The sequence below is a fragment of the Brassica napus genome, chromosome C4, assembly GCF_020379485.1.
Source record: "Brassica napus cultivar Da-Ae chromosome C4, Da-Ae, whole genome shotgun sequence".
In the NCBI taxonomy this organism is placed as follows: Eukaryota; Viridiplantae; Streptophyta; class Magnoliopsida; order Brassicales; family Brassicaceae; genus Brassica; species Brassica napus.
Genome location: NC_063447.1, coordinates 2,623,580 through 2,728,112, shown reverse-complemented (window position 1 = coordinate 2,728,112; position 104,533 = coordinate 2,623,580). Strand labels below are relative to the sequence as shown.

Here is a 104,533-nt window from a genome sequence, read left to right as displayed (position 1 = left end):
AAGAGAGTTTAATATACATTAATACAAATGTAGAATGTGTTTAAAAATTTTAAAACAGCAGTAAAGATCATAAGCTTCAGTATATAGAACATTTACCGAAAAACTAAATATTTTCGTAGGGGTTGTTACACATAGATATTGAGAAAAATTCAAAAATATGAAATTTTTTAATGCATATTTGCATCATTCACTAACATATGATGAATGTCAAAGAGGTTTGGAACTTTTGTTTTCTCGATTTCTCTAGAAAATAGCGATTTTATAGTGGTTAGTCCACAAATTTAAGGAGTATTAGGAAGTTTTACTAAATAAATGGACAAAAAATTAAAACGATTATCATGTACCTTGAAATAGAGTTTAACATACATTAATTCAAATTTAGAATGTTTTAGAAATTTGAAAACAACACTAAAGATCATAGGCTTCAGTATATAGAACATTTACCGGAAAACTCAATATTTTCGTAGGAGTTAACACATATATTTTGAGAAAAATTCAAAAATATGAAAATACTGCTTTAATGCATTGTTGCATCTTTCACTAACATATGTTGAATGTCAAAGAGGTTTGAAACTTTTGTTGTCTTCGTTTCTCTATAAAATAGCGATTTTATAGTGGTTAGTCCACCAATTTAGGGAGTATTATGAAATTTTACTAAATAAAAAGGCAAAAAATTAAAAAGATGCTCACGTACAATGAAATAGAGTTTATTATATATTAATACAAATGTATAATGTTTTTATAAATTTTAAAACAACACATATATTTTGAGAAAAATTCAAAAATATTAAAATACTGTTTTAATGCATTGTTTCATCCTTCACTAACATATGATGAATGACAAAGAGTTTTGGAACTTTTGTTGTCTTCGTTTCTCTATAAAATACAATTTTATAGTGGTTATTCCACCAATTTAGGGAGTATTACGAAGTTTTACTAAATTAATTAACAAAAAATTAGAACGATGTTCATGTACAATGAAACAGAGTTTAATATACATTAATACAAATGTAGAATGTTTTTGATATTTTAAAACAACACTAAAGATCATAGGCTTCAGTATATAAAACATTTACCGAAAAACTCAATATTTTCGTAGGGATTAACACCTAGATGTAGAGAAAAATTCAAAAATATGAAAATACTGTTTTAATGCATAGTTGCATCCTTCACCAACATATGATAAACGTCAAAGAGGTTTGAAACTTTTCTCCTCTCCGTTTCTCTTGAAAATAGCAATTTTATAGTGGTTAGTCCACCAATTATGGGAGTATTATGAAGTCTTACTAAATTAAATGACAAAAAAATAAAACGATGCTCATGTACCATGAAAGAGAGTTTAATATACATTAATAAAAATATAGAATGTTTTTAGAAATTTTAAAACAACACTTAATATCATAGGCTTCAGTATATAGAGCATTTAACTAAAAATTCAATATTTTCGTAGGGGTTGTTACGCATAGATTTTGAGAAAAACTCAAAAATATGAAAATACTGTTTTAACGCATAATTGTATCTTTCACTAACATATGATGAATGTCAAAGAGGTTTGAAACTTTTGTTGTCTCTGTTTCTCTAGAAAATAGCGATTTTATAGTGGTTAGTCCACAAATTTAGGGAATATTTTGAAGTTTTCCTAAATTAATTGACAAAAAATTAAAACTATGCCCATGTTCAATGAAATAGAGTTTAATATACATTAATACAAATGTAGAATGTGTTTAGAAATTTTAAAACAACACTAAAGATCATTGGCTTTAGTATATAGAACATTTACCGAAAAACTCAATATTTTCGTAGGGGTTGTTACACGTAGATATTGAGAAAAATTCAAAAATATGAAAATTTTTAATGCATATTTGCATCATTCACTAACATATGATGAATGTCAAAGAGGTTTGGAACTTTTGTTGTCTCAATTTCTCTAAAAAATAGCGATTTTATAGTGGTTAGTCCACAAATTTAGGGAGTATTATGAAGTTTTACTAAATAAATTGACAAAAAATTAAAACGATTATCATGTACCCTGAAATAGAGTTTAATATACATTAATTCAAATTTAGAATGTTTTAGAAATTTGAAAACTACACTAAAGATTATAGGCTTCAGTATACAGAACATTTACCGGAAAACTCAATATTTTCGTAGGGGTTAACACATATATTTTGAGAAAAATTCAAAAATATGAAAATATTGTTTTAATGCATTGTTGCATCTTTCACTAACATATGTTGAATGTCAAAGAGGTTTAAAACTTTTGTTGTCTTCGTTTCTCTATAAAATAGCGATTTTATAGTGGTTAATCCACCAGTTTAGGGAGCATTATGAAATTTTACTAAATAAAATGACAAAAAATTAAAACGATGCCCATGTACAATAAAAGAGTGTTTATTATACATTAATACAAATGTATAATGTGTTTAGAAATTTTAAAACAACATTAAATATCATAGGCTTCAGTATATAGAACAATTACCGGAAAACTCAATATTTTCGTAGGAGTTAACACATATATTTTGAGAAAAATTCAAATATATTAAAATTCTGTTTTAATGCATTGTTTCATCCTTCACTAACATATGATGAATGTCAAAGAGTTTTGGAAATTTTGTTGTCTTCGTTTCTCTATAAAATAGCAATTTTATAATGGTTAGTCCACCAATTTAGGGAGTATTATGAAGTTTTACTAAATTAATTGAAAAAAATTAGAACGATGTTCATGTACCATGAAAGAGAGTTTAATATACAATAATACAAATGTAGAATGTGTTTATAAATTTTAAAACAACACTAAAGATCATAGGCTTCAGTATATAAAACATTTACCGAAAAACTCAATATTTTCGTATGGGTTAACACCTAGATGTAGAGAAAAATCCAAAAATATGAAAATACTGTTTTAATGCATAGTTGCATCCTTCACCAACATATGATAAACGTCAAAGAGGTTTGAAACTTTTCTCCTCTCCGTTTTCTTGAAAATAGCGATTTTATAGTGGTTAGTTCACCAATTATGAGAGTATTATGAAGTCTTACTAAATTAAATGACAAAAAAATAAAACGATGCTCATGTACCATGAAAGAGAGTTTAATATACATTAATAAAAATGTAGAATGTTTTTAGAAATTTTAAAACAACACTAAATATCATAGGCTTCAGTATATAGAGCATTTAACTGAAAATTCAATATTTTCGTAGGGGTTGTTACGCATAGATTTTGAGAAAAACTCAAAAATATGAAAATACTGTTGTAACGCATAATTGTATCCTTCACTAACATATTATGAATGTCAAAGAGGTTTGGAACTTTTGTTGTCTATGTTTCTCTAGAAAATAGCGATTTTATAGTGGTTAGTCCACAAATTTAGGGAGTATTATGAAGTTTTCCTAAATTAATTGACAAAAAATTTAAATTATTCCCATGTTCAATGAAATAGAGTTTAATATACATTAATACAAATTTAGAATGTGTTTAGAAATTTTAAAACAACACTAAAGATCATTGGCTTCAGTATATAGAACATTTACCGAAAAACTCAATATTTTCGTAGGGGTTGTTACACGTAGATATTGAGAAAAATTCAAAAATATGAAAATTTTTAATGCATATTTGCATCCTTCACTAACATATGATGAATGTCAAAGAGGTTTGGAACTTTTGTTGTCTCAATTTCTCTAGAAAATAGCGATTTTATAGTGGTTAGTCCACAAATTTAGGGAGTATTATGAAGTTTTACTAAATAAATTGACAAAAAATTAAAATGATTATCATGTACCCTGAAATAGAGTTTAATATACATTAATTCAAATTTAGAATGTTTTAGAAATTTGAAAACAACACTAAAGATTATAGGCTTCAGTATATAGAACATTTACCGGAAAACTCAATATTTTCGTAGGGGTTAACACATATATTTTGAGAAAAATACAAAAATAAGAAAATACTGTTTTAATGCATAGTTGCATCTTTCACTAACATATGTTGAAAGTCAAAGAGGTTTAGAACTTTTGTTGTCTTCGTTTCTCTATAAAATAGCGATTTTATAGTGGTTAGTCCACCAATTTAGGGAATATTATGAAATTTTACTAAATACAATGACAAAAAATTAAAACGATGCCCATGTACAATAAAAGAGAGTTTATTATACATTAATACAAATGTATAATGTGTTTAGAAATTTTAAAACAACACTAAAGATCATAGGCTTTAGTATATAAAACATTTACCGAGAAACTCAATATTTTCGTAGGGGGTTAACACATATATTTTGAGAAAAATTTAAAAATATTAAAATACTATTTTAATGCATAGTTGCATCATTCACTAACATATGATGAATGTCAAAGAGGTTTGGAACTTTTATTGTCACCGTTTCTCTAGAAAATAACGATTTTGTAGTGGTTAATCCACCAATTTAGGGAGTATTATAAAGTTTTAATAAATTAATTGAAAAAAAATTAAAACAATGCACTTGTACAATGAAAGAGAGTTTAATATACATTAATACAAATGTAGAATGTTTTTGATATTTTAAAACAACACTAAAGATTATAGGCTTCATTGTGTAGAATATTTACCGAAAAATTCAATGTTTTCGTAGGGGTTAACAAATAGATTTTGAAAAAAAAATCAAAAATATGAAAATACTATTTTAATGCATAGTTGCATCCTTCACCAACATATGATAAACGTCAAAGAGGTTTGGAATTTTTCTCCTCTCCGTTTCTCTTGAAAATAGCGATTTTATAGTAGTTAGTCCACCAATTATGGGAGTATTATGAATTTTACTAAATTAAATGACAAAAAAATAAAACGATGCTCATGTACCATGAAAGAGAGTTTAATATACATTAATAAAAATGTAGAATGTTTTTAGAAATTTTAAAACAACACTAAATATCATAGGCTTCAGTATATAGAGCATTTAACATATAGATTTTGAAAAAAATTTAAAAATATGAAAATACTGTTTTAATGCATAGTTGCATCATTCACTAACATATGATAAAGGTCAAAGAGGTTTATAACTTTTGTTGTCTCCGTTTCTCCAGAAAATAGCGATTTTATAGTTTACTCCACCAATTTAGAGAGTATTATGAAGTTTTACTAAATTAATTGACAAAAATTTGAAACGATGCCCATGTTCAATGAAAGAGAGTTTAATATACATTAATACAAATGCATAATGTGTTTAGAAATTTTAAAACAGCACTAAATATCATAGGCTTCGGTATATAGAACATTTACCGAAAAACTAAATATTTTCGTAGGGGTTGTTACGCATAGATTTTGAGAAAAATCAAAAATATGAAAAATTTTAATGCATATTTGCATCCTTCACTAACATATGATGAATGTCAAAGAGGTTTGGAACTTTTGTTGTCTCAATTTTTCTAGAAAATAGCGATTTTATATTGGTTAGTCCACTAATTTAAGGAGTATTATGAAGTTTTACTAAATTAATTGACAAAAAATTATAACGATTTTCATGTACCCTGAAATAGAGTTTAAAATACATTAATTCAAATTTAGAATGTTTTAGAAATTTGAAAACAACACCAAAGATCATAGGCTTCAGTATATAGAACATTTACCGGAAAACTCTATATTTTCGTAGGAGTTAACACATATATTTTGAGAAAATTTTAAAAATATGAAAATATTGTTTTAATGCATAGTTGCAACTTTCACTGACATATGTTGAATGTCAAAGAGGTTTGGAACTTTTGTTTTCTTCGTTTCTCTATAAAATAGCGATTTTATAGTGGTTAGTCCACCAATTTATGGAGTATTATGAAATTTTACTAAATAAAATGACAAAAAATTAAAACGATGCCCATGTACAGTTAAAGAGAGTTTATTATACAGTAATACAAATTTATAGTGTGTTTAAAACAACACTAAAGATCATAGACTTTATTATATAACACATTTACCGAGAAACTCAATATTTTCGTAGGGGTTAACACATATATTTTGAGAAAAATTCAAAAATATGAAAATACTGTTTTAAGGCATAGTTGCATCCTTCACTAACATATGATGAATATCAAAGAGTTTTGGAACTTTTGTTGTCTTCGTTTCTCAATAGCAATTTTATAGTGGTTAGTCCACCAATTTAGGGAGTATTATGAAGTTTTACTAAATTAATTGACAAAAAATTAGAACGATGTTCATGTACTATGAAAGAGAGTTTAATATACAATAATACAAATGTAGAATGTGTTTATAAATTTTAAAACAACACTAAAGATCATAGGCTTCAGTATATAAAACATTTACCGAAAAACTCAATATTTTCGTAGGGGTTAGAGAAAAATTCAAAATATGAAAATATTGTTATAATGCATTGTTGCATCCTTCACTAACATATGAAGAATGTCAAAGAGGTTTGGAATTTTTGTTGTCTCCCTTTCTCTAGAAAATAGCGATTTTATAAAATATGAAAATATTATTTTAATGCATAGTTGCATCCTTCACTAACATATGATGAATGTCAAAGAGGTTTGAAACTTTTGTGGTCTCCCTTTCTCTAGAAAATAGCGATTTTATAGAGGTTAGTCCACCAATTTAGGGAATATTATGAAGTTTTACTAAATTAATTGACAAAAAATTGAAACGATGCATATATACAATGAAAGAGAGTTTAATGTATACTTGCATCTTTCACTAACATATGATGAATGTCAAAGAGGTTTGAAACTTTTCTTGTCTTGGTTTCTCTAGAAAATAGCTATTTTATAGTGGTTAGTCCACCAATTTAGAGAGTATTATGAAGTTTTACTAAATTAATTGACAAAAAATTAAAACGATGTCCATGTACAATGAAAGAGAGTTTAATATACATTAATACAAATGTAGAATGTGTTTAGAAATTTTAAAATAACACTAAAGATCATAGGCTTCAGTATATTGAACATTTACCGAAAAACTCAATATTTTCGTAGGAGTTTAACACATAGATTTTGAGAAAAATTCAAAAATATGAATACTGTTTTAATGCATAGGTGCATCCTTCACTAACATATGATGAATGTCAAAGAGGTTTGAAACTTTTGTTGTCTCTGTTTCTCTTGAAATTAGCGATTTTATAGTAGTTAGTCCATCAATTTATGAAGTATTACGAAGTTTTACTAAATTAATTGACAAAAAGCTATTATGAGCTTTTTGCTTACAAGCTAGAGTATGATGTTGATGCATAATTGGGAGTATGATTCATAGCAAACCATCTTATTAGGAATATGTATTTTGGTACCTCTTTGTAATACTCTCTATGATCTTTAGTGTTGTTTTAAAATTTCTAAACACATTCTACATTTGTATTAATGTATATTAAATCTCTTTTACGGTACATGAACATCGTTTTAATTTCTTGTCAATTAATTTAGTAAAATTTCATAATACTCTATAAATTGTTGGACTAACCACTATAAAATCGTTATTTTCTAGAGAAACGTAGACAACAAAAGTTCTAAACCTCTTTGACATTCATCATATGTTAGTGAAAGATGCAATTACGCATTAAAACAGTATTTCATATTTTTGAATTTTCTCAAAATCTATGCGTTAACCCCTACGAAAATATAAAATTTTTCGGTAAATGCTCTATATACTGAAGCCTATGATCTTTAGTATTGTTTTAAAATTTCTAAACACATTCTACATTTTTATTAATATATATTAAACTCTTTTTCAAGGGACATGAGCATCGTTTTAATTTTTTGTCAGCAAAAAGCTCTGTTCTCTAGAGAATATAGCTACTTCGTAGTACATTAACTAATCACCTCCTTACACGTTTCTTCAAGCGTGTACAGCTTCTCTGATCAACTGACTGATACTTGACGTAAGATAAAGTACATATGGGGCCATGTTTTGCTCAAGATAAAAAAAACAATATAATATGATTAAAATACAAGTATGAGCAGACAATAGTACCACAATTACAAACGTTTATACAGTACGTGTGTGTTTATGATTCATTACTGATGATGCAACCAGAACCACACATGACATGTTGATCAAGTACCCATTATATATATATATATATATATATATACAAATTAAGAAAATATTAGCATGTGCACTCTCTTGCAGAAAGGGTTTAAGAAGTTTAATCAAAACAGAGAATCTCTAAGAACTTGGCAACTTGGGAAGATTAAAAGAATTAAACAAAAGTAGATGTTTAAAATTATTCATTTTTTTATCAAAAAAAAAAAAGGTTATTCATTTTAAACGGACTCAACTTAGTTGTTGGTTCTTGTAAGAACACAGAAGGAACATAAGAACAATGGCTAGTAACATCTAACTATATCATATTCAAAGAGCTTCCACAACGTTTGATGGCGGTGTCTCCAACCTCGTTAGAACTTCAGGCACTCCTGAAGTATCTCTTACTATCTACACACAAAAAAAAGCACATAAAAACTTTGTTAGTGTAACGAAGTAGCTAGTTTAATACGATCATGAGCTTTAAACAAAAATGTAGAATGGACTTACAAGAACCTCCTCATCCAAATAAGATATCATGAAGAATCTTTCAAAGGATCCACCTGAAACAGATAAACACGCTAGATGCTTCACATCACAAGTCAAGAGAAAAAACCGGTTCACGTATATATATAAAGAACAAGTGGCTTTCTTTCTTACTCAGGGGAATCCTTAGACCACTGGATAAAGCATCCTTGATAAGATCAGGAAGCTGCTGCAACGTTGTGGTGGCTTGACCCAATACGCCTTTAAGCTGTTCAGGAACTGCTTCTTCAATGACCGTTGGGGACTCAACCATACCTTCCACATATTCTTCTCTCAGTCTCAGAGGTCCCTCCACAGTCAACTTCGATGACAGAATGATCTTGCTTTCTATCTGAAAATTTTTATAGCTACTGTGAGCAGAGCCGGATCTGGACACAGCCGCGTGAAACATTGGCCTTAGACTCCCAATTTTTTTATTAAAATTTATAAAGAAATGTTTATAGTCCCCAAAATCTCAGATCCAGGTCGATGACCGTGAGAAACTTGATTTACTTAAACAAATGTTAAAAGCATTTGAGTATGGTTACCGAGTTTAGTAGTTTGATATTTGCAGTGGCCTTTGCGTTAGCATCTTTAATCACTATCTTCATCCTTGAGAGGTTAGCCAACGTTGAAGGAAACCTCCTGAAACAACAACACAAACATATATCAAAGAAAAGTTTGAAGGAACATGGTGAATGGTGAGCTTAAGGTAAGTAAGTACTGAACTCGAATATAACCCGAGCAGCTAGTAAGCCAGGGCTTCCAGAGCCAAACCACTCGAAGTTCCATTTACCTTCGAAGCAAGGAGACCTGTAGAAAAAGAACAACCATTTCCCTAACATTGAAGCAAAGTTGGTAACAAGACAAAAAGTTAAAAAGTGGTAACACATACGTAGTTGGTCTAGGAGAAGGGTTAAGCCGCTCTAAACTCGTTATCCTCTCGTTGACATCGATCCTTTGCATGCTCGTTGTTTTCCCTGTAACCAAAGCCTCAAAGCCTCCAGCATCTTTTAACTGTATATATATTACATGGATCTTAGTCAAAACACACACACAAAGCTGTTCCTGTAATAAAAATAAAACTCAACTATGCTAAAACTTGATTCTGGAGATGTGTGATGTAATATTAAAGATCTAAACAATAATATATATTAAAGGGTGTGAGAAGTTTTGTTACGGCTAGAAGCAGAGATTCCTTAGCAGAGAGCCTCTCCATATCTCTGGCGTAAACTGAAGGAGACCCTTGAACTGTTTCCTCCACCACCATTGCTCTTAACAACGCCCTTCTCCGACACGAATCCCTTCTCCAGCCTTTCACCATAGGGACAACGACTTGACTCATCTTCGACGGTGGCGGCATTGAGTTTGAGAAGCTCAATCGAACCGCAGACGAACCGGGAATCGAACTCTGTACCAACGCCATTGAAGAGGAAGACATGAAGCTCAATAAAAACAAAGGAAAGATTGAGATTTTTATGCAGAGCTAACCTCAGGATATGAGAAGTACTGTAGTAGGTAAGGAGTTGCGTTTAAACCGTTAGCCTGATTTTCCGGTTTAACCGAGAATCGGTTCCCGGTTTAAATGCATTCCTCTGTTCTGAGTTTTTTTTTTTTGTGTGTGTTTTATATTCAATTGAAGCAGGATGAGAGGTTCGAGATGCATAAGGAGATGTACATAAGGGCAGCAATACAGTCAGATATACTTTGCTCCTGTGTTTAAAAAGGCGAGCGCCTTGTTGAAAACAATACAATGCAGAGGTCAGTTACTCCGCTTGTTTAAACCTCATAACTTTATCCACCTTGATGATACTCTGATCCTTGAAGACGAGAGTGAGAGAGTTCAGCTTGGTGTCTAATGTGTAGTTACTAGTTAGATATTGGTTTGAGCAGGAGCTAGGCCTTGCAGCATAGATAGTTCATGTGGGAGAGTTCAGCTTGGTGTCTAATGCGTAGGTAGTTAGATCAGTTATCTGACTCTGTTGTGATCTTTATTGGTTGATTTTTCTTCAGAACATGGCCTTGAAAAATCAGTCAATTTCAACACTGTATGAGAGCCCATCAAAGAGCTTGATGTCATGTTGAACCAGGTCAGTTAAATTTTTTTTGTCAAATTCTATTGAGATGAAGAAGATTCAAACTTCTTGTTTCTGTTTGTGGGACTGTGTTTAGATGGCTGCAGGAGTTTCAGTAGATATCATGCCAGGGATGAATGATCCAGCTAACTTCGCATTGCCTCAGCAGGTTCGTAATTAGCATAACTAAAACACTCAAGTTACTACACAAACCAGTGGAGAATCACCAGGAAGTTGAATAAAGTGTCTTTCTTTATTTTGTTTCAGCCTCTAAACAGATGTCTTTTCCCTGGATCAGCACCTTACAACATGTTTCAGATCATGTACAAATCCTCGCTCCTTTGATGTTGATAATATCAGGTATGGTTTTTACTATACAAAAAGAACACAAATCTCTTAACTTCAGTTCGTTGTCTGAGCTAAAACCCTCTTTTTATTGCAGATTTCTTGGGACTTCTGGTCAGAACATTGACAAGTACTCAGAGGCTGAAAGCAAACTTGATTTTGTGGAAAGGACGCTGAGGTGGAGACATCTTGCTCCTACTGCACCTAATACACTCGGTTAGATGAACCTAAAGGAATCTGGAATGTCATACTCGTAGCTTTAGCATTCGGTTATAAGTTAAATCTCACAACACTGAAGTTGTTGCTACTTGTCTACAATCTTAATCTCCAAGTTCTAACCAGATGTAGTAACGAGAGACTAAACACCCTTTTTCAAGTATTTGGATGTTATTATTTGTGCTGAACTTAACGAACGAAAGTGGCTTTTTTGCATTTTCTTATAAAGAAAACTCTTTTTAACTTTTAACTAGAATTTAGGACACGAGTTCTTATGTTTGGCATGAAAAGGACAAAAGGCCCCGACCAGATGTTGTCGTCGACGAAAGACTGTAAATAAAAAATATAATAATATTTAAAAAAATAATAATAATAAATACACAGAATTTCATGCAAATGGCTCCTCCTCCTCTCTCTCTTCTTCATCTTTATTCTCTCAACGGCTATATTCACACTTATTTATTACAAAACCGTTTCACTATTACACTAAAAAGCTTATTACATTTATATTCTCCATTATTCCCCAACGGTCCGTTTCTTCAAAGCACTTTGCTTTATAACCACAACTATACTCATCTTCTTCCCTTTAACCCTCCTCTCTCTCTTTTTCTCTTCTTCTCTCTCTCTCGATGGAGCTTGTTGTTGTTGTCGCTGAAGCTACACAAATCCAGCACGTGAACAGGAAGTCCTCCGACGAGTTGCTCCGGAAGTTCGCCGATCCTGACGACTTAGACGAGCCAACAAAGTCAACGAAGCGCCCGAGGAAATCAGCTACTAGGAACTCTCGAGAGAACGGTGTTGACGTGGAAAGCAACACTAATGCTACAGGTTTGGTGGAGAGGAAACGGCTCTTGCTTGCTCCGGCAGCTAGTAAACGGCGGTCTATGTTTCTCCGCCAGATTGCTTCTGGAAAGTCACATCTCAAGAACAAGTCTCTCGTCAGAACTATCGGCAAGGTAGAGTCAAATCTCTACACTAACATTAAAGCTCAAGTTTCTTGTTTCTTTTCTTCAAAATTTTAAAACGTTTTTTAATGCTCGTTTTGCCTTCAGACATGGCGTAAAACAATGGAAGGAGCTTCAAGAGTTTTCATCGAGAAGCATTATAACAGACACAGACGTCTAATCAACGATGTTCTTTGAAGCAGCTTCTGCAACTCTTTGTTTTGTTTTTTTCTTTAATGTGTTTGTAACTTTATAAACGTGAATCTCTAACGTTTTATTTTACATTATTCGTTTGTACTTTTTTTTATTTGGTCAATTTTTATTCGTTTGTACTTTTAAATTTCAATAATATCAATACTTTGATAGAGATGAATTACTTGAAAACAAGTTGAAGTTTTTCATACATCTAATTATCCAAATTTAATGACACTTAACATTTTTTTTTATATAATATTTATGAGAGAGATGAATTACTTGAAAATAAATTAGCTAACAATGGTTTTATTTAATAGACCATATGTATGCTATAACAACCTTTTATCAGAAGCATTTCCTGTGAACAATCGCTGATATATTTTCTTCATCCTATCAGCAATCCCTGGGAACATCGTTGTACCACCGCTCAAAACAATATGCTTGCATACAGATCCTTCCTTATGTGTCTGACGTCATGTATAATGTGACATTATTTCTTAACTTATGATTTAGATCTTGTTACATTTACTAGTTTATAATTTTTTTTGTAACTGAAACCATTATGCTACGCAGATTTTTTGCTAGTTTATAATTTTACACATATAATAGGAGAACACTGGATTTCATGATTAATGAATAAGGGAATGATAACTCACATCTAATCATCTTATTTATCACTAAAGTTATTTAAAATCTTAACTTAAACTAACAATAACTATCATGATTTGTACCAAACCAATATATAAGTATATATCTTCGATAATTAACACTAGAGTTATGTAAATTGCATACCAAGATCGAACAGTTTTAAGAGCAGTTTTAATTCTAAAAGGTCTAGAATAGTAAATCAGAATGACACATTATCATTCAGTGGTAAGAAAATGTAAAAAAGTAAAATAAATCAGTGGTCGGAAAAAACACAAAAGACACAAAACCAATCGTCTATTGAATAGACTCTATTCTAATTTCCAAGTGGTTTCACTCAATTAACGGGTGCAGTAACTTTTATTCGTGAGGCTTAACAGTAAAAAATGAAAATAAAACTTTTTTCCTCCGCTTAATGTTTTTTTTTTTTAATTTTTACCGGTGGTAAATAGTAAATACCAGCCACGAGAATATGCCCTATTGAGCGAGTCCGACCAACCGAGTCACGCCCGAGTCACATCATCGGCTTTTGGTTATCTTCTTCCTCGCCGAAAAGACGCAATCTTTTTTTTTTTTTTTTTGTCTCCAACAGAATCTAACAGAGATGAACGCCGCCATTAGAGCTGCGATTCAAAGACCACAGAGCTTAGCTTCCCACCTAAAAACCGCGCTTTTTCATTCCACCCCCGTCTTGGAACGCAAACGCCGCACTTCCTGGGAATCGGTCAGTCTCTCTCTCTCTCTCTCTCTCTCTCTCTCTCTCTCTTCCCGCAAAGTTTGATTCTTTTCGTTAACCCATCAGCTAAAGCTTCGAGCTTTGGCATTTCTTTGGATCAATTGAACATGTTCTTAGCTTTTGTTAGATGGGTTTTTCTCTAATTGTTCAGACACAATGTTGGGACTTTTAGACGTTTACTTGCCGACCATTTTAACTAGTCTTTGGGAGTTTGAACAGGTGGGAATGTGATTTTCGCTAACCCGTCAGCTAAAGTTTCGTGCTTTTGGCATTTCTCTGGATCGGTTGAACATGTACTTAGCTTCTCTTATTAGCTTGAGTTAGATAGATTGAGAATCTGGGGGTTTCTCTAATTGTTCAGACACAATGTTGGGACTTTAGAGAGTTTAACTTGTCTGAATTAACACCATTTTTACTAGTGTTTGGGAGTTTGAACATGTGGATTTATGATTTTCTGGTTTTTATTTAATCTGATGCAGAGATCATATGTTCACAAGAAGAGGAACAGAAGAATGAGGGAGAAGCAAGAGTTATTGCGTAATGTCAATGCTTTCGCAGCAAACATGTTTCCGGTATAGTCTCATCTTATCTGATCATGTAGAGAAGAAGATGACGTGGCCTTAGATCAAAATAATGGTTTCAAACATTTATCTTTATTTAATGTCTTGTTTAGTGGAAGGGTGTAGACTGGTAGTAGTGGATGTATTAGTTAGTTTGTTCTAGTTTTGTATTTAAGCATGAGTTGGGAAGAGAATGAATAAAGAGAAGAAAATCGAAGTAACTTGTGTTTTGTTTTATTAGTTTGTTTTTCACAAACTCTCTTGGCTTTGAGGAGGGGCCTTAATTGGCATCAAAGCAACTTGTGTTTAAAAGTATCAAAGGGGTGATTGGGTTCACTCCTAACAGTTTTAGTGTTTCTTATGGCTCTTTTAAGGTGCTTTTGTTTATGCCACTGTGGGATTTTTCATTGTAAACCTCCTCGAGCCTAACATTTTTGAGTCCAGAGTTGGCATGATGATGGGTATGATGATGATGATGAGCCCTCCTCGCGGAAGCAGAAGTCGTGGTACAAAAAAAAGTACGCCAAGGAAACCAAAGGCAAATGGAACGGCAAACACGGCTCCCAGAGTTGGGGTCCAAGTAAGTGAGAATGTCTTAGCCCTTCTCTTCTTCACTAGACTACAGTACTGTAGGCATGTAGCTTGTTCACTGCTTCTCTTCTTCACTAGATCTAGTTTCCATCTTTAAAGTTTAATTTGTTAGATATCGATTCTAATGGTGGAGAATGCCAAGTAAAGGCAGTCCAATGAATTGTCTATGTGTTGCTTGTTGGCTTCAACCTCGCTTTCTTTCAGTTACTCCTGACTCAGACTTGGTCTCTGCAAGGCCTTGAGCTTCTTGTATAGATATAGATATTCATTGCTCAATATAGACTCAAATCTTCGACTTGTGACATTGTACTGCATTAAGCTTTTGATACTTATTCGGTGCATACTCTTATGAAAAACACTTTGTTTCATTGTGTAGGGCACTTCGATTTTTGCGGAGTTGATGATGACGACTTTGACATTGACTATGTATTCCGAACTGCTTTTGGTGGACCTCGAGGTTTCTCCTTTTCATTCACTTTTGAAGAGGATGAACCTCCTCGATGGCATCATCGTGACCACTCCTCAAGGTTCTCTAATAAGAGTTCTTGGAAATCGAAACATCGAATATACGAAGATGAAGAAGAAGAAGATGGATACACTTCAGCAGAATCCAGCGACTCTGACTCTGAGCCAAACCAAGCTTCTCATAGACAAGCACTTGGTTTGAGTCCTTCAGGTCCATTAAACCTCAAAGACGTCAAAAACGCGTGAGTACTTTACTTCATCATATCCAACACACGAAAGCTAACCATACCATATACATTCATACTCTCATTTTTATTATATATTAGATTTCGAACTTGCGCATTAAAATGGCATCCAGATCGTCATCAAGGCTCTACCAAGGTATAACCAAACAAGATCATCCACATTTTTAAATCTCCATTCTCCTAATTTTTTGTTTCTTGAATCTGTGATTTGTATTGAAACAGGAGGCGGCTGAGGCAAAGTTCAAGCTCTGCAGTGTGGCTTATGAATCTTTATGCGAAAAGCTAGCTGTGAACTGAAGACGAAAGAGTTTAGATAGTGTGTTTGATTATATATTTTCATACCCATAATATATCCAAAGTGTTTTACTATTACAGGATCCAAGCAAATACCTTTGTTCCGTCTTTTTATTGTTGAACTTTCTGAATTTACTACTAATGATGAGTATTCATAGGCTTGGGATTTTGAACCGAACCAAAATTTTGGTAAATTTGGTTCGATTCAGTAGGTTTTCTAAAACAGTTCGGTTTTGATTCGGTTTGCTAAAAGAAATCTATCCAAGCTATTGCCAAAACCCAAATTGAATTAACTGCCTAACTAAATTTCAAATTGAATTAACCAAATTTAATTGAATCTATCCAAAATTTTAACAAATTAAACAAAAAAATAATCAAATCAAGAATATCGGTAGGATTTTCAAAAACCAAACTAATCGAATACCAAACCGAAATGAACCGAGTTTTTTTCGAATTACTTCGGCAAGACTTATGTTGAAACGAACTAAGAGAACCGAATAACACAAACTAGCCCTTGCCTCCATATGTCTTTGAACCGGTCATGTCTCATGTCATGTGTATCGATTGATATCTCTCACTCCTGCTTATTTGTCTTAACCGGTTAATTTGGTCGGAAAGTAAGTTAAATTAAACCGGTTTTCTGCACTTGTCTCAAGTCTTAACATTGTGAATTCAATCATTTGGATTCTCTCTGCTTTTTTTTCATTCAACAAATCACCAACGCCGGAATCTTAAAAAAAAAAAACTCCGGTGAAAACGCAGTCGTATAATGCTCAAAGCCGTACAGATCCTGTGTTGCTCTTCGGGGTTAACCAGATTGACCAAGACCCGCAACTCCTCCACCGTAAAGCTCTCAACTTTCTCCTCCTCCTCCTCCTCCTCTCCTCGGAAAACACTCTGTTTCAACCCGACCCGAATGTCTTCCTCCTCGCTTCCCGGGTCCGACCCAGTTCCAAAGTCTCCGACTTTCGTCTCTGTGAGTCTCTCTCTAAACCATCTCTCTGAAACATCTTTTTTCTTCTTTGTTCTCCTTCTTTTAGTTACTCTGTTTTTGTCTCTCTCAAGGGCGATGTTCGGAAGATAAAGTTCTGTCAATGGTGTGGAGGCCCCACCAAGCACGAGATACCCGACGGAGAAGAGAAGCTCCGAGCCATCTGCACACGCTGCGGCAAAATCGCTTACCAGAATCCTAAGATGGTACTAGTTTTGATTATATGAATGGTGACGTCATCATGATGTGAAGGTTCTTATTAGGTGAAGAAAGTGTTGCAGGTTGTGGGCTGTCTTGTCGAGCACGAAGGAAAGGTTTTGCTTTGCAAACGCAACATTCAACCTTCACACGGTCTGTGGACTCTTCCTGCTGGTTATCTTGAAGTTGGAGAGTCTGCTGCGGAAGGAGCGATGAGGGAGACTTGGGAAGAAGCTGGAGCTAGTGTTGAAGTTGTTTCCCCTTTTGCGCAGCTTGATATTCCTCTTATTGGTCAAGTAAGTAACACTCCCTACTTGTCTTTTTCCTTACTAGTTCTGGAGTACTTACGTGGTTTTTGGAGGCAGACGTATGTTATATTCTTGGCGAAGCTGAAGAATCTTGATTTTGCGCCTGGTCCTGAGTCATTGGAGTGTTGTCTCTTCGCACTAGACGAGATACCCTTTGATTCGTTGGCGTTTTCGTCTATTTATGTTACCTTGAATCTGGTAAGTATGTGGATACAAAACTGTTGCATTAGTCTCCAGTGTTTATGTTTGTTTTTTTCTTTTTCTTTTTCTTTTTGTAGTATTTGGAAGATCTTAGGAAGGGGGAAGTAAAGTTTCACTATGGTACTATAAATAAAAGGTAAGTGTAGAGTGATTGTTTTGAGAGATACATACTATCAACGGTTTCAGTTATGGTTTTGTATGATTTGGTTGTTTCTCAGGCCTGGAAGTAGTCCTTCAGATATTCAAGCGTTTAGTCTTGATTACCATTTACAGCCGTGAATAGAGGTTTTTGCAATCCTTTCCTCTCTAAATATATGTATGTACTCGGTGTAATAAAACTTTGTACTTAATGTGAGAGCTTCTTGCAGGAAGGAGCAGCTTCTGGATTTTTGATTCATTCTTCCATGTCTGTGTCTTTTCACTTTCAGATGTTCAAATGTTTTCTATTTTTTTTGTTTCAGTTGTTTCCCCAATTGTAAAAGGAAAACTTCAGATGTGAATGCAAAACATTTTGATCAATTTTTGTGTAACGAGTCATCATGTCGCTATTACCATAACGTGTTAGAAACCAAAAGATGGGAATGTTTGTTCAGAACACTAAGAACAAAGATAATTTCAAGTTGTGTGCAGTTGTAAATGCATCGAATCAAACAAACTGCGTTGCGAGAGCAGAATTCATATCTAGCTGAAGCTGAAGCTGAAGCTGAAGCTTCTGAAGTTCAATATGTTGTGTTGTCAAAAACGCTTTTCATATCTAATTAATAATTTTAGTGATTTCAGCTAATTAGTCTAAAGGTTTTTTTTTTTTTTATAATTTACCAAAGCTCTACCTAATTAAACTACATTATCCCCACCGTCACCATGCATCATAAACATTGACAACAATCACAATACACCAACTTAAAGTTATACCCACTTTCTAGCCGCATTATTGTATATTTTCAAAATATAAAATTACAAGACGTATAATTCTGTTAAATTAGCTCTCAATTTATTCCCACCAGAACGTCTTGTTAATAATCAAATCATACAGTAAGGAATCAAAGAAATACTCGGCTTTAATTTATTTTTCTATATCTTAGCTAATTTCTCAATAGTCAATAGTCTATTTGAACCTTTTTTTAGCAACAGTATATTTGAACTTTTTTTTTTTTTTGTAACTGACAGTCTATTTGAACTTATAGTTCTATTTATTGTCATAAATCTTTTAGAAAAAAAACCCAAAAAGAGTGCATGGAACCATCATGTCCTCGATCAATCTAGACACACAATGTGCACACACCCAAAAAATAGAGATATGTCCATTATCATCATGTACATAAAAAAATATACATAGAACTGTAAAATGCTGATCGAAAGCCTTACTTATCAGAAGCAGTAAACTGATCAGCAGGTGTACTTATCTCACTCTCAGCAGTACCACTACTTGTGCTGGTTTGTCCAAGCAAACTACTTATTGAACGAGCCTTCACCATCCCAAGCTTCACTCTCTTGCTCTTCACTTCCACCACCACTGCCTTTTTCTTATCTCGGCCGCCACGACCACCAGCACTCTTGTTCATGCTCCTTACCCTTCCTTTACCAAGATGATGCTCACAAAGAGAATACCCATAAAGAGTTTGCTGAAAACATCTCCATCCTCTACCGTTAACGCGGCTGCACCTTGATCCTTCCTCTAACGTACCGTTCTTCTTGGCTTTCTTCTTCTTCCCTTTGCTACCACCACCGCCTCCACTAGCTTCTTCCTCATCATCCTCTTCTTGTTCCTCGAAGCTTATAAAGCCTCTTCTTCTCTTCCTCAAAGTAACAACATTTTCATTCTTCTCGACAACTATTATGTATTGCATACAGATGGTTAATGATGCAACTTAAAAACATGTTTTATTTTCACCAAAACGATCAAGCCCTACGTGTACCTTGTGTTGAAGAGTCAGATTCTCCTGTGGGGTTAACGTTCTTGCTGCGAATGTTTGAAGCAAGAAGGAATAAAAAAACTTAATATAAAGAGATGAAAGCGATTTATATATGAGTGCAAGAAAAAAATGATAATAACAGAGGTCGATATGGGGACCATAAAAGCATCACATGCTAACGTGCACCGTCATGAGGTGTGCATGTTTAGAGTATTATTGAGTATAGTCATCATCGCTAACTACTACTCTTGTATTCCCAAATGTTTTAGGTGTGCGAGAAGAATGATGATAATATAAAACCAAAAGAAACTAAGATGAATTTACAAATTTGGGGGATTAATTAGATCCAACCTCGATTGCTCATCTTCAAAACATATTCACATATAACAAAAGCTTTTGGTTCTAACAAAGTTAAAAACTATGTATTATCTAATTAGTAATTACACCCACGTAATAGAGATGAGAAGGAACTGTAAGGATACATAAAGATTCATAGCTAATGATCGAATTTACTTACCTGCCGGATGCATCAGCACTACTCTTTATACCATCATCATCCTTTTAGAAAAAAAATGAAAAAAAAAAATGAAGATGAGCAGTTGAACATTATTTGTTTTTTTTTAAAAAAAACTGGCCTTAAACATTATTTGCTTCTAATAAGAAAATCTGCAAATGAAGAAACTCCAGTGTAAACTAAATCAATTATTATTTCCACACACAGACACACAAACAAAGTACGGTCTTAATATAACACAAACTGCACCCAAGTGTCGAACTGTGGATTATAAATAACATTAATTAGGAGTTTCTAATTTAATGTCAACGTATAGACAAGAACTCACCAAAGCTTTCTCCTGCTTCTTGTCAATCACATCTCTTTGCTGACCATCTGAAACCGGCGCGGGTGGTTGCGAAAGCTGAAGAAGAGAAGCAAGAACCCCGTCTCTGTCTTGGCCGCAGAAGTAACTAGCGGTGGTCGTCGGTGACCGGTTAGAGTAGAGATCTGAGAGAGGAACAGGTAACAGAGACGAAAGAGGAAGAGGCACTTGTCGTTTACGGATCCTCATCCGGAGAGGAGATACAAGAGATTCGTTACTTTATTTTTCTCTCTTCAGGTCTTTTTGTTTGCACCAAAGAAGAACTGTAGTGTAATCTTTTTTTTTTGGGTTAACACAGACTTGGAAAAATAAATAGAAGAAAAAGGATTTGTGGTGTTGTGTTTTCTTGGTAATAATGGTTCTTCTCTCTCTCCCCCACACTTTTATATTGTTGTTGCACCCAAAAAGTAAGTTAGTAGTAACTGAGAAAGGAAGAGTCCACCTTGGAATGACTGAGATTATTAGTAAACCATTTTATACATTTTATAGAACGGTTCACTCCAAAATATGAACTTTTAATTTACCCTACCATTTAGGACCAATCACATAGATTATTAAATAAAAAATAGCTACAAAAAATAAAAACGCTAATTTTAACGATGCTAACGCTTCCAGCGAAACCCTAACCCTAAATCTTAAATTCTAAATCCTATACCCTAAACTCTAAACCCAAATCCAAACCCCTAAACCCAAACCCTATACCCTAAACCCTAATCCTAGATCCTAAACTCAAATTATATACCTTAAACCCAAAAAATAGACTATAAACCTAAACCCTATACCCTAAACCCAAGTCTTACACCGTAAACCAAAACCGTAAACCTTAACTCAAACCCTATAGCATCTAAGTTTGGGGTTTGGGTTTAAGGTTTACCGTTTGAGTTTTATGTCTAGGATTTGGGTTTAGGGTATAGGTTTCGGGTTTATGATTTACGGTTTGGGTTTAGGATTTACCGTTTGGACTTATGGTTAAGGTTTTGGGTTTAAGGTATATAATTTGGGTTTAAAGTTTACGGTTTGGGTTTAGGGTATAGAGTTTAGGTTTATAGTCTAGTTTTTGGGTTTAGGGTATATAATTTGGGTTTAGGGTATATAATTTGGGTTTAGGGTCTAGGATTAGGGTTTAGGTTATACGGTTTGAGTTTAGGAGTTTCGATTTGGGTTTAGAATTTAGGGTATAGGGTTTAGAATTTAAGATTTAAGGTTTAGCTGAAAGCATTAGCGTCGTTAAAATTAGCGTTTTTATTTTTTGTAGCTATTTTTTATTTAATTTAATATTTAAAAATTAATAATCTATGTATCACTTTGATTGATCCTAAAAGGTATGGTGAATTTAAAGATTCACTTTAAGGTGAATTTAAAAGTTCTGTGAACCTAAGTTTTGTCCTATTTTATATACTTGCATTAAAGTATTTATCTATTAGAAAAATACATAACCGGTAAGAAAATGGTCAGTGGTAATAATGGTCTGATTATTACTGATTTGGTGTTATTAGCCGGGTCAACTACTAGGATTAAATTTTCCAAATTTGTAACTAGATAACATGATTATGAAATAATTTACATAAATAATCATGTAAATGTATCTCCTACGAAAAGATTGGAAAATTGGTTGTTATTGACTTAACTGTAGTTACACATGTATAATGTGATATATAAATCCAATGAATTAATATATTAAAAACTGATATGATAGTAAAATTAATTTTTATTTATATCTAAACTAATATGATATTAAATTTGATGTATGCCTTTTATTGAATGGGTAGGGAGAGAAGTTTTATCCTTAAGCTTTCATGGGTGGGTCCTTTTTTACATCTCTTTCTCCTTCGTAACGTTTTTTTTTTCCGTTTGTTATCACTTTGTTTTTGTTGTTGCTTCTCTATTTTCCCCATTCAACTCTTGCAAGTACTGGAGAGACAGTGTATTCGAGTTAACTCGGACGATACAACTAATCAATTCATAGTATATTCATGATCCAAATAGTACACATCCCATATTTAAACTAAGTATATTATGTTTGTCATGTGAAACTGTTCACATTTGTTTATCAATTGATAGAGATCGTATTATATTTTATTTATTATGACAAAAATTAACAATGATAAGAAAAGGGGGGAACGATAATGTTGCACCAGCACTTGCATCCCTCGTTGAAATAGGTGGGAATGGGCTGGCATGTCACATTAAGACAAAAATCGACAAAACAGCTCCTTTAATTTTTTCTTTGTTATTGTGCAGGTGTAGGATAGAAACAACACGAGCGGGCGTCTTAACGTGCACCTCGTTCATTCAGGTACTTTTTCCAATTGTGAATATCTCGAAAGTATGAAATTATATGTGTTTTTATTTTGCCACTTAAAATTTCTATATTTATGATAGTTTATTACGTGTGAAAGAACGAACAGTTTAGAGCTGAGAGTATGTTTCTTTCTTTTTAATGCAATTTACACACATTACCATATGTGGTCTAGCTGAACGAGACATTGATTCGTTTCTTGTCTGACTTTTCTGACGAAAGACGAAGCGTGTTTTCTACTTGTGATATTGAAGGCTTTGAACCGACCCATCTGCTATATATGTCTCATGATAAAGTATATATTTATCAATGTTTATGTATCTTTCGACACACTATACTTAGGTGCTGCTTGAGTTTGTTTTACGTGACCTCGTGCGAGCTTTCCTACGTCAATGCAAATGTGGTGTTAGCCTTTAGTGATTTTCGCAGAGTTGGTGATCTGTGGTTGGAGATGAGTTGCTCCTATGATGGATTGGGAGGATTGTAAATGAGACAGTAGCGTTCAGTTATTTCTTGTCTCCATTACATTCATCATGTTGATTGCTGAGAGATGATGTTCTTGATCTTATATGAGTAGAGTTTAGTTATCTATATGCATACTCCAAATATTATTTTTTACCTCCTTCATAATAATGAATAAAAAACACACTGACATTTTGAAAAATAATATTAGTAAAGAAAACATTTAATTATATAGTTAATTAAGTTAATAGAAATCTCATGTAAATTACATGAAACAGTGATAAAAAAACACTTCAGAAATTTTATTTTACTATCTCAACTATCAAAATTTGTTTTATCAAAACTTATATAGATAGAAATTATAATCTTATACGCTAGGGCATCTGCATTGGCATATCTTAACCCCACTTCTTAACATATATCGATCCAAATAAAAATGAAAAACCCAAGATATTTGTAAAACACTTCTAACTTTAGAAGTTTTTTTGGGCCGTCCTTCAGGGCAGCTGTCTCAACTTTAGTGGCTGTAGGGTTTGAGTGAGCAAACCCGTCCGTGTCTTTCTCTCTCTCTTGTCGAAAAAAGTTGTCTTCTCTCGATCTCTCTCGATGTCCTCTTGATATCTCTCTCGATGATTCTTCTGTTGATCTCTCAGCATCTCTCTCAATCGTCTCTCGATCTCTCTCCATCGTCTCTCGATCTCTCTCAATCGTGACTCGATCTCTCTCAATCGCGACTCTTGATTCTTCTATCGATCTCCTCTCCGCCAGAGCCACCACTGAAAAGGCTGTCAATTGTGAGTTGTCGGATCAAAATCCTGTCCTCTTTCCACCGTTCGATCTCTGCCGCTTCAAATCGAAATCACCATCTCCTCTGCCGGTTCAAATCGAAAGCCTCATCTCCTCTGCCGCTTCAAATCTAAACAAGGTATATGTTTCTCCTCCATCGATATAGTTTTGATTATATATTGGGTGATTGTGATTGTTCTGGATCGTGCATGTCTCGTATTTAATTGGAAAATTCGAATGGATAGATTATCTGTTCCATTATACATGTCTCATTACTCATTGCTTACTTAGCTGTGCGAACCACTTGATATGAACTTGGTAGCTTTCTTGTTGTATGAAAAGTTATTACTTGATAGTGTTTAAAACGAGATCGAGTACAAATACATTGAATGAACATGAAACCTGAAATTGAAAGCTTCCTAGTTCAGTTAACTGTTTGAAATGAGGATTTCTTAAAAGGAAGGGTCTTTTATGTGAGATAAAGATAGGTTGTGTCACTATGGTTATCGGCATTAAGTTGGTTTGGTTGTAGTGTCGACAAGTATCTAGTTTGTTTCTAACCGCAATGTGTGTATATAATTAAGTTACTTGAGTTTTTTTTTGATTGGTATGAGTGTAATAACTGATGATTAGACCCTGGTTGTTTATGGTTAGGTCTTTACTCACCTAGCAATAGTCTTAATTACTATCTCACCTATTTAACAAGCAGCTTCTTTCACTCTAATTTTCAAAATTAAAATAGTCTCCGGTTTCTATCGGGTCTATCATCTATAATTTCTTTTGTTTTTAATCGTTATGGATTCAAGGAATACATTGAATCCATTGAATCCATATGGTCAGTCCCCTAGTTTAGTCGGCCTCCTAAACAGTCAGAACTTTCCTTATGAAAGTTATCCAACGGGTGTTCACTTTGGAGATTCACAATAGTCACAAATCTCTCCTTTTAGTTCACAAGAAACCGAGGCACCAGTGGGCTCTAAGGAGAGAAAGAAGTGGACAGCAGCTGATGACGAGGTCATAATCAGCGCTTGGATTAACACGTCTAAGGATCCGGTTGTAGGAAGTTCACAGAAGGGAGGCACGTTCTGGTCCCGAGTAGGTGAATATTATGCTGCATCTCCGCATGCAATACAAAGTGGTGAGCCAACTCTGCATCTCAATATAAAGCAGAGGTGGCACAAGATTAATGATTTCACAAACAAATTCTGTGCTGCATATGCAGCAGCAGAGAGGCAGATCACCTCTGGTCAAAGTGATACTGATGTTCTCAAGGTGGCTCACGACATCAATCTGGCATACTATCTAAATGATGGTATTTATCCGGAATGGACGACTTTTATAAAATCTATCCGACTACCACAAACTCCAAAGCATTGTCTATTTGCTTCAACCCAAGAATCTGTCAGAAAAGATGTTGAGCGTGCCTTTGGAGTCCTCCAATCTAGGTTCGCCGTTGTTAAAAATCCAGCTAGAATATGGAAAAAATCCATGATAGCTAATATTATGAGAGCATGTATCATACTCCATAATATGATTGTGGAAGATGAACGACGTACAGACGATAAAGATGAGACGTTTCAAGATGCTGATATTTCTTTTGTCGTTAAGGAACCTACTGAGCTTTTCAATTCACTTGATCGTCGAGCAAGAGTTCGGGGTAGACCAGTCCATCAACAATTGAAACATGATTTGATCGAACATATATGGGAGAAGTTTGGATGATCAATTTAAAATCTCATGTTTAAGTTTCTATCTATTAAATAAAAATTATGCTTTTATGTTTTTGTAATTTTTTATTTCACTTTCCTAATATTTGTTTCCAACTTTGTAATTTTTTTTTCAATCTTTGTAATGCTTTTATGTTTAATGTTATATTATAAATTCCTTTCCATCCATTTTCAAAAAAAAAATATTTTATATTGCTAAGAACTTCTAAAACGGTTCTACCAATAATCAACACTTTTAGACATGTATCTTATCAAAAACTCTTAATCTACTTATATATTAAACTAATGCTAAGATATGAATAAGAAGAACTACCAATGCAGATGCCCTAACTCGCAAGAACTTTTTATAAAAAAAAGAAAGAAGTCATCATTCACACTGATAACTATGATACTATTCATTCTACTATTATATTTTTTTTTTGGACAAAGACTAATCATTCTACTATTACAAGTCAGTTAATGCAATCCTTTTAAAACTTTTTAAAAGGAGATTATCAGATTTTATTTATCATTAAGCCAGTTTTAGTTCTTTATCTACCTAAAAACACAATCACTATTCCATATGTTTATTTCTGGTTAATTAGTTATTTGATAAGGTTGATTTCAGATTATGGAAATGCATTATCTCTACTGTATTAATTAATCATGATTCATATCTTTTCAAAATAATTAATTATATTTAACCAAATTTTTTTAATAGTTGTGTGATTCATTACTAAATTTTTGGTAAGAAAATAAAAGTGTAATATAAAATAGCCAAAATTGTACATGTAATCTGGTCAAAGAGATTGCAACTAATCCAGACCGTCCGATAACACACTCTCTCTCTCTCTCTCTCTCTCTCTCCTTGTCTGATTTTAAATACAGAGTCTTCTCCGACTTTTATTTTTAATAATTGACACAGGAGTTGATCGTACAGAACGAAAGCGAAGATTCCATTGACGAATCCGAGAAGGCGAGAAGGTTCGAAGCTCAGTGACGATCATCGTCACCCAATTTGGCTCAATTCACTTTTTGAGGTTTCCGTAATTCTACTTTTTAACACAATCTGTCACAAGTTCGGTTCTTTGTACGGTGGGTTTACTGTCCTGATGGTTAACTGTCTTAAAGTCGAGAGCTTTAGGGTTTTTACAATGTTAAATCTCAATTTAGGTTTTTTTTTTGCGAATTGGGGTTTCAGAATTGAGGGAAAGAGATCCATGATTGTGTTCGGTTAATGGAATAATTGCTTTGGTTTGATACGAAACAAGACAGGAGACAAACCATCTTCGTGTTTGTGCTGTCTCTCTGTTGTGTTCTATGTCATGTGAATCTTATAACGTTATGGTTTTATTTCATGCAGTGAATAAAACAAAAGATCCAAAGGAGTTTTAATTTTTGTGTGTTTAATTGATGGGTGAGGAGATTTCAAACACAGTGAACCTTGATTTGAATCTGGGTCCTGGCCCTGAGGTAACGAATGCTTCTGCGTGGGCTAATGGACCGCTGAATGGAGAATCTGAACCTCTGAGAAGGTTTTGGTCGAGTTTAAGACAGGTAGATGTTCGTCAGGTTCCTCCTGGGGAGACGCATAGCCCACTGATAGAGCTGAGTCAGCTAATCATCCCCTCTGCCTTACCAGCTGGCGAGGAGGAGTCTAAAAAGTGCGAGAACGGGAACAAAGTGATTGAGGAAGACAGCGTGAAAGAGGAGAAGAGAGTTGTTGAGAAGAGCGTTGGAAGCGAAGGGAGCTTTTTCGATTGCTATGTGTGTTTGGACTTGTCCAAGGAACCGGTTGTTACCAACTGTGGCCATCTCTTCTGCTGGTCTTGTCTTTACCGGTGGCTACAGGTCTCGGAAGCAAAGGAGTGTCCTGTTTGCAAAGGGGAAGTATCGGTGAAAACCTTGACTCCAATCTATGGCCGTGGGGAGAAAAACAAAAGAGTCTCTGGAGAGGGGGTTTCAGACAAGAACAAGAAGATTCCTTCGAGACCTCAAGCGAGGCGTGTGGAGAGTCTGAGGACTACTCTTGAGAGGTCAGGCTATGTAAGGACGGAAGGGATTAGACATTTACAAGATGGGCAGCAGCTACAAAGGGAACCTAGGACAGGAGAAACACCAGCTAGACAATTTCTTAGCCGGGTTATGACTTCAAGAGGAGTTAGAGCAGAGCAGAATCAGTCTAGTGCACCACTGGTGGCGGCACCGTTAGATGATTTTAGACAGATGGGGGCAGCCATCATCCAGAGGCAGTTGATGCAGGCAGCAAGATTGATGGTGCCGTTTTCTCCTGTGTTGACCGCCGCTGAGAGATTAGAGGATGCTTATTTGATGAGGCATACGTTTGATGAGCAACTCAACAACGTTCCTAGTGTTGGTGGGGAAGATAGAGATTCGTTCTCAAGCATAATTGGGGTGATGAACTCAGAGAGTCAAGTTGATACTGCAGCTGAGATTGATTCTATGGTGACTGTTTCGACTTCTTCATCTGTGAGAAGGCCACATGAGAACAACGGTTCAAGGGTCTCTGATGTAGACAGTGCAGATTCTCGTCCACTGAGGAGGAGGAGATTGGCTTAGAGTGGTTTATGACTTTCATGCAGTTTAATTGTTTTGGTTTAGTTTAGTTTTATTTTTTGGATTTTGGATTTTTGAATTTTTGGTTTATGCTTAGGGATGGTTATTGAGTCAAAAAAATTTAATAATATAGTCAACCGCTTATAACGTATATATGTTCAGATTGTGTTAGTGCAACTTTTTTTTTTCGATATGGTGAATCAAACTCTGTAGTTGGCATTATCATAGGCCAGTCTGTTCATTTTGTATCAAAAGATTAATAATGTATTCAAATGGTTATAGAAAATATGTATATATTCCAATTTATGCTAGTCCAATGTACATTTCTCTCATCTGATGAATATAACATCAACTTGGTCGACTTCCCCAATCACTATATAAGCAATAAATTTCAGTCCAAGCAACAAGTCGCTTTGGCCGAGTGGTTAAGGCGTGTGCCTGCTAAGTACATGGGGTTTCCCCGCGAGAGTTCGAATCTCTCAGGCGACGACCATTTTTATGTTTCATTTTAACCTTTGTAAGCAGTATTTAAATTTTGGTTGGAGAAGAAGCAAAAAAGGAGGTTCTTGTGGTTCTGTTCTTGGATTTTTCTTTTCATGCAGCATGATTCAAAGCATATACATATATACACGTGCATGGGGTCATCATCATAGCGAGTCGCTGAAAGATGATTTTGTATCAGGAAATTTAACCCTTGATCCGAGTATATCATCTGGATGCTATATTACTATATTTTACAGATTGTTCAACTGTGTCAAGATGATTCTTTTAGGTACCTATTATGAATTCTCAATCAAATGATGCGTAATATAATGTAGAGATTTTCTAATGATTGCAAAGATAAATTACTAGTAGTATGGTCCAGAGAGGACGTGCCAGACGTGAAGGCAAACACTTCACATTTCCTACGTTGAGTACTTAAATTTATCTTTTAAAAATGTAATATGCGAATGTGTTTCTTTTTTCTTCTCCCGATTTTATCGCGCAAGAGAGAAACAAAGAGACTTGCAAGAATTCATTTCTTTTTCTCTTTGTCAAACTTCCAAAACATTCCAAGATCGTTGATCTTTTTTCCAGAAACTGGACGTGGATTTTATTCAAACTTCTCAGAAACAGATCCTCTTGTTGGTAATCTAAAGTATTCATCATCATCATTCTTGTGGTGTTGATTCGATGGAAGAATAGAGGTAATTAACAATTCATTTCCTGATTTTTTTTACCCTCATTCGTGATATGATCTGAAAAAATATTTTGCAAAGTCATGTTTCAAAATTGTTATTTTTCCCCATACAATAAACAAAAATAGATTCATAAACATTGAAACATATTAAATAAAGATGTCATGAACAGATAAAATAGAGATTGGCATAAAGAGAATCCAAAAACACACAAGAATAAGACAAAAAGATCTGAAGATATGTTCTGTTGCGGAGGTGCGGATGAGGAACCCGCCGGTCCGCCAGCAAACCAGTATTCATCAGCGCCTCCTAACAAGGCCGGAAATAACAATTTTGGCGGTAACAAATCCCTAACTTCTCCTCGCTCCTAACCCTTATCCCTTGCTTTGTTGTGAATAAGCGTTTGCGTTTTGCATGCGTTTGTGATTAGGCGGCGGGAACAGAGGGGAGCCGAGGAATACAAACGCACCTAGATCAGGAGGTCCTGCAAAGGTTTTACCTATAGAGATCCCTTCTATTCCATTGGATGAGCTGAACAAAATATCAGGTAACTTCGGAAACAAGGCACTGATCGGTGAAGGCTCTTATGGACGTGTCTTCCAAGCTAAGTATAATGGAGGCGATGTTGCTATTAAGAAGCTTGATGCTAGCTCTTCTGAAGAACCTGACTCCGATTTCACCTCACAGGTACACACATAAAAATATTACAACCCTTCAGCGTAATTAATTTAACCAATGATTAATCTAATAATTGTTTTAAGTAATTTCTCTATTAAAATGGCAAGTTATCGGTGGTGTCACGGCTTAAAAATGAACATTTTGTGGAACTGATGGGGTACTGCTTGGAAGCAAACTACCGCATTCTTGTCTACGAGTTCGCAACTAAAGGTTCCTTACACGATGTGTTACATGGTACGTGAATTTAACTCTCACTACGCATGTTTTGTTATGGACTATATGTGATATTGGATTGGTCTTTAGGGAGAAAGGGCGTGCAAGGAGCTGAGCCAGGACCGGTGCTGAACTGGAACCAAAGGGTCAAGATCGCATATGGAGCAGCCAAAGGGCTTGAGTTCCTTCATGAGAAGGTCCAGCCACCAATAGTCCACAGGGACGTAAGGTCGAGCAATGTCTTGTTGTTTGATGACTTTGTGGCCAAAATGGCTGATTTCAACTTGACCAACGCATCTTCAGATACTGCCGCGAGGCTTCATTCTACTCGTGTATTGGGAACGTTTGGCTATCACGCTCCCGAGTACTGTACCATAAACCAATTAATTAGTTCATCTCTTTTTATCATCTCATATTGTTCTAGTAAAGATTATGTATTTGTTCTTGATAATTTACAAGGGTAATCTTGTGTTAGGTATGCTATGACGGGACAGATAACGCAGAAGAGTGATGTGTATAGTTTTGGTGTTGTGCTATTGGAGCTCTTAACAGGAAGAAAACCTGTAGATCATACCATGCCTAAAGGCCAACAAAGTCTTGTTACTTGGGTACGTGCACATATTAATTAATATAAATATGTATGTTCGAAATGATTAATGCCCTTATTATGCTATTATAGAAGTTATAAATCCTTTTACTTTTGTCTTGTTTTTGCAGGCAACTCCGAGACTAAGTGAAGACAAAGTCAAACAATGCATAGATCCTAAGCTTAACAATGACTTCCCTCCCAAAGCAGTAGCGAAGGTCCGTTATTTTTGGTATTTTGGCTCTTACTAACCGTTAAATAGTTATTAACGCACCTAGATGTTAATTTGAAAGATGCATAGAAACCTATTTCACTATTTGCATGTAGATAGTTTCAAAATGATGTTCAGGCTTCTTTAGTAGCTAAATCTTTTGTATCGAGTTTCTTGAACTTTCAACTTAAATTTAGATGGAAGTACGTAAATTATCTGTTTTTATTCATGATGTAAGTTTTTTGAATGGGGATGGTATATTTAGATAAGATTTTTTTTTTGTTTTTTTACTCATACTGAATCATAGCTACCTAAAAGTCTAAGCTAATGAGTAATGAGGAAGGATCTTGTGGTTTATTAGTTTTGTAATGCTGACTTTTTTTTCTTTGTGGGTGGTCGAACAGTTGGCTGCCGTGGCGGCCTTGTGTGTTCAGTATGAGGCGGATTTCCGGCCTAACATGACCATTGTTGTCAAGGCACTTCAGCCTCTCCTTAACTCCAAACCGGCCGGTCCTGAGTCTTCTTCCTGAATTACCAGTTAACCAATTCTCTTGGTTTTGTTTTTGTTGTTGTTCTGGCTCTCTTCCTCTCTTTCCTTCTTGTTGTAAGATGTTGTCATTATATTTTTCTGTCAACAAGATGTTGTCATTGGAATGTAACTCACTGGTTTAAAGCCCTCCTTTTTTGGTCTAGCCTGGCTACATTGATAAGGTAATACAAGAAATAATAAATCAATTGTTCGGATGTAAGAGCATGTTTATAGGCAAAACTCTCAAGTGTTTTTTAAGTGGGCCCTAATGATTTTTTAATGATTAACATTAAGCTAAGAGATATAATTAAGATACACTTAATTATAGGGGTTTATTGGTAGTTTCTTAATTAAAGTTCTTAACAATTAAAAAAATATTAAACTAAAATTTAAACAATTTTTTTTTAAGGATAAAGTTTATTTATTAAATAAAACAAAGTCAAACATAAGATTTTAAACATAGATTTTTTTTAAAAAATACATAAAAACATGAAAATAAAGATAACTAAAATAAACGATAATAATTTGAAAGCGGCATCTAAGTTCAGTTGCTGTCTTGATCACGTCCAAATTTACGCCATATATGTTCAACCAAATCACGTTTCAGTTGTTGATGCGCTTGTTTATCACGAATTCTTACTCGAACGCCCATCTGATTGGCGATATTTGTAGGGGTATCTGTTGAATATGTGAGATCGACATGTGAACTTCTGCTGCATTCTCCTTGCTGGAAATCTGAAACATCGTATTGAGTGTGTTGATCTCGTTCGTTTTCTACTATCATATTATGGAGTATTATACATGCTCTCATAATCTTCCCGATCTTTACTTTATCCCAACAAAGTGCTGGATTTTTAACAATGGCAAATCGAGCTTGCAAGACTCCGAAAGCACGCTCGACATCTTTTCTGACAGCTTCTTGACATTGAGCAAATAAAGCCGCTTTCGGACCTTGTAGTAATGAAATAGATTGGATAAAAGTTGTCCATTTCGGATAAATACCATCGGTGAGATAGTAAGCCATTGAATAAGAATTTCCGTTCACCGAGAAATTCACTTTCGGAGCTTGACCATTTATTATGTCATCAAAAACAGGTGAGTGATCAAGAACATTGATATCATTTAAGGTACCTGGAGGTCCGAAAAAAGCATGTCATATCCAGAGATCATATGAAGCAACCGTCTCTAAAACGATTGTAGGTTTTCCCGAACCACGAGAATATTGCCCTTTCCAAGCGGTGAGACAATTCTTCCACTCCCAGTGCATACAATCGATGCTTCCTATCATCCCGGGAAATCCACAAAGCTCTCCAATATGAAGTAGACGTTGAAGATCATCCGGCGTTGGTCTCCTTAGGTACTCATCGCCGAACAAATCTATTATTGCTTCTACAAAGTTTTCCACACATAACCGAGCAGTGGTTGCACTGAGCCGGAGGTATTCGTCGACCGCATCAAGCGCAGAACCATATGCCAACACACGAATAGCTGTTGTACACTTTTGAAGTGCAGATAGAACAAGTCTTCCGGTAACATCTTGCTTTTGACGAAATAATGAAACTTCATTGGAGAGGCGATCAACAATACGCATAAACAATGGCTTGTTCATTCAAAATCGTCGTCTGAATAAATTTTCAGGATATGTTGGAGTGTCACTGAAATAATCATTCCATAACCGGAGATGGTCTTCTTCACGGTTTCTTTCCATAAAAATTCTTTTTTTTCTTGTCTTCCTTTCGTCTTCTTGATCACCAAAATTATTGCACAAATTCTCGAAAGCTTGATCGAAAGCTCGATCAAAATATTGATCGAAAGCTTCATCCATTGACCCCTCGAAATTTTGATGAGAAGAAGATGCCATGAGAATTTGTTTTAGCTTTTTATAAATGTGTTTGTGATGAGAATTGAAAGTATATAGAGAATGGATATGAAATGTAAAACGAGAAATGGCAACAGAGAGTGATGCGTGTGTGTGTGTTGAGAACTTGAAAGAAACGGCTGTTTGTGATGAGTGTGTGTGATGAGAACTTGAAAGAAACGGCTGTGTGTTTTGTTTAGCGATTGAAAGAATGGAGAGATTGGATATTGGCAAATGACTACAACTATGGAAAACACAATTTATAATGTTTCTGATGCAAAAAATTACAAGTTCTCGTGATGCAATGCAACAAAATACTTCCATGATACAAGATACTCGTGATGCAACAAAACAAAACTTGTTCTCTCGTGATGCAAGAAAACAAAACATGTTCCATGACACATGTTCTCTCGTGATGCAAGAAAACAAAACTCTTGTGACCTCTCAGCAGTATCTCTGCCTCAGACTCTCATAACCTCTCTTGTGAGCTCTCTGCCTCAGACTCTCATAACCTCTCTTGTGACCTCTCAGCAGTATCTCTGCCTCAGACTCTCATAACCTCTCTTGTGAACTCACCTGCATTACAAGATCAACATAAACACTCACAATAACAGAACATTTTAAAAGAACAGAAGATCAGTATAAACACTTAACATAACATTTTTAAAGAACAGAAGATCAGTATAAACATAACATAACACTTACCACAACATCATTTTAACTAGATCATAACACACGCATTTTAGAACATAACAGGATAAGAACACAAGCATTTTAGAACATAACAGGATAAGAACACAAGCATTTAATAACATAACAGCAAGATGAAACAGAACAACATAGACAACAAGACACAGAACTAGAGTTAGACGACTAACTAACTAGACAACAAGTCATTGATGAGCTTGCTCTTGAGGATTTCTTCATGCTCAGCCAACGATTCCTTTTTTCCAATAAGACTATCAAGCAAACTCATCTTAGACAACCGTTCTTTCACTGCCAATTCCTGCTGTTTGATTGTCCACATACTCTGAAATTTATTCAAATCCACTGTCTCCACCACCGTCTTCTTACCACTCGCCTTAGCGGCCTTGACACCGGGGGGACGTTTGCTCGCAGTTGCTTCAGATGTAGATGAATCTGGACCGTCCTCAGCCTTCCTCTTCCTCGAGCTCCCATCGTTTTTAGCAAGGTCGCACCACTTCTGGTCGTTGCGCAACTCCCTCCATGTGTGTTCCAAAGTGAATTTCTTATTCTGATTGTTGAAGAAAATTTGATGAGCTTGCCTGAGAACATCATTCTCATTTTGCCCGCTGCTTTTTTCTCTACTAGCAGCCTCGTAGGCTCCACAGAACTTGCACACAAGATCATTGATCTTGTGCCAACGCTGCTTGCAGTGGCCTGACTCTCTCACCTCGCGGCCAGGAACATGAGGACTTGCCGCAAAGTAGGCAGCAATTCTCTTCCAAAACGTGCCTGATCTTTGCTCGTTGCCAACGACAAGATCTTTGCTCATGTTCAACCACAAGCTGATCAGAACAATATCATCCACTTGTGTCCATTTCCTTCGTTCTCTTCGCTCAGCAGGAGTGTCTCCAGCCTCAAAGTTTGAAGCTTCGGTTCCTAGACTACCTCGAAATGGAACTTCTGATGAAGATAGTTCAACACTATCTTCATAGTTACCAAAGGAAAGAGTTTGTTGACTCAGTAGTTCAACAAACTTGGAGGTTCCGGTTGATGGAAAAGAGTCCATAACAGAAGCAAGCTAGAGAAAGAGAGATAGAAAGAACAAAGAAGAGAAAGGGGGAAGAGAAGAACAAGGTTCGATGTGAATTCAAGAAAGAGGAAAGGAAATATTTTTATAGATTCAATAAAGATGAGAAACGGGGAAGAGAACAAAGCATTGATCACAAACCAACCAACCATACCCGACTAGACATATTTCTAACACCGAACACAGCATGGAACATCAACTGTATTTATTAAAACAGAGACAACCATTATCGCACACAAAAAATATCTTATTTCAATTCATTTAACCACTTAACATTCTATTTATTACCTAACCTAACACATAAAAACGATTCAATTCATCTCAGAGAAGAGTTAAATGACCAATGTCAACATCTTTCACAAACCACCAACCAAGAGTTAAATCAACAATGGCAATTACATTCACAACATATATCACAAACCCCAAACAAAAAATATTACAAAGACTTATCCAATTCATCAGAGCAAACATAAATGTTTTATCCAATTCTATTCATTTCAAACACGAATAATACGCATGGTTTTAATCCAATTTGCAAGAGCAAACATAAATCACAAAGCAAAGAGCAATGTTTTATCAATTCAACAGAGCAAATGCTTAATCGTATTTAAAATAGCAAAGAACAATCTTTTATCTAATTCAAATGATCAAAGATTCAGCTTTTACCTGTATGAACAATCGTCGGGGTTTTATCTGACAGACCTCATTCTTGCCTCTTGATCACTCCATCTCGAGCCTCTTGATCAATCCATCTCGAGACACAAATACAGAAAAACAAAACAAAACGCATCAGATGGTTTAACTTCTAAACATTAACGATGAAGGAGCACAATCTAATAAGACATGCATGATTGATTAACAGATCTTTACCTTTCCATTGACCTGCGCAGAGACAGCCACCGTGTTCCTTCGTCTCCGAGAGCCACCAGGAGAGAGATGTCACCGTTCACTGTTTTCCTAAACACTCCGAGAGCCACCATGAGAGAGATCTCGCCGCTTTCCTTCGTCTCAGAGAGCCGCCGGATAGACATGTCGCCGACTGCCTTCGTCTCCGAGAGCCACAAGGAGAGAGATGTCGCCGGCTTCCTTCGTCGACGAGAGTAACCGATACAAAGGACGCCGATTTCCTTCATCGACAAGAGCCACGGTGAGACACGGCATTCCGTTGACGAGCGCCACCGAAGGACAGTCGAATCGCCTTTTCGCCTAGGAGAGGAGACAATCAGAGAGAAAAAAAGAAAAGAAGAGACGAAACCGAAGCAACGTGGACATCCCTCCTTTCTCCCATTGATGGCTGACACGTGGCGCTCAAGAGACGCCCCTTCTCGGCCTTAATTAGGAGTCGTCTTTTGGCTAATTCTCTTTTCTTCTATTTCTTTTAATCCCATTTAACGTAAGATACACCATTAAGATACATCAATAAACCTGCCCTAAACTAAAGACAGTGTTTGAGACTATTTTAATCTAGTGTATATTTTCGAGACTCATTTAAAATATAGATTCATTAAAAATGATAAGATTTTCTCTTGTCAACAAAAACATTTAAGTTGATTGTACAAAATTTAATGTATTGACTTAATTTTACACATTACATTAATTAAAGACTAGCAAAATGATAGCAACCTAAATGAAAATAATCATTTTTTTCTTTTGATTTTAATATGTTGCGATTATGTGGAGTTGAAAATATTAAATAATTATTAAATTACCCCCACCCCCTCCCCCCCCCAAAATGTAAAAAGAAAAGTAAGTTACTCTCTGTAACAGAGGAAATTACATTAATTAAAAGCCTAGCAAAATGGCAGCAACATAAATGAAAATAATCTTTTTTTTTCTTTTGATTTTAATATGTTTCTATTATTTAGATTTGAAAATATAAAATAATTATTAAATTACCTCCCCATAATGTATAAAGAAAAAGTCTGTTACTCTCTGTGACAGGGGAAAGTACAAATAATTAAAAAGACTAGCAAAGTGGAATGGCAGCAACATAAATGAAAATAATGTTTTCTTTTGATTTTAATATGTTGCTACTATGTGGATAGAAAATTTTAAATAATTATTTAGTTACCTCCCCAAAATGTGTAAAGAAAAAGTCTGTTACTCTCTGTAACAGAGGAAAGTACATTTCGATAGATCTCTTGCACATTTTTAGGTTTATTTTAACATTTTCGAAACCCTCTTTCGCAACCAGCATCTCTCTCTCTCTCTCTCTAAGATTATATTTAGCTCCGCGAATCTCATCGTCATCGTCATCGTCTTCGTCGCGTCTCCTTCTTCCCCCGATTCAATCCAATTTTGATTCGATTCCCCTCCGTCGAGAAGAGATCTCAATCCCGGAGCAAAACATCGTAATCAGGATTCATTCACCCAATTATAGATCTCTATCGATTGCTTTCTCCCCCTCGATTCGATTCGATTCGATTCGATTCGGCTAAATTCGCTTTAGATGCTGGGTTTATCACACAAGGATGATCACTCCTCGTCTGGGTTTTGGTCCAGTGACGTCGATGGTGTCAGCTACAAGCAGCTTGACAAGGTCCTTCTTCTTCTCCCATTCATTGTATAAGATGTGAGTTTCGTTGATTTGATAGATGAAATTGAATGTTGAAATCGATATGTTTTGGAACTCTTATGTACACAGTTCTGGAGTGAGCTGTCTCCGAGAGCTAGGCAGGAGCTTCTCAGGATCGACAGGCAGGCTCTCTTTGAGCAGGCGCGCAAGAGCATGTGCTGCTCTAGATGCAATTCGCTGCTTCTAGAATGCTTCTTGCAGATTGTTTCGCAAGGAAGTAGCAAGTCCTCGCCGAAAGATCAAACCTTTCTATCCCGTAACTTTTGTAATACCTCAGCTGTGAGTCAATGGGGAGGCCTCACCGCCGCGAGGGATGGATCGCTCACGGTTCTTGATTGCTATTTGTATGCCAAATCTTTCAAAGCGCTGCAGAATGTAAGTTTAATCCCATCCAAGGCCTTCCCTGTTTTTTTTTGGGGGTGAGCTAAATGTATTGGTTGTTGTTTGTAGGTGTTTGAGAGTGCACGTGTGCGAGAGAGGGAGCGTGAGTTGCTTTATCCTGATGCTTGTGGTGGTGATGGAAGGGTTTGGATAAGTCAAGGTTATGGCAAAGGTTATGGAACAAGAGACTCTTGTGCTTTGCATACAACATGGCTCTCTTGTGAGACGTTAGTTGATTTTTGGTCTGCTCTAGAAGACGAAAGCCGACAGTCTCTTTTCACTATGAAAGAAGAGGATTTCATTGATAGACTAACTTCCAGGTTTTTTTCTTTGTTGATTTTGAATTTTTTTTAGATGTTTTTCTGTCACAATGTGTTTAGATATGATCTGGTTTCTCCACTTAGTTGCATGCATTACTGAGTTGTTGTATTCTCTTAATCTTCTTTTCATGGTCTTTCAATCTACAGATTCGACTGCAAGAAGTTTTGTAGAGACTGCAGAAAAAATGTTATCCGAGAGTTTAAATCGCTCAAGGAACTTAAACGAATGCAAAGGAAACCACAATGTACCGAGTGGTTTTGTGCTGCCGATACAGCTTTTCAATATCAGGTCTTTTATCTTTCTTAACCTTTTCCTCTTTGCGGATTCCTATACTGCAAGAGTAGCTTTACCAGTGCACCTGAGAGGCTTATATTGCAAGTTCGAATAAGAAGTGTAATTGCAATATCTCAGGTGGGAAGTAATTCCGTTAGAGCAGATTGGAGTCAACATTTTACAGAGAATGCTGGATATCATCAGTTCGAGTGGGCCATTGGAACTGAAAAAGGCGAAATCGATATCCTCGAGTTCAAACGAGTGGGCAGTAATAGGAGTGCCCAAGCCAGTGGCCTAGACCTTCATGGATTAAAAGAATGCTACATTACTCTTAGGGCATTTAAAAAAAATGGCCGCTCCTCCGAGATATCAGTCAAAGCCCATGCATTGGGATGCCAACAATGCGTTCATTCAAGGCTTGTGGTTGGGGATGGATTTGTTACAATTAAAAGAGGGAAATGCATCCGAATGTTTTTTGAGCATGCCGAAGAGGTTGAGGAAGAAGAGGTAATCGAAGCTTCACTGCTTTTTGATTGAGACCCTTTAGATATTTACTACTTTGCAGATATGATATCTCCTTGGCCCTTTCTAAAATATTGTCATTGTATTTCCAATAAATATATAAGAATGAAGTCGCGATGGACAAAGATGGGAATGAGCTTGATGGTGAGTGCTTCCGTCCACAAAAGCACGCTAAGAGTCCAGAACTTGCTCGAGAGTTTCTTCTAGATGCTGCAATGGTTATATTCAAGGAGCAGGTTTGTTATAGATTCTTCTGTTTTTATTCTGCGCTTTATGTAGGTGTATTTCTCTAAGTTCACTTTCTCTTCATAATAATGTCTTAGGTTGAAAAGGCTTTTAGGGATGGTACAGCCCGTCAAAATGCACACATTATATTTATCTGCCTCTCATCGAAACTACTAGAACAACGTGTTCATGTTGCCTGCAAGGAAATTATCACCTTGGAGAAGCAGGTTTGTTTGCTATCTTGATTGTACTTTTTGACATCTGTGCAATTTCGCACATGTTACCCATTTTCTGTCCAACAATTTCATCATCTTAACACTTGCAGAATAAGCTTCTTGAGGAAGAAGAAAAAGAAAAGCGTGAAGAAGAGGAGCGAAAAGAGCGGAAAAGAACAAAAGAAAGGGAGAAAAAACTTCGTAGAAAAGAGAGGTTGAAGGAAAAAGAGCAGAAGAACCCAAAGTTTATTGATAAGGAACGAGAAAAACGAGCAGAAGAAGGCTCTGTGAATCTTGATGAGGAATCAAACAACACCATAAACTGTGAGGACACAGGAATTGAAACTGGAGATGTAGAATTGTCTTCACCTGGTACTCCTGATGATCAAGATGGAGAGTGTTTGGATGGTTGCATTACTTCAACCGCGGAGACCCACTATTCTGATAGCACTGATAAAGAGATTATAGATCATGAAAATGGGTGCTGTACAAATGATAGCCCAGGACCTGTTCATCAGACGGAAAGATTATGGATAGAACGATCTTCAAGACATCCTAATGGGTCAAATAAAAATCTGAGGGTGAAAGCTTTGAAGGCTGGTGGTAAACCAAACAGCATTAGGTCTCATCAGGGGTTTCAGTGTTCAGAAAAGAGGAATGGTGAGAGGTACGATGACCATTCTTGCAGTTACAAACCCAGTAATGGATACTGGGAAAAGGCAGAATCTAATATATCGGCAGCCAGAGGTATGCCAGTAACTGTGAGAAAGGTTTTGGACTCCACGCAGCTGAAGCATCCGCGAAACAGCTCACACTCTGATGCAGAAGAGGTTGTAGATGTTAGTTTCGCTGTGAAGTTAGCTGATACACAGGCTGAATGCAATGCTTCAGAAAAGTTGGGTAGTGATTGCATCAGGTTTTCTGGTAATTGTATTAATCCAATTGAGGAAGACAAGAAGATGGAAGTTCACTTAATATCGAAGAATGGTGACATGTACTCGAAAGATCCTATAATGAGTAGAAGCTCCAGTTCAGATAATTGCTCTTCATGTCTCAGTGAAGGAGATAGCAATACATCGTCTTCAAACAGCAGAAACACTGGATCCTCCCCGATGTCTGACTTGGAAGAGAAACTAGTGGACAATGAAATGCATCACTGTCACGAGAAGATGATAGAGAAAGAGACAGAGAAGAGTATTGATGAAAGAGACCTTTTAAGGATTAAGAAAATGTCCAACCATCCAGCTGAAAACGAGGAAAGTAAATTATCAGAAACTCCTTCTACGGTTCTTAGCCAAAGCATGGACAATACGGTACCCAGTGTTATAACTGGTTCCTACCCGTCCCAGCCACAAAGCATGATGTTTCCTCAAATGCTTAACCAGAGTATACCTGTGCCTGTCTTCCAGTCTCCTGCAACAATGGGTTACTATCATCAAGCTCCAGTATCTTGGTCTGCAGCTCCAGCCAATGGATTGATGCCATTCCCTCATCCTAACCATTATGTGTACGCAGGTACTCTTGGATACAGCCTGAATGGAGATTCACCGTTATGTCTGCAGTATGGGACCCCATTGAACCATTCAGCAACCCCTTTCTACAACTCCGGGCCAGCTCCCCTTTTTCACCCGTTTGCTGAAATCAACACAATGAACAACACTGTTGAACAAGTTCTAACTCTTGAGCCACTGGAGCGGAGTTATCTGAAGGAAGCAGAAGATGAAAGGGAAATAAACAGAATGTCTCCAGTGAAAACTCCAAGCAGAAGAGGTCAGGAAACTGATAGTGGCGAGGACTTCTCCTTGTTCCACTTTGGTGGGCCGGTTGCTCTTTCTACAGCAAGTAGGTCGAATCCTGCTAATCCCAAAGATGGGGTTTTGGGGGACTTCTCCTTGCAGTTCTCAGGAGACCATTTGTTTGGTGACAATAATAAAAAGAAGAAAGAGAGGACAGTGGGTGAAGAGTACAATTTGTTTGCGGAAAGTAACTGTTTGAAGTTTTCTCTCTTCTAAGAGGTTGGTTTATACTGTTTACTGGAAAGGGTTTATACAGTTTACTTTGGACTTGTTTGGTGGTTTATTTTATTTCGTGTAAAGATCCTCTGCAAGAGTTTTTTTTCTTCTTTTTCATTTTCAAAGATTCAGATTTATTTAAAATGAATAATTTCAATACAGAAGACGATCTATAGATGGTTCTCTGGTATAATCTATTGTTTGGTTAACAGCAAGGTAAAGTCCTTGTCCATCAACAGTATGGGTAGCCTCAAATGAATGCTTCTTAGCAACATTCCTCATGGTGGAATCATCAGGTAAAAGTACTGAATGGGTCAGCAGTAGTTTGGATATTGAATATCATCGACCCAAATCCGAAAGGGATTAAAAAATCCGAGAAACCTTAAAAAAACCAAATAAAACAAATACAAATTAGTATTTTTTTTGTAACAAAATAGTATCTAAAATGAATTATCTAAAATTTAAATAATTATTTCAAATATTCAATTATAAAACTATTTCAATTTAAGTAACTAAATCAGAAGTATTGTTAAAGAATCCGAAATGAATTTAAATTTAAAATAGATATTAAAAAGTTATAAAATATACATAAAACCGAAATATTATTAACTGAATTTAATCCATCTATATATATAAAACTCTGAGATTTAGGAGGCTAAATCCAAAACATAAAGTAAATAAAAACTGACTGGAACACGTTTATAGTTTATAGTTTTATAGTTCATGACCATACACTATGTAAGCTAGATCTCTTTTTGCATATTATAGGTTAAAGGTTATTTCATTTTAACATCTTGTAACCCTCTTTCCAAGCCAGCAGCTCTCTCTCTCTCTCTCTCTCACTAACGCGTCTCGCCTAATGTATATTTAGCTGCTGCAGCGAGCGAATCTCATCGCAATCGTCTTCGTCGCGTCTCTTTCCCGATTCAATCCCAATTTTTGATTCGATTCCTTCCCTCCCTCCCTCCATCAAAGGGATCTCAATCCGGAGAAAACATCGTCATCGGGTTTATCACGATTCAATTCACCCAATTCATTCCTACGATTGCTTTCCTTGATTTTTTCCCGATTCGGCTGAGCTTTGAATTCTCTTTACTAGTCTCTTCGATGAAGATCATTGGTTGGTGAAGATTAGAGACGAGTGTTACATGGCACACAAGGATGACCACTCCTCCTCTGGGTTTTGGTCCAGTGACGTCGACGGAGTCAGTTACATTCAGCTCCACAAGGTCCTTCTCCCCCCTCCCATTCATCTAACTCTCATGATGATTTGACACGTGTCGACGAAATTGAATTTTGTTTTGAACTATTGAATACAGTTCTGGAGCGAGTTATCTCCGAAGGCTAAGCAGAAGCTTCTGAGGATCGACAGGCAGGCACTCTTCGAGCAGGCGCGCAAGAACATGTGCTGCTCCAGATGCCACGGCCTTCTTCTCGAAGGCTTCTTGCAGATTGTTTCGTTGCAACAGAAGAAAGGATCGTCCAAAGATCAAAACAACTACAACAACAGCTCAGCTCTCAGTAACCCCGACGCTCATCAGTGGGGAGGAATCACCGCCACGAGGGATGAATCGCTCACGCTTCTTGATTGCTATTTGTATCCCAAATCTTTCAAAGTGCTACAAACTGTGAGTTTAGTTTGAGTAATAGAATAACGGTTTGTTTGTTAAAAAATAATAATAATAATAATGTATTGGTTGTTGTTTTGTAGGTGTTTGAGAGTGCACGTGCGCGAGAGAGGGAGCGTGAGTTGCTTTATCCTGATGCTTGTGGTGGCGATGGAAGGGTTTGGATTAGTCAAAGTTATGGTAAAGGTCATGGGACAAGGGAAGCTTGTGCTTTGCATACCAGATGGCTCTCTTGTGATACGTTAGTTGATTTTTACTCTGCTTTAGAAGACCAAAGTCGACAGTCACTTTTCACTATGAAAGAAGAAGATTTCATTGGAATGCTAACTTCCAGGTTGATTTTGATTTTTCTTTTTTGGATGTTTGGCTATGATCTGGTTTCTCTAGTTAGGGTGTATTGAAAAATGGTTAGGGATGTAATCTTTCAACTATGATGATTGCATGCATTGCTTAGTTGTTGTATTCTCTTAATCTTCTTTTCATGGTCTTGTGTCTTTTTTATTTCCATTCCTCAGTAACATGTTTACCTTTCAAACCACAGATTCGACCGTAAGAAGTTTTGTAGAGACTGCAGAAAAAATGTTATCCGAGAGTTTAAAGCGCTTAAGGAACTTAAACGAATCCAACGGAAAACACAATGTACCGAATGGTTCTGTGTTGCGGATACAGCTTTTCAATATCAGGTCTTTTGTCTTTCTTAACATTTTCATCCCTGTGGATTCCTGTACCTTATACTACAAGAGTAGATTTTACCTGTACACCTAAGAAGCTTATATTCCAAGGTAGAATGAGAAGTTTAATTGCAATATCTCAGGTGGGCGTTGATTCCGTTAGAGCAGACTGGAGTCAATATTTTACAGAGAATGCTGGATATCATCAGTTTGAGTGGGCTATTGGAACTGACAAAGGCGAATCCGATATCCTCGATTTCAGACGAGTAGGCAGTAATAGGAGTGCCCAAGTCAGTGGCCTAAACCTTCATGGATTAAAAGAATGCTACATTACTCTTAGGGCATTTAAAAAAAACGGCCGCTCCTCCGAGGTATCAGTCAAAGCGCATGCATTGGGATGCCAACAATGCGTTCATTCAAGGCTTGTGGTTGGGGATGGCTTTGTTTCAATTAGAAGAGGGAAATGCATCCGAATGTTTTTTGAGCATGCGGAAGAGGTTGAGGAAGAAGAGGTAATCAAAGCTTTTGACTGAGACCCTTTAGATATTTACAACTTTGCAGATAAGATATCTCCTTGCTAAAACATTGACATTGTATTTACAATATACAAGAATGAATTAGACAAAGATGGGAATGAGCTTGATGGTGACTGCTTCCGTCCGCAAAAGCATGCTAAGAGTCCAGAACTTGCTCGAGAGTTTCTTCTAGATGCCGCAACGGTTATTTTCAAGGAGCAGGTTTGTTATAGATTCGTCCAAGTTCACTTGCCATCTATTTTTTTTTTTCTGTGCTTTATGTGTGTGTATTCATACTCTCTCTTCATAAATAATTTCTTAGGTTGAAAAGGCATTTAGGGATGGTACAGCCCGTCAAAATGCACACAGTATATTTGTCTGCCTTTCATCGAAACTATTAGAGCAACGTGTTTATGTTGCCTGTAAGGAAATTATTACCTTGGAGAAGCAGGTTTGTTTGCTATCTTCATTGGACCTTTTGACAATCTATACAATTTAAGAAGACATGTTAGCCTTTTTTCTGTCCAACAACTCCATCATCTTAACACTTGCAGAAGAAGCTTCTTGAAGAAGAAGAAAAAGAAAAGCGTGAAGAAGAGGAGCGAAAAGAGCGGAAAAGAACGAAAGAAAGAGAGAAGAAACTTCGTAAAAAAGAGAGGCTGAAGGAAAAAGAACGAGAAAAAGAGCAGAAGAATCCAAAACGTATTGATAAAGCAACGCTGCCAAATTTGTCAAGTGAAGAAGGCTTTATGAATCTTGATGAGGAATCAAACGATACCATAAACTGCGAGGAGTCAGGAACTGAAACTGGAGATGTAGAATTGTCTCCACCTGATTCTCCTGATGATGAAGATAGTGAGCGTTTGGATGTTTGCATTACTTCAACCGCGGAGACCCATTATTCTGATAGCAATGATAGAGAGATTATAGATCATGAAAATGGGTACTGTAGGAATGATAGCCAAAGACCTGTTCATCAGACAGAAAGAATATGGAAAGAAGTTCAGCATGATCATGCTTTGAGGTGGTCAGAGAAATGTAGATATCCGGAAAATGCTTCTTTTGTTGATATGGCTGAGACAAGATACTGTAACGGTAGCTTGGAACTGTCGTCAAGACATCTTAACGGGTCAAATAAAAATTCGAGGGTCAAAGCTTTGAAGGCTGGTGGTAAACCGAACAGCATTAGGTCTGGTGGGAGGTACGATGACCATTCTTGCAGTAACAAACCCATTAATGGATACTGGCAAAAGGCAGAATCTAATATATCTGCAACCAGAGGCATGCCAGTAACTGTGAGAAAAGTTCTGGACTCTACGCAGTTGAAGCATCCGCGAAACAGCTCTCACTCTGACGCACCACCAGTTACATGTTCAACATTTAAGGCAGAAGTGGTTGAAGATGTAAGTTCCGCTGTGAAGTTAGCTGATGCACAGTCCGAGTGCAATGCTTCAGAAAAGTTGGGTAATGCTAATCATCGTGATTACTCAACCGAGGAAGGCAAGAAGATGTTGACATCAAAGAATGATGTCCTGTACTCGAAAGATCCTATAATGAGTAGAACCTCCAGTTCAGATAATTGCTCTTCGTGCCTCAGTGAAGGAGACAGCAATACAGCTTCTTCAAACAGCGGAAACTCTGAATCCTCCCCGATGTCTGATCCGGAAGACGCCAGTCAGCACTTCGAAGGAAGAGAGAATCTACTGGGCACTGAAAACTCTGTGCATGACTGTCACGAGGAGATGATACAGAAAGAGACAGAGAAGAGTGTTGATGAAAGAGACCTTCTAAGGATTAAGAAAATGTCTAACCATCCAGCTGAAAACGGGGAAAGTGAAAAATCTGGAACTCCTTTTACTGTTCTTAGCCAAAGCATGGACAATACGGTACCCACTGTGAATACTGGTTCCTACCTGTCACAGCCACAAAGCATGATGTTTCCCCAAATGCAGAGTACACCATTGCCTGTCTTCCAGAGTCCTGCAACAATGGGTTACTATCATCAAGCTCCAGTCTCTTGGTCTGCAGCTCCAGCCAACGGATTGATGCCATTCCCTCATCCTAACCATTATGTATACGCAGGTCCTCTTGCATACAGTCTGAATGGAGAGTCCCCATTATGCGTACCGTATGGTACGCCATTGAACCATTCAGCAACCCCTTTCTTCCACTCCGGGCCAGCTCCAATGTTTTATCCCTTTGCTGAAATCAACACAATGAACACCGTGGACCAAGTTCAAACTCTTGAGCCAGCAGATGAAAATAAAATTAACGGATTTTCTCAAGTGGAAACTCGAAGCATTAGCGGTTGGGAAACTGATAGTGGCGAAGACTTCTCTTTGTTCCACTTTAGTGGGCCTGTTGCAGGAAGTAACTCGATTCCTGCTGATTCCATTGGGATTTTGGGGGACTTCTCCCTGCAGCTCTCAGGAGATCATGCGTTTGGTGACCAAACTATGAAGAAGAAAGAGAGCACAGTAGGTGAAGAGTACAGCTTGTTTGCGGAAAGCAACAGCTTGAGGTTTACTATCTTCTAAAAGCTTTTTATACAGTTTACTGGACAAGGTTTTATACACAGTTTACTTTTGGATTTGTTTGGCGTTATGGAGGATTGTAATCCAGAACGCAGTTTATTTCATTTCATGTGAAGATCTCTCCCACAAGAGTTTCTTTACATAATTATTTTATCTTTTCAAAAAGGTTCTGATTTGCTCAAAAATGATTCGTGCACACAGAATCTATTGTTTGGAGAAGGTAAGAACAGCAAGGTAAAGTCCTTGTTCATCAACAAACTGAGTTAACTCAAACGAATGCTTCTTAGCAACAGTCTTCAAGGTGGATTCATCAGGTAAATCAGAGACAACCACGTCTGGAAACTCCTTCCTTTGCTGCTTTAAACCTTCTCTACCTAGCGGGTGACTGATTACTACTCGTGCACCTGTTAGAACCAGACTGTGTTAGAAACCAAACTAGAATGAAGACATGGTTCAGAACATTGTTACCTAAGGAACAACGTTGGGAAAGTGTCTTGAACACCTCGTCCAGACCAAAAGGCAAAGCTGGAAGAAAGTAGAGGAACACGACATCTAAAGGAGACCATTTATCTGGAACATAGATCAACTCTCCTTGCCAGCATTTGACTTTGTCGTATTTCTCTTTGACGCAGGCCAACATGAAAAGGGAGTCGTGGACTATAAGCAAGAGCTGGGAAGGCGAAGACTCCACCAGACGGTCAACGAACGCTTCTGAGCTAAACGAGACCAGAACCCTCGAAGACTCTGTTACTTCTCCAGCCTTTACGATCTTTTCGAGCTTCTGGGTCTGTTCGGTTTCCATGGATTCGAGAAAGGACCAATCTTTCTCGTGGAAATCGACCGTGGAGACTCTTTCCTCTGGTGGTGAAGAGGAGGAAACTGAAAACGCTCTGTGACGAGACACATCAGACTGTTTAGTGGAAAGTTTAGGAGAAAGGTAGTGACTTTGAAGACGAGTTAGTTTCTTTGGTTGCAAAGAGAGAAGACGTGAAGAGTTGAAAGCAAGCAGAGAAGATAGAAGGGCTGAAGAAGAAGATGGAAACGAAAGGGAATGCATTGATAAACTGTAGCTTCTGTACTAAATCGAAAGAAGAAGATAGCGTAGCAGAGAGAGAAGACTTTGTAGGGCATCATCTCGAGAGTTAGAAGACGATGAGAGTCTTTGTGCTGAAATAAGAAAGCCCATTAGGCCCATTGGGTAGCTTTAGTTAATGCACTGGAAAGTACCTGTCTTGGCTGTTGGGTGAAAGAAAGAGCATCATAGTATCTCCAGTTATCTTCTGTTGAGGATAGCATGAAAACTGATTTATATGATTGTGCATGGAGAACTTGTACTACTCTGTTTCTAACTAGTAGTTATACAAAATATTATGTGATTGTAATTTGTGTTCCTTTCCTTCTTCATTCTTCAAAATTTCTTTGTTTCCCAATCCATTGCTATAATGGTACCTTCTTGCAAGGCCAGTCTTTGGCCAAATCTGATGAAACATTCTCTTCAGTTTTCTAAATTTTTTTAAAAAATTTATATGCAAATAGACCATTAAATTTGTAAAAAAAAAATTTACACTTTCAAATTACTAAAATCTTTACTAAATGGTCTACGACTTCCCAAATATTTGGGCCGGCCCAGCCTTTTTTGCTTCATTTTATAAGCAATCATGTAACTACGAGAACCATGTTTCCTCAGTGGCTACCTTTTGCAAATGAAATTAACTTTGGTTGTGATATGTTTGTCCTTAATCTTTACATAACATCATCTGAGAAGTAGATGCTGAAAAATTAGTATAGTACAAAAAACCAGAGTCTAGAAGGATAAATTAACCACATGGTCTATAGTGTCGGTGGAACTTTAGGTTACCAAAACAAGACCACCATTTTGGAAGCTTACATCGTTGTATGAATCAGATTGAGTTTTTATTTGAAAGTGGTTTGAGATGTGTACTGTTCGAACTATCATCCTCAAGTTGCAATTTTCCTAGGGTTGTGGGCCGATGTTCCTTAACTTCCACTAGTCCTTTTACAAATCTAATCTAAAAAAAGAGAGAGAGCAGGGAAATGTGGTCCTAAGGTTATATAATATAATGTATGTGTGTGCTCTTCACACGTCTTTATTATGTGCTTCTTTTATCATGTTCTTCATCACATGCTTTCTTCTACATTGCATTAACTTTAGTGGGGTCCTTTTCTAGCTGCTCTTGATGTTAACTCTTTGACATGTACACCACCATATCCTTAAATTTTTCCATAATTTGATAAAACCATCACGTAATTCTCAGATGTACTGTGTTCTCTGGTTTAGCCTCTGCAGCTTTGTTATCCAAACAACTGTTCGACGAGTGCATATATGTCTTTTTATTTGTTTTTATGTTCCCATAGGACTTGTCTGAATAACCTTATGATGGGCTGAGTTTGCACCTTGTGGTCCATCGTTATCACAATAATCTGATTAGACTTTATGATTTGTGGTTAACGTCAGTTAAGCAGTTTATAGCTCATTAGTTAGATATTATACAAATCATGCATGCTACAACGTTTCATAACATAATTAATTAGAGAAGAGTACCAAGGTAATTATTAAGCTTTGGTACTGAAATGCATTATGTAACTATAACCATCATGAGTTGTTGGAAAAAGAAATGATCTAATTATGGGTATATATATGGTGCAGGCAATGCCACATATATCTGTTATTGAAGTCATGCCAAAACTAGAAAAGTCAAGCTTTTGAAATGTTTGGTCTATCTAAAAGTCGTAGCTATACTATACTGTAGTCTTTAATGTTTTTTGATTAGTGTAACACATGGTAGGTACGAGGATTGATATCCTTGCTTCTTATTATAGATACCATCAATACTTATCATTCTTGTAGGCCTTTTATTTTAAAGGCATTATGGGCTTCTATCATAACTCTACTCTCTTGGAGGCAATTAGCAAAGAGACATGATCATGTGTGGCGGATTCTAACTACTTTTTTCAAGTCCATTAAAAAATATTGATTATGGTATATGCGTAGAGATGAACAAGTAAATACATGGTATACAGCTTGGTTGATGATTCTCTTCGAGTTGCTCGAATAAGGTTTGAAAAGAAACTAAAGAAGAAAGCTTTTTATTTTAGGTTAAAGCTTTAGGTTCAGTGTTTTTGAGATAGATATGAAAGCGCTCTTTGGTTTAACTCTACATTTGTAATCATGGACCACTTTCACTTCCCAGCTCTCTTTCTCTCTATACCCCCTTTTGTTTAGTCCATTGTCTTCAGTGATCCCCACACTAACCGAATCATCATCATCATCAACATCAAGAGCTTTCTTCTTTGGCTCTTGGTTCGGTAAAAGACCGTTCTATTAAACAGGTACTGTAAACGTTTTGGAACTAAAGAGATTTGTGGGGTTTATTTAATGGTTAAATAGACATACAATTTGGGTTAATGAAACATTGATCGAGACTTAAATTTTCTTGACTGCAACAACAGAGAAAGTACGTGCATATATGACTTCCATGGCTATTAATTTAATGTTCCTCTTTGATTCTTGAAGCCATAACAGAACTCAGAAATGAATGATTGAACATATATATTTTCCTAAACTTAAATCAGAAATTATTTTTTTTATTAATATATATAAACTCAGAATCTGAAGAAAGAAACCTCAAAGGTTCAAGATCTACACATCATGCCGGTTCTCCTTACAAAACATGAATATCTCGTCATTTTTTTTCACATTGGCCTCACCGTTTCGAACGAGTCTCATCACGGCTAAGTTAAAATGATATATGGACACCAAAAAAAAGTGTCAAAGATGAAGATCGAGACTCACATGATCTTGCACATTAGGTTTCATCAACTTGTAAGGCCAATGCGGCTCCTTACTCTCCTGGTCATGCGTTCTAAACGCTGGTGAAGCTGAGTAAACGCTATGAATAGCGTTTGCTGACGTGGAAGGCGGTACACGCCACAAACCTAAAGGACTTCCGTTGATCGTCGGTGTGTTAGAAGAAGAAGGAGGAGGAAGAAGAGTGCGTGAGTAATACGACGGCGTTTGTTGTGCTACTCCACCACCACCACCACCGTAGAATCTAGCTTCCGTTGTCCACGAGGGATAGTGACGGTGGTGGTGGTTGTTGAGGAAGCCGTAGACGTGGTGAGAGCCAGACTGATGAAGGTATGATGGCACAGAACCGCGTTTGGCGTGTTGGCGTTCGCGTTTGTGAGCGTTTTGGTGTCCACCTAGGGCTTGTGAAGTTGGGAAGTTTCTGAAACAGTAGTGACACTCGAATCTCCTGTTACTGCTGCTGTCTTTGTCTTTCTCCTTGACATTCTCCGATCTCTCGTCGTTGATCTTGGTTTTTGTGGTTTCAAGAATGTCCTCCTCCTGTTGAGTAGTACCGGAGGAGTTATCTCCGACGAGCTCTTGGCCGAAGAGACGAATAATGGAGCCTTTTTCTTTGGGAGGTGTACGGCGGATGAATGGAAGCTGAGAGAAGGATTCAACGTTGACGTTCATGAAATCGTGAGTTTCTCTTCTTCCATTGGTTTCTTCCATGGAAGAGAGGGAGAGAGAGAGAGGAGTGAGTGAGTTTGAGACTGTTTCAGAGACAGAAAGACAAGAGATGAGGTTTTGCATTAATTTAAAGAGGTTCCAAAATTCTAAAGTAATCAACTGTATGCCCTCGTGGGTATACTACGTTTTATACACCTAAGTAATTCACATTTGGCTCGTAAGTTTTTTTTTCTGTTTGCTTCTTTAGGAAAATGTACATATTAGTTCTTTTTCTTGTAATTAAAAAAAAATGGTGACGGATTTAAATTTCGGTAGAATAGGCTGAAGCGCCATATGTGTTACATATAATACCTAAAATTAATATAACAAAAACTTTGATATAGCTCTTGTTAGAGCACCTCGAATAGTTAGAAACCATAAATGTTTCTTAAACAAAAAAAGTATTAGTATTATAATTATTTATGAGTTGATTACATTAAGAGACACTTTTTTACTTTCTATTACACCTACAGACACTTCTTACATGTGACACATTTTGTTGTGAGTCAGCGACAGATTGTGGACAATTTTGCCTTCAATGGAAACGACACTTGTGGATGAGTGATTTGTGGACTGCGTGGTTGGATGATTTGTGTACAGGTGATGTGTGGATGAGTGATGAGTAATGTGTAGACATGTGATGTTAATGTGTTTATAGTAGATAACGTGGACAAACTCTTTGTTTTGATTCCATAAAACTATACAACAATACGTGGACATGGACTCATGTTACTAAAATTATACCATAAACGTGGACACAAACTCTTTTATCTCCAACACAAGCACTTGGCTTCTTTGATAAATTATATGCAAAAATCAAGATGAGAAAGAGATGATATTGTGAGTATGAGCGGAGAAAAAAATCGAAGAAGCGTTTACCTTCTGAGAGTAATAGATCTTGCATGTCAGAGATTTCCGATCTAAGGAATTTGCGCTTTGTTATGATGTGGATGGATGTAAATTTGATTAGAGTTTAATTTAGATCCCGAGCTTATGAATGAAATCGAAAGAATATTGTCCATGTCCACAACTAGTTTATAATTTTGTTCAGATGTCCATCGCCACAACTAATTTATAATTCTGTTATCCATGCTTTGGTGTCCACGTCCACATTTAGTTTTGTTTACACATTAATATATATATTAAATATATGAAAATGGATCTTAAAAGATAGAAAATTTTATATATAGTTTATTATGACAATTATTTTTGTTTAATATATTTTAGAACTGAGATAAAAGTAAATAAAAACATAAAGTAGAATAAGAAAAATAATAAAATGAAATAAGAAGAGGATAGAGATTCTCTTTATTTTAGGGTCATAAGATTCTTTTTGACAAAAGAAAGTGTGTCTCAAGTGATAAGTGTCTTATAGTGTAATTTGAATGTGAGAAAATGTCTCTATATGTAAAAAATTCATTATTTATTTATGTTTTATTTTTATTAAATTAAATTAGAAACATTTACACCTAGAGACACATTTTGAGTTTCTAATTTCATTATAGGACACATTGCACTTGGCACACACTTTTTGACGAGAGAAAGACTTTGATGTCCTTTAACTAAAGAGAACCGAGAACTGACCAACCTTTTTTCCCTTACAAATTCTAATTGCCAACTCCCAAATCCTTCGTACATGATGACTAAACATATCTTTTTATTCTTTCTGATTTTCAAAAATTTATTTTTTTACTTAAAATTTATTATTTTTCTTTTTCTCTTTTCCATTGAATCTCTGCATTCGCTTTCAATTCAAACCCAATAAACTCAGAATAGAAACTCAATTCCTTCAGCAACATCACCAATAGCTTCCTTAATGTTAGAATTGCTCATCCTAATCTTTCTAAAATCTTCATCAACACCTTCATCAATACTCGTTTTGAGATATGTTCGAAGACGTGGTGAACGTGCATGTCTTATGGAGGAGTACGACCGGACTATGAACCCCTTTCTCTTCTGTAGAGGTCTTCTTTCTCCCTGAATCTCGACATCTTCTTTCTCCCCGAATTTCTCCCCGAAATCGAAATCGACATCTCGATCTCTGTTTCTCGACCTCGAAACTTTGTTCTTTACCACCTCTGGTGATTCACAGATTAACTCCAAATGGAAGGTTAGATCCCGCTTCTTAAAACAACTACTTGACTCTGTCTTCTCGGTCCAAACCCTAACTTTTGCATCTTGAGAAATTAAACCTTTCTCGAGGCTCAGTCCCGTGGAAACGATGGCGGTGGCGGTGGAGAGTATGGTGCAAGAAGCGGTGGATACCGCAGTGGAGGCAGTGGTGGTTGTGGAGGCGATGGTGGAAGACGTGAGTATGGATACAATGGTGGTGGTTGGTGGAGGTGGCTGCCGAATCTTCATCCACAAAACCTTGAACATAAGACCTCATCCACAAGTTCTTCATCCACAAAACCTTGATTCATGTGTCCACATTTTCCCGTGTCCATAATTTTACCATCCACAATGAGTATGTTCATATCTAACTCGTCCACAACTTTTCGTGTCGACAAACACTTGATATGCAAAGTGCAATTTCTGCTTCAAAATCGAACCATTTTAGCTTTGTTTTGTTTCTAAGGATATATCTCAACTTTCGTCTCTTTGTTCTAAAATTAGCAGAGAACGGAGAAGAATAGTTTATTCTCTGTCAACTGTTCACCGTAACCACAAGCACTGCGTCCATACATATCCATCCATAAGTATCTGATAAGTGGCCACGTTTCTTGCGTCCACATTTTTTCTGTCCATAAATGTTCTATTGATTGTGCTCGATGACTTTTCATATTTACTTAACTTTTCTACTATATTTATGTACATATAACAAGTAAAAAGATAATTAAACAGATTTTAGTCTGCTTGTCCATTATTCTTGTTTCTACAACTCATTTGAAATTTACGTGTTCACAACTCATGAATCCACTTTTTTTTTCTATCCACAATATAGATGTCCATATTTCATTTATCCACAAATGCTTAATCCAAAAATTTGACGTCAAATGGTTAAAATATATGTTAATGGATGTTAAAATGTAGAAGATAAAAAGTTAGAATTTGTTATGTCAATTTTTTTTAATTTATATACTTTAATATTTGAAAAATAATCAAACAAAGGAACGAGAGGTGGACTTATAAAAATAATAAAAATAAATTAAAAAAATACAAAAAAAATTACAACTCATCGGTCAAACCATAAACTAAGTTACATTCATTTAGTCACTCAAACCAAAATCTAATATAAGTTAGTTACTGTGTCACCAAATCCAATTGACCATGTAGTTTCTTCTTTAAAAGGAACAAACTTCTCTTTCCACCTAAAGTAGGGGTAATTTCGTCCACAAAAAAACAGCTGTATGGACAATGTGTCTCAACCACAAAATGTGTCTCTCAAGATAAGAGAAATACATAATATTTCTCTGTATGTAACCGTCTCATTAAATAATCATCTATTTGAATGATATATATATGTCTTTTTAGTATCCCATAATTTCTTAAGATATCTTTATTTCATTTTTTTTTTGTTTAAATAGTCTAAACTCCTCCTAATACTACCAATGGAGGGACTCTTATTTATTCCGCAGTGGATATCGGGTTATGGTTGTGTACTAGGCACTGATACGTGGATATGTATGTAGTATTAGGAATACACATTTATCTTGTGTATCTTTGGTATTGTATGTAACATCTATCTATATTATTAAAATAGAAGTACCCATTTGAAAATGTTCTTACTTCATTAATTAAACTCTCTATTTTTTTGCTTGTCTTTTTCAGTTGCATTTATGAAATATCTTAAAACGAATAAAACTGCCTAATCTATTACTTGTCTTTTCAGTTACATTAATGAAATATGCTTAAATGAATTTAAACTTCCTATTTTATTGTTTGTCTTTTTCAGTTACCTTAATGAAATATCCTTAAATAAATTTGGACATAATGTCATTTTATCAACCAAGAAAACTCATGAGTTATCCTTACGTGCATAATTTTAATAATAGAGATTTTTAAAAACGTGCATCATTAAAATGTTACCTAAAAATGCAGCACTAATATATAACATGCATCAATAAAAATAGAATTTGACTCATACAATTGTACGAATATTATTTTCAGTTGATTAAATTTAAAAATAATTATTTATTCAAAAAAAATTAAGAATGGCTATGCTTTTAAAAATTATATGGTATTATTTGCTCATAACTCATTTGTCATTTGCTAAATTGTTAGAAATAAAATTTTAGCATAATATAACTCAGTTGTCATTTGCTAAATTTATGGTTTTTATTTATATTTTTTATTAATTAATTATAATATTTTCATTTTATATTCGAAAGATAAATGAATTTTCTTTCAAACAATATTTTTGTAAATGTATTTTCTTAAAAATAATCAATTTAAATTGTTATTATCATTGAATATAATTATTTTTGACATAATTTGAGTTTTCGTTTACATCAAAACTTATCATATTTTAGGATAATTTTAATTTAAAATGTAATTTTCGTATTTTTGAAACAAATTCTAAAAATATTTTTTAAATATTTTGTTATTATATTTTAAAAAATATTGAGTTGCATTTCAAATAAAAAGGTAAAGATATTAAAAATATTCTAATTAAAATATGTAAAATTTAATATAGTTTTAAGGAAATGGTCAAAATAAAAAAAATTACACATATAAAAATCATGATTTTTGTTAACTGGGCGGATCATTATTTATATGATATCGCTTACGAAATTTTTTTTTCTGTTTTTACAATTATCTAATTAACTCTATATACTCATTTTTTTTTAATATTTTTTATATGATATCACACATTTGTAAAAAAATAGATAGTTTAAGATGCAAAAAAAATATTTACTTAATGAATATAATATGAACGAATATTACAAATACATCATTTAATAAAATAAATAATTAAAAACTGAAAATTCATATCTGTCCAGGGTCTAGCTATGTGTTTAAATAGTAGCTTACTATGAATCTATGATGTATGTTTATGTCATGTACCTTGTCACGGTGGGTAAGCTTTTTTCTACTGAAATAATAAATTAATATAGTAAAAATGGTCGGATAAAAGAGAGGCCTCTTTATTCACTTCCCTACCCAATCACACATGCATTTCTTCTCTTAAAACTCCAATAAGTTCTCCTTTTGCAAATTTATCTCCTTTTCTGTTAGCTGTTTCCAAAAAGTGATTGCTGAAGATGTTAAAATGAAGACAAAAAAAGCTTACCAAATTGATCGTTAGCAGATGAAATGGGTCATGGTGAGTAATGGGTTGAACTAAAAAGAGTGAGAGTTTGTAGGTAAGAGATCACTAGCAAGGTGAAGTTAGGTATGGACTCTTTTATACCATGGACCCTAGCTATTTGGTTATTATTAAGTCTACGTATAAGTACATGAATTTTACTACTAATGGATTAATAGAGAAAGAGGAGAGAGTCAGACGGAGACCTAATTAAAGAGAGATCTTCTCTCTCAAGGACCAGCATTTTACACTCTTGGATGTTTTGTCTCACTGATGCAAAGATGATCTTACAGAGAGAGAGAGAGGGGTGGTCCTTCTACATGATCATCGAATGATGCTAATAACCAACTAGTTCATGTTATCACCATATAATTAAACCAAAGATTGAATCTTTATTTGTAGAGATCTCGACCTCTCATCAATGCAAGTAACCTGTCGAAACTTATCAACACGATCATCCGGCAAAATTCGGTCCACGTCGTCTTCTTCATTTTGAACTATATATTCCCTTTATGTTTTATCTACACACTCAAAATTCGATACGATGTACGAATTATTCAGTTTTTCAGTCCACTAGTATTATTTTTGCTGGATCGCTTTTGTAAATTTTTGGTCATGAATGTATGCAATGTTAATTAATTTGTATTATTAAGCGCATTGATTAAACAAAGATGAATACACAATTATAAACGGAATTTCATCCATTTTAAAACATAGCTCTTTCAATCTAATCATGCTGTTACGTTGACAAAACAAAATTCTTAAATGTTGTTACTAGTTAGGATATCGCTTGGTAAAACCTCCTGAATGTACAATAGCAACAAACATAACGATTTGCACCGATTATCTACGAACAAGAACCCCAAATATTATGCGCTCTTTTATAGCTTATGATATATTTATAAGCATAAACTATAATTACACCAAAGATTTATAGACTAAAAAAAAAAGACAATCTCCCAGGCCCGAGTCCCGATGTACGCCGCTTGGATGGATCTCCTCTACTCCTCCACCTCCGCCTAGCTCTCCACCACGTGAAGCAGCTCCTCCCTTTCCTCGTGATGATGATGGTGACTGCTCCTCTCTGTCCGCTGTTCAGGCCTCCTCCTGACCCACCACCGTGCAAGTTCCTCCCCTTGGCTTCCCTCTCTCTCGTCACTCCGCCGGAACCACCAGATCCTCCGGATGTACCCGCCGTCGTTGCTCTTCTTCGCTGCCTCAACACCTCTTCCAGTCTCTTTCCTCTGGCGATGACTCAAAACCCAGATCTGGATTTCCTAAGTTTGACGCCTGAGTCTCGAGGCCGTGACGTTCCCTTCTTGTTATTTGGGGTTTCATCAGCCGTCTGTGGCTGTCTCTTCTCCATACCATCTACTCAAGCTTTGAGCCAGATCTCAATTCTAAAGCCTCCATCTAGGATGGCGACAAAGAATGGTGGTGGTGGTGGTTCCCCTGTGTCCGCTAGTGACACTTCATTAACCTACAGGTTTCTTTCTCCTGTGATATACAGGTTTGTGTTTGGGTGTGTCGACTGGCCTTCAATCAGTTCTTGTTTCGACCTCCCTACCACTCCTTCGTGTAAGGTTTTTCAGGGTCATCTTAGCTCCTTTTACTCTGCTAATATAGAATATTCTAGACAGTTATTTGTGTGGGTGACATTGGAACTGAGGTATAGGACTTTAGTTGGTGATATACCGATGGATTTAGTTTTATTAGGTTCTACCTTTGCGACCTCTAGTAGAATTTATATCGCCTTGGCGCGATCGTCTGCAGTATGCAGTTCTTGTACGGGTTCCATGACGGATGTTGGTATTGGGCTTGTGTATCTCTCTTCTTTGTGGCAGGTGGAAGAGAAGTTCATTGTCATCTTCAGTCCGTGGAATATGGATGTGGCGGGTTATGGTTTCCCGCTTGTTCCTCAGTTGAATCAGTCTTCTTTCCTAATATTTCCTCCTATATGGAGTGAATTGGATGAACATGTTTCGTTGGTATTGCAAGGATCTTCCTCCCATCGAATGCTCTCTGCGTATGGTGCAGTGTGTGTGGTCCTACGGGTTACACTAGATGCGATCTTTGAAGAAGCTTATGACATTGTTGTGATACAATTTCATATGATTTTTTATGATTTGTATCGCCATTTTATCCCTTATGTTATTGTTGTTGTCTGCTTGGCTGTTAATAGCCCATTTGTATCCTCCTCCTCTGTTGGAGCTTAGACATATTTAAGATTAATGCAAGTATGGTTTGATCAAAAAAAAAAAACTATAATTACACCTTAGGTAGTTATACTTCAAAAAGAACAAAAAAATCAAGTTACTAAATGTTTCATAGCATACTATTAAACTTCTTAATCTCAATCGCAACATTCTTCTACGTATATACTGTCATAATTCAAACAAGAACTTAGATCAGATGTTAATATCTAGCTAGTTTAATTTCTGCTATTTTTCATTGTATACATATGTATCATTCCACAGATGTATCAGGTCACTGTGGAATGATAAAGAAAAAACTTATCAGTTATAAAATTGTAAAGCAGTTGGTGTAAACGTTTTAAAAAATGTTCTCTTTCAAAAAAAAATTTGCAGATGGATTCCCCCTAAAAAGTTTGTTTTAGAGTGACTTCCTTAATTTTAATATAAAAAAGTTGTCTTTGAAGATGCTTGGACCGCCGGACAAACTTCGATTTCGACATCAGCGAGTTCCTTCGAATGCAAGCTTTAGGATTACAAGTAAAGTTTTTCTATGGATCTCTTCTCTCCTTAGCTATCTCTATCCTTTGTTATGTTTTAATTATTCTCGCTTTTCAATTTACCGTCGAGTTTTCTCTCCGGCTGTATTCGACTTAGCCTATTGGCATTTAATTTTAATATAATCAGTTGTAAAAAAAAAGAGTGACTTCCTTACAGAAATTCACTTATTCACATAACGTGTATGTGATATCTGACTAATCAAAACGTATTGTAAGAACGGAAATAAATTCAACTATGGTAATGTCCATGCGAAGTACTGGTCCCAAACTACATTAATTTACATACGTAACTTTGCAGATTTTGGACCTCACATGAGGAGTCCACATCTCTTTATTTTTCAACAAATAAACCCTGTTTGAACCCAACATGCGGTTTTAAAATTTTGAATTATATTAAAGAAATATCCCAGGGAAGTGATAAGTGATTTTAAGCGTTCAAGTAAATAGTATAAATTAATAAGAATGTTTTAGTATTTTCTAATCTTTTTCTAGTAGTATAAGATATAGGAAAAAAATTCTACAAAAAAAAAAATCTAAGAAAATGTAATTGTGTCCCATGAATGGCATTTGAACCCCACAAAAAACATGCACTTAAAAGCCAACAAATCTCCCAAACCCTAACAGCAACCCTTCATTGAATCATGCAAATGCAAACCTCTTTGCTTTGCCATTAAAGTCACAGTCATATGCTCTGGCTTTTGTTGAGGGGACCATATCTCTCACTTTCTTGCCTTCACATCCATTTCTTGGATTCAACTCCTCCACTCTTACATACATATATGTATGCAAATTCTCTCCTTATTATTTTTTTTTCTCAAAAAGAAAATTGGTAAGTTTCAAAAAAAAGAAAAAAAATTGGCGAATTGTTTGGCCAGCAATAATTAAAGATCATAAATATATGGAAAATGAAAAAAAAAAGACTAGATTTTGAGGGACAAGCATATCTTGTCCTTTTCGTTGTATGTGACCTCACAATGTTCAGCTATATATAAGGACCATACTTCAAAGTAATATAGGAAATACATGATGGAAGATATTTTATTTTAAGTAGAAGAAAACAGAACTAAAGAATGAGAGGAAGCCCAAAATTAATAGCTACAGAACAAATGCAAGTGGAGTTGAAAACAACATGAAGAGCTCACTGGTCTCTTTCAGTGTTAAACAATCATTTCACATTACGAATAGGATTCATTTCATCGAATTCACAAATACTAACTCTCCATCATTTCATCGAATTCACCAAACTCATTTTTATTTCTTATATACAATAACGCCATGGTCAATCAAATACCTCACGGTATGATCTTCATTACACATTACGAATAGGATTCATTTTTGTAGAAAAATTGTTCTTTTTTACTAGTAAATGAAAATGAGTTTTGTGTTGAACCGACTCTAGTGTGATTTGATTTTACTAAGAAACTAGATTAAGATCCGCACCTTGCGCGGGATAAAAATTATATATATAAATTATTTTATGTATTATATGTTCTTACATATTATGAAATAATAAATATATATTAAATAATTAAAAGTCAGTAACTATTACATATATAATAAAATTGGTGCGAACGTATAAATCAATTTTATTAATACAAACAATTTTTTAAAAAAAATTGATAGGATATGTAATTAAATTTAAATGATATTAACATACATAATATATTTTTAATATTAATGTCTATTTTTTTTTAATGGTGTTTTCTACTCATATGTTTTTTTTATCATGTGTATCTTTAATAGCAAAAATTTTAAATTACTGATAACAAAATTTTCATTGTGAGACTAATAATTTTAGTAATTGATAATTTAAAAAAAATTATCAATGTTAGTTCAAAACTTTTATCAAAAAAATTATTCAAAGTAAATTTTGAAACTAAAATATTTATTTATTCAATATGGTTTATAGTTTAATTTAGAATGATATATATAGACATATATATTTTAAATCTTAATGATTAATTAAATTAGACTTTTACTTATATGATTTTGTAATCATTTGTATTTTGTCATAACAAAAATTTTAAACCATGGATCGCAAAATTTGAATGTGAGACTTTTAACAATTTTAGTAATTTATAGTCATTTTTTAAAATTCAAAATATAAAATATACAGAAAAATCTAAATTTTTATAATATGGTTATTTTGTTTTTTTTAAGTTATTTTAATAGTTTTAAATTAAACAAATTTGATAGAAGATACATTTTTTTTATCAGATCTTTTTTATTCAAAATCATTAATTGTCATATATATTTTACCCACATTAGGCAATTCCGTAATCTTTATTTAAGGAAATAATAATTGACATTAATAATGAATTTATGGTTAGTTTAATAAAAAGTTTATTATATAAGTAGATGGACCAACCTATTTCTCTAGTAATTCTAAGAATCATCCTAGTGACGACATGTGGCTACAAAAAGAAGTTGTAATGTTTCACAAATAATATATAGGGGATATATAGCTTTTTAATAAATAAATATAATGTATCTGAACATACGAATGAGTTCATAATGAACCATAAGACTCTACAAATCAGCATCAACCGACCCAAATCTTGAAATTCAGCATGAAAAAACGTAACTACCTAGCTCTTGTCTTATCCCTGTTGTTAGCTATAACCCCTGCGACAACGTTTGATGTTCCAGCCGCCATTGTTTAGCAATATTTTTTGTCAGTAGCTATAAAATTGATTGAGATCAGATTGTCGTTAATTTTTCAACGTGTCACAGACTGGGATACAAATAATATGAAGTTTTTTTTTCTTTGTAACACAATATAATATGAAGTATTAGTATAAAGAAATGAGAGTTGAAAATAGGCGTTAGGAAAGAAAAATGATTGAATGAGTAAGCTACACATAGGCAATGACAGCAACATATGAAGACAATAGGCTCTCTAAACTTCTCTAAACTTGTGTAGATATGCGAAATGTCAATAAAAATATAATTACATACAAATGCGAATTATTTTAGCTTTTGGAAGGTCTAAGCTTTGGTGGGTTAGTGATTATCATTATTGTCTGAAACTGATATGGGTCTTGTTTCTTTTATATGGACCACCATTTATGAATATTCCTATATATGTAACAATTATAATATAGTGAAAGCATCTTTTCAGATGATGGTTTAACGATGTATGTGGGGAACTTCTCTACATTATGTGATTTCTCCGGCCCCTTGTCAATTTTCTTTCTTTTTAAAACAAACGAAATTTTAAGAAAGGAAATATAAACTTTTATACTATTTTTTTTAATATTACAAGCCTCGTGCGTGGAAAATGAGTCTGGTATACACAAGTTCATGTCAACTTTTGTTGATATAAAATATACACTGGTTACTGATAAGCTTATAATGTCAGCCGAAACAAAGTGATTCCTTTGGTGATTTTACCCATAAGCTTTATAACGGGCCTTTTCTTAAACGGGCCTTTTGTTTCGGCCCATGTGTTGTAATATCTTCAAACCTCGACGGAGGTTTTCTGATTCTCAACCCTACCCTCCTCCTCACTCCACCGGCGGCTTCATCAGTCACCTTCCTCTCTCCGTTCAAAAACGGATGCAACAACAACTCCGAAGCGCTTCCTCTCTCTCCATGTTCCCTTGCGAAACACTTCTCCATAAACAACCGTGCGTCACAAGGAACACTCTCTGTAATCTCCGGTGCGTTTCCACCCAATAAACGAGACTTTATATCATCAACACAAACCCCTAACCATGGATGCTTACCGTTATACATCTCCAAAACCACGCAACCCAACGACCACAAATCTAGGGTTTTCTCAACGGTGGTACCGTCACGTACCGACTCTGGAGACATGTATAGAGGCGTTCCGACAAAAGGAGAACTAGCTTCCCAACAAACTGACTCATCTCCTGCCTTAACCGTCAATCCAAAATCCGAAATCTTTAACTCGTACGAGCAATACCATGTTTCTTGATCGTAACGTGGGAAGAGAAGGAGATTCGCCAGTTTAAGATCGCAATGAACATAACCGTGATCATGAACCGAAGCCAACCCTTGTAGAATCATCCGAGTGAAGTCTTTGATAACCGGATCCGATAATCTTCGGTTTACGCGGATGTAGTCTGTTAGGTTACCACCAGCTGCGTACTCTATGGCCATCTTGTAGACTTTCTTTCCGTTGGAATCGGTTTCTTGAATCAGAGAGTTACCAAAAGATTGCACGACTCCTTGACATCCTCTGAGTTCGGTGAGGACACGAAACTCTCTCTCGATGGAGTTGTAATCTTCGGAGTCTGAGGTCTTGACGGCGTTGTGGAACGTTGTGCCGTCGTCTTTTGTGTAGCTGAAGAGATCGACGGAGCCGTACGTACCCTTTCCTAGAGACTTGATGAATTTCGTATCGGGTTTGGGCTGATCGATCTTTGGTTTCTTTCTGTAACGTCGCATGTTTTCGTGATCGAGTCGCTCTGATTAATGTTGATGGTTTTCGTTCTTTGTGTATCTTGTTAATATTTATAAACCCTCTAGAGAGTCGAGTTACGTAGAGACTAGCAAGAAAGGAAAAAGAAACCCTAGTATTATATATTGAAAAAAGGAAATATGGAGTCACCTTCTAGAAGCACCTCTCGATCTTGCTTTCAGACGCCTATAGAGGTGTTCGATAATGAAGAGAAAACTTATGAGAAATCATAATGTAAGATATGCAATCTCCTGAGCCTCTCTACCTCTCTTCTCTCTTTCCTCTTTTAGTTTCCAAAAAAAAAAACTCTTTCCTTTTTTGCTTTATCTTGTTTGATGCTATATATATGTGTTGCAAACTTGCAATGTGTGCATGCTTTGATTGTTGACGTAGTACTCATGTTAAATTTGCTTTCTTATAGAACTTGAATACTCGGCATTTTGAAAATTGATAAGGAAGAATATTGGAAATTGCTATCCAATTTGATAGAAAAATCTCCCAAACTAGAGACTCCGGTATCAATTATACCTTTTATCCGAGAATTTGCATTCCATCTGTAACTCTTTTTTGTTGTTTTTATTCCAGGGCTTCTGCTGCATAAGCAATTTGTGGGATTAAAATTGGGGAAAATGTGGTGAAGTTGTTAGAGATACAACTTTGGGGATAAAGGAAGCTGTAGAGATTGAACCAAGTGACGTGCGAGTTTGTTGAGGATAATGAAAGTGAAAGTTAGTTTTGAGATAGCTAACAAGTTGAAACTTACAAATGACATTCTTTCTCTAGCTTCCTAGACGTTCATCCAACTTCCACTTTGTGTCTCCTTATTGTGTGTCTAATACCATATGGGACACGAACAAAGAGTAAGTGTCTCTCTTCCCATGAGCTGGATTAGCAAAAGAAAAGTTGTAGTAGATATCAGCATTTGATACAAATTAAAAGGCCTATCATAGGAGACAAATTTAGTTTAAGATGCCTCTGAACTAAATTCCCTCATATACATACATGCATCAACCAACGTTGCATTAGAATCTTCTTGACCAGCTTAGACCATTTCATTGTGCTGTGAAAAAGTCTAATCTCTCTACCTTAACAAATAACATTTTTAAAGGATGATTTTCATTGTGTGGATGCTGGTCATAAGGTTGTTATAATTCTTTCTCATAGGTCAGCAAAAGGCATGTTGGTATTTAGTGGCAAGGATAGTTAATAATCTTAAGGAAAGGTTAATTAGACTGATGTTCACAAGGTTTTTATAATATTTTCTAGACCGCATTTGAAGAGACACACAAGGTGTTGTGACCTTGTCTTTGCAAATGGTAGCTTCAGAGTTTTTTTTTTTGGTTTCTAAATTTGTTGTTTATTCTTGGAGACTTGACTCTGTCTCTATAATGTTGCGCTTTAGGACACAAGGTGGTAATCTCTAGGAGGATATGATTAAGATTACTGTGCCAAATGCGGTTGCTGCTTTTCGTATTGTAGACAAATTGCTCAACTTTCTCATGTATAATTTACTTTCATTTACTCTGTTTCTGTGGTCAATGGACAAAGCTGCTAAGCTCACTAGAGGATATTTTCTCATATAGGGATGTACCCTTGTTGATTCTCTTAGCCAGAACCAACCTAAACAATCAAATAGTAAAAAATATCAATAATTTTGTTAACTAAGCTTAAGCTTTTATGAGCATTGATAGCTAAGCAAAAAGCAAGCCGCACCATTACGAGGTGAGAAGCGCCAAATAAGTCTCATCCAAAGTGAACATCCTTTTATCAGTATGTATAGGATACAAATCTTCTCATCTGATTCACCAAATGACGAAGAGCTTAATAACAAAAAGGTTTAAACTGTTTCTTTGACTAAACAAGGAACACTTTTCAATCTCTCAATCCTTTTAAGCTCTTTAGCCACATCAGTCATGTTTGGAACATCTCCTTGACGACCAATGCATCTCAACGAGAGCTCAAGAAACGCTTTGATTTGAAGCCTCTCTTGCTCTATGTCTCTACCCTCAACAACCAACATATTCTTATCTACAACCTTATCAAATCTCCTATCCTTGACCAATCTAGACAAACATTCTGGATCTTCCACCAAATGATCTTCCCTTTTCCAAAACATCGGTTGCGGTATTCTTCCAGTTAAAAGAACAAACATAAACGCTCCAAAGCTATACACATCAGTCTTCTCAGTGACCAAACCTTTTGACGCATAGTTAGGTTCAAGAAACCCATATGTCCCTTCCAATACATCTTCTTGAACATATGTTTCGCCTTCAGGAATGAAAACACAGTTGCAAAACTCACCTAACTTTGCTGTTCCATTCTCATTCAAGAAAATCTGACAAGGCTGTATATCTTTATGGATTAGAGTTCTTGAAAACGCTGTGTGAAGGTAAGATAAAGCGTTTGCTATCTCCTTTGCTATAATGATTCTCATACTCCATGTTAATGATGGATCAATAGGACATCTAGCTCCTCTTAAGCTACGAGTTATTACTTCTGCGTACTCACAAACTAGAACCGGGTAAGAAAATTCTAGGCAGCATCCTAACAGTTTCAGGAAGTTTTTGTGGCCACTAACCATTGATGAAACCGCTAAGTCGCGGTATATCTTTTCAGAGAAAATTGATCCTCCATAAGCCCATTTCTTGTTAAGCACGACTCGATCATCAAGCATGCCTTTGTAATGACGGAATCTATCGATGCGGACATGATTATTGCGGCTGAAGTTGTTGGTGGCTTATAGGATCTGATCAGCTGAGAAACTTTTTATAGGGTTTGCTTTAGCATCATCACTAGTCGCAATTAGCTCTTCAAGTAGTAACGAACCATTCTTCATAAACATTCTCTGACGCTCGTTGACTTCTTGTTTTTTCTTTCTCCACCAGACCATCTTAAAAGAAACGTTTTCGAACTACAGAGCAAACAAATCGTCGAGAAGAGTTTGATATTGGATTTGAAACGAGATGAGCAAAGATTCAAGAAGCGATTTGGTTGGTCAAACTCAGGAACATCATATAATTTGGTCCTGGAGACTTGTGTGTTGTAGGGGAACAAGCACACCCACACGGTGGTCCTAACGTAAGGGGATGGTCCACACTCCAGATTATGAGATTGACGACGCGTGTATCAAATGAACAATATTTAGGTTCACCCCTGTGGTAAATGATTAAATTCAGACCTAAACTCTAAAACCATAAATCCTAAATCTGAAACGCTAAACCATAAATCCTAATCCTAAAATCTAAACGCTAAACCCTAAACCCAAAACTCTAAACCATAAACCCTAAAATCTAAACCCTAAACTCAAATCCTAAACTCTAAACCCAAAATTTCAATCCTAAATCCTAAACTCTGAATCCTAAACCCAAAATCCAAACCTCTAAACCGTAAACTCATCTGCTAGTTAATAAGATTAATGTTACGGTTTAGAGGTTTGGGTTTAGGGTTTATGATTTAGGGTTTGGGTTTAAGATTTAAAGTTTTGGGTTTAGGATTTAGTATTTAGGATTTGTGATTTAGGCTTTGGGTTTAAGATTTAAAGTTTTGGGTTTAGGGTTTAGAATTTAGGGTTTAGATTTTAGGGTTTAGAGTTTAGGGTTTATAGTTTAGGGTTTAGAGTTTAGGGTTTAGGGTTTAGGGTTTAGATTTTAGGATTTAGGGTTTATTGCGTAGAGTTTGGGTTTAGGGTTTAAGATTTAAAGTTTAGATTTTTGAGGATTGGAGTTTATGGTTTAGTGTTTTAGATTTAGGATTTATGGTTTTAGAGTTTAGGTTTTTAGAATTTAGAATTTTGCAGATGGCGCTAATTAATGTCGGTGTTGTTTTTTTTTTCAAGCTATTTGATTTTTTATTTTTATTGCTTTTTAAACTATTCTTACATGGCATTTTGGTTGGTTATGAAGAATGTGGTAAATTTAACCATTCACCGTAGGATGAACCTAAGTATTGTTCGTATCAAATCCCTCTGATGAAGTGGTCGTTGGAAGGGCTTAAAGAGTTCCTAAAAAAAAATGAAAATATTCTTATTTTGTTTTGTAAAGAAAAATTATAAATACTAGAGGGTCTTCCGGGCTACGCCCGGATTTTTTCCTATAATATGATTAAATTGAATTAAACTTGGTATTCTGATGTTTTGGATTCAGATATTGTTATATTTTTGGCAAATGGTTATATGTGCCGTTATATTTTCGGGTGCTGATATTCTCATCTGAGGCTTTGAATAATTTATATCTTTATGAAATAGTTGAAATAATTTAATGGTATTATGATCACCAGTATTAATTCACTACATTGTTTTCATTAGTTAAATATATATATAATTTTATTAATTTCATTTAAAAATCCCTATTTAATTCAGTAATATTAGGACTTTTAAGTAATATTTTCCTTTATTAGGTAATACAGATATTTAGGTTTCTAATTTAAAAATATATTTGCTGTAGATAAAAAATATTTGATTATAATGTATATAAATAATTATTATATTGTTAGAGTAATAGTTTTTTAATTTAATTATACATTACCTGGTAATATTATACATTACATATAATCTAATTGGGTTATTATAGTTAGTTAGAATTTTCTAGAAAATTATTACCTTATTAGTTTTAAATTTTTTATATAAATCTGAAATTGGGTTTTAAAAAATTGTGTTTAGTATTGAAACCTTGTGATAATATAAACTAATTTTCTGTCTAACATATTAGTTATGATTGTTTGTGAAGGAAAAGATGGAATGTTGGGTGCGCTTATACATAAATAGAAGCATAATACATAAATTGGTGGGACATGAACAGCATGAACAGCATGAACAGCATGAGTATGAAGAGGTTGAGATTTTATTTCTTCTCTCTATGGCTTGGGTCCGTCTTGATGGAGCTTGACATGTTACTCGCCCTTTGTAGTGCTTGATGTATTTGATTGAGCGGTCGAAGTAAAAACTTGTTGCTAGAGAGGAAGCTAGTTCCAGTTTTCCTGCAGTAGTGAGTATTTAGATTATTTGTATGAACAATGGACTAAATATAAATCAATTACCTTTGCATTGTTTTGGAATGATGCTTGTGAAGATAGCAACTTGAGTGTTTATAGTTTTGTTTCTACATATGTTCGAATGAGCCATTGTTCGGTGGGCCTCTTAATTTAATTGTGTTGAGATGAAGTTATATGTAATATTCACAATTTGGGATAGTAATCTGTGAATATTTTTCTATTATTCCGATTTCAAAACATAGGTATCAAAATTATAGCATTGGATGTAATTTCAAAGACGTGAGCATTGGATGTGATCATACATATACGTTGTTCAGTAATAATCACAAAATCAGATCCTAGTGACTTCCTTATTTTAAAGTCTGAATATATGCGTAGTAGTAAGGGAAAATAAAACTAACCATAATAGAATGAGTAAATTGCTTATAAAGATATAAAACCATAAAACGGGAAGTGTATTCAAAGAAACATAGAAAGCACGCAATGAACAAAAGTCTGAAGATAGAAATGGTAAACATAAAAACAGAACTTAAACTGCAGCAAAATCAATCATGGCATAAGAGGATTCTTAAAGCTGTATTAGCCACTCTTGGGACGTTTGGCTTCATCTGATTCCATACCAGCAGAGGCTTTTCTAACCCTCTCACCCACAGTACCATCAAGACCTCTGATAGGACTGGATTCCTCACGTACAGACTTCAAGACATCATCAGATGTTGATGGAACAGAGTGTTCTTCCAAGAGAGCTACATGATGCGGAGCCTCTGGTGGAAATACCTTCGTGACAGTAATGATTTGGGTCTTTCCTGACAAATTATGATCGGAGACTTTCACAATGAATTTATGTGTCTGCCCTATTGTATCGAGTAGAGCCTGCGGTACCGGCACGCACTGATCAGCCTCTACGCCCTCATTACACTAACGTTCAAGAAAAATATATGTAAGTTCAACTAACTTGGAGCTATGTATAGGCAGGTTAAAAATTACCTCAAAGTATCTGGCAACTAATTCTGATGCATGCTTCCCAGTCAACTCTCTGCCGGCGTCACCAAGGATCACGAAAACTGCCTGTTCACTCTTATCATAAACATTAATCCTCGTGAGGTGTCTGCAATGAGAGGCGATTAGATATTAGTGGTGGAAAAAATTAGATGAAACTGTGTATAAGACACTCACTGAGCAACGCCTGTAACAACACTTTTGTCACATTTCTTGTTGTTACAAATCAGTGAGGTAGGCTCTTTGACTGCTTTACTGTTACACCCACCGCAAGAAATATAATACCAAGCGGAACCACGAACGACATCGTCTATAGTTGTTGTGCATTCAAACCACGCAACCTCCCATTTTGAAAATAAAATAAACTATATTAATACACAATGAAGCATAACACAATGAGTGTGAAACAGAACAACTATTGTACCTTAGCAGTTTCCAGTTTGATGTAGGAGAAAAGTTCCGCTAGAGTTGCTGTCTCAGGCTTAGTAACAACCTCTGCATTAATTTTGTTAGCAATATCTGAGTTGGAACTCAACCTGAGAAAACGGGGAAACCAAAAAATATCAGTGCTGAGTTTGCATGAGATACCAAAATAGTAGTTCAATGAAAAATCTAACTGAATACCAAAATGCATACCAGCCAAGATAATCCCTGCTAGGCTGGACATTGGCATCCATAAACACTCGAGATGATGACATCGAAGTGAGAGCAAGGGTTCCTGTTCACAACACATTAATTAATTACTACCATACAACACGTGAACGATGCCACAATAGGATTCAAATCGTGCACGAGTTATACCACGGTCTTAAATAACAGTAAAGATGTCTCAATAAAATTCAGTTTGAATTATCACACCTACGTTCTATATGAGTACACAAACAATTACGACGAATGATGAGAGACAATATAGTTTTAGTGACTTAATCCGGTAGTTTAGTGAAATGCTTACCTCCAAGATGTTTAGGGTTTACTGTTGTGACCAAAAGAACGCTTGGAGTGCCTCTATACGACTTGAATTTCTCGCAGAAGTCAGATGCGGCATGGTCCCATAGATAGAGTTTCATCACTGGCCCGCTGCACAAGGATAAATCATGTGTTAGACATAACACACAAAAACGCGTCTAATATTTGAACAAACTCACCCATGTGTCTGAACATGAACACATAGATGTCGCTTCTCTGCTATGTCAACTTCGTCGAGGACCATACATTCAGTGATAGCATGCTCATTCACCAGCTTCATGTGGCCAACATAGTCTGAGATTGAACAATTCAAAGGAACAATGTTATTTGGGTGAAAAAACCAAATGATTCAAGTATAAAGATCAACAGTGCTTACCGTAAAGATCAATTTTGCGGTCACAGTTGGCCTGAAACTCCTTGTAGCTGTAGAACCTGAACCTATCTTCGTGAAATGCAACCGGAGGGTTATCAATAACCGATAACTTAGAATTCCAAGCGAATGTGATGGTGGCGCTATGATCCGTAACCCGATACTGAGCTTTGTTTCTGGAGCCGAAAAAATTGCTTAGCTTATAAACAGAACCAGAAGCCAGCTCATATGTCCCAACCCGACCCGCTGGTACAAAACCTTGAATAACAGTCCCCTATAGATCATTTGAGATACTCGATTAATAGAAATCTAACAATATTAGAGCAATATTAAAAAGGGGATCAGTAGTAAATGAATCGCAAACGAACCTCTTCATCTATGAGGAGCATCTCCTGTCCAATGAGCGTTTTCGAGTTTGAATTTCGAGCCTCCCAAAAATGTATCAGTCGAAACCTCAAGTCGGCTTCGTGTGGGCCGAGTGAAACATCTCTAAAGAGCATCACTTGATCGCCACGCGCGGAGGAGAGAGCAGACGAAACAGGAGACTTCCCGTTAGGTTTCATCACGATGGCGGAGGAACCGGTAGACTTCCGGCTTGCCCTTGGAGTCGCGGAGGAGGCGACGGTCTTCTTGTTGGTCTTGAGATCGCCGGAGATTGATGAGTTTCCTTTAGGCTCCATCAGGACTTTTGTATGAGAGAGGAATATCAATTTTAATCGAGGAAAAGAGGAGAGATTTATAAATAGACAAATGGAGAGTAAGATGAAAAGAATCCATTGAATGGGAGCAATCAAGGTGAAAGTATGCGTTGAAACGGTTCCGGTGAGAAAAGAAAGGGAAGATCTGGAAGACGAAAGGTGAGCAAAGAACGGCATGTTCATCGACGACAGAAGAGAGAATTGTGTCGACAGAGATAGGGGAAGAAGCCCTAATCGGAAAATAAAAGAATGCAAAATAAAAAACCCAAAACGAAATGCAAAATAAGAAAGACGAAGCCCAAATCGTGTAATGAACGGATAACATGTCTCATTGCTTGAATACTACTGGTCGAATTTCCAATCCTATGTGGCATACGTAAAAAGGCTAAATATTGTCCTTTTAATAGAGTTAGATACCACTAATTGAATAACAAATTGGGCTTGAAAGAAATATTTGAGAGTTTTTCTAGTGAAAAGTAGTAAGTCTTTATTTAATCATTTTTATTTGTTAATTATTATTTGTAACTAAGACATAGTAGTAAAATTTATCAATAATGATGATTGACGGGATTGTAAAATTGTGTCGCCAATTCGTAGAGAAAATGCCCTTTCTTTGTGGCTAATTTGTGTGTTGATTGCCAAGGGAAAGTGATTGAATTGTTTTTTATTATGTGTAAAATGTAAGGACTAGTGTTGCCTAATAAATGACTTAAAAAAATAGTCAATCAAGTTATGGTTTTTAAGTAGGATATGAGGAAAATATATGGACAAGACGAAACAGAAAAATAACAAAGGAGTAGAAGAACACATTTATTTATTTTTATTAATCAGCATTACATAAAATTTGTCTGATCATAATCAAATTATTAGCTCTTCCGTCTTATTCACTTTGCCTGTCTAAACAATACGTTCAAAATCGGACATAGTAGAGAAATCAACTTTTTTTTGTATAAACTTAATTTAGTTCAAGTAGTAGGTGAAGAGAGACACAAGGGAAGCCCCAACCAAAGAGCCAAGAGCCGGTACGACTACTGAGGCTCCGCTTGCGGCGGGTCCTGGTGCCGGAGCTCCAACTTCTGTTGCCATGACGGCGGTCATGGAAGCAGCAGTGAAAAGAACTCCGCAGGCAATCTTCTTCATCTCCATTTTTAGTTGAGACCTGAAAGGTTTTTTTTTACTTCTTTTTTTGGTAGTTTTGTTACTTTTTTATTGTTTCTTGCAGGTCTGAAGAAAACTAGATGATGTTCACGGGGATTTATACGGGAAATAAGTAAGTTATTTTTAGAGAAGTCATCTTTAGGTAACGATTTATAACTAAATATTAGGAAATTAACATCAATAAAGTAAATTAAGGAAACTCACCGTTGAATTTTTATTTCATTGTGTGGCTTTGAGTCATTTTAGCATTATCATCCGTGTGTTACCTGGTTAAATGTATATTCTAAGTTAACTTATTTACCAACTTTTTAAGTTTTTAAACTTTCAATTTTTGAAAGACACTAAATAGAAATGATATAGCGTACTTTTAACCAAAATTAGAAGATTGGTCTACAGTTATAGGCTTATATGATATCTACATTTTTAAAAATGTATATGTCGTAATAGAAGAGGTCTCAGGTGTGGGCATTCACTGCATTGGTGTTGGGTATTGTTGTGATGAATTGATTCTAAATAGTTTCATCGATGTTGATATTCATAGGACTGTGAAACTCTGATACCTTAACTCAAATAGATCATGCAACCATTTCGTCATTTAAAATTTTATATACGTAAAAGTACTTGATCAGTGTGATTTCATTCGAGACCGCTATAAACACATGGTCCATTTTCCCCTCGATATCCGATGCTATAATTTATCATAGACAGGTTAAAATAATTTTGCAGGTTGTTCATTCAAAAATTTTTTTTGGCAGTTTGTTTGTTTGTATTAAATCATAAACATTCGAACCATAAAGAAAAGTTGGATGGCAGGAAAAGAATAAGAAAGTCTTGGGCCAAATCCAAAAAAAATAGTTTGGGGCTGCATCTGGTCTATGTCTCAACATCTGGAACCCAATAACTTTACACAAGAAAGTTAATAGTCCACATATGCTTTCAGGAGAGTACGATTCTAGAAACGTTCAAGGCTTTCACAATCGGGAAAAGAAATATCATGTACACTTCACATTTGTAACATATAAGAATGCTCAGTGTGCTTTGTGCAACGTTTTAAACACCAAAATTTACATCCAACTTTTGAGGTTTAGAAACGTAACCGTTGTAACTAGAACGTTCAAACCATACAACATAAACCCTGGTGTAGTCTAAAACTGTTACTGGTTGAAACTTAAACCCTCCCTGCGCCGGAAAACACGAAACATATATAAAACTAAGTGATATAGGTATTCTTTTCTTTTTTTTCTTCTGATCAATGTTGTTGATATAGGTATTCATTAGTTAAAAGCTGTTGATACAACGTCACTAAATATAATGAAAAGCATAGCAGATTGATATAAGAAATTGAAAATCCACCACACTATCAGAAAAAGACGAATTTAAACCGAAGTGACATCTAGTACGTGGCAATGCTATAGTGGCATCTTCAAACCATTTAGATTCATATGTGATGCTGACATATGCAGCATTGTCTGGCGGGAACATTCAACTAATTAGACATGGCCACGTTGAAAACATCGTTTTGTAGTTGAGACGTATATTATCATGTCTCTCGTGGTGGGGTTCAAACTTGCCGACACTCGAACCATTTAGTTTTCGTCCGGATTCGGTTTCCTAATTTATAATAAATCAAACCTGGTTTACTAATTTTAGTTTGATTTCCTTCAAGCATTTCGAATTAATTCGTTTGGTTTTTCTGGTTTATTTTCCAACTTTTATTCCTAATAAAGCCTCATAGTATCATGATAAACAATGTGAACAAAGATAAGTTATAAATTTATTATTGTCTTTTTCTTACAACTCATGATAAACAAGCACGTCTTCGAAGGTTAAATGCAGTCGTTATCTATTGGACCAACGTTGTTTTCATGAAGAGGTCCTTTTTGTCATATTTTTAAATTAATAACCTTCTTGAAAATTCGACATTTAAGTATGCTTCTTTGTCTTGTAGTGTTATTTTCTCCTCTAATCTAATTAAGAAAAAACGAAGCTAAAACCTTTGACATTACCGAAGAGTATCTAAGCCCAAATAGATCAAACTACTTTGATACAGATCAGACCATGATTATCTTCTTTTTTGCCTAGTTCCTAAAACCCTAGATGATGTTAACTCTCTACGGTCAAGAAAGCTCGCCGGACCGTACCAGCCGGGATGAGACGCCGGAGGCTGTCGTGAGAGACATCCACGCGCTTGCTCCAGCGTCTACTACGGTGTTGCCACCACCTCCTGCCTTGCGAGGCTATTTTTCTCCAACTAGGTCAACGACGACTTCCATAAGCGAAGGCGCTTCTTCTGGTGAAAACTTCACAACCATAAGCAGAGAGTTCAACGCTCTAGTCATCGCCGGCTCATCCATGGGAAACAACAACGAACCAACGGCTCGTGACGTCACGCAAGGTGAGGAGTTGATGAGGAGTATCCATGAGGAGAGGGAAGAAGAGGAGATGAACCCATTGGCAATAGTACCGGAGCAGTATCCGGATTCGAGTTTGGATCAGGGAAGTGGAAATGAGTCGGGTCAGGTTCAGGGTCGAGGTGGGATGACGTCAGTACAAAGGGTGAAGAGGGAAGAGGTGGAAGCTAAGATAACGGCATGGCAAACGGCAAAACTGGCTAAGATTAATAACAGGTTTAAGAGAGAAGACGCCGTTATTAACGGTCGGGTTAACGAGCAAGTCCATCAGGCCAATTCTTGGATGAAGAAAATCGAGGTGAAATTTAAATTATATTGTAATTAAAATTGTCCATCCTAGCTACGATGATTAGAAATACAAACACCATATATGGTTAATATAGAGCATTCACGACTGATATAGACTGACGATGTATTATAGTTAGCAATATAAAAGTTGTGATTGAAAAATCTTTGGAGTCAGTCCAAATGGACAGTAAACCATTTAATTTCTGTTTCTGAAATGCAAAAAAAAAAAAAACAACAATGAATGAGTTGTAGATAGGTTGAGTTAGGTGAAGTGGGGACATAATTTTTATATAATTATTTTTTTTGCTAAATAAATTAATTTGGCATGAGATGCTTTGAAATTTGATAATTCAAGTGTTACCTGTTAATGTTCGTTTCTTGCATGTTTGCAATGTTTTTATATTATCTATTCATCTTATAAAAATCATACTACTACGTACGTGAAAACCTCTAGTATGTTCTAATAACTTATAGGTATTATGTAAACTATAGAAAATGTGGCCTAAAGCAAATTATAACTTGGTTTTGATGCATGCAGAGGAAGCTAGAGGAGAGAAAGGCCAAGGCGTTGGAGAAAACACAGAACCAAGTGGCGAGAGCGCAGAGAAAAGCGGAGGAGAGGAGAGCAACAGCGGAAGCGAAGAGAGGAACGGAGGTTGCAAAAGTTGTAGAAGTTGCTAATCTCATGAGAGCCGTTGGTCGGTCTCCTTCCAAACGTTCTTGCTTCTCCTTCTCCTAGTTCTTTTCTTGATCAATCATAAACTTATATTTTTTTTTTGCTAAAAACAGGATTTTACTTCCAATTATTATGTACACATAGATAAAAGATAGTACGTAGAAATACTGATTTGTGAGTATCTACCAGTTTTTAGCCACAGAATTAATCAGATAGAATAAGTACATAACTAAACAAGTATTCTATTTTATGGAAGATAGATAGGGTAACAATAGTGATAGACCCCGTCCACTAAATGTACAAAACCTAACGTATATGATATTTTGGTGACATGGTTGAAGAGAGAGATAATCTATTGGTAGGAAGTTGAATGTTCTCAATAACATTTATTCCAACTTTTATCATATGAGATTTTTTTTTATAGAAAAATAGCACCAAAAATCACTTTGATTAGATAAGGTATTTATAACACATAGCACCAGATTGTACATGACACATGTTAATTATGGACAAGAAGAAAATTGAAACATGACATTTCCTTTCATATACCAAAAATAAAAGAAAAAAATAATGTAAATGATTGAAGTAAAAATTTGTTTTCTTCTTGGATATGAAAAACAAGAAAATGATCGTGATCCTATAATCGTTCTTTTATTTAGGGGTTATTTTCAGATTTGCTTGGACATTACGGAAGAAGAGACCTAAAAATAAATGATTACAGAAAGACATATCTAAAGGGGAAAAAAAAAACAGAAATCAAGATAACAAGAAATACAGAGAGACTTCGGGAAGGAAGGACTTTTGTTTTTCCTTGTTCTGTTTTAAAACCTTCCTTCCATATCTCTCTGTATTTGATGAGAAAGAAGAACAGTTTCATGTGTATGGCTTTACGTTCATTTGATTAGGGTTCTTGTTTCCTCCTTTCACGTTTTCAAGAACATTATAATTGTACAATGGGGAATTGCTGTGGAACGGCTGGATCATTGATTGTAAATGAAAAGCTAAAGAAAGGTTTAAAACTTGCAAATCCTTTCTCAATCGACTACGGCCACCGCCACGACGGCGAGAAGCTTGTCGTCCTCAAGGAGCCAACGGGTCGAGAGATCAAGCTGAGATACAAACTAGGTCGGGAGCTAGGTCGAGGAGAGTTCGGTGTAACGTATCTATGCACAGACAACGAGACCGGGGACGTTTTCGCGTGCAAATCCATCTTAAAGAAGAAGCTGAGAACGGCTGTGGATATAGATGACGTTAGGAGGGAAGCTGAGATCATGAGGATTATGCCTGAGCATCCGAACATCGTCACGTTGAAAGAGACTTATGAGGATGATAAAGCTGTGCATTTGGTTATGGAGCTTTGTGAAGGCGGTGAGCTTTTCGATAGGATTGTGGCTAGAGGGCATTACACGGAGAGAGCTGCAGCTTCGGTTGTTAAGACAATCATGGAAGTTGTTCAGGTTCGTTAGGTTTTTGACGGCATTGACATTGCTTGAGAGGCACGTCTTTTTTTTGTTTCTCATGATGTGTGTGTTTACATGTGGGTTTCAGATGTGCCATAAGCATGGTGTAATGCATAGAGACTTAAAGCCTGAGAATTTCTTGTTTGCAAACAAAAAGGAAACTGCATCTTTGAAGGCCATTGATTTTGGTCTCTCTGTTTTTTTTAAACCAGGTAATGCTTTTATCTAGTATGCTTGGCCAAGAAGAAATGTTTAACCTACAAGTGCTTTATCTTTGCAGGCGAGAGGTTTAATGAAATCGTTGGGAGTCCTTACTACATGGCTCCTGAGGTACTAAAGCAGAGTTATGGACCAGAGATTGACATTTGGAGCGCAGGAGTAATCCTTTACATATTGCTATGTGGTGTTCCACCTTTTTGGGCAGGTTTAGCTTTGTCACCCAACTTGTTTTGTGTCTGTGTTTTTTTTGTAGAATCATACAATGTTGTTGATAGAGTCTTTCCTATCTTGTTTGTTTCTAGAAACTGACCATGGAGTCGCCAAAGCTATTCTTCGGTCTGTGATTGACTTCAGAAGAGACCCCTGGCCTAAAGTCTCTGCCAATGCAAAAGATCTGATCAAGAAGATGCTTCATCCTGACCCAAAGCGTCGTCTTACAGCTCAACAAGTGCTTGGTATCATCTTGCTTGCAGAATGAAATTGTTTTTAGTATGCATATTGAATCAAGGTTAAGTAAGAGACTCCAACAATCTTTGGTTTGCAGAACATCCATGGTTACAAGATGGTAAGAATGCTCCAAATGTTTCATTAGGTGAAACCGTAAGAGCAAGACTTAAGCAATTCACAGTAATGAACAAGCTCAAGAAAAGAGCACTCAGGGTATGTACTAATAATCTATTTTCTTGAACATTTTTGTAACTTTTGAAAGAGCTTAAGATAGTTATGTTGTGGTTGAATTACTTTAGGTTATAGCTGAGCATTTATCGGTTGAAGAAGCATCAGGCATCAAAGAAAGATTTCAAGTAATGGACACTAGCAATAGAGGAAAGATTACCATCGATGAGCTAAGAATCGGGTTGCGTAAACTAGGGATTGTTGTTCCTCAAGATGACATTCAAATCTTGATGGACGCGGTAAGCTATTAAGCAATTACTTGACCTACAAGCTATTAAGCCATTACTTGACCAATAAGCTATTAAGCAATGAACTAGCGTTTTTGTTGTTATACAGGGAGATGTTGACAAAGATGGATACTTAGACGTTAATGAGTTCGTAGCCATATCTGTACACATCAGAAAGATGGGCAATGACGAGCACTTAAAGACAGCCTTTACGTTCTTTGACCAAAACAGGAGTGGTTATATCGAAATAGAGGAGTTACGAGAGGCCCTGGCAAATGAATTTGACACAGCTAGTGAAGAAGTTGTCGAAGCCATTATCCTTGATGTTGATACCAATAAGGTTAGAAACAAGTTTTGTAGTGTAAAAAAACCTAAAAGACTAGATGTTTGAATGTTTTTGAACCGGAACTTAACTTGTGCAGGACGGAAGAATAAGTTATGAAGAGTTTGCGACGATGATGAAAACAGGAACGGATTGGAGAAAAGCTTCGAAGCAGTTCTCGAGGGATCGGTTTAAGAATCTTAGTATCAAACTGAAGGAAGAGGGATCCTTAAATTCTAATAATCACGATGCAGAGTAGAGCTTGGAATCCCCAACACAAATACTCAATTATTCTCAATCTCAAAAGATTGAACTGAATCTGATTCCGAAGGAAGAAAATATTTGTCCGTTCTTTGGTTTTTGTTTTTCACTTTCTCACAACGTGTTAGTTTTTGACGGGTATCAATTCTTGGGTTCACCCCCTAAGGTGAACCTTTAGGTTGAACCAATAGAAAATTGTCATTTTAAATCTAGTATCTTTTAATTAAGGAAACCAAATAACTTGGCAAATTATATTATTTTTTCAAAATAAAATTTAAAAATAAATAAAAATAATATATAAAAAACGAATTCAAATAAAAAAAAATGTTTTCAACAAAACACTAAACCCTAAACTCTAATACTAAACCCTAAACTCAAATCCTAAACCCTAAATCCTTGGGTAAACCCTAAATCCTTGGGTAAACCCTTAAACCCTTGGAAAAACACTAAACATGTTGTCAACAAAACACTAAACTGTAATCCTAAACCCTAAATCCTTGGGAAAACCTTAAACCTTTGGGTAAACCCTAAACCCTTGGGTAAACCCTAAACCCTTAGGTAAACCCTAAATCCTTGGAAAAACACTAAACATTTGGATAAATTCTAAATTATAAATCTTAAACACTAAACTCTATATTTTAAAAATAAATATTTTTTTTAAATAATATTTTTTTAGAACTATTGTTATTTTTATTTATTTAATTTTTTATTTTTTATTTTAAAAGCATAATATAATTTGGCAAGTTATTTTGTTTCCTTAATTAAAAGATACTAGATCTAAATGACAACTTTCTATTGGTTCACCTAGGGGGTGAACCCAAGAAAAAGTATTTTTATATTGTTGAAAGATCGATGGGTCAAGAGAAACCCGTATGTATAGATAAATTAAAATTGTATGTGAGGACAAAATGTACCATGCGACAATTAAAACTTACCATAATTATTCAATATTCAACGTCTCTTGATTAGCTTACTTTTTATTTTTGTAAATGAATGATTAGCTTACATTCATCCATATATAACAGTTACATCTAAATTATATCTTATGGAAAAGAAGACGAGTGAGACCGGTAACTTTTGTGGCCATTCCAAAATTATATCCATAATTTTTGAAATCTCTTAAGCATGAACTCTAACATAAGATGTCCAAAAAATAATAATAAGCATGTTGAATCCTATACATTACATAATTTTCTTCAAAGGATGAACAAGAAAATTTATAGCAACGACCAGGAAAGTTTCCCAGAAGTCATGCTTTCGTCCGATTTACACATGCCTTCTGAATTATGATATATCTCTATGATGTAAATACGTTTTCAATCTATATCTCTATGATGTAAATACGTCGTCTATTAGATGTCTATGTTGTATATCTTGTAGAGTTAAGGAAGGAGATGCAAACAATGCTGGTACGACGAAAAAACAAGGGTTTTTAACTAGCCGTTTTTCTCTCTTTCTTTCTCCACCGGCACCGATCTCGGCGTCGGCTCCCACCGCCGGAAATGGCAAAGAAAAAGAAAACCAAACACATCCCTCCTGGTGATAACCCCAATGGTTTCACCGATCTTACTTCTTCCTCACATTCTTAGCCAATGCCTTTGGCAGATTGACGGTTAGATGATGTTTGTGGCCAAGTGGTCCCCAGGTACGAATCAAGAGAAGCTTGAGCTTTCAGCTATCCCCATTTGGCTCGACTTCTTTGATGTCCCTCTGCAGTTTTTCAACAGTGACGTGCTTAAAGAGATTGCAGGTCTTGTTGGAAAGCCTCTCTACCTGCATCCTTCAACAGAAAACTTAACCAATCTCGAAGTGGCGAAAGTTTATACTGTCATTGATCCCCGCAAGCCTTTCCCTGAGGCTGTAAACGCAAGGTTCGAATCTGGTAATGTTAGAAGAATCAGAGTGTCTAGTCCCTGGATCCCTGCAGTTTGTGGACACTTCTTGAAGGTCGGTCACACCATCTCTCGCTGCTTTCTTGCTCCCAAAATCTGCAATACTTGCCGGTCGACTAAGCACAAGACAGAAGATTTCCCGCGCTCTAACAATGGTCTCCCAAAGGATAAGGCCCCAAGGAATATGGCCCCAAAAGATAAGATTCCAAAAGATAAGGAGCCGAAAGATAAGGCTCCTATACAAAGCCAGCTTCCTCTGGTTCTACAAGACTACAGTTATCACTTGGCTAAAAGGAACCAAACACTTGTTTTCTTATGTGAAGAGAGTATGAGTACTCAAATGCTATCATGAAACTGTTTCCTTATATATCCTCTGCGGAAATGGTCTATCAAGCTCGAGTTCCATCATTATCTTAGCTTCATTTTGGGATCCAACTACACGTGTTAGTTAACATATGTTCACCTAGATTTGATGGAATCCATTTGGTTCCAATGATTGTGTAGAAAATACAAGCATGGTCTCGCTATCAAACACACATGCACATAGATACAAAGTATACAAAAAGTATGATATGTACATCTATACTTGTGGATATACACATATAAATTGAATTGATTAAAATATACATATTGTTGGAGTTAGCTTGAACTTGAAGAAACCTTAAGCAACACGTTATTTGATTTCTAGTTGGATTATGATTTGTTTAGATAATGATCATGATATGATTTGTGTTTATCAACTAGGATTAGGTTTTTGGTTGCTATATAAATATAGCCTTTGTCATTAAATAAAACCGTGAGAGTTGATTGTGATTTTGAAAACAAAAGCTTGAGGTATTTTCCTAAAGCTATTGATTGATTGAATAAGAGAAGAGCTTCTTATTAACCTTGCGATTCTATATTTGGTATCAGAGCCAAAGACAAACGAATTACAAGAATTGCAACCATGGCGGACATCAAAGAAGAGATCGTCAAGAACAAAGACACCGGCCCTCCCTCTATCAAGTTCCTGATGCTAACCTCACTACACCGTCTGGTCCATGTGAATGAAGATAGCACTTAAAGTTTGTGAGGTGTGGGAGACAATTGATCTTGGATCAAAGGATGAGAAGAAAAATAATATGGCTATAGCATTCTTATTTCAATCCATACCCGAAGCTTTAATTCTACAAGTTGGCGACATCGATACATCAAAAGGGGTGTGAGATGCGATAAGAGCACGCCATGTTGGAGCTGAGAGAGTCAAAGAAGCTAGGTTGCAAACCCTAATGGCGAAATTTGATAGACTCAAGATGAAAGATGATGATACAATCGAACTCTTTGCTGGAAAACTCTCGGAAATCTCATCAAAGTCGGCATCATTGGGCGAGACAATTGAAGAACCTAAACTTGTGAAGAAGTTTCTAAAGAGCTTGCCTAGAAAGAAATATATTCATATGGTTGCCTCTCTTGAGCAAGTTCTTGATCTTAACGAAACGAGCTTTGAGGATATAGTTGGTAGGTTGAAGGCATATGAAGAACAGATCGCCAAAGAGGAAGAAGATCACAACGATGATCAAGAAAAGCTAATGTATGGTGATGCGAGTCAAAAACATTATGCAGGGAGTTACAATGCTGGACGAGGCCGTGGCCGAGGTGGTCGCTCTAACTGGAGAGGAAGAGGCCATGGCCGTAATGGATCATTGTTTCATAATCAAAGAGAAGTGTACAAACAGTGACATAGTGGAGATATATCTCACATCACATGCTTTAGCTGTGATAAACAAGGTCATTGTGCGACTGACTGTTCGGATAAAAAAATTAAACTCCAAGAGACGGTTGAGAAGAAAGACGATGACACTCAAGACGCTGATGAGTTGATGGTACACGAGATAGTTTATCTCAAAGAAAGGAAAGTGAACCCTACTATCTTTGAGGCTAACCATGATATAGAAAAGGTTTGGTACCTTGATAGTGGAGCCTCAAATCACATGTGTGGAGACCGTCGGTTCTTCTGTAAGCTCGACGAAAGTGTGACGGGTAAAGTGAGGTTTGGTGACGACTCGCGAATTGACATAAAAGGAAAAGGATCTATCTGGTTTGTGTTTGAAGGTGGTGAGAAGAAGGTCTTAAATAGTGTCTATTACATTCTGGGACTGAGAAGCAATATCATTAGCTTAAGACAAGCTACTGAAGTAGGTTGCGAAGTACGTATGAAAGGAAACACGCTAACCTTATTTGACAGGTAGGGAGATGTCATGGTTTGGACCACACGAACAGCAAGTCGACTCTATAAAGTAATCTTGAACGTCGATCGGCTTCAATGCTTGCAATTAACCGCAATGTCGGAGTCATCTATGTGGCACTCCCGTCTCGGTCATGTTAACATCGTGACACTGAAGCTGATGGTAAAGAAAGAGCTCGTCACTGGCATGCCAGACATTACGATCAGAAAAGAAACCCATGTTTCTTGTCTACTTGGAAAGCAAGCCAGAAAGCCCTTTCGCAAGCAACAACATTCTGAGCTACTAGTCCACTTGAGCTAATCCATGGAGACTTATGTGGTCCAATTACTCCACCCACACCGACTCAGAAGAGATATGTATTGGAGCTTATAGATGATCACACACGATATATGTGGACCATACTGTTGAGAGAAAAAGGTGAAGCATTCGAAAAGTTTAAAACCTTCAAGGAACTTGTCGAACAAGAAACACATAATAAGATCAAGATGTTTCGAACAGATAGGGGAGGTGAATTTGTATCACAATAATTTGGTGCTTACTGCGACAAGAATGGCATAAAGCGACACTTGACGGCACCCTAATCACCTCAACAGAATGGAGTGGTTAAGCGATGGAACCGCACTCTCTTGGGGATGACAAGAAGTGTCTTAAAGCATATGAATGTACCAAATAAACTATGGGGCGAGGCTGTAAGACACTCTACGTACTTGATCAACCGCCTGGCAACAAGATCACTGGATGGGAAAACGCCGTATGAGATGTTACGTTTGAAAAACCAAATATCAGCCACCTAAAGGTGTTCGGGTGCGTTTGCTACGCAAGATCAGAGACGCCGGGAAGGAGGAAGCTTGATGATAGAACGAGGATGCTAGTCCACTTGGGGACTGAACCGGGATCAAAAGCTTACCGGCTACTTGATCCAGACACCAAGCGGATAATCGTGAGCCGTAATGTGTACTTCACCGAAGAAAAGGAATGGAGCTGGAACAAAGCAGAGAAAATAGAGTACTCGAAGCCGGGAGAGTTTTCTGTTAACCTAAAATCATTAGGTAACACAGATAAAGTTGGAGAGAACTCTCAAGAAGAGGGAGCTGAGAGTGAACCCGGGAGTGATGAAGAGTACTCCGAAGAACATGTAGTAGAAGAAGAAGAAGGTGATCCTCGACCAAGAAGATCACAACGTGTTAGTACCCGGCCCTCTCACCTTGATGATTATATCTTATTGGCCGAGATTGAGAGTGAACGTTTGTTGATGGTTATAAACGAGGAGCCGTGGGATTATGACGATGCTAAGAAGTTGAATGTTTGGCTAGATGTTTGTAAAGATGAGAGTTTTTCCATAGAAAAAAATAAAACTTGGGATCTCGTTGAGTTGCCTACAGGTGTGAAGCCGATTGGTCTCAAGTGGGTCCTTAAGATCAAGCGTACGCCGATGGTAGTATCAATAAGTTTAAGGCTCGACTGGTGGCAAAAGGATACGTTCAAAAACATGGGGTTGATTATGATGAGGTCTCTGCACCAGTGGCTCGCATTGAGACAATACGTTTGATCACTGGGTTAGCTGCTTCGAAAGGATGGAAGATTCACCATCTAGACTTTAAAATTGCGCTTCTCCATGGAGACTTGAAAGAAGAAGTGTATGTGAGCCAACCACAAGGGTTCGTTGTCAAAGGGCAAGAGAACAAGGTTTATAAACTAAAAAAGACTCTTTATGGCCTGCGTCAAGCACCTAGGGCCTGGAATATAAAGCTGAACCAAATCTTGAGAAGTCTAAACTTTTACCGCTGCTCAAAAGAGCCATCGCTATACAGAAAGGAAGTAAGTAATGAGCTCCTTGTAGTGGTCGTATATGTAGACGACTTGCTTGTTACCGGATCATCACTGAAGTTGATCGAAGATTTTAAGCTTGAGATGGCTACTAAATTTGAGATGAGTGATCTTGGGATGTTGACTTATTATTTGGGTATTGAAGTTCTTCAAGGAGAAGATAGATCGTTCTAAAACATGATCGATATGCACGAAGAATACTTGAGGAAGCGGGAATGGCTTCATGCAACTCTACACACGTGCCCATGGAAATGAACTCTAAGTTCTCCAAGGCACCGGAAGAAAGGAGTGTGGACGAGAAAGAATATCGCCGTAGTGTTGGTTGCTTACGTTACCTTCTACACACTCGTCCAGATCTCTCTTTCGCTGTTGGGGTTCTTAGCAGATATATGCAGGAGCCAAAAGAGTCTCATGGTGCAGCATTGAAGCAGGTTATAAGATACTTGCGTGGGACGTGTACACTTGGACTTCGGTTTCAGCGTGGAAAGGATATGAAACTCGAAGGTTACAGCGATAGTTCGCACAATGTGGATATAGATGATGGGAAAAGTACGGCTGGGCATGTATTCTACTTTGGGAATAGTCCTATAACTTGGTGTTCCACAAAGCAGAAGATAGTGGCATTGTCGAGTTGTGAAACAGAGTTTATGGCCGCTACTGAAGCCGCGAAGCAAGCTATTTGGCTTCAAGAATTGATGAGCGAGGTCGTGAATGAAGTGTGCAGGCGAGTGATCATTAGGGTGGACAGTAAATCGGCAATACAACTTGCTAGGAATCATGTGTTTCATGGCTGCAGCAAACATATTCATAGGAGATTCCACTTTATACGTGAATGTGTTGAGAATGAACAGGTTGAAATTGAGCATATACCCGAAAACGAACAGAGAGCTGACATCTTAACCAAGCCACTTGGGAGGATCAAGTTCACTGAAATGAGAAGTCTGATTGGAGTTGAAGATGTGAGTGAGTTCAAGCTTAAGGGGGAGAATGTTGGAGTTAGCTTGAACTCGAAGAAACCTTAAGCAACAAGTTATTTGGTTCCTAGTTGGATTATGATTTGTTTAAATAATGATCATGATATGATTTGTGTTTATCAACTAAGATTAGGTTTTTGGTTGCTATATAAATATAGCCTTTGTCATTAGATAAAACCGTGAGAGTTGATTGTGATTTGAGACAAAAGTTTGAGGTATTTTCCTAAAGCCTATGATGCACGGGGACGTCAGATTGATTGACGTATCCGTACCGGAGACGTTTCCGGGACTGGGACACTTTGGGGACGGCACGGGGACACTTAGGAGATGGAAACATTAATTATGGAATTTTGCAGACCAGATTTGCTTTGTTATTATCCTTAGCTTATCACTTTACTTTTCTTCCTAATTAAAGATAAAAATACAAGTTTATACTAGATTTTGAATTTATAGCCTTCTTTCTAATCTTTTTAATTTATAAATTTTTATTTGATAAGATTTACAGTGATATTTTTAGTTTTTAGTATATGAATATACATATATAATATATTTATTGATATATATATTTGCCGTACCCGTACCCCTAATTTTTTAGTTTTGTCGTTTCCCGTTCCCGTTTCCGTACCCGTATCTGTCCCCGTATCCATCTTGGTGCAACATAGCCTAAAGCTATTGATTGATTGAATAACAGAAATACTTCTTATTAACCTTGTGATTCTATACATATAAACAGCATGTTCAAGAGATTTATCATTTTATCGTTTCATTGTATTCTACCTATACTATATTGTTTGTATAAAATTCATGAATAAAGGATTACGTTTTTAAGTGGTGACTGCCATTGCCATATATGCTGAAGCATATGCACTAATATTAACTATTTTTACAAGAACTAATAGCAACATCATAAACCCGTCGTTCGTCACAATAATTTTCTTCGGTGTATGTTCAATTCACAGCTTGACCGTTCAATTGTCTTGAAATAAAAATTGTACCGTAAATAAAACCCCTGCATTAGCTTAAATCATTAATCAAGAGATGTTTCTTGCAGAAAATACGATAAGCATGGTCTCGCTAAGGGACAATATAAATCAATAAATTAATTAAACAAGAGAGTAAAAGTATGAAACTCTAAATGAAGAAAAATATATAAAATGTAGATGCCTAAAGTACTGTTTTGCATAACAGTTCATTTAACACAAACAATATTCCCTCTCTTCATGCTACATAAACCGATCAGTTTCATACCTGCTTATTTGGTATTAATTTTTTTAGGCTTACCATGCAAGGAAATCAGCTCCTGATGCACGGTTTTAGGTATGCCCAAGCTGTAACTCGGTGCTATTCTTCGGTTCGGAGGTACAAAATCAACTTTGTTGATTTTCAAATCCTTAATGTCTGCGCGTCAGCAGCATACTGAGTTTTGATCTTATAAGTTATGGGTGTTTGTTAAATTATAATTAGGACATATTTATTTTGATGGATCGGACCTGCAGGCCTATTTAACTTTTAGCCCTGTTTAATTAACATCTTTAGGTTTATCTAAATTTCTTATCCCAGGTCAAATAGGAAAATAGATAACAAGTATAAATAAGAGCAATGATTGTGTTGGTTATGAAAGAAAACATATTCTGCGTTCTTATTAATTTGTTTTCGCTCTGCTCAAACTGGTTTCCTGTTTTAGAGATATGATTGACCCTTTTATTATTTACTTTATTCTATGGGTTGTTTATTTTGTGGTGATGATTACAGAGGGTTGTTGGTCGACATGGAACGTAGCCAGGGGTGGTAGTGGTGGAGGAGGCGGAGTTAGTCGTGTCCATACTTACGAACGCGAGGAGGAGGAGACGGTGGAGAAGGAGGAGGAGGAGATGGTGGAGAAGGTGGAGGTGGAGGAGTTGGGGAGTACGGAGATGGTTGTGGTGGTGGTGGAGGAGGTAGTGACAGCTGCGGCGCGGTGAATGGTGGTGACGGCTGAAAATTCTATATATTTAGACTTTTTTGTTATTTTTATTGTATTTTAATTTTTTTTAGAACGATACAATTCTTATTGTTGGGTTGATAATAATACTACATTACTTAATACTATTGGGGTTTTGTATATTTGGTTTGTTCTAAATATCTACATCTGGTTTTGTATATTTGGTTTGTTCCAAATATCTAGTGTTTGTTGTGAATTTTGTATGTGTTTGCGTATATGTTTATTAGAGTAGAGTAGAGGATGTGTTTTGTGATGTGCGCTACTTGGAGGTGGAGCAGTAGAGAACAATTTGTGGTTGATCATATGTTGTTAGTCTTTTGACACGTGTTTGGCCGAGTTTGTTGGCTTTCTTCGGTTGTTAAGACTATCATGGAAAGTTGTTCAGGTTCGTTAGGTTTTTTGATGACATTATTGATCTATAAACATTGCTTGAGAGGCACGTCTTTGTTGTTTCTCATGATGTGTGTTTCCATGTTGGTTTCAGATGTGCCATAAGCATATGTTGTAATGCATAGAGACTTAAAACCTGAGAACTTCTTGTTTGCAAACAAAATGGAAACTGCATCTTTGAAGGCCATTGATTTTGGTCTCTATGTTTTCTTCAAACCAGGTAAAGCTTTCTTTATCTTGGCTTCTTAGCCAAGATGCTTGAGTTAAGCAGGAAGATGCTTCATCCTGACCCAAAGCGTTGTCTTACAGCTCAACAAGTGCTTGGTATCATCTTGCTTTCAAAATGCAATTGTTTCTGGTATTAATATTGAATCAAACTTAAGTAAGACTCCAACCATCTTTGGTTAACGGAACATCCATGGTTACAAGATGGTAAAAATTCTCCAAATGTTTCATTAGGTGAAACCGTAAGAACAAGCTCAAGAAAAGGGCACTCAGGGCATGCACTGGCAATCTCTTATCTTGAATTTTTTTTGGTATCTTTTGAAAGAGTGTAAGATAGTTATGTTGTGGTTGAATTACTTTAGGTTATAGCTGAGCATTTATCGGTTGAAGAAGCATCAGGCATCAAAGAAAGATTTCAAGTAATGGACACTAGCAATAGAGGAAAGATTACCATCGATGAGCTAAGAATCGGGTTGCGTAAACTAGGGATTGTTGTTCCTCAAGATGACATTCAAATCTTGATGGACGCGGTAAGCTATTAAGCAACAAGTACTTGACCTACAAGCTATTGAGCAATAGTGGCGCAGCGTACGATTGGGTGAACGGTCGATCTAAGAATTTAGGGTTCTTCGAGACCTGTTCTTGGATCGATCAAAGGTTTCTTTCGATAGCTCTTTGAGACCAACTTCCTGTTTTGATGAATTTAATCAAATCTAAACAAGGGATAAAAGCAAAGCTCTTCTTATTAAAATCAAAACGTGTCTAAAACAAAGAGATCAAAGGTGCTTATATAGCCCTTCCTTTAGACAAACCCTAAAAGGAAAAGGTTAACATAAACTTATTCTTAAAAGGAAAACGAAAATAAAAGGAAAGCTATGAAAAACCGAAACATAACATAATGTTTGAATGTCTTCAAGTTGGCGCCAAAGATGGAGATGATGCTGCATCAGGTCTCCCCGGGTGAGAAGGATTCGACCCCGAATCTGGATCATTGGCGCTGGAAACAAACCGAGTAAGATACTTGACGTTAAAGACATCAGAAGTGTTTATATCATCGGGCAGGCGAAGGCGATATGCATTATCATTAATGCGTTCTAACACTTCAAGAGGGCCAATCTTTTTGGCTTTGAGCTTATTGTAAGCATGAGCCGGCATACGGTCGCGAGTGAGATAAGCCCAAACAAAGTCCCCGACTTCAAACACTAAACGCCGACGGTGAGTATCAGCGGCTTGCTTGTACTTAGAAGAAGAAGACTCGAGATTGGTGATTGCCTGAGCATGGATATCAACAAGAGCGTCCACAAACGTGGTAGCATCACCATGGAGTCTCGTGCGATCTGGAAGAGTAGAAAGCTCCAACGGTCCACGGGGAATAATACCATAAACAACCTTGAAAGGACAAAAACCCAAGCTACGGTTTAAAGCGTGATTATGCGCGAACTCGGCCTGAGGTAACTTTGAATCCCATGTACGGATTGCATCACCCACCAGACAACGTAGCAAGTTCCCCAACGATCTGTTGACGACCTCCGTTTGACCATCCGTCTGAGGATGATAAGCTGAACTCATATCAAGAGAGGTTCCCAGTTGTTTCCACAAAGAACGCCAAAAATGCCCAAGAAACCTTGAATCTCGATCAGAAACAATGGACATTGGTAACCCATGGAGACGATATATCTCCCGGAAGAACAAAGTGGCTACTTGTAAAGCATCGGTAGTCTTCTTGCACGGCAAGAAATGCACCATTTTTGAAAATCGATCAACGACCACAAAAATAGAATCAAACCCACGCTGAGTACGCGGAAGGCCGAGGACGAAATCCATGCTAATGTCTGTCCATGGCTGAGTAGGAATAGGCAATGGCATGTATAGACCAGCATTGCTTGCTTGTCCTTTAGACGTTTGGCAAACCGTACATCGCTCCACGAAGCGCTCCACATCCCGTCGCATGTGTGGCCAAAAGTATGATGTCGAGACCAAGTGCAGTGTTCTATCTCGCCCGATGTGACCCTCACGGTGAAGTTCAGTGATAAGTTGAAGACGCAAGCTTGACTCGGGAATGCATAGGCGCGTGCCTAGAAAAAGAAAACCCTCATGTAATGTATACTCTGAAGACGAACCGTTTGTTGCCGCAAGAAAGATAGGGCCAAAGAACGGGTCTGTAGGGTATAAGTCTGCAAACGTGCTGAAGCCGGTGACTGATGTATGGAGAATGGCTAGGACGGAATGTCTGCGACTCAATGCATCTGCCACACGATTTGCTGTTCCAGAAGTATGTTTGATGACAAATGTGAATTGTTGAAGATAAGCAATCCACGAGGCATGACGGGCAGAGACCTTTCCTTGAGTGCTCAAGTGCTTTAAAGCATCATGGTCCGTATAAAGGACAAAGTCTTTATGAAACAAATAATGTCTCCAATGCTTAACGGCTTGAACAATAGCATAAAACTCGACATCGTAAGTGCTGTACCGTGATCGTGCTCCAGCGAGTTTCTCGCTAAAGAAGGCAATGGGGCGTCCTTTTTGACTCAAGACTGCACCTATCCCGGCTTTGGACGCGTCACAATGTAGCTCGAAGAGCAATGTGAAGTCCGGCAAGGCGAGAACAGGAGCTGAACAGAGTTTCTCTTTAATTATCTCGAACGCTGAGGCTGCTTCCGTAGTCCAAGTGAGGCGACCATCACGCATTGTGTCCGTTATAGGGGCCATGAGGCTGCTAAACTGTGACACGAAACGACGGTAGAACGATGCCAAACCATGAAAACTACGTACGTCCGTAACCGTCTGTGGTATAGGCCAGGACTTGATGGCTGAAATCTTACCCGGGTCGACAGCAAGACCTTTGTCTGAAACAATGTAACCAAGGAACTGTACTTCTGAAGCGCCGAACTCACACTTTTTTAAAGTTGCAAAGAATTTATCACGGCGTAAAACATGAAGAACGGCAGCGAGGTGTTGAATGTGGTCTGATACTGACGAACTGAATATGAGGATATCATCAAAGTAAACTACCACGAACTTGCCTATAAACGGGCGTAACGCCTGATTCATTACTCGCATAAACGTGCTAGGCGCGTTAGAAAGACCGAATGGCATAACAAGCCACTCAAATAGTCCTTCACGAGTCTTGAAGGCTGTTTTCCACTCATCTCCTGGATTAATACGGATTTGATGATAGCCGCTCTTAAGATCCAATTTAGAAAAGATGGTAGCTGTACCGATTTGATCCAATAAGTCGTCTAGACGCGGAATCGGAAATCTATAACGAATGGTTATCTTGTTGATTGCTCGACTATCTACACACATACGCCAGGAGCCATCTTTTTTGGAATCAAAAGTGCTGGTACTGCACAAGGGCTCAAGCTTTCACGCAAAAATCCCTTAGAAACGAGCTCCTCTACTTGGCGTCGAAGTTCTTCGTGCTCTGTGGGGCTCATACGATAATGTGAGCGGTTTGGTAGAGCTGCATCAGGCATAAAGTCAATGCGATGCTGTATGTCTCGAAGAGGAGGCAAACCGTCTGGTAAGTCTTCGGGAAACACGTCAGAGAATTCTTGGATCAATTGTTTATAAGCTTGCGGAACCTCAATGAATCGATCGGTCCGTGAAACTTTAGTCAAAAGAATGAGAACCATTCCTTCTTCGCGCATGGTGTCCTCGAAGGGTCTGTGATGAAGGAGTAAGACGGTACTAGACGGCGGCTTCTGTGGAGCCGGAGGTGGCTGTAACATCGGAGGGGACGGTTTCAAAACGAGTTTATGGTTATCGAAGGTGAAGCTGTAAGTGTTGAGGAAGCCGTCGTGAATAATTCTTCTATCAAACTCCCAAGGTCTGCCAAGGAGTAAGTGCGCGGCATCCATAGGGACGACGTCACAGTAAACCTGATCCTTGTATATATTACCTACTGAGAAAGTGACCAATGCTCTGCGAGTGACAAAGAGATCGTGAGTCTGTTGTAGCCAGGCGAGTTTATAGGGCGTGGGATGTGGTTCGTCTTTAATATCGAGCTTGGATACTACCTCCGCTGCTATAACGTTCTCACAGCTACCAGAATCTATTACAAACGAACAAACACGCCCATTGATTGTGCACCGAGACTGGAAGAGTCTATTTCGTTGTGGGTATTGGTCGTCGGCTTTAGGGGCAAGACACGATCGTCGGACGACAAGGAGATGTCCTGTATCGGGGTATACTTCTTCAACGTCCTCGGGTTCGTCGTCAAAAATTGGTTCTTGATCGTCGTTTATTTCTTCCAAGAGCAGCCCACGACGCTGACGTGTTGGACATGCTGATTGACGATGGCCAAGTTCTCCACACGTGAAACACCGTAGCCCTCCAGGTCGTGCCTGTTGTGCCGCGTTTGCTGGGACAAATGCTGTCTCTGCTTTATTGACGGTGGCATCAGGTGGGGTTAAGGTTACTGGTGTTGTTGTAGGACGGTTCTGTCTGGTGGAACCCCAAGGTTGGGAACCCATACGCGATTGGTTCTCTATTGTTATAGCTTGTTGATGAGCTTCGGAAAGGGACTGTGGCTGAAAAAGATTCAAGGTGAATTGAATCTGCTGACGTAGTCCGCCTATAAATCGCATGACAAGTTGTTTTTCGGAATCTCGTACTTCCACACGGTTGATCATCTTAAAGAACTCTGTTGCATATTCATCTACAGTTCGACTCCCTTGGCGAAGGCTCTGCAGTTTCTGGAACATTAGTTGATCGTAGTTGTAAGGTAAAAAATTTTTTTGCATCTCTTTTTTGAGTTTAGCCCAAGTAGAGATCTTTGATTTCCCTAAACGACTGCGAGTTATTTTGGTTTGAGACCACCAGGCAGCTGCACGATCGTGAAACCGTATTGCGATAAAGGGGACGCAACGATCCAATGGTATTTCTTTGAACTCAAGAATCTCTTCTACGGTGACAAACCAATCCATTAATTCTTCTGGTATGGATGAACCCTTGAATTCTGGAATCTCAATTTTGAAACTAGATTTCCACGAGTTGTTGGTTGTGTCATCATCGGAGTCGGAATCGTTTTTGTTGGTGCGGTTTTGTTGAGTTCGTTGGAGAGGAGCGAACGGATTTTCATCGCCGTCATCTTCCTCCTCTGAGCCGTCCTGGTTATGCGGTCGTGTGCCGCGTCTGTTGCGAAGGGCTGGGGCGGTATTCTGCGTATTTAACGCCGCTACCGAAGCAACAAGTGCTGTGACTTGAGCCTGAAGCTCATTAACTGATTGTTGAGTAGCTGGGATATCATCGTCTTCAACGTATTGCTGAGTACGAGTTTTTCGGACCATCGTAGTGGTTGAGAAAGTTTCAGATCGTAGCAAAGCTCTGATACCAACCTGGCGCAGCGTACGATTGGGTGAACGGTCGATCTAAGAATTTAGGGTTCTTCGAGACCTGTTCTTGGATCGATCAAAGGTTTCTTTCGATAGCTCTTTGAGACCAACTTCCTGTTTTGATGAATTTAATCAAATCTAAACAAGGGATAAAAGCAAAGCTCTTCTTATTAAAATCAAAACGTGTCTAAAACAAAGAGATCAAAGGTGCTTATATAGCCCTTCCTTTAGACAAACCCTAAAAGGAAAAGGTTAACATAAACTTATTCTTAAAAGGAAAACGAAAATAAAAGGAAAGCTATGAAAAACCGAAACATAACATAATGTTTGAATGTCTTCAAGTTGGCGCCAAAGATGGAGATGATGCTGCATCAAATAGTTACTTGACACACAAGCTATTAAGTAATGAACTAGCGGCTTTGTTATTATACAGGGAGATGTTGATAAAGATGGATACTTAGACGTTAATGAGTTCGTAGCCATATCGGTACACATCAGAAAGATGGGCAGTGACGAGCACTTAAAGACAGCCTTTTCGTTCTTTGACCAAAACAAGAATGGTTATATCGAAATAGAGGAGTTACGAGAAGCTTTGGCGAATGAATTTGACACAACTAGTGAAGAAGTTGTCGAAGCCATTATCCTTGATGTTGATACCAATAAGGTTAGAAACAAGTTTTGTAGTGTAAAAAAACCTAAAAGACTAGATGTTTGAATGTTTTTGAACCGGAACTTAACTTGTGCAGGACGGAAGAATAAGTTATGAAGAGTTTGCGACGATGATGAAAACAGGAACGGATTGGAGAAAAGCTTCGAAGCAGTTCTCGAGGGATCGGTTTAAGAATCTTAGTATCAAACTGAAGGAAGAGGGATCCTTAAATTCTAATAATCACGATGCAGAGTAGAGCTTGGAATCCCCAACACAAATACTCCATTATTCTCAATCTCAAAAGATTGAACTGAATCTGATTCCGAAGGAAGAAAATATTTGTTCTTTCTTTGGTTTTTGTTTTTCACTTTCTCACGTGTTAGTTTTTGACGGGTATCAATTTAAGCTCTAGGCATTTTTATATTGTTGAAAGATCGATGGATCAAGAGAAACCCGTATGTATAGATAAATTAAAATTGTATGTGAGGACAAAATGTACCATGCGACAAATAAAACTTACCATAATTATTCAATATTCAACGTCTCTTGATTAGCTTACTTTTTTTTGTAACTGAACGATTAGCTTACATTCATCCATATATAACAGTTACATCTAGCAGTCTGCTGAGTATTTCTAGGTGAGAGAGCAGGTGAGATTGAGTGAACAGTGATTGAGTGAAATACAGCGATTTTTTCAAAAACGTCCGGCGACTTCCTCCTACACAGTAGAGATCTTCGGCCGGTTCCACCCAACGCGCTCGCGACGAAACAACTACGAAGACCAGATAGAGTTTTGACGTCTAGACTGCTTTTATCCTCTACCGGAATCTCACCGGGTTCAACCCCCGACTACGTCGGCGGGTCAGTCAGGGCTCCCTGTGCCGCTACCTCAAACCGTACTCTGCTCCCACCAGCTTCACCTCCCCCACCTGTAGATCTACAGCCATGGAGACTTTGAGCTGAGAGTGGAATCTTATGTATGGGTTGATTATAACCTCTTGTTTCCTTTCTCCTCGTTCAGACATTACCCACCAGCATTTATCACTCAGGGAGTTATTACAAGAGCATTAACTACCTCCAACGAAACATATAAAGACGCCTTCAGATTTGGGTTGCTATAACTCTGTTTCCCCTACTCCAGCTTTAACTACCGTAACTACCAACATGAGTAGGCGCCTCAGCCGTTCTGAGAAAGGAAAGTGGCAGGCTCCACAGGAACCGACGAATAAACGACCTCTGGTGCGCATACTGGCAGATGACTGTGAGAACCTGATTGAGTTCAATAGACGGACTATTATCGGAAGAGTAACAAATCCCTCGATCCAGAGACCTCGAGCTGTTATCGATTTCATGGCCCAAGTGTGGAATCTTGAAGGCAGGATTGAAGGAAGACCCCTGGGTTTGGACAAGTTTCAGATAAAGTTTACTACTGAATACGAATTGCTTCAGGTCTTAGAGAAGGGTCCCTACCACTACAAGAGGTGGATGTTACTACTCCAACGTTGGGAACCGACTGTTTCGGATCAATTCCCCTCTAACATCTCCTTCCACATTAAGATCCATGGGATCCCTCTACAATACTGGTCGGAAGGTACCATTTTTACCATAGGCAAAACACTTGGCAGTTGTGTTGTTAAAGATGTCAATGAAGCTAAGATCTGGGTGGAAATGAACGGACTCCAGCCATTGGTCATGAGGACTGAGATCGAACTACCCACTGATGACATCACTGAAGTTGAGTTTGAGTACACAAAAATTGAGAAACATTGCTTCACGTGCTTCTCTCTGTTTCATGAAGAGTCTGGCTGCCCTCAACGAGATCCCAACGCTCCTCCCCCAAAGGACAGAATCTTAGGCATTACACAACAAATAGCCCTCCAGCGGATTGAGTCAGAAAAGAGAAGACATGATGACCGAAGAGGCTATAGAAGACCTGATGAAGCTCACATAAATGCCAGGACTCCTGCTTCAAGTTATGAACTAACTAGAAGAGACAGATCAATTGACCTGCGCTACCGACCCCGTGAGGTAGAATACAGAAGAGACAACTCAGTCCTATCTCGCACTGCACGCTCAAACTCCGGGTATCGCAGAACAGAGGCTCCTAATCTACAGTACAGAGTCGTGGAGAAGAGTAGACAAAGCTCGGGGTCCTCTACTCCCTATGTTAACCCACTCCCTCGCCAAAGTTTGGATCAAGTTACAGGGAATATCCCGCAAGTTCAAATTGCAGAAAATCACCAATCCACCTCTAGAAGGGTTCTAACTCCATCTCATGACTTGAGAGACAGGCCTCAGCTACCAACGATGGAAGTCAATGCTCAACCCTCAGCTTCTAAACAGGAGAGCACGCCAGCTCGTAACTTACAATCTCGTATCGGGAATCAAAATGGGAGTAAAGATACTTCACACTCGGGCTCTAGAGAAAGACGATCAGCCCTTGCCCGCCTCTCTGAACCAATTGACAGAATGCCTCCGAGCTTTGAGTCAGGACGCCTCCAAGTAAATGAAGATAATATCGAGGGCGAGGTAATCCCGGAGCAGATGGAAGTGGAAAATGAGGCCATGGAATCACCCAGAGTCCCTACAGCTCGGAGACTTAGAGACAAACCCGTGGGATCAAGCAGAACAGTTTTCCACTCTATCCCACTGGCACCCCAAAGTAAATCACTGGCTAAACGGAAAGTTACTACCAGGAAACGTATTACAAGAAGCCCTCTACAAACACTTGCTCTCCGAAGATCAACTACTACTCGTTCCTCGACCTCAACTCGCAGAATGATAGTAGAGGATAAAGAAAGCACTATACCTTGTAATAAGGCAGGGTCCAGCAAGCAGCGAAAGAATAATGGAGCTCCGAGTACGGTGTTTATACCGGGCAGTACTAGAGGTGGGGTGGATTTTCGGCCCCAACACCACCCTCTTCCTTAGTCATATTAAGCTGGAATTGTCAAGGACTTGGGAACGTCCTTACAATCCGGCGTATCAAGGAGATCCATAAGAAAATGGCTCCTAATGTAATGTTCCTAATGGAAACAAAGAATGAGGATGAATTTATCAAGCTGAAACTCCAAAGTCTTCACTTTATCCATTACTTTTCTATACCGCCCATAGGGCTTAGTGGTGGTCTCTCATTATTCTGGAATGATGACACTGATATCACCATTCTAGAATCATCTCCCAATCTGGTGGACACAAGAGTAGTACATAAGGGAGTCACCACCTTCGTTTCTTTTGTGTATGGAGCCCCTGCAACAGAAGATAGAACCGCATACTGGCAGAAACTGAATACAGTGGGGCAAGGAAGAGATTCTCCGTGGTTGCTTACTGGTGACTTCAACGATATCTTAAACAATGCGGAAAAAGTAGGCGGGCCGGTGCGTTTTGAAGGCTCCTTCACGGCCTTTAGATCCTTTGTGGCACAAAATGGATTGTGGGATCTAAAACACACGGGAGAGCATTTATCTTGGCGCGGGAACAGGCATACACATTTCATCAGATCTAGGTTGGATCGCTCTATGGGAAACTGCTCATGGTCTGAATCGTTTCCATTGGGACGTTGCCGATACCTGCGGTTTGAGGGATCAGACCATAGACCACTACTAACCTACTTCAACACAGATAGAAAACGAAAGCGAGGTGTTTTCCGTTTCAACAGATCCCTTACTGAGCAGCCTGAAGTTACACAGCTCATAGATAAAGCTTGGCATCACTCTCCTCTAGACTCGGTAATTCAGAAGCTGAATGATGTTAGGAGAGGGATCATCAAGTGGTCAAAGGAGCAACAGGAGCAGAGCAATCTCTCCATCAAACGAAACCAAGAAACACTTGAGGCGGCCCTCTCGTGTGATACTCCAGACCAAAACTTAATTGACGAGATTAAGGCTTCACTTCGCATTGCTTACCTAGCTGAGGAGCAATTTTGGCAACAAAGAAGTAGAATCCAATGGCTCAAACAAGGAGACAGGAATACTGGTTTCTTTCATGCGGCCACCAGGACTAGAAGAGCAATAAATTCCATTCCAGTGCTTGAGGATGCACAAGGTGGAGCAGTATATGAGGAGCAGGACATTACTAGAGTGATCTCAAATTATTTCACTCAGATCTTTACGACCAATGGCAACGACTCATTTGCGCAGATTCAAGGCCTTCTCCGGAAAAAGGTATCTCCAGATATGAACAGAATGCTAACTGCAATACCGAGTGATTCGGAAATCAGGGAAGCTGTTATGTCCATAAACGGTAACAAAGCTCCAGGCCCCGATGGCTTCTCGGCCACTTTCTACCAGTCTTATTGGCATATAGTGGGTGCGGATGTGATAAGGGATGTTCGGGATTTCTTCACTTCAAGCTCTCTTCATCCACAACAAAACGAAACCCACATTAGGCTCATTCCCAAGATCACTGCACCTCGCTCAGTTGCTGATTATAGGCCCATTGCCTTATGTAACACTCACTATAAGATCATAGCTAAGCTGCTTACCCGAAGGCTCAAGCCGCTTTTACCGTCTCTTATCTCTGATACCCAGTCAGCGTTTGTGTCGGGAAGATCAATTTCTGACAACGTTCTCATTACCCACGAGACTCTCCATTACCTACGGACGTCAGAGGCTACAAAGAGATGCACAATGGCTGTGAAAACAGACATGAGCAAAGCCTACGATAGGATAGAATGGAGCTTTGTTAAAGAGGTGTTAAAGCTACTCGGATTTGATGATATCTGGATAACGTGGGTCATGCTGTGCATTGAATCAGTTTCATATTCTTTCCTGATCAATGGCTCTCCGCAGGGACTAGTGAAGCCGACTCGAGGCCTACACCAAGGCGATCCACTATCCCCTCATATCTTCATACTATGTACTGAAGTTCTATCAGCACTGTGTGCCAAAGGACAAGCTGATGGATCACTGCCGGGAGTAAGGGTCTCGCGTAACAGTCCACCGATCAACCACCTCCTTTTTTCCGACGATACTATGTTCTTTTGCAAATCAAAACCAGCTTGTGTCGAAGCCCTCAAGAAGATATTATCTCTCTACGAAACAGTCTCGGGTCAACGGATCAACCCACAGAAATCAGCTATAACCTTCTCAGCACAAACACCTGATTCCACTCGAGACAGGGTCAAGCAAACATTGGAGATATACTCTGAAGGAGGTGTGGGTAAATATCTCGGCCTTCCCGAGCAGTTTGGGCGAAGGAAGCGTGACATTTTTGCTTCGATCTTGGATAGGATTCGTCAAAAGTCACATAGTTGGACTGCTAAGTTCCTCTCCGGAGCAGGGAAGCAGATCATGCTAAAATCGGTACTAGCCGCCATGCCATGCCACGCAATGTCCTGTTTTAAACTCCCGCTTTCTCTGTGTAAACAAATACAGTCACAGCTTACCCGCTTCTGGTGGGATTCAAGTCCAGAGAAAATGAAGATGGGTTGGGTTTCTTGGGACACTATGACTCTACCGAAATACGTAGGGGGGCTTGGTTTCCGAGACATAGAAACGTTCAATGACGCGCTGCTTGCAAAAATTGGCTGGAGACTTCTAAAAGAACCCCACTCCTTGCTTGGACGGGTGCTATTAGGAAAATATGCACATACCTCCTCATTTATGGAAGGTCCTATCCCAGAAGCAGCCTCCCATGGCTGGAGGAGTGTTTTGGCAGGTCGGAGTATTCTCAGACATGGCCTCAGTTGGGCAGTGGGAAATGGCGAAAAGATTAGTATTTGGAATTCGCCCTGGCTTTCCTTCAAAACCCCTTCTCAACCGATAGGTCCAGTCACCTTAGAAAATCAATCTCTAATGGTTAGCGACCTGCTCTGCCCGTTAACAAACAAATGGGAACTGGACAAGATCAGAGTTCTTTTACCTCAGTATGAGGACACTATTTTGCAAATAAAAACTAGCTCAACACCAGTGGATGATACTCTGTTATGGTTACCGGAAAAATCAGGCATCTACTCTACAAAGACAGGCTATGGGGTGGGAATACTGAGAGAAAAACCCCTACATGTAGGGAATCAGCCAGTCAACTGGTTATCACACATTTGGAATGTGAAAACGGTGCCGAAACTCAAAGACTTCCTATGGCGGGTGGTGAGGAAAGCCATCCCAGTTAGCTCCAACCTTGAGAAGAGAGGAGTTCCAAGCTTCAACTGTAAAAACTGTGGAGTACATGAAGATGACCTTTACGTTTTTCTTACGTGCCCAATAGCAGAGGAAGTGTGGCGACTCATTCCAACACAGCATACACCTTCAAGCCTACTTCCTTCAGTCTCGGAATTGATAAAACAGGGCAGTAAATTTCTCCCATTGCCTCCGACAGGATTAACTTCTCCTTTGTGGCCTTGGGTTCTGTGGAACTTGTGGAAAGCTCGAAATAAACTTGTCTTTGAGAACAGGGTCTTCACAGCTCAAGAAATAGCACTTAAGAGCATTAAAGACGCCAAGGAGTGGAGTGAAGCGCAAAATAGTACCAGAGTGTCATCACCTAACAACCCATGCTCAATTCGCCCACATCAACGCTCCCCTTGTCCTCCACCGTCTGTGCAGACCGGAGTCCTAATAAGCAAAGTGGATGCTGCTTGGGACAGTAGCTCAGGGAAGTGCGGTATTGGAGTAATCTTCAGCGGTGATGTAGCGTTTAGTCTCCCCACCATATCTGATTCCCATTGTCACGTATCATCAGCTCTCATGGCCGAAGCCATTGCTGTTCACCGAGCGGTTGCTCTTGCGTTTTATTCGAACGTCCGATCCTTGGCGGTTCTATCCGATTCCTTATCTCTGATCAATCTGTTGAAGACGAGAGGGTGTCAACCTGAACTGTTCGGTATCATGTTTGATATCTATCACTTTATGTCATATTTTGATGTCATTTCCTTTGATTTCATTTCTCGAAACTATAATTCAGAGGCTGATTCTGTGGCAAAATCAACTCTCGATCAGTTTGTAAGAAACCCCCTTCAGGGTGGGTAGAACCCTTCTAGCTAATGCAATGCTTGTTTGATCAAAAAAAAAAAAACAGTTACATCTAAATTATATCTTATGGAGACTCTTCCTCTCCGGCTAACACCGTCACAGTTCATATTCTTTCAGAATCGGATGTTTCGTCGTCGCCTGTGGATCTCGCAATCCCTAATTCCCAAATCGTAGCTACAAATGAAATTGTACCTGCACAAGATGACTCATCACAGACTGCTGATGAGAACACACCACCACCTCCGCTGGTAACATGAAAGCTTGCCAAAGCCACCGGAACTCAAGAAGAGGATAAAGTTGCAGATGCGGCAAAATTCTGGAAAGGCTACATCAAGCCAAAAGCCAGGAAACTGGAGCCGGAAGGAACACTTTTTACTCTGGAATCTGGTGAGGCATGTGTAACAATTCCCAACTCTGTCATTGAAAAGAACAAGAAAGCTTGGGACAGCTTCATAGTAGGACAGTTCTATGAAGAGCCCCCAGCCCGTGGAGCGGTTCACGCCATCGTCAACGAAATTTGGTCTAAACAGAGACGTGATATCACTGTATCAAAAATGGAGGGTAATTCCTTTCTGTTTCGAGTTCCCTGTCCTCATGCTCGTCGCCGCATTCTTAGCCAATGTCTTTGGCAGATTGACGGTCAGATGATGTTTGTGGCCAAGTGGTCCCCAGGTACGAATCAAGAGAAGCCTGACTAAAATAAAGCGTTGCGGATTTAGGAAATGGTTAAAATTGCATAAACCTATTTTTGGTGGTCTTGTCGAGACCCATGTCAGTTCAGTGAAGGCTCCAAAGATCATCAGTGGTGTCTTTCCTGGTTGGCGCTATAACTGCAATTATGAGTTTTCGGAATTAGGAAGGATCTGGCTCCTTTGGCATCCTTTAGTTTCTGTTTCAGTATTTCACAATTCTCTCCAGTCTGTTTCGTGCCTGGTTAAGCTTCCTTTTGTGTCCTATGAGTTTGTGGTTACGTTTGTTTATGGATCATATCACAGAAGGACCATTACTCAACTCTGGTCGGATTTGGTCTTCCTAGCCTCGTCTCCCTATCTCATTGATAGGCCTTGGTCTGTCCTAGGGGATTTTAATCAAACTCTATCTGCCTCTGAAGCTTCCAATGCCGACCAATTCTCGTCCAATCGTGGTCTCCATGAGTTCTCTCAATGTGCGATTGATGTTGGTCTTCAAGATCTCCGGTTCTGTGGTGCGCCTTTCACATGGTCTAACAGTCAAGGCTCTGGTATTATTTCCAAAAAGTTAGACAGAATTATGATAAATGATAAGTGGCTTGAGCTGTTTCCAAACGCTCTTGGTGTCTTTGGCGAACCCGGTATCTCAGACCACAGCCCGTGCTGCATTTTCTGGACTCAGGGAAACAAAAAATAAAATCGCCTTTCAAGTTCTTCATATTGCTAAATGATCACCCGAATTTTAATTTGCTGATCTCTGAGTGCTGGAATTCTCTTAGGTTTGCAGGCTCCAAAATGCTTTCTGTCTCAAAGAAGCTCAAGCACCTCAAGAGTATAATCCATGAATTCAGTCGTAATAACTTCTCTGGGATAGAACAGAGAGTTTCAGAGTCTTTTGATCACCTTCTTGCCTGCCAACGAGAACTCCTAGTCTCTCCATCACCTGAGATTGCTCAAAAGGAACGTGCAGCTCACTCCAGCTGGTACACTCTTGCCAAGGCAGAAGAATCTTATCTCTATCAAAAATCAAGAGTTAAATGGATAGACGTTGGTGATTCAAACTCAACTTACTATCACCGGTCCCTCAAGTCCCGTCAAGCTATCAACCAGACTATCTTTCTTATTGACGAAAATGATGCCATCATTGACTCAAAGGAGGGAATCCAGGAGCATGTTCTGCATTTTTATCAGCGCCTTCTAGGAGGGACTGTTACCCCCTCTTCAGTTTCCGAGGAAGATATTGCTACTCTGCTTCCCTTCCGGTGCTCAGCCTCTATGGTTCATCAGCTGGATGCGCCATACTCTGCTGTTGATATCAGAAATGCTTTCTTCTCTCTTCCCAAAGGGAAAGCTCCTGGACCAGATGGTTATCCAGCTGAATTCTTCACTGCCCACTGGAAAGCAATTGGATTGGATATGATAAATGCTGTCTCCGAATTTTTTCAGTCTGGATCTCTTCTCAAACAGTGGAATGCAACTGTCCTGACTCTTATCCCTAAGAAGATGAACGCGACATCAATCTCTGACTTCAGGCCCATATCCTTCTGCAACACCACTTACAAAGTCATCTCCAAGCTCCTTGCTTCTCGGTTAAAGCAGGTTCTGCCACAAATCATATTCAATACCCAATCTGCTTTCATACCAGGT

General features: G+C 37.3%; 16 protein-coding genes, 1 long non-coding RNA gene, 1 other non-coding gene and 2 pseudogenes across 21 annotated transcripts; 12 read left to right on the top strand and 8 right to left on the bottom strand.

Annotated features, from left to right (window-relative positions):
• Nucleotides 1-8,167: 8,167 nt before the first annotated feature.
• On the bottom strand, nucleotides 8,168-10,010 carry LOC106390350 (probable plastid-lipid-associated protein 13, chloroplastic). Its single transcript, XM_013830792.3, has 7 exons — nucleotides 9,697-10,010; nucleotides 9,412-9,533; nucleotides 9,246-9,329; nucleotides 9,065-9,161; nucleotides 8,652-8,868; nucleotides 8,502-8,554; nucleotides 8,168-8,402 (listed from the first exon to the last, which is right to left on the bottom strand). The coding sequence occupies exons 1-7, from the start codon at nucleotides 9,955-9,957 to the stop codon at nucleotides 8,322-8,324; spliced, it is 915 nt and encodes a 304-aa protein (XP_013686246.1). The 5' UTR covers nucleotides 9,958-10,010; the 3' UTR covers nucleotides 8,168-8,321.
• Nucleotides 10,011-11,646: 1,636 nt separating this feature from the next.
• Nucleotides 11,647-12,496, top strand: BNAC04G52470D. Its single transcript, XM_013835491.3, has 2 exons — nucleotides 11,647-12,108; nucleotides 12,205-12,496. Exons 1-2 carry the CDS (start codon nucleotides 11,782-11,784, stop codon nucleotides 12,292-12,294), a joined length of 417 nt encoding a protein of 138 aa, XP_013690945.1. The 5' UTR covers nucleotides 11,647-11,781; the 3' UTR covers nucleotides 12,295-12,496.
• An 852-nt stretch (nucleotides 12,497-13,348) lies between these two features.
• On the top strand, nucleotides 13,349-15,993 carry LOC106394575. The gene is made up of 6 exons (XM_013835144.3): nucleotides 13,349-13,660; nucleotides 14,152-14,244; nucleotides 14,677-14,812; nucleotides 15,200-15,530; nucleotides 15,615-15,669; nucleotides 15,756-15,993. Exons 1-6 carry the CDS (start codon nucleotides 13,541-13,543, stop codon nucleotides 15,828-15,830), a joined length of 810 nt encoding a protein of 269 aa, XP_013690598.1. The 5' UTR covers nucleotides 13,349-13,540; the 3' UTR covers nucleotides 15,831-15,993.
• Nucleotides 15,994-16,500: 507 nt separating this feature from the next.
• LOC106390989 (nudix hydrolase 23, chloroplastic-like) lies at nucleotides 16,501-18,044 on the top strand. 2 transcript variants are annotated; one of them, XM_048753319.1, is made up of 7 exons: nucleotides 16,501-16,803; nucleotides 16,893-17,024; nucleotides 17,100-17,312; nucleotides 17,382-17,522; nucleotides 17,603-17,661; nucleotides 17,744-17,810; nucleotides 17,887-18,044. In XM_048753319.1, the coding sequence occupies exons 1-6, from the start codon at nucleotides 16,597-16,599 to the stop codon at nucleotides 17,802-17,804; spliced, it is 813 nt and encodes a 270-aa protein (XP_048609276.1). In that variant the 5' UTR covers nucleotides 16,501-16,596; the 3' UTR covers nucleotides 17,805-17,810; nucleotides 17,887-18,044. The 2 variants fall into 2 exon arrangements, with proteins under 2 accessions (XP_048609276.1, XP_013687010.1); XM_013831556.3 differs by having other exon boundaries at nucleotides 16,502-16,803; nucleotides 17,894-18,044.
• A 650-nt stretch (nucleotides 18,045-18,694) lies between these two features.
• Nucleotides 18,695-20,683, bottom strand: LOC106394748. The gene is made up of 4 exons (XM_013835304.3): nucleotides 20,281-20,683; nucleotides 19,956-19,996; nucleotides 19,442-19,485; nucleotides 18,695-19,356 (listed from the first exon to the last, which is right to left on the bottom strand). The coding sequence occupies exons 1-4, from the start codon at nucleotides 20,503-20,505 to the stop codon at nucleotides 18,887-18,889; spliced, it is 780 nt and encodes a 259-aa protein (XP_013690758.1). The 5' UTR covers nucleotides 20,506-20,683; the 3' UTR covers nucleotides 18,695-18,886.
• A 5,694-nt stretch (nucleotides 20,684-26,377) lies between these two features.
• LOC106390388 lies at nucleotides 26,378-28,368 on the top strand. Of its 2 annotated transcripts, none has more exons than XM_013830840.3 (3): nucleotides 26,378-26,396; nucleotides 26,495-26,609; nucleotides 26,933-28,368. In XM_013830840.3, exon 3 carries the CDS (start codon nucleotides 26,983-26,985, stop codon nucleotides 28,147-28,149), a length of 1,167 nt encoding a protein of 388 aa, XP_013686294.2. In that variant the 5' UTR covers nucleotides 26,378-26,396; nucleotides 26,495-26,609; nucleotides 26,933-26,982; the 3' UTR covers nucleotides 28,150-28,368. The 2 variants fall into 2 exon arrangements, with proteins under 2 accessions (XP_013686294.2, XP_013686295.2); XM_013830841.3 differs by having other exon boundaries at nucleotides 26,380-26,396; nucleotides 26,495-26,664.
• A 176-nt stretch (nucleotides 28,369-28,544) lies between these two features.
• Nucleotides 28,545-31,750, top strand: LOC106395563 (probable protein kinase At2g41970). The gene is made up of 8 exons (XM_013835981.3): nucleotides 28,545-29,333; nucleotides 29,497-29,663; nucleotides 29,755-30,011; nucleotides 30,110-30,236; nucleotides 30,306-30,579; nucleotides 30,691-30,823; nucleotides 30,933-31,019; nucleotides 31,417-31,750. Exons 2-8 carry the CDS (start codon nucleotides 29,564-29,566, stop codon nucleotides 31,540-31,542), a joined length of 1,104 nt encoding a protein of 367 aa, XP_013691435.1. The 5' UTR covers nucleotides 28,545-29,333; nucleotides 29,497-29,563; the 3' UTR covers nucleotides 31,543-31,750.
• Nucleotides 28,554-28,635, top strand: TRNAS-GCU. Its single transcript has one exon. It is a non-coding gene; the product is annotated as a tRNA-Ser (tRNA).
• A 1,050-nt stretch (nucleotides 31,751-32,800) lies between the features above and the next one.
• On the bottom strand, nucleotides 32,801-36,767 carry LOC111205294. Its single transcript, XR_002657775.2, has 3 exons — nucleotides 36,044-36,767; nucleotides 35,840-35,925; nucleotides 32,801-33,975 (listed from the first exon to the last, which is right to left on the bottom strand). It is a non-coding gene; the product is annotated as an uncharacterized LOC111205294 (long non-coding RNA).
• A 442-nt stretch (nucleotides 36,768-37,209) lies between these two features.
• Nucleotides 37,210-41,858, top strand: LOC125585020. The gene is made up of 8 exons (XM_048753317.1): nucleotides 37,210-37,712; nucleotides 37,818-38,123; nucleotides 38,199-38,449; nucleotides 38,597-38,738; nucleotides 38,862-39,230; nucleotides 39,350-39,481; nucleotides 39,569-39,697; nucleotides 39,796-41,858. Exons 1-8 carry the CDS (start codon nucleotides 37,623-37,625, stop codon nucleotides 41,695-41,697), a joined length of 3,321 nt encoding a protein of 1,106 aa, XP_048609274.1. The 5' UTR covers nucleotides 37,210-37,622; the 3' UTR covers nucleotides 41,698-41,858.
• Nucleotides 41,859-42,519: 661 nt separating this feature from the next.
• On the top strand, nucleotides 42,520-47,499 carry LOC106450639. 2 transcript variants are annotated; one of them, XM_048753316.1, is made up of 9 exons: nucleotides 42,520-42,926; nucleotides 43,017-43,325; nucleotides 43,409-43,659; nucleotides 43,867-44,008; nucleotides 44,140-44,508; nucleotides 44,608-44,733; nucleotides 44,834-44,962; nucleotides 45,066-47,032; nucleotides 47,247-47,499. In XM_048753316.1, exons 1-9 carry the CDS (start codon nucleotides 42,846-42,848, stop codon nucleotides 47,281-47,283), a joined length of 3,411 nt encoding a protein of 1,136 aa, XP_048609273.1. In that variant the 5' UTR covers nucleotides 42,520-42,845; the 3' UTR covers nucleotides 47,284-47,499. The 2 variants fall into 2 exon arrangements, with proteins under 2 accessions (XP_048609273.1, XP_013747796.2); XM_013892342.3 differs by lacking the exon at nucleotides 47,247-47,499 and having other exon boundaries at nucleotides 45,066-47,210.
• Nucleotides 47,126-48,538, bottom strand: BNAA05G02560D. The gene is made up of 2 exons (XM_013892344.3): nucleotides 47,514-48,538; nucleotides 47,126-47,449 (listed from the first exon to the last, which is right to left on the bottom strand). Exons 1-2 carry the CDS (start codon nucleotides 48,100-48,102, stop codon nucleotides 47,250-47,252), a joined length of 789 nt encoding a protein of 262 aa, XP_013747798.2. The 5' UTR covers nucleotides 48,103-48,538; the 3' UTR covers nucleotides 47,126-47,249.
• Nucleotides 48,539-50,630: 2,092 nt separating this feature from the next.
• On the bottom strand, nucleotides 50,631-51,710 carry LOC106450642 (zinc finger protein 8). Its single transcript, XM_013892345.3, has one exon. The coding sequence runs from the start codon at nucleotides 51,664-51,666 to the stop codon at nucleotides 50,836-50,838; it is 831 nt and encodes a 276-aa protein (XP_013747799.2). The 5' UTR covers nucleotides 51,667-51,710; the 3' UTR covers nucleotides 50,631-50,835.
• Nucleotides 51,711-56,525: 4,815 nt separating this feature from the next.
• On the top strand, nucleotides 56,526-60,932 carry LOC125585018. Its single transcript, XM_048753315.1, has 2 exons — nucleotides 56,526-58,408; nucleotides 58,675-60,932. Exons 1-2 carry the CDS (start codon nucleotides 57,892-57,894, stop codon nucleotides 58,794-58,796), a joined length of 639 nt encoding a protein of 212 aa, XP_048609272.1. The 5' UTR covers nucleotides 56,526-57,891; the 3' UTR covers nucleotides 58,797-60,932.
• Nucleotides 60,933-62,818: 1,886 nt separating this feature from the next.
• LOC106453326 (mitogen-activated protein kinase kinase kinase 20) lies at nucleotides 62,819-65,551 on the bottom strand. The gene has a single exon (XM_013895586.3). The coding sequence runs from the start codon at nucleotides 63,993-63,995 to the stop codon at nucleotides 62,985-62,987; it is 1,011 nt and encodes a 336-aa protein (XP_013751040.2). The 5' UTR covers nucleotides 63,996-65,551; the 3' UTR covers nucleotides 62,819-62,984.
• A 206-nt stretch (nucleotides 65,552-65,757) lies between these two features.
• On the bottom strand, nucleotides 65,758-66,898 carry LOC106454504 (annotated as a pseudogene).
• A 2,678-nt stretch (nucleotides 66,899-69,576) lies between these two features.
• On the bottom strand, nucleotides 69,577-72,012 carry LOC125585290. Its single transcript, XM_048754073.1, has 9 exons — nucleotides 71,701-72,012; nucleotides 71,339-71,606; nucleotides 71,142-71,256; nucleotides 70,949-71,073; nucleotides 70,633-70,714; nucleotides 70,421-70,532; nucleotides 70,174-70,337; nucleotides 69,985-70,105; nucleotides 69,577-69,915 (listed from the first exon to the last, which is right to left on the bottom strand). Exons 1-9 carry the CDS (start codon nucleotides 72,010-72,012, stop codon nucleotides 69,577-69,579), a joined length of 1,638 nt encoding a protein of 545 aa, XP_048610030.1.
• Nucleotides 72,013-75,112: 3,100 nt separating this feature from the next.
• Nucleotides 75,113-76,746, top strand: LOC125585017 (remorin 4.2-like). Its single transcript, XM_048753314.1, has 2 exons — nucleotides 75,113-75,897; nucleotides 76,426-76,746. Exons 1-2 carry the CDS (start codon nucleotides 75,286-75,288, stop codon nucleotides 76,624-76,626), a joined length of 813 nt encoding a protein of 270 aa, XP_048609271.1. The 5' UTR covers nucleotides 75,113-75,285; the 3' UTR covers nucleotides 76,627-76,746.
• A 218-nt stretch (nucleotides 76,747-76,964) lies between these two features.
• Nucleotides 76,965-79,979, top strand: LOC125585016 (calcium-dependent protein kinase 14). The gene is made up of 8 exons (XM_048753312.1): nucleotides 76,965-78,020; nucleotides 78,112-78,235; nucleotides 78,304-78,447; nucleotides 78,545-78,697; nucleotides 78,787-78,902; nucleotides 78,989-79,156; nucleotides 79,254-79,484; nucleotides 79,567-79,979. Exons 1-8 carry the CDS (start codon nucleotides 77,517-77,519, stop codon nucleotides 79,723-79,725), a joined length of 1,599 nt encoding a protein of 532 aa, XP_048609269.1. The 5' UTR covers nucleotides 76,965-77,516; the 3' UTR covers nucleotides 79,726-79,979.
• A 9,291-nt stretch (nucleotides 79,980-89,270) lies between these two features.
• LOC125585289 lies at nucleotides 89,271-95,761 on the top strand (annotated as a pseudogene).
• The last annotated feature ends 8,772 nt before the right edge of the window (nucleotides 95,762-104,533 follow it).

Excerpts from the sequence above, each read along its gene's own strand:
- LOC106394575 (XM_013835144.3), top strand. The coding sequence starts at position 13,541 with ATGAACGCCGCCATTAGAGCTGCGATTCAAAGACCACAGAGCTTAGCT. Across the intron at positions 13,661-14,151 it reads GCCGCACTTCCTGGGAATCG|AGATCATATGTTCACAAGAA; the intron begins GTCAGTCTCTCT and ends AATCTGATGCAG. Across the intron at positions 15,531-15,614 it reads CTCAAAGACGTCAAAAACGC|ATTTCGAACTTGCGCATTAA; the intron begins GTGAGTACTTTA and ends ATTATATATTAG.
- LOC125585017 (XM_048753314.1), top strand. The coding sequence starts at position 75,286 with ATGATGTTAACTCTCTACGGTCAAGAAAGCTCGCCGGACCGTACCAGC. Across the intron at positions 75,898-76,425 it reads CTTGGATGAAGAAAATCGAG|AGGAAGCTAGAGGAGAGAAA; the intron begins GTGAAATTTAAA and ends TGATGCATGCAG.
- LOC106394748 (XM_013835304.3), bottom strand. The coding sequence starts at position 20,505 with ATGAGGATCCGTAAACGACAAGTGCCTCTTCCTCTTTCGTCTCTGTTA. Across the intron at positions 19,997-20,280 it reads AGAAGCAGGAGAAAGCTTTG|GATGATGATGGTATAAAGAG; the intron begins GTGAGTTCTTGT and ends TTTTTCTAAAAG. Across the intron at positions 19,357-19,441 it reads ATCTGACTCTTCAACACAAG|TTGTCGAGAAGAATGAAAAT; the intron begins GTACACGTAGGG and ends AATACATAATAG.
- LOC106450642 (XM_013892345.3), bottom strand. The coding sequence starts at position 51,666 with ATGCAAAACCTCATCTCTTGTCTTTCTGTCTCTGAAACAGTCTCAAAC.
- BNAC04G52470D (XM_013835491.3), top strand. The coding sequence starts at position 11,782 with ATGGAGCTTGTTGTTGTTGTCGCTGAAGCTACACAAATCCAGCACGTG. Across the intron at positions 12,109-12,204 it reads TCGTCAGAACTATCGGCAAG|ACATGGCGTAAAACAATGGA; the intron begins GTAGAGTCAAAT and ends TTTTGCCTTCAG.
- LOC106390388 (XM_013830840.3), top strand. The coding sequence starts at position 26,983 with ATGGGTGAGGAGATTTCAAACACAGTGAACCTTGATTTGAATCTGGGT.
- LOC125585016 (XM_048753312.1), top strand. The coding sequence starts at position 77,517 with ATGGGGAATTGCTGTGGAACGGCTGGATCATTGATTGTAAATGAAAAG. Across the intron at positions 79,157-79,253 it reads TTCAAATCTTGATGGACGCG|GGAGATGTTGACAAAGATGG; the intron begins GTAAGCTATTAA and ends GTTGTTATACAG. Across the intron at positions 79,485-79,566 it reads TTGATGTTGATACCAATAAG|GACGGAAGAATAAGTTATGA; the intron begins GTTAGAAACAAG and ends TAACTTGTGCAG.
- LOC106390989 (XM_048753319.1), top strand. The coding sequence starts at position 16,597 with ATGCTCAAAGCCGTACAGATCCTGTGTTGCTCTTCGGGGTTAACCAGA. Across the intron at positions 17,313-17,381 it reads ATATTCCTCTTATTGGTCAA|ACGTATGTTATATTCTTGGC; the intron begins GTAAGTAACACT and ends TTTTGGAGGCAG. Across the intron at positions 17,662-17,743 it reads TATGGTACTATAAATAAAAG|GCCTGGAAGTAGTCCTTCAG; the intron begins GTAAGTGTAGAG and ends GTTGTTTCTCAG.
- LOC125585020 (XM_048753317.1), top strand. The coding sequence starts at position 37,623 with ATGCTGGGTTTATCACACAAGGATGATCACTCCTCGTCTGGGTTTTGG. Across the intron at positions 37,713-37,817 it reads GCTACAAGCAGCTTGACAAG|TTCTGGAGTGAGCTGTCTCC; the intron begins GTCCTTCTTCTT and ends TTATGTACACAG. Across the intron at positions 39,231-39,349 it reads AAGAGGTTGAGGAAGAAGAG|AATGAAGTCGCGATGGACAA; the intron begins GTAATCGAAGCT and ends TAAATATATAAG.
- LOC106450639 (XM_048753316.1), top strand. The coding sequence starts at position 42,846 with ATGGCACACAAGGATGACCACTCCTCCTCTGGGTTTTGGTCCAGTGAC. Across the intron at positions 43,326-43,408 it reads CTTTCAAAGTGCTACAAACT|GTGTTTGAGAGTGCACGTGC; the intron begins GTGAGTTTAGTT and ends GTTGTTTTGTAG. Across the intron at positions 47,033-47,246 it reads GCGGAAAGCAACAGCTTGAG|AATCTATTGTTTGGAGAAGG; the intron begins GTTTACTATCTT and ends TCGTGCACACAG.
- LOC106390350 (XM_013830792.3), bottom strand. The coding sequence starts at position 9,957 with ATGTCTTCCTCTTCAATGGCGTTGGTACAGAGTTCGATTCCCGGTTCG. Across the intron at positions 9,330-9,411 it reads CCTTCTCCTAGACCAACTAC|GTCTCCTTGCTTCGAAGGTA; the intron begins GTATGTGTTACC and ends CTTTTTCTACAG. Across the intron at positions 8,403-8,501 it reads ATTTGGATGAGGAGGTTCTT|ATAGTAAGAGATACTTCAGG; the intron begins GTAAGTCCATTC and ends TTTTGTGTGTAG.
- LOC106395563 (XM_013835981.3), top strand. The coding sequence starts at position 29,564 with ATGTTCTGTTGCGGAGGTGCGGATGAGGAACCCGCCGGTCCGCCAGCA. Across the intron at positions 29,664-29,754 it reads CGGAAATAACAATTTTGGCG|GCGGCGGGAACAGAGGGGAG; the intron begins GTAACAAATCCC and ends GTTTGTGATTAG. Across the intron at positions 31,020-31,416 it reads CTCCCAAAGCAGTAGCGAAG|TTGGCTGCCGTGGCGGCCTT; the intron begins GTCCGTTATTTT and ends GTGGTCGAACAG.
- LOC125585018 (XM_048753315.1), top strand. The coding sequence starts at position 57,892 with ATGATGATGGTGACTGCTCCTCTCTGTCCGCTGTTCAGGCCTCCTCCT. Across the intron at positions 58,409-58,674 it reads CCTCCCTACCACTCCTTCGT|GTGGAAGAGAAGTTCATTGT; the intron begins GTAAGGTTTTTC and ends TCTTTGTGGCAG.
- LOC106453326 (XM_013895586.3), bottom strand. The coding sequence starts at position 63,995 with ATGCGACGTTACAGAAAGAAACCAAAGATCGATCAGCCCAAACCCGAT.
- BNAA05G02560D (XM_013892344.3), bottom strand. The coding sequence starts at position 48,102 with ATGCATTCCCTTTCGTTTCCATCTTCTTCTTCAGCCCTTCTATCTTCT. Across the intron at positions 47,450-47,513 it reads TTCCCAACGTTGTTCCTTAG|GTGCACGAGTAGTAATCAGT; the intron begins GTAACAATGTTC and ends TGGTTCTAACAG.
- LOC125585290 (XM_048754073.1), bottom strand. The coding sequence starts at position 72,012 with ATGGAGCCTAAAGGAAACTCATCAATCTCCGGCGATCTCAAGACCAAC. Across the intron at positions 71,607-71,700 it reads TGCTCCTCATAGATGAAGAG|GGGACTGTTATTCAAGGTTT; the intron begins GTTCGTTTGCGA and ends AATGATCTATAG. Across the intron at positions 71,257-71,338 it reads CCGCAAAATTGATCTTTACG|ACTATGTTGGCCACATGAAG; the intron begins GTAAGCACTGTT and ends GTTCAATCTCAG.